At 41.7% G+C, this 144,179-nt stretch overlaps 1 long non-coding RNA gene across 1 annotated transcript; it reads right to left on the reverse strand.

Annotated features, from left to right (window-relative positions):
- Positions 1-46,864: 46,864 nt before the first annotated feature.
- On the reverse strand, positions 46,865-102,917 carry LOC129329732 (uncharacterized). Its single transcript, XR_008597015.1, has 6 exons — positions 102,520-102,917; positions 102,052-102,188; positions 67,647-67,737; positions 51,722-51,844; positions 51,182-51,307; positions 46,865-49,193 (listed from the first exon to the last, which is right to left on the reverse strand). It is a non-coding gene; the product is annotated as an uncharacterized LOC129329732 (long non-coding RNA).
- Positions 102,918-144,179: the final 41,262 nt, after the last annotated feature.

The raw sequence follows: 144,179 nt of genomic DNA on the forward strand, positions 1-144,179 counted from the left end.
GTTCAAGCCTGCAATCCTGTGCTCTGTTATTCTGAGAATAAGCCACATTAAACTCAGTGGGGGCAAATATGTGTTTGATCAGACTGGATGTCATTGAAACACCTTGGCCACTGCTGGGCTTGAATTTTTTTTTAGTAAAGATCAGTAGCAAATTTGATTTTAGTATTAAAACTGAACTTCGTATTCTTACCTACAAGATAGCACAAAAACAGACAAAGTGGATTGCATTTTGTAGTGATGCTGTGCTTACTTGCTTTCTTCTCTCTTTCTGGCTGAGAAGGTGTTAAAACAGAAAGGCACCATGGAAATAGCTGGAGTTGCTTTGGGACAGCATGGGGCTGAAAACAAAAATAAAATCAGCTGCAGGCCTAGAGCCAAGATACTCTTAAAAGCACAGTGCAACAAGTTTCTTACTTTAAAAAGAATTTTTCAGGACTTCCTCACAGCTGGCAGCCTGATGAATGCTTTTGTATATCATTGGATGAGTATTGCACTTATAAATGTACTGTGACAGCAGCAAACAGCAAAAAACAGTGGCAGACATCATAGTGGGGCAGTCCTCCATGGGTTCTGAATTCTGGATAAGAAGGGTATTCAGGATTATCATGGAATGCGGCTCAGGAAGCTACACCAAAAAGGGAAGCATAAGAAGATACCTACTTCACCCTGTTATAATTTCATTCAGTAAATCTATTTTAGCAATAGATTATAATAAAATGTGTCCTGATTTTCTCATCAAACTTTTAACCAGAGTTACTATTATAAAAAGTGATTTGTTACTGTTTCCAGGAATTTTTTGTGAACAACCTCCAAGCATTAGTAACGGATTTTTCACTGAGAATGCAACTCGTTATAGTTATGGAACAGTGGTAACATACCATTGCAATAATGGCTTCTCACTTATTGGAACACCCAATATATCTTGCGACTTTAATGAAAATAACAGTGAATTCTGGAATGGGAATCTACCAAGCTGCAAAGGTTTTTTCTTTCTTTTTATCCCAATCTTTCCTTCACAACAATTTTTTTAAAAAACTGCACAAGCTTTAGTATTGTGTGTTGTTCATCTATTGAGTGGTAATTTCTTTGTACTGATTTAATTCTTTATAGTTTGTATCCATTATTCCTAAACTGTTCAGTTACACTTTTTTCAGGAATAATGAACTATGCATCTAATATATTGGGTTGAATCCTCTATTCTGATGAAGGCGACATGTTCCTCTGGCACAATGACTGCCAGTAGAATAGCTTATTGCATCGGGGAAGGAAGCTTCTACCAGGAAAAATGTTCTGTTAGCCATGAAATGGCGTGGTAGGATCTATCTGTGAGGGGTCTAACTGTGGGCTTGAAGCAGGATTGGAATCAGGCCAAAGATCAGAAGTCCAAGTGAGCATTTCCAATTATATGGGCCAGAGCCAAGAAATAAGATCAAGTTCAAGTCAGGTCAAGTCAAAAGAACCAATAAACAGTCAGAAGGAAGAAGCATAGAAATTACAACACGGGAGGCACTGTTTTAGATAAGCTGTAGCAACTGGCTCTGTGGCACAGGTGGTAGGGCACTGGACCTGGACTGGGAGGGATCCCAATTTAAGTCCACTTGGTGCCTTACATCAACCCATAGCATGCAAGTTGGTGCTGTGGTGTAGACAACAGAGGTTACTATTCTTTTTTAAATAGATATAATTTTGAAATTATATCTATTGGCCTTACAACAGTGTCCCTCGCTTAAATTGCTTTGCTTTGGATCCACTGGTTTGACACTGGTTGTGTGAGCTTGCAGCATTGACCTGAAGTTCTGCTGGGATTCTGTGGTTTGATGTTTGTCCTGTTGGGCTTGTTGGTTATGTTTGCATTGGGAAGTTATTGGCTAGTGGTTGCTTGCTATTGGGTGTTTGGTTGTTGGTTTCTCCACCCTGGAGAAAGCACGGAATTCCCTCCCCATAGGAAACAATGGAGGCACTTAGGATGGCCAGAGCACCTTTTTCAGGGGCCCATAGAATTGAACCCCTTGATCCAATCTACTTAAAAGTTGGAGGGTCTTTAGTATAGGCAGGATTAGGTTCCCCACAATGTTGGTGTTATAGGCTTGAAAAATAGCCACTCCAGCCCCCAGAAATTTTCCTCATGAGGAATAATGGACCTGAAAAATTTCAGAATTCCAAAAAAACCTGGATACTGAAATGGTATTGAGCAACCTGTGTAATCTGGAATCCAAGTCTAGAAAAATCTGAATTATTTTCAGTTGCACATCCCTAAAACCATACCATTAGTTGCTGGGCATACATCCTTCCTTATTTATATAAAGTGTGTTCAGACATGGGAGAACGTGAGAGAGAGAGCAGTGTTAAATTTTATTTATAGTTCCAGAAATGTTATTTATAGTCCCAGAAATGAAGCAGGCCTCTCTAAAGAAGTATGAACCATTGGTAGATGGGGAAGAAAGAACACGTGAAGTATTGAATGGGGACAGGAGAATGAAATAGACAGTAGAGATCCCTGGCAAGGGTCACCATTTTAAGATGAATATAGCTGTGCAATGCAGGAAAAATGAAAGCCACTATAGTGCTGCATATGACTTTCCTAATTGTTCAAGAGTGGTCATTCTGGATGGGAACTAGCCCATTGCCAGAAGTAAGTTCTGATGACCTCTGGTGGAAGTTCTACCAAATTGAGTGCATTAATAAATATGTCGGTCTTCGCATGCACAGGACTGCTTCGTAGAGAGATTTCTAGCTCTAAAAGTCTTGAAGGGGCACTCCATTAGTGGCATGCCTGCACAGCAGTTTCCCACCTGAACACTGCGCTGTCTAATGGAGCTCCCCCGAAGTCCCTCAGTTCTCTTTTCGCCACCAGTGAGAAAGGTGGCGGTGAGAAAGGTGGCTCTGTCTCCTCGCTCTACTTACCTTGATAGTTTTTCATAGTTTTTGGGTAGTTTAATAGTTGTTAGTTTCTTCATAGGTGATAGTTAATAGTTAATACCCTTTTTTCACTGTTACCAACATCTGACTCTGAACGCACATTACACTCCTTGGATGTAAAGCGTGTTTTATTATATTACTTGAATAGAACATGCACATTTAGGATATCAAAATCCCTATTTGTGTGGATATCCCTATTTGAAGGATATCTGCCAGGCTGCCACCTGGTCATCAACAGATACTTTTATTAAGTGTTATTCGATGGATACAGTCTCCAGATTGGATGCAGCAGTGGGAAACACAGTGCTCCAGTCCCTGTTTGCCTCATCATTCCTAACACCTGCCCCCTTGGTGAGTAGCTTGTTATACTCCCAATGTGGGGCTGCACAGAAGAACGAAGATGAAAACAGTGTTGCACTTACTGTAACTGTTATTCGTCTAGTGTCTTCTGTGCAGACACGCATTCCCTCCCTCCTGCCCTGCTGTGAGGAGAAAATAAATATATATTGGGATCTTATTAAAATTCTCTCTCCTCCAGCAACTCAGGAGAACTGAGGGACTTTGGGGGCACTCCATTAGACGGCGCAGCCTTTGGGTGGGAAACTGCCGTGCATATGCATCACTGACAGAGTGTCCCTTCAAGGCTTTTAGAGCTAGAAAGCAGGCCTGTGCATGCGCAGTCCTAATGTATGTCTGCACAGAAGACACTCGATGAACAACAGTTACAGGTAAGTGCAACACTGTTTTATGTGTTCTATTTTTGCACTCTTTAAAAAATATACTGGAGCCAGTTTGGCGTAGTGGTTAAGAGCGCGGGACTCTAATCTGGAGAGCCAGGTTTGATTCCCCACTCCTCCACTTGAAGTCAGTTGGGTGACCTTGGGCTAGTCACGGCTCTCTGGAGCTCTCTCAGCCCCACCCACCTCACAGGGTGTTTTGTTGTGGGGATAATAATGACATACTTTGTAAACCGCTCTGAGTGGGTGTTAAGTTTTCCTGAAGGGCAGTATATAAATCAAATGTTATTATTATTATTATTATATTATTATAATACTTCTAAAAGTAAAAATACTTTGAAAAGAAGAAGATGCTATTTAAAAAGTGGGACAATGAGTTGGGGTAAAATTGAAAGACCTTCCTGATGAATTCCAAATTATGTTCCTTTTACAATATTATAATTCGTTTGATTGGAATTATCCATGCTTCATAATAAGTATTGGCAAGCTTATGCTTTTTACTAAAGAGAAGCTATAAAGGCTCACCGTGTGAAAGATCTGCATGTGAGACATTACATTGATGCTAAAAGTCTTGTGAGAAGCTGCTCTCTCTTTCAAAAGTACATTGAATCACATTCATACCCGTTTTTATCTAGAGATGCTATATTGCTCAGCTGGGTAGGTTTTATGCAAAGTCTAGGCATGCCACCTGAAAATCATTTTGCCTGTTGGTTGTCCTGGATCCCCATCCTTTCATTTTAAAAAAAGACTGTAGGCTTTCTACATCCAGAGACACAAGGCAAAATGTACAGTTTTCTACTTAGTTTCTGCAGTGCAAACAAGCTTATTCCAGTCAATAGAGAAATTCTGTTTGCAAGACTGAGAGCACTGGAAAAGCAAAGTGGTTTTTATATTTGCAAAACTAGAAAATAATTTTAGACGAAGCCAAATTGGATGGCATTACATAGTGGATGGAGGGATGTTATTAAGCCATTTTTTCAGGGGCACTTGTAGAAATTGAAGATAATTTTACTTATCTGAAAATCTAAACAAAAGTGAGTAATTTGTAATTTTCTTTTTACACAGCCCTTGTTTTTAGGGGGTGAGGGTGGGATCAAGATTCAGTAATATTCCAAATGACCCTGCCCTGAGCCTGTCCGCGGGGAGGGCAGGCTAAAAATCAAATCAATCAATAAAAAATAAATCTCAAAGCTGGGAGCCACGATTAGCTTTCTGCACAGCAGACTATTTTCGAGCCGTAGATTAAACACTGATAAATATTATTCCTGTTACGCAGTATCTTTTCATATATAGTAGTGATGTTTAGCATACCCTTTAACTGGATATGCCAATAAAAATATATATTCAGATTCTGTAAACTTGGTCGAGCAGCTCTATAGTATGCTGTTCGAAGGGAATCTGTGACAGCGCTTCTTGGGGTTCAGTTAACTAGCTGAGGTTATATATTGATGCGTTCATCTTGAGTTTTTCCTTCAGTTTCTTAAAAGTTTGCACAGAGAAAATCTTAATGTTAATGTGTGGTGTTGGGAAGTATTTGAGATATTTAAAGCTGCAATAGTGTTCATACTTGTTCGGAAGTGAAACCTAGTTAAATGTATAAAATATGCATCTAAGTTAGGATTAGACTTAAAGACTATGGTCCTCTTCATATTTCAGTGACAGTAAATTTCATGGAGACCAATGAAACCCAACTGAGAGCAGCAGAATGTAAGTATGCACCAAACAGTGGCCCAGATCTTTTTTCAGTGGCTTCTGAGGACTTTCCATTTCACCTAACCAAGCCTAAATGATATATGCATATTCAAGCTTGGAAGAAAAGCAATATCTACATGGCAGCTTTGTCTTGTGCATTAATTGAACTGATGCAGAACCATATACTGCTGGAGCAAAAAACAAACAAACCCAGACCATGCTTTCTCCCAGACAGGCTTCTCAGCCTGAGCAAATCCTAGCTTGAGCAAAGAGTTAGGTAGAAATATGTTTTTATCAATCCGCCTCCAAATCATTTGTGGTATCTCTAAGAGGAGAAGATGCAAAACAACGGGTAGCTATAGTGTTGCTGGTCCCCCAATGGGGGCAGGGGATCCCCCACTCCCACCACCCCATCACCACTCATCTGGCCAGTGGGTGGGAAAGGTGGGGGAATGAGCCTTCTGGGGTGCGCTCCTAGCACGGCACAACAACTTCACTTCCAGGAGTGATGTCATTGCACAGGCTGCAGGAGTGCTCCCATACTTTGCGCTGAGCCAATTTGGGCCCCAAATGGGCCAGTTCTTTAAAGTCAAGCAAAGTCCATCTAAAGATGTGTGCCAGTTTCCCCACCCCTCCCACTGGGAGGGTAAGGGGATCTGGCAACCCAAGGTAGATAACACACTGTGCATAATGTGTATAATTATCAAAAATTGCTTAATATGCAAATTATGGTATCCAAATTTGGGAAACTTTAATATGGCAACGCTATCCATATTCCCAATCTTTGCTTCTACTGGAATTGTACAGAGAGGTGTGCTGTGGCTTAGAGGAATAACGGATCTTTAAAAAAGCTATTAAACTGACAGAAATTGTGGCATAGGGAATGTTTTACATGATGCTATAACTGTCTTAATCCTACGGATTAAAAAGTGGTTAAATGACAGGAAGCAGATAGTAGGAATAAATGGACAGTTCTCTCAATAGTGGAAAGTGAGCAGTGGAGTCCCACAAGGATCAGTACTGGAACCAGTGCTGTGTTCATCAGTTATCTAGGATTGGGGGTGAGCAGTGTACTGGCCAGGTTTATGGATGATACTAAATTATTCAGGCTGGTGAAAACCACAGTGGATTGTGAAGAGCTTCAGGAGGATCTCTCTAAACTGGGTGAGTAAACAACAAATGGAGTTTAGTATAAGGAAATGTAAGGTGATACATGTTGGAACAAAAAAGCCTAACTTTTAATAAATGTTCATATGGTCTGAACTGGCAGAGACTGAGAGGGAAAGAGATCTTTGGGTTGGATAACTTGATGAAAACATTGACTCGGCAAACGGCAACAGTAAAAAAAAAAACAGGCAGCATGTTGGGGATTATTAGGAAAGGAACAGAAAATAAAACTGCCAATATTGTACTGCCCCTGTATAGATGTTTAGTGTAGCTTCTTTTGGAATACTACGTACAGTGTTGGTTGCTGTATGTCTCAAAAAAGGATATTACAGAACTGGGAAAAGTACAGAAGTAGGCAGCCAAAATGATTAAGGGGCTGTAGCATCATTCCTATTAGGAAAGGTTAAAGAGTCTGAGACTTTTCAGTGTAAGAAAAAATGGCTGAGGGAGTGACATGTTAGACGTTTATAAAATGATGTATGTGATGGGAAAAGTTGATGGAGAGATTATTTCTCCCTCTCCCATAATCCTAGAACTCAGGAGCACTCAATGAAGTTGATGGGCAATAGAATCAGGATGTACCAAAGCAGGTACTACTTTACTCAATGAGTAATTGTGGGTCATATGGCTTTAAAGGGGAAGCAGATAGATGAGTGGAGGATAGGTCCATTAATGGCTGCTAGCCATAGTGACTAAAGGGAACCTCCATATTGAGAAGCAGTAGGCTCTGAATTACAAGTACTAGGAGTTTTATTCCATGTTTATTGGCCTTGCAGGGCAGTGATGCTTTGCTGCTCATGAAGAGCCACATTCATAATTACTGTCAACCAAAAGAGCCACATGAATACTGTATATGCCCTGTTCACCACCCTACCAAACACACACATACAGTAATGTAACTATTAATATGGAAAAATACGAAATATACAACTTACTTTTTTAGTAGAATACTTCTCCCATGACTGTTGAACCTGTGGACCATTTGCTTTGTCTTCTTGCTCTCTCCCTGGCATGAGGCCCTCTGTCCAAGTGAGAGCAAGATGGTCTGGGAGACAGTGAGTGAGAAGGCAGTGAGGAAATAAGAGTGTGCTCAGGCTTCCCACTGCAATATGGCTGCCAAATAGGGGAACAGTGCTTGGAAGAGCCACAGGTGAGTTGCATATTGACTTGCACTGTGTAACCTCCCTGGTCCGATCCAGTGTTTTTAATCACATAACAATTGCTCACATACATTGTAGTGGGATAGCCATGCTAGTGAGGTGCAGCAGAAAAAAGAAAGCAGTTCTGTGGTATCTTAAAAGATACAAGGTCTGCATCTGACAGAATGGGCATTAACATACAAAAGTTTATACTATAATATGTTATTCTTTAAGGTTCATATGACTTTTTATCAATTCAAATAGCAATCCTGGCTGAAAAAAATAGCATTTTCATAGGAAAAATTATGAGATAGAAAGCTTTTCTTTCCCTACTAGATGAAAATATATTTGTATCCCCACCAAAACTGATTGGAGAACATTATTTGGATCCTACGTAGTGATCGCATAAATAGAATATACTTGTAGCATTAAAAAAATCCTTGTCTGGAAAGGTCTTAAAGTAATAGACCAGTTCTTCATCATGGGTGTTACATACAGGGTGTCTGCAGACCATAAAAATCTTAGTGAGATAAGGAGTACTGACCCCTTCTCCTCAGCCAAGCATAGAAGGGCTACATGTATGGGATGAAAGGGCAGGGTCAGCAGTTTCCTATTCTGTTCATTTCTAACCATGCAAGAATGGCAGCAGCAACAGCAGAAGTCCTCTCTGTGAGAGCCCTGGAAGTGTTTGGTCCCTGTCTGTTTAGTCAGTGATTTTTTTTTATTCAATTCTTCCTTGTTTAATCTTTTGCTTAATGGAGAGTAATATGTTTTTTAAAATGGCACTAATATCACTGAATGAATGACTCTGTGTCTGCTTAACTGAGTTTTTTGTAAAGATAGAAACTCACAATGTAAATTCAGGAGGAGTTGTATTGTCGAAGGCTTTCACGGCCGGAGAACGATGGTTGTTGTGGGTTTTCCGGGCTGTATTGCTGTGGTCTTGGCATTGTAGTTCCTGACGTTTTGCCAGCAGCTGTGGCTGGCATCTTCAGAGGTGTAGCACCAAAAGACAGGGTGCTACACCTCTGAAGATGCCAGCCACAGCTGCTGGCGAAACGTCAGGAACTACAATGCCAAGACCACAGCAATACAGCCCGGAAAACCCACAACAACCATCTTAGGAGGAGTTGTTGGTCCAATACTTGTAAGCAGTTGTGTAAAAGAAAGTTGTGCAGCTACAACAGGATTTGAGTCCAGTGGCATCTTAGAGACGAGCAAAATTTTCAGTATGTAAGCTTTCAACAGTCAAAGCTCCTTTGTTCGGATGTCAGAGACTTCATCTTCAGGGAGCTTTAACTTTCAAGTTTATACTCTGAAAATCATGGAATTTTCTGCATGAGGTTTTTTTTTCATGAGCTCTGGCTCCATACAACTTCAATTTATCCCCTGATTTCTGCACACATTTTTTGCCTTCAGTTTTCACTGTGGTTTTTTTTTTATTTCCTCAGTTCTTTTGAGACCAGTATTACCACAATCTTTTTTTGAAGCTGATTCTGAGCTTCTTTTGTTTCTTGTGCAGAATGTTTCTTTTGGTTTTGTTTGTCCCTCCACTCCAACCCACCTCTAACCCACTTTTTAATGATTGATTGTTCCTCATAAACCACTCCTCCCTCCTTCCACCTTCCTTCCTCCACTCCTAGTTTTGCTTTCACTTTTTTTAAATCTTTAGTTTCATAATGTTGTAATGATCCAATGTTGTAAAATAGATGCAGGAGGTTCTCTGAATCCCCTGCTTTCATTTTTTAAAAGTAAGGGCCAAGCTACACATGACGAATGACACTTGAACAGCAAGTGTATTTCTCCCTGTTCACTTGCCCTCCACTCAATCCACTTGCCGTTCAAGTGTCATTCGTCATGTGTAGCTTGGCCCTAAGTCTCTAGCCCCTTCTGTTGCAGAGATATAAGGAAAAAGGCATCTCTGCACTGGAAGGGGCAGGAGACTTTTTTTTAAAATGAAACCTGGGGATTCAGAGAACCTACATATATATCTACAATTTTAGGTTGTTATAATGTTATGAAAATGATTTTTTAAAAAGAATTGCAAAAGCTGGGGACCATGATCGAGGGAACCTAAGCATGAGTTAAAATTTAAAAAGGGAGAGGGATGCTGTGATGTACCAATGATGCCACTGATGATGACAACACCCTCACTTGAAAATCCTGATTTAGGGTACATGAGGAAGAAGATAAACTGACTCCACATCTGTTAAAATGTAGAGGGGGAGGGCAAATGTGTGGAAGAACTGTGCCTAAACTGATTCCAGTGTGGATTAACTGCTAAGAAAATCAGGAATAAGTTGAGTGTGCAGAAAAGCCCCTTGTCTCTAAGGTGCCATGGATTCAAATCCTGCTGTTCTACCGCAGGTCAACATGCCTACTTACCTGAAACTATCTTTCACAGCTAAAGATGAGTTTATGATAGGTTCCCATCAGTTTCCATAGGCTGATAATTCCTTGCCTTTTTCTCCTCCTTTGGTTCTACTGTTCATTCTCACAATCATAGCAGATCATTGGCTCAGATTCACTCTTAAAGACTGACTTTGCAATGAAGTCATAGAATCAAAGAGTTGGCCTTACAGACCCTCTAGTCCAATCCCCTGCCCATTGTAGGAACAGCCTAAAGCATCCCCAACAAGTATTTTTCCAGCCATTCCTTGAAGACTGCCAATGAGGGGGAACCCACCACATCCCTAGAGCAGCCAGTTCCACTACTGAATGTTCTACTGCTAAATCCTGAGCCTCAGTGTCCAAGTCCTCCATCTCTGCAGTCTCATTTTCATAGGTCTCTTTGAATAAATTAGCTTAAATTTTAAAATAAGGATTCAATAATTTGATATGAGTTCAGAATATAGTTGTAAAGAATTACTCTATTTTTAATGTTCTATTTTAAGATTTTTTTTAAAAAAATATGTTCCTTTCAGCGGACCACTGTGAAAACCCTGTAGTGAAGTATGGGATTCTATTAAGTGGATTTAAACATACATATACATTTGGAAGCACAGTTACATTTGAATGTGTAATCGGATACTTCATGGTTGGAAGTTACTTGATTCAATGTGATGAGAGCAGTTTGTGGAATCCTGAAGTACCATCTTGCAGAATGAGTAAGAATGAAAAAAGATGTGATTAGCAATTTTGTTTTCTTATTCAACTGTAATAAGCCACAGAAGCTTACCTTTTTTTGGTATGTAATATTTTATAAAAACAGCAAAGTGTTGTGTATTAGAAGGGTCAAAATAAATTTGATCAGTTGGTCAACTGGCCAATCAAATATGGATTAGATTAAGAGTGTACAACATTAAATATTAGAACAATAAAATAAGTATTCATTTACCATTTTTATATTGTGATAACATTTAAACATTTTCCAAGGACTGGAAAACTGGCAATGGGTTCAAGGACCATCTGTGCGTGAGGGACATGTTTTCCATTGCCAACTTACTGTTAATCATCTGCACACAAAATTGACACCAGAGCATGTTAACATGTTAATTTTTGTTAACAAAAATCAGTAGAGAGCTGATGATACTTGAAATATTTGTGTCAACTAGATGAACTGGGAGTCTGTTAATGTTTAAACATTTAAAGGATAAAAATTGGTAGCTGAATTAGTTGTTTTTATCATACAAAATTTATATCACTAAGTCAAAGGTCAAATAAAGGCAGAGTATTTTTATAGCCAATCCTGAGATGATAGCACATTGCCAATGTGGCATTAGCACCTGCAGTGTCATCTTTGCACAAGGGAAATATATGAAAGAAATACTCTCAGCACTGTGCAGAGAGCATAGCAATTATACCAGAGTCCATAGCAACCCTAACCTGTGCCACAAATCATGGAACAGTATAGCAATGATGTGACTGAGGGCCAAGCTACAAGTGACGAATGACACTTGAACAGCAAGTGGATTGAGTGGAGGGCAAGTGAACAGGGAGAAATACACTTGCCGTTCAAGTGTCATTCGTCACTTGTAGCTTCGCCCTGAGGGGAGCACTAGAATGAATATACTCCAGGGAACTCTGCAGATAGGGGCCTGAATTCTCTCTGGTAACCATATGCCCTTTTCCCAGGGAAGGGAAGTGCCACAGCAATTACAGGCTTTGGTAGCTCACTCAGAAGAAACTGTTTACTTATTAAAATATTTATACTTGCATATCCCTTGTGGCTCAAATATGTTTAAAATTCCAAAATTTAAAACATAAAAAGTACAATAAAACCTGTTATACTTCTCACCTCCCAAGAAAATGCCTGCAGCTTAAACCCCATTAAAAACCTAGCAAATAAAACAGCCTTGCAACATCCTCTAAACACTTACAAAAACAGCATTTCCTTTACTTTCTCGGGAAGCTCATTCCATAGAGTAGGATTTCATAGGAAACTGCTATAGGAAAAGCCTGGGCTCCACTTGATGCCAGGCCAGCTACCTTAAGAGGTGGAAAAACCTGCAGATAGCAACCTACATACTATAACTGCCACATGGGGATGCATGAAACTGCCTTATACTGAGTTGCACCACTGATCTATCAATTTCCATACTATCTACTTTGTCTGGCAGTGACTCTCCAGGATCTCCAGTAAAGATCTTTTACATTACATATTTTATCTGATCCTTTTCAGCTGAGACACCATAGATTGAACCAGGGACCTTCTCCATACAAAGCAAATACTCTACCACTGAGCATACACGGCAAAAGAGGGTCCTTTAGCTATATGGGTTCTAGGCCATAAACAGTGTTAAAGTTAATAAGCAGCACCTTGAATTTAACTTGGAAAGAAATTGATAGCTAATGCAGCTGTATTAAAATAGGTGAGATGTGTCCCCATCAGTTTGCCACATTCTGAACTACTTGCAGTTTCCAAGTTGCACTCTGTATTAGGCTGCCCTAGAAAACAAGAGCCAAGTTGGTTAAGTCTAAAAAAAGGAAAGCATTGGAGAAATCAGATGGAGCTGATAGAACACATTACACCAATCTGATTTTCAAACGGCAAAGCTAGATCCATGAGCACCTCCAAGCTGTTAACTTGCTCTGCAAATGCCAACTCCATTCTATCCTATGCAAGCACCAAAGCTCCGGGTGATGTCATTCAGCAGCCTCATATAAATATTGAATGCATGTGTGAAAGAATGGAACTCTGAGGGACTCCATGTACAATAGCAGAAAGGAGGTGAAGGATCAACAACCCTCTGCCCTAGCTTGCCAGTTGTGGAAGAAATGTGTTGAGTATCATATCAGTACAGTGCATCTTTCTGGAAAGATAACATAGGAGGACTCCTTGAACAGAAAGGGATGGACAAATCATGAATGAATTACACATATGAAGTATCTGCACCCTGTCTTCACTTACTGGGATGTACTGGAGATAAAAGTTTGCTTCAGTGGCCAATGCCAAGTGCACTATGTGTTGAAGCAGAGGCAGCACTGGATAGTGCGCTAAAGGGAGATGCCTTTCTATATTGGCTCCTTGGTCTTTTTTATTTCCTGTGATTCCTCTGTTGCCTTGTGTATTAACAAAGATTGTTAATACAAAGATGAGGACTGCATTTTAATCTCTCCCTTTTGCCAGCAACAGCCAACACTTCACATAATGCCCTATCTTGGGACAATAGATCTTATTTTTTCGGAAGGTAAGATCTGTTGTCCCAAGATCATGGCATTGTTCTGTGGCCTGATAAGTCTTCTCTAGAAGATCCCAAATAATATTCTATGTGGGTTCAAATAGTCCTATGTGTGATTGTACAGATGAGTACTGTGCTCACTATCTTGATGCAAGGCGATTAACTCTATCTGGGCATCCCCAATGAAGAATGAAGCCATTAGGCCAAACCACCTTACCAGGAATTTCACTGCATCCCCATAAGGTAAATAGATGGCTGTCAAATTTCTAAAGGAAGGCCTTAAACTTTCCAGCATTGGGGAGCCACTGTGAATTGGTGGCTAGAATATTGGATTAGACAGGGAGAGCTTGTTTCAAATCCCCACTCACAAACAAGCCTAACTACATCACAAAGTAGTTATTAGGAGGATTCATTTGGGGAAAGGAAGAACCTATGTACACTGTCCTGAAGACCTTGGTAAAACAATTTTTATATTAATGAGGAGAATTACAAAGAATAAAATTTGTAAAGTCTAGGTTTGAGGTCAGTTTTACACAGATTTTTATACTATGTCAGCCATTGCTTTAATAACTAAAAATGTTTTTCTTGTTTTATATTAATTGCCTTTTGTTAGTGGTTTGCTATAGTTGTTTCATGCTATCAGTTGTGTGTTTAATGCTGTTTTTCAATGTAATAATATTGCATGTTCATTTTACTTACATTTTATTGAAGCATGATGTATAATCATACTACTTATCCAATTATATTTAATTCTTGTTTAGTGATTCCATTTTTTGCATGGTTACAGATTTGAAGTTTGTTGCTCCCCCAAACCTACATGTAGGGAGCAATCCTAAGCAGGTTTATTTAATTACTACCAGGAAAGCATTCTTAGGATTTCGGCCTTCATTTCATAAATTATTGTTCTAGCTCTTGCAGAAGGTAAAACGTGTCATTTTTGTTTTTTTGGTTTCGATGGATGCTATCTTGAAAATATGAAATTTCCCAAGGGTGATATAATAATATCACGTTAACTTAGAATATTTAGTTTAATTTAGAATATTTGGTCAAATCATATACAAGAACTGCTGAAAAGCACTACGCACCACAGATTGCAAGGTTCTGCTACAATCTTTCCAATGATAATGTTTTGGACAAGAGTATTGCCATCACCACTGTCATCAATATTTATAGCTTGCTACACCAACTTTTAGATAAGGCTGCATGCCTATTTCCGAAATGTGGGATTGCACAAATTTCCTGAATTCTGGTGTGGTAAGAAGGAAAATGGGGAGGAAAGTGTTTGCTCTGTCCATATCTGTCCTACTCAGACAATATGGACTAGATGGAAGAATGAGAACTTTGTGCTTTTGTCAAAGCCCTGGATTTTTCCACATTTAGCCCTAAGCTGGCACATCTTTAAATGCAATCAGCCTTCTTCTAAGTAAATCCACAATATTTATAACTTACAAAAGGTTTTACTAGCCTCCTTGCCCACACAAGCCTCTATTAGACATATGTGGTCTTAATAAAACAGAACTCTGAGAGAGCTGCTGTAGCATAGTGGTTAAGTGGCTGGGCTATGAATCAGCACTCTGCTAGACTAATGCTACTGCCATCAGCTCAGCAGGAGGCCTTGGGTAAACCACTTCTATCAGTCCCAGCTCTAGGGGTGTGCAAGGCCTGTCTGTTTCGTTAAACCTGATTTGGATTTAACTGAGTCAGGAAACCGTTTCAGTATTCAGGGAATACCGAAACAGCAAGCCGATTCGGTATTCGCTTTTTGGCTTGATTCGGCCATTGTTTTCAATGAGAAAACCTTCAGGGCCATTTCGGGTTTTTTCAGTATTGCTGAAACTTTTTCTGAATACCGAAAAATTTCGGTAATACTGAAACAGAGATTACTGAAATGATTCGGCCATTGTTTTCAATGAGAAAACCTTCTCCCGGCTTTCTGGTAGTCTGGGGGGGGGCATTTTCTGTGCAAATCACACCAAACATGGTGGAGACCTTCTGCTAACTCTCCTCTAACTACCCCCCAAGTTTCAGAAAGAATGGACTTTTGGGGGCCATGTTATGCCCCCCCAAACAAGGTGCCCCCATCCTCCTACAACCTCCATGGTTCTCTCTGGGGAAAAAGTCATCTTTCTAGGTGGCTTGGGGTGGTATTTTGCAAGCAAAACACACCCAACATTCAGGGAACCTGCTACCACCTGTTCTCCCACCCTCCACCAAGTTTCAGGCAGATTCCACTTTGGGGGGCCATTTTACGGCCTCCCAAAGGAGGTGCCCCTATGCACCTTCACTCCACTATTCCCTATGGGGGGAATAAGAGAGGCTTGTGTGGCTAGGGGTGGCATTTTGCATGCAAAATGCCCCCAAACTTCACAGGACCTCCTCCTACCTGTCCTCCCTCCCTCCACCAAGGCTCAAGCAGATCTCACTTTGGGGGGCCATTTTATGGCCTCCCAAAGATGCTGCTCTTAGCCTCCCCTTTCTCCATTATTTCCTATGAGGGAAATAAGACAGGCTTGTCTGGCTAGGGGTGGCATTTTGCATGCAAAATGCCCGCAACCTTCAGGGGCCCATCTCCTACCTGTCCTCCCACCCTCCACCAAGGCCCAAGCTGATCCCACTTTGGGGGGCAATTTTATGCCCCCCCCCAAGGTGGTTCTCCTGCCACACCACTTTGTCTTTCTACTGTGAGGAAGATTTCCACACTGCAGAAACACATGGGATTGGGGCTGCCAATGGCCACAGCCACAGTCCACCTGCACCCAAACTGCCAAATACCACACACCCCTCCCCAAAACCTAACCTCCCCTGTCCTGTGGCTAGCCACTTTCTATTGATTCCTGTTATGGGAAAATCACCCACAGCAGGAACCCACGGAATGTGGCATCTGTGGCCACAGGTACAGTCCTCCTTTTAAATCCACCCTCCCACAGCCCCACAGTGACCCAAAGACACCCTCTCCAACATTCCCACACCAGCCACTACCCCAGGAGCAGGCTGGCCAGCCGTCCCCCATTGTTCCCTGTGATGGGAACTTTTAAACTCTCTTTCCCAGGGCAATTATGCACAGCCCAGGGGTGCCACAATGGTGGGCACACTCCTGAGTGCGAGCTTGTCCCTGTGAAAGAGCACCTGAACCACAGACACACTCTCCCAAATTCCCCCACCACCTACAGAGATGGCTGGCCGGCCAGCCCCATTGTTCCCTATGATGGGAACCAACTGCACAACAAAGAATAAAACACACACACTGAATAAAGTTTTTTAAAAAATATTTTCTCACTTTCAGAGTTCAAGTAGGCAAAGCATTGTGACACATTACACCAGCAGTCCTCCACACAGAAATATAACACAACTCACTTAACATCAGAGAATCACAAAAAGACAATTCCTTTATTTATAAAAAGACTTTATTTCTTTAAGAGCTGTAGGTTATACAGCAGGGGGGCACACCAGAGAGCATGCCAGTAGTATCTTACACAAAAATAACACATCTCACTTCACATTAAAGAATCACAAAAACACAATTCCTGTCAAAAACACTTTATTTCTTGAACAGCTTTAAGGTTGCACAGCAGGGGGCACACCAAAGGGCATAGCAGCAGTATCTTACAATAATAATAATAATAACACAACTCACTTCACATTAAAGAATCACCCAAAACACAATTGCTTTCAAAAACACTATTTCTTTAACTGCTTTAGGTTACACCGTAGGAGGGCACACCAAAAGGCATGAAAGCAGTCTACTACACAAAATAACACAACTCACATCATCGTTTTTGACAGCAATTGTGTTTGGGTGATTCTCTGATGTGGAGTGAGTTGTGTTATTTTTGTGTGGTAGACTACTTTTATGCCCTGTTGTGCCCTCCTACTGTGTAATATAAAACAGTTAAAGAAATAAAGTGTTTTTGACAGCAATTGTGTTTTGGGTGATTCTTTAATGTGAAGTGAGTTGTGTTATTTTTGTGTAAGATACTGTTGGCATGCCCTTTGGTGTGCCCCCCTGCTGTGTTACCTTAAAGCTGTTCAAGAAATAAAGTGTTTTTGACAGGAATTGTTTTTGTGATTCTTTAATGTGAAGTGAGATGTGTTATTTTTGTGTAGGGGAATGCTGGAATGCCCTTCGGTATGCCCCCCCTGCTGTGTAACCTACAGCTGTTCAAGAAATAAAGTGTTTTTGACAGGAATTGTCTTTTTGTGATTCTCTGATGTTAAGTGAGTTGTGTTATTTTTCTGTGTGGGGGACTGCTGGTGTAATGTGTCACAATGCTTTGCCTACTTGAACTTTGAAAGTGAGAAAATATTTTTTAAAAAACTTTATTCAGTGTGTGTGTTTTATTCTTCGTCGTGCAGTTGGTTCCCATCATAGGGAACAATGGGGCTGGCCGGCCAGCCATTTCTGTAGGTGGTGGGGGAATTTGGGAGAGTGTGTCTGTGGTTCAGGTGCTCTTTCACAGGGACAAGCTCGCACTCAGGAGTGTGCCCACCATTGTGGCACCCCTGGGCTGTGCATAATTGCCCTGGGAAAGAGAGTTTAAAAGTTCCCATCACAGGGAACAATGGGGGACGGCTGGCCAGCCTGCTCCTGGGGTAGTGGCTGGTGTGGGAATGTTGGAGAGGGTATCTTTGGGTCACTGTGGGGCTGTGGGAGGGTGGATTTAAAAGGGGGACTGTGCCTGTGGCCACAGATGCCACATTCCGTGGGTTCCTGCTGTGGGAGATTTCCCCATAACAGGAATCAATAGTAAGTGGCTAGCCACAGGACAGGGGAGGTTAGGTTTTGGGGAGGGGTGTGTGGTATTTGGCAGTTTGGGTGCAGGTGGACTGTGGCTGTGGCCATTGGCAGCCCCAATCCCATGTGTTTCTGCGGTGTGGAAGTCTTCCTCACAGTAGAAAGACAAAGTGGTGTGGCAGGAGAACCACCTTGGGGGGCATAAAATTGCCCCCCAAAGTGGGATCAGCTTGGGCCTTGGTGGAGGGTGGGAGGACAGGTAGGAGATGGGCCCCTGAAAGTTGCGGGCATTTTGCATCAAAATGCCACCCCTAGCCAGACAAGCCTGTCTTATTTCCCTCATAGGAAATAATGGAGAAATGGGAGGCTAAGAGCAGCATCTTTGGGAGGCCATAAAATGGCCCCCCAAAGTGGGATCAGCTTGGGCTTTGGTAGAGGGTGGGAGGACAGGTGGGAGATGGGCCCCTGAAGTTTGGAGGTATTTTGCATGCAAAATGCCACCCCTAGCCGCACAAGCCTGTCTTATTTCCCCGATAAGAAATAATGGAGAAAGGGGGGCTAAGAGCAGCATCTTTGGGAGGCCATAAAATGGCCCCCCAAAGTGAGATCTGCTTGGGCCTTGGTGGAGGGAGGGAGGACAGGTAGGAGGAGGTCTTCTGAAGTTTGGGGGGCAATTTTATGCCCCTCAAAGGTGGTTCTTTTGCCACACCACTTTGTCTTTCTAATGTGAGGAAGACTTCCACACCACAGAAACACATGGGATTGGGACTGCCAATGGCCACATCCACAGTCCACCTGCACTCAAACTGCCAAATACCACACACCCCTCCCCAAAACCTAACCTCCCCTGTCCTGTGGATAGCCACTTTCTATTGATTCCAAAGTGGAATCCGCCTGAAACTTGGTGGAGGGTGGGAGAATAGGTGGTAGCAGGTTCCCTGAAAGTTGGGTGTGTTTTGCTTGCAAAATACCACCCCAAGCCACCTAGAAAGATGACTTTTTCCCCATAGAGAACCATGGAGGTTGTAGGAGGATGGGGGCACCTTGTTTTGGGGGGCATAACATGGCCCCCCAAAGTCCATTCTTTCTGAAACTTGGGGGGTAATTAGAGGAGAGTTAGCAGAAGGTCTCCACCATGTTTGGTGTGATTTGCACAGAAAATGCCCCCCCAGACTACCAGAAAGCCGGGAGAAGGTTTTCTCATTGAAAGCAATGGCCGAATCGTTTCGGTAATCTTTTTCAATATTACCGAAATTTTTCGGTATTCAGAAAAAGTTTCGGTAATACTGAAAAAACCCGAAATGGCCCTGATTCGGTATTTTTAACCTAATCAGAATACCGAATTGCACACCCCTACCCAGCTCCCCAGCTATATTGTGGGGATAACACTTTGTTCACTGATCCAAGTGTGACACTAATCTGTCCAGAAGGGTGGTATATAAGCACACTGTTGTTGACAGGACTCCTTTAATTTGTTGCCAGTTGCCTTTTCTTACTTGCCACAGATGACCAGTCAAGTGGTTTTTCACAATGTAGTACAAATGTGTGCTAAAGACCTTTTCAGATGTTACAATTGCAACTACTGTGACACTATCAATCATGTGATGATCTTCCCAGTACACATTGTTGTCATGTTGTATGAATTGGCAACATGAATTTACCATGATGTAGAACTCCAGTATGAATGAAGTGACCACAGGGTTCACATTCACACATTCACTATGTGCATGGTGAATATATGTATTGCCTCTCTTCACACAGTATGGTAACTGTTATCAGGAAGATTTTGAGTAGCAGGTACTCGATACACACAACTGGCTCCCAGTATGGACAATTGGAAAGGATTTAGGAGATATTTAGGAGATGTTTAAAACTCAAAAATTACAGAGAGCACAGCTTTCTTCCAGTTGTCATGTATAAGAGTTTACTTGATTTGGCAACAACTTTTAAACGGATTAGTAGATAAAATTTTTTGCCTTCAAAAATCAAGATACAGGAATCTATGGCAATGTAATTGTCCGTATAATATTAACCCTGTTTTCATTTGTACAATTTGAGTGTGTGTGTGTTTTATTACAGTTACTCCAGATTTATGTGGTGCTCCATTAATTCCAAATGGTATTGTGCAGCCATTGCAACATCAATATACAGTTAGAACAGAAGTAGTTGTACGGTGCAATCCACAGCAGTGTTTTCCTGATGAAACAATAGAAATTAGTACAGTGTGCCAAGGCTACAATTTGTGGGAGCCTCCTGTCCTGACTTGCTTCTGTAAGTATAAATATGCTATGAAGTATTCACACCCATTGCAAATGATATTTTCTGTTTAAATGTTTATGTCATTCATACTGTGAAGAATTGCATGTAGTCACTTATTTTTCCTCCACTATCTTCCTTAATTTAGTATATTGTTTTCTTAAATGAATTAATGCATTCTCACTCATTGAGCTCTGGTTGAAGGCAGGAAGAAAAACAACAGATTTCCATCCTTTCAGAGAAGAACCCTCCAATCTTCAATTTAATCTCTTTAATGTTCTTGAGTTTCTTTCTGGGACTCTGTTTTTCCCCATTTTTCTCTCCTATTAGCTTTTAGTCAGCAAGGGAAGATGAGGAAAAAGTCCAGCAGCAGTGATGTGTGCTGTGAGTAAGGGAGCCTACATTCCTAGGCAGACGGCAATATTCCTCTTCAGCACTCAGTTTGGAGATTGCCAACTACCAGACCATAAGGGAGGTCTATCAACTCTATGGAAAAAGTTGTCTACATGTGTGGACACATTTCCTGAAGACAAAATCATATCACTGCTGCAGACAGAGGCCATTAAACTTGTGAAACGGCAGGCGAACACTGGCAGGCATGCTGTTGATACTTCAACACATAGCATGGAAGGCGCTGTCCAGCACTCTTGGCTTCGATCGATTGCTCTAGCTCCTGAAACCAAGACAAATGTGGAGGACCTTCCTTTTGAAGGCACTTTTCTGTTCTGCTCTAAAATGGATAAAGTATGTTCACAGAAAAAGAAGAACAAGCAAACAGCAAAATCGTTGGGTGTCATGCCATACTTATAAGCTTCATTACTTCCCACGCCATCATCAACACTATCAAAGGCCTGGTCAGAGGTACTAACAACCACACACCCAGGCTATTCACCAGCTATCATAAAGTGCTCATCTACTTTCTCAAGCCAGGAAGAGACTTTCTCAAAGATCCAAGTCTTCTTATCAGCCTCTGCAGCATAAGGACCTTCAAGGCTCTTCCAAGCAGTTCTGACTGGACTTGTCAGTCTGACCTGCTACCTTTATAGATAGGCTTTTTAACTTTGCCCACAATTGGTAATCTATAACATCTGACACATGGATCTTAGCAATAGTTAAATATTGTTACAAGTTGGAGTTTAAGGAACAGCCAGGTTGTCAATTGACCTATAAAGCTGTTACTAATACTCTTTCTGAGTTGTTACAGGAGATACAATCTGTACTTACTAAAGGGGCTATTCAGAGCATACATAATGATGACTCTCAGTATGAATTCCATTCTAGTTTTTTTCCTAGATCCTAACAAGGATGGCGGTCTTAGACCTATTTTGGATTTTAGACATTTTAACATTTTTCTTAAAGTGTCCAAGATATACAGTTGTTCTACCTTTATTAGAGGTTAAAAGTTGGTTTGCCGTCCATGACCTACAGGATGCATATTTTCACGTGGCTATCCATGAAGATTATAGGAAATACATTCATTTTGGTGCTCTGATCTTCCGCATTGCTCATTATGCACTCTTATAACCTCTTCCTGTAGGAAAAGATGACCTCTTAACATAGAATCCTTGCCTGAGGAATGGCAGACAGAATGTTGCAGATGGAAGCAGTTAAGCTACCAAAGCAGCTGATGATAGCTGCTAAGCATCCATGGACAACTCTGCTAAGACGATCACATCTGGTATCTTGTTACATCAACATACCTAGCTGAGGTTTACGACTTTGCCCCAGGATACCAAAAATAAGATCGAGGATTTAGTTTTTGAGGGTACCCAACTATTCTTTGCAAAGACTGATGATTCTCTTACTCAAATTAAGAAGATTCACTGAATGGCCAAGTCTGTGGGCATCATTGCCCCCTCTCACCAACAGCAATAACAGCAATAGTGTAGGCAACGTACCTCAGCTCATTTCTTCCAGCGAAAGTATTCTCAGTACTGCTCTTCTGTATACTTTCAACAGCCTTACTAGCAGCAGAGGCGTTGCTCTACCTCCCAGCCTCTATCCAGGAGGAGCTCCTCTAAGCAGAAATCTAAACAGTCTCAGCGTCACTCACCTCGTGCCTCACAGGCCAAGACTAAACCCTTATTTTTGGCTCATCAGTTAACATCAGAATTCAGCTTTGCCATTCCAGGACAGACTGGTTCCATTTACCCCTAATTGGAGAGCCATTACCTGTGACTCCTGGGTTCTTTCCATTGCTGAGTGGGGCTACCACCTTCACTTTGTTGAGCTTCTACAGTTGATCTGTCCACTTTCAGCTTGTCTCCTGCTCTCTTGAAGTTCAGGATGCTCTCAACAACCTCTTAGCCAAGGGGGCTAGTGAGGCCATTCTTGCCTCCAAGAGTTTATGAGGTTTTCGTTCCAAGTATTTTTGGTTCAAAAAAAAGATAGGCATCAGGACTATCCTAGACCTCCGTGCTCTTAACTCTTTTCTCCTGATTGAAAAGTTTTGTATGTTGACTATGACTAATATTATTCAGTTACTGGAATTAAATTCTTGTTTTATAGTGTTGGACTTAAAAGATGCCTATTTTCACATTTCCATCGACCCTGCCCACTGCAGGTACCTGTGATTTAAGTGTTGCTCAATTTGTTATTAATACATTGCCCTCCCATTTGGCTTGGCTTTGGTTCCAAGGGTCTTTACCAAATGTATGGCAGTGGTAGTTGACTCCCTTAGAGCTCAAGGCTGCACTGTCTCACCCTTACCTTGATTATTGGCTTCTGGTTTCAGACTCAAGGAACTATCTTGAATCTGGCTTTGAATTGACCTTTCAGACCATTTCCAATCTAGGTTTTACAGTCAATTGGAAGAAGTCTAACCTTGTCTCTGTGAATTGTATCCAGTTCATAGGCACTGTCTTCAGTTCTACAGTAGCAAGAGTGTTTTTACCTGAGGAACGATTCCCTCTTTGGTCACCTTTTTTTCTCAAAGAGGTTTCAGTCAGCTCTGTTGATCGAGAAATTACTGAGCCTCATGGCCTCCACCACTTCAGAGGTGCTAGACTCTGCATGCAGATTATCCAGAATTGGTTTATTTAGAGATTTAACCTAGCCATTTACTTGCAGAACACTCATCTTCCCATTGCTAGATCTGGTCTCACATCACTATTATGGTGGAAATCCTCTCCAGATTTAATGTTGGGAGTTCTAAGACCCATAGGCAGCTATTACCGCTGATGCCTCTTTGCAGGGATTGGGACAGATTTTGTGAGAAATGTTCTGTGCAGGGGTTTCGGTCACCTTCTGAGATCTGATTGTACATTAACGAGCTATCTGTTACATCCGTACTTCTTTTTCTGGTCTCTTATGAGGCAAGACCATTCAGGTGTGCACCGGCAACACCATGGCAATGTATTACTCTAACAAATAGGGTGGAACTGTTTCTCTGCAGTTCTGTATGGTGATAGTGATATGGGAATGAGCCACTTCGAATGGGGTATCATTACATGCCATTCATGTAGCCAGAGATGACAATGCCAGAGCAAACATCCTCAGTAGGATGGTCGACCCATCTCAAACGGCCCATAACAAATACATCCACCCAATACTCCAACCCCAGGGACCACCAACTGTGGATCTCTTCGCCACGTCCCCAAACACCAGAGCTCCAGCTTTTTGTTCCCTAGCAGGCAGCGACCCCCTTTCATTGGGGGATGCATTCCAAATCACTTGGACTGGCACTTCTTTTTATGCCTTCCCACTGACCCCTCTCATAATACTTTTTTGGGGGAAGATCAAAGCACAGGGTACCCACTGCATTCCAGTCAAGATAAAATGGTACTTTAACCTGAGAAAGTTCAGCTATATATATAAGTGCCATTTTATCTTTACTGCAGATTGATGTAACACACTCCTATACATTGGAAACCAAGCCTCAGGTTGGTTTGTGATTGGGTTTGGAGAACCTGGGGGGTCAATGAAGAGCATGTTAGGGTATAATTTTCTAATTTGGTACATTTTTTCTTTAGAGTGCAACAATAAACAAAGAGCACTGTGTGAATGCAGTCCTGGATCTACTGCAATATTTGTAGTTTATCACACAATACTAGAGGTAAATTCTGATCCAGTATTTTACCTAGATTAATTCTAGCACTGAATAATGGACTATATTTTTTAAAAAAAATTCCTCCCCGCTTCTTTTGTTACAGCTCTAGATAAAACACCGGGAGCATTGCATGATTGGTTTCTATATTTGTGGGTTTGATCATAAATTGTTTACAATTGACCACTGAGGAAGGCCTTAGGGCCTAAATGCATCTGTTTGCTTTTTACTGTACCTTCGTCTATTTGTGTTGGTCATTGCACTGTACCATCATCTGTATTTTGAGATGTTTTAGCAAGTTTTAGTATATATATGTAGCCTGCCATCCAGGCCTTATGTTTTAAACTTGTTTTTAATCTAACCCCTCGATTTTGTTCCCCTGCTTGTTTGGGTTGAGTTTGTGGGGATTTCCCTCCTCCTCCCTTTTTTCGTCCTAAACTTTGTTATCAACACACTGCAGTCCGGTGTCCTTTTGCCCTGAAGGCCCACTCCATATGGGCCGAAGCATCTTCGACAGCCATCTTCAGAGGTGTCTCTCTCTCTGATGTTTGCACAGTTGCTACCTGGTCCTCTGCTGACACCTTTGTCTGACATCACTCTATGGCTGTGAATGCAAGACAAGAGTCGTCAATGGGACAAGCTATACTTCATTCTGTATTCACCTAGAGACTCATCACCTCTTGGGTGAGTAGCATGCTATTCTCCCAACGTGGAACTGCACAGAAGACAGATGCACTTACCTGTAACTGTTGTTCATTGAGATCTTCTGTGCAGGCACACGTTCCCTCCCTCCTGCCCCATACTGAGCTCTTTATTGGTATTACATTATACTTACGGTGCCTCAGGAGAACTAAGGGAAAGGGGTGCCTCTCCCTCATAGTCCATGACCATTTTGGCAGGAAACCAAACAACCCCTGCCGAGGGAAAGGGCACCCCAGGAGCCTTTTGAACCTAGAAAGTTCTCTCTGGGGCCAACCTATGACCAGACAGTCCCAATGTGTGCCTGCACAGAAGCCCTCAGTGAACGACAGTTACAGGTAAGTGCAATCCTGCTATTTCCCCTTGCAAAAGAAACAAAGGTGAATGGCTGATGGCACCTTGTTCATTGGGGGGCCCATAGAATTGGACCCCTTCGCCCAATTTTCTTGAAATTTAGGGATCGTCAAAAGACAGCCAGCCCTCACTCTGCTACAGTTTTGGTGTAGTTTGCTCAAAAAACACCCCTCCCAGCCCTCCAGAAAGATTCCCAAAAGGGAATAATTGGGCCAAATATATTCAGATTCCTGGGGAGGGAGGTACCCGAATCTGAATAGTAAACCAGTATTAAACTGGCATACTGATATTTATGGCCTTCCTGATAACCAAATCTGAAAAAATACTCTCTTTTTTGTCTACATTCCAACCCCCACCATCTCCATCTTGTTCAGACAGGGCTTTACAATGCAATCCTAAGCACAGTACTCCGGTCTAAGCCCATTGAAATCAATGGGCATAGAGCGTAGTAACTCTGCTTAGGATTGCACTACCAGTTTGTTAGTGAGCTTGTACGCTGCAACATGTTCAGCTTATCAGCTGTACCATCTGACACTGAGAGAAAAGAAAAATAGATATTTAATGTTTTGATAAAGAATGCTATTCCTGTTGCAACTTTAATTTGAGGGAAATAATTGTATTTCTATGTGGGTTTCAGAATGACTTTATTTATTAGTTTTGTGTATGTGTTTGCAGCTAGAACTTCACCAGACACTTATAAACTGCACATCCCTAATGGAAGAATAATTGGGAAGAAAAAAATGTATTTTCCTGGTGATAATGCAACCATTCAGTGTAATGCTGGCTATGTATTGCAAGGGTCAACTACGATTCGATACATTGGTGGGAAGAAATGGCTACCTGACATTCCATCTTGTTCTCTAAGTATGTGAAAAGGTTGAGAATATGTATTAGCACTTTAACATACACACTATTTAGCTGCGTAAGAAGTATTTTCTAAAATAAGAGACTTTTATTATATGTGTGGCTTTCAAGAGGACAGGCAACAGTGCATCAACAGTAGGAGGATTTATGGTATTCATTTCTGATTCCCTTATGTAGAAAGAAAACAATGGCTGCTTCCACACACGTTGGATAATCCACTTTCAATACTCTTTAGTGAACATTTGAAACTGATTTTCCATGTGTGGAACAAAAAATCCACTTCAAAAGGATTGCGAAGGTGCATTGAAAGTGCATTATTCAACATGTGTGGAAATGGCCAATATGATTATATGAACTAGGATGCTCTAGGAGTCAACAAGAGCCAGTTTAAGACTAAAGGGTGATCTGAAAGCAAAGTAATTGTCATTGCTGGCAGCTGTTAGGCACATATGTGGAAGTCATCACTAGGGTGATTGTAGAAAAGGTACAGATTTTAAAGCTTTCAAACATTAAAACATAAACTGGATATTGTATATAAGATTCAACAATTTTTTAAAATGCAAAACATCTTTGGGAAGCCATGGTCAAAAGGGAAGGGGCTGTTCTATTTGTAAAATAAAGGATATTATGCTAAATGATCAGATTTACCACAAATTGCCCCTATATCCCCTTCTTCCAACCTTGTTCCAAGTCTTCAAGCTGGCTTTGCCCCCCATTCCCAATGAACAGCAGTAGCTCCAAGGTGGATTGGCACTGCTACCTGGTACCTTTTACCCCATCCTCCCAGAATACTCCTTAATTTGTTTCCCTGGCTAGGGAAAACTAGATCAGTTGGAATTTGATCTCGCTCTTGCCCAGCAAATATTACCTTCAGGGTCTATAATTTACTGAATTACATTAACCCAGCCAGTTAGTTGAAGAATGTAAACATAAAAGAGGAAGTACGTGGTAATGGGATTCCTTTCCACGCCCTAGGTAGAGAAAGAAGAGGTGTGCCCTAGGTAGAATAAAAAGAAGTATCAAGTATGTTTGATGGACAGTCTGGAATTGGGATCTCACCAACATCATTGATGTCTGGTGCTAGAGCCATTGGCTGGTTGAGGAAGGGTGACTGCAAGAAGGGAGTTCCTAAGAATTCATCTCAGTACAGAGCAACTTCTAATAGCAACAGGATGGGGGAAGGGCATTGTTCACCATGGACTCCACATTGAGGCCCTGATGAACTTCAGGCCTTAGGGCCAGGCCACATGAGACCATGAGGATCTACTTGTATTTACTGACATAGCTACTGCCAAGCCATAAAAGCTTACAGCTGCCCAGTTCTACACATTATGCCTCTGTTAAAGGGACAGGACATTTCTGGACACATGGAAACTCATAGGAATCTCTCTGCCAAGTCTAATTTGGCTCTGAATCTGCTGGACTGTAATTTTCTTTACATAAAACGGCTAAATATCAAGCCAAATCCACTCTTCACAGCCTCTGCTTGTATGCTTGTAGGTTTGAAGGAGATTATAATGGGCTCTTCTCAAAGGCACACAATCCCCAAATTCAGCAGACGAAAGTGAGGCCTCTCTTTGGTGATCTTTGAGGAAAATGGTTTATGTAACCCTTGGATTTGTGAAAGTAGATTTACAGCTTTAATATTTTAAAAGTTTGTATCCCAACAAATATGGTTACGGTTTGGGAAAACTGAGTTATCATATAAAAATTCTATTCAACTTACGTGATTTTAAAGTGAACATGAAAGGAATGTTCAAATGGCTTACTTGCACTGAGGGAATATATTTCAGATTTGAATACTGTAGAGTAAATAAAATGTGTCCATGGCTGTGTTATAGAAACTAATTTGAGTTGTAGTACTTTAGCTAATAGTTTGTTTCTGGTGAGGCTGCCAATCTGAATGAGCAGTAGTAGTTCACTTTATATACAAAGTTTGCTTTGTCATAAATGTGCTTATGAGAATTATTTCTCTATTCTTTTAGGCTTTTTCCTCGTACTTCTTATCATTGGTATGTAATATCGTGAAACTGGAGAAACATGAAGATGCATTGATAAACTTCAATATACAGTATCAGTATTTAATTTCACCTGGTTTTCTGGATAAATATTATCAGAAATGATAGTAGGGAACAGTTATAATAACTTTAATACTACTCTATTTTTTCTGCTTCTGCTAAGCACCAACAGTATGCATAATGTGTGCCTTTAAGTTTGGTTTGCAAACCTTTTCTCAGAATTTTTATTTTTGGGCTTAAATCCTGCAATTCATCAAAGAGTCCTTTTTCTTTCTTTCTTTCTTTCTTTCTTTCTTTCTTTCTTTCTTTCTTTCTTTCTTTCTTTCTTTCTTTCTTTCTTTCTTTCTTTCTTTCTTTCTTTCTTTCTTTCTTTCTTTCTTTCTTTCTTTCTTTCTTTCTTTGAGATGTAATAATATTTGTCATTGAACACTTTGAAGTTCACTTCCAAGCAGAGATACCATCCTAGAATATGTTTGTAAGATGTTTTGTAGAAGTAATGTAATTAAATTTTCTTGAAGATTACCCTGAAGATGAACAAATTTAGAGTGATTCTCATAACTGTTTTGTCTATTAAATGATACATTTAGAAATGTTATCATGGAATCTGTGTCAAATGCCTCCTCACACAAAGAGTAAGAGGTGAAATTGCCAGCTCAGTGATAACTAAGCAAGTATGTTCTTAGTGTTCTTAGTAATGTTATGATCAAGTAGCAGTTCATAGTGTTTTATTGTAACTTTAAATAGTGGGAAGATCATTTTTATGCTTTCAGTAACATATTCAAGAACATTTATAGAACCATTATATCTATAATCATGTATCAATTTTCTTAATCTCACAGAAACTTTTTAGTAGAATAATTTTTTCTTACTTTTCTTTAAGCAATGATATTCATTGTATTGCTGCTGCCAGTCAAAATGCTTTGCGACAAGTATATGTCGGAGTAAGGGTAAGAATCCTTTTACTACCAAATTCTTGTTCGCCTTTCTGTTTGTATTTCTAAGGAATGTTTTACATATTGCCTATACATAGATTATCTTTGTGTATAGAAACAAGTGTACTGTGAATTGTTTTTAAAATAGTACAAAGCTGTGGTTGGTTGGTTGGTATTTTTGCTACTAATGCATTGTTGGGGAGCTGATATGAGCTGTGGATACTTAATTAATTGAGGTCAAACATGCTTCAAATAAAGTAGATGACACATGCAAGAAAAATAACTCCATCAAAGTCTCATGGAGCCTTTCTCCAACATACTAGCAACTTCAGTGGCCATTCAGAAGGCTCCTTAGGCTTGAGGAAGGCTTCAGATGTTACTGAGTAGAGTACATTTTATTTATTTAAAATGATTGTGTGCCACTTTTCTTCCCAATTAGAGCACTCAAGGCAGTGAACAATTAAAAAAACATGAAAATAAACCTTCAAAAACACTAATAAAACCAGCAATTAAAAACAAAAAGAAAGAGATTAATGATTGAGAGGATGGACAAATCTCCCTTGGAAGAAATTCCATTATTTTGGTGGCACTACAAAAAAGGCCCTTTCTTGGGTTATTATCCATCTAGTCTCAGATGGATGATTGGCTTCTGAATATGATCTTAATGACTGGGTAGGTTTGTATGGAAGTCAAGAGTTCTTAAGGTATACAGGTCCGAGGCTGTATACCCATGTGTCACGCCCCTCCAGCCTCAGGGCCACCTGCCAGCCCTCCTGCTGTCCTGCTAGTGCACCCTTCTGGGGTCTCCTTCTTGGCCTCAGTTGCAGGAGAGGGTCCTGCTTGCGCCAACTGCCTCCTTCTACCCACTTTGGGAGAATTACTCTTCAATAGCCCTTCCAGCTTTTCTTCCTTGGCCTGGGTTTGGGAGCCTTTTTTATCTACCTCTGTATTCCTAGCTTCACCTCCAAGACCCTGCTCCCAGTGCCTGCCCCAATATGTGGGCCAATGCCAGCCACAGCTCACCCTGTCTGGGCCACCCTCCTCCCCTGTGCATCAATCCCGGGCTTCTCTGGTTCAGCCTGTGTGGGGCCCATCTCCTGCCACATTATCAGAGCTGGGCCTTACCTGCACCTTTGCCTCATCTTGTGGCAGCAGCCTCTCTTGCCACTTGCCTGTTTGAGTTCCGGGTGGGGCAAGTTCTTTCTGGCCTCAGCTGACTTCAGGCCAAATGCTCTGGGGCAGGGCGGGGTGGGGCAGGGGAGCTGAAGTCTGCCTTACTTGCCATCCCTCACTGTAGTGTTGTTCTTTGCCCATCTGCGGCAAGCTGGGTGTGACCCTGGCGCCCCTAGTTAGGCCACTGTCCTCTGCTGCTGCCTGAAACTCCTGGGCACCTGCCCACACCTCCGCTGGCTGGCTAAGAGTAGCCCTGGCAAGGATTTACTGCCTGGCTTTCTGACTGCTTCAGTGGGTGTGGGTAGACAGTGGAGAGCCCTCCTGCACTGAGTCTGGGTTGGGGGTTGACTCTGGATGCAAAAACCATGTCAATGAAAGTGGCGTTGCGCTTCCGTGTAACTGTTGTTCATTGAGCAGTCTTCTGTGCAGGCACAGTCCTCTGCTCCCATCCCACTGTTAGCTCTTTGGGACCTCTTTTCTCTGGGAATCTAGTGGCATCATGGAGAGAACTGAGGGAATGCCCACTTCCCTTCCCAGTCACGTTAAAATGGATGGGGAGTACTGCTAGTGTTTTAAAAAGCTGTGACTTTTACAGCCACTTTGCACAGTCCATGATGTGTGCCTGCACAGAAAGCCACTTGATGAACTACCAGTTACAGGTTAAGTGCCAGCCTGGTTTGCTTTTAGGAAATGATGAAGCAATCTTGAATCTACCCTTAACAGATTAGAGACTAATTACTTGATTCATTTCACTACATCTACGGGAAAAAAAGATTTTGAGCTTGAACTAACTTTCTTAATCTGGAATCAGTAGTCCACTGGTGAGGAATCTGGGTACTTGTCCATGACTCACAAGTAGCTATTTTCTTAGTAAGGTAGACCTGAATACAGTTGAATTGGCTGCTTAAGAACATTTTTTTTAAAAAAAATTATTCACCTCTGGTCCCTTAGAATCTCTCCCATTGTACTTAATATTGTTTTTTGGAGAGCCCTCCTCTTCTTGAAAAGGATCCTGGGAGTAAGATCAGCCTAAGTGAGACTGTTATGCACCAGAGTATCAAGGCCTGCAGAAGTGCTTTTCTCAGAGGCAGCAGCTTTAGCGGGTAGACTTGAGGTTGCTATTTCCATCAATGTGGGAACAGGTTTCAGAATGCCTTTTCAGAGGCCTCAGTAAAACTATCCCTTTGTATTCTTTGTGCTTGATAGGATGTTTGACATTATCTATAAAAACAGCGTTCATATTTGACATGGCAGTTCTCCTAATTGAGGACTTCTGTTGCAGCAGTCTGATTTTAATAAACTTGCAGTCTTTCTTTTCAAAATTATCTTTCTGGAGATTTTCATTAACATTCTAAGTGTAAATATCAACATTTGGGCTTCAAGTAGACAAATATCATTTGCTTGTGTGAAGCTGTTTTAACTCATGCTACATGTAGATTTTAATTACTTGTATTATTTTATGGTATATCATTGTAAATGCCTTTGAATCCTTTTCAGGAGAAAGTTGGGCTAACAGTTCCTAAATAAATAAATTTTGGGACATGGGTCATGAGAAATATTTACCATGTGAGATGAACAAGGTAACATCATTGGGTCACAACTTTAGGGTTTAACATTGTTTGTTGTGCAATAAATCTGAGTTATCAAGAAAGAAATCCAAAGGTGGGAAGAGTGCATTATCCTAGCATTCAAACTACAGTATTTGTTGCTGGAAAAAATCTGATTTTACCTCTAGAGCTGCTTTTATATGCTGTATTAACATGTGACATTAGAACCTATTAACTAGTCAGACATTTCATCCTAATATATTTTCCCGTAAGGGTAGGGCTTCCAACAGGCCTGGAGTAAAATGTTCTGTCCCTCTAATTGATGCTTAATGTGCAGCTAAAGCTTTTCATGGTATGGAGGTAAATAATATTGAGATGATTAAAGAGTTAGAACATTTTCCTCCAGGCCCACTGGCAACCCTATCTAAGGTTGAAAGTGTTCTGTGGCTAGATTGTTTTCACAGTTGATATGCTTTAGATGGAAAAAAATTGAGACTCTTTTTCCAATTGATGTTTTTTACAGGCTCCAAAACACTTGGGCCAGCTGGTGGATATTCCTTTCACTAATCAGACTGCTATATGGATTGTAGTTAAGGGCTATACATCTTACATTCATTCTGTCCTTCTTGATGGACTCTGTTCCAAGATTACTGATGTAATTTCAAAGATGCTTGCAACACATATGAACCTTGTACCTCCTGAAGAAGACCTGTATGTGACAAATATGTAGCTGCTGCTTTTTCAGTCAAATATTCCAGTAGTTCTACAATTGCAAATGAGAGTGCATTAGTACTACCCATGATGCTTTTGCACTGCTATACTTTTAAATTTCAGAACGCAACAAATGTAACTGGGATAAATCTTACCCTAGAGATTGATTTTTCTTTTTAGGCACTTGGCTTATTTTAACCACCAGTGTAAACTTACAACAAACACTGTCAAAAGATAAATTTGTATTCATATGAATCAAAGACTTTAAGATTAAATTAGTAATATATAGTGTTGTTGGTGTTAAATACCCTGAATATTCATCAATATTAAGACTTTGTATCTTTTTAAATAGGGAGTAAATGTTGTTCTGACTTAGATTTTTAGCCTTTGGATGCTTTTTGAAGCTTACAGGCATGTTCTGAAGGTGATGGCTTGTCCCTGGTGTCTGTTATACAGAGATAATGCCTCTAAACGTAAAGCTTCAATTTCATTACTTATGGAAGATATTTTTATCCTGCCTTTCTATCAGAAGTCAGTAAGCAGAGGAAAACAGAGGGAAAAAAAGGACACCCAGAGAGAAAAACTTGCCTATCAACAAAGCTTTCAGAAAATCATCCTACTTCAAATGCCTTATACAACTCTCAGGTTTTTGTGTGTCTGGGGATGGCACTTCCCAGGCCCCTGGACTTGGCCATTGTGACCCCTGGGGCCTGAGATCCCCCAGTGGGGAGTATGGCAGCCTCTTCCCCCACTCACTGAGCAGCGAAGCCCGCAGCTCCCTGCTGCCACTGAGGCACAACTCTGAAGACCTGGTGTGCCACTCTCTGCAGCCAAGCTGCAACTCACCCAGCCTGGCAGAGAACAGGATGCTCCTGATGAATACAGAAGGCCTCCATCAAACCTGAGCATATGGTCACCATGCAACTGGGGTATGAGACCACCCTATAGCTGGGGCAAAAGATTCCTTTGCTGAGGTGAGGGGATCAGAGGTCCAGGCACCAGTGGTAGCAACGCTCTTTGTGGCCTCACTGCCACTGGCCAGCGGACAGGATCTGAGCCAGGTACAGGTTCCTTAAGGCCCTGAATGATGAGCATCAGGGCAAATGGGCCCACAGGGAAGGGCTCGCAGGGAGGATGTTACAGCCCTTGGCTTCAGGGTTGGCCCAAATCCAGGGGGTGGGCTAGGGAGATGGGGTCGAGGGTAGGGCAGGGGATAACAACAACAGTGCTTATATACCACTCTTCTACACAGATTAGTGCCTCACCCAGAGCGGTGAACAAATTAGTGTTATTATTATCCCCATAATACAGCTGGGGAGCTGGGGCTGTGGAGTGGCTTACCCAAAGCCACCTACTGAGCTCATGGCAATAGTGGGATTCAAACCAGTAGAGTGCTGATTAGCAGCCGGACCAAAGGAGGGATCCACACCAAGGCTGGGGAGGATGAGGGAGGCTGCTGCTGCTGAGAGAGAAGGAACCCCTGTGCAACCAGGGCCCAGGTGAAAGAACCTCCTGGTGCTTTCATTTCGGAGGCTTGTGGGAACCAAGTGAAGGAAGGCCTGGACAGTAGATGAACAGCGGGAAGATTATGACCAGCCTGAGGCTCAGCATTGTAGCAGTATGAAGTGCAAGAAGGAGTGGGGTCATATTGGCCTCCCTTGGAAAGGTATTCCCACGTTTAGATGCCACAGCAGAAAAAGAAAATGCAGCACTCACTATATTTCAGATGGGGAGGCTGATGATCTCAGATTTTGACCTAAGAATTGGGATAGCTTCTTATAGATTAGTCAGATGGGTAGCCTAGGCGCTCAAAAGCTTACACTCTGGAGCAAAAAAGCTTACACTCTGAAAATCTTGTTGGTCTCTAAGGTGCCACTGGACTAAAATCCTGCTGTTCTTCATAGAGAAGACATTCCTTCAGTTATATTTGCTCAGACTACTTAGTGCTTTAAAAGTGAAAAGTTGGATCTTGAACTAGGTTCAGAAAACACTAGTATGGGAAGATGGAATAATATCAAAGTTACATACTCTAAGCAATGAACTCCATTTTATAATTCTGTCTTAAATATCACTAGTAGTTTCTTAGAAATCTTCAAATGTTGCCCTACACAGAACACGTTCTAATAATCTAATGTGGATATTTCTAAGGCATGTGTAACTATGGTCAAGTCAGCGTTCTTCAGGAAAGATCATAGCTAGCATACCAACTTCAACTAGTGGGAGGAGCATCCCTAGGGGTTGCAATAAGGTGCAATACAACCCCATCCCAAGCATCCTCTAACACTGATCAGTTAATCCCCCAGCAAGCAATATTAAAGTCTTATCTGGATTTTACTTCCCCTTCTTCTTCAGAGTCACTCTGCTGTCCTACATGGGGTTCTACTTTGCACAGAAATATCTTCAGAACATTCTAGAGATCTACTCACCCAGCAACACCCAAGGCAGCCCCACGAACCATCATACTTGGAAAACTCTTAACTGCATGTTACATGACCCTAAAGATCTGAAGTAGTGGTTGGAAGACAAGTCTCTCTGCTTGGTGGTAACTGCAATTTACTAATGGACTGGCATGCATGGAGCAGGAATAAGTTTTTGATGTGGCATTGAGGCCTGCTGTTAAAAGTGGATGGATGGTGGGTAGAGAAAACCCACAGGGCATGCCCAAAGCCTTAGGTGTGCCTAAAAAGATCTGGGATATTATATAAACTTGAACTGAAACGGAAAACGCTCGCTCAGATTGTATCTTTGCTGGTCCAGCATCGGAGGGTGAGGAGGTGAGGGTGGACAGCACAAAGATGCAGAGATAACTTGTTGGAATTAAAAAGGCCAGTTTTATTAGTTTACTAGCAACAAAGCCCCTTGTGGGGAAAAAACCAGGCTCTAGAAAGGGGAGGGTGGGCAGGCAGGCATTCCCTCCTCCATCACTGATCCCGGCTGGATGAAGGCAGGGGGCGGGCATGGCCACCTCCTCTGTACCTGATCCTGGCTGAGTGAAGGGGGGGTAGGCATTGCCACCTGCTCTGCGCCTAATCCCAGCTGGGTGAATGGGGGGAGCGGGCACTGCTTCCTGCTCTGCTGCTGATCCTGGCTGGGTGAAGCGGGGATGGGCATTGCCACCTGCTCCGCTCGTGATCCTGGCTGGGTGAAGGGATGGGCATTGCCTCCTACTCAGGCGGGCACTGTCTCATGCTCTGTTCCTGATCCCAGCCGGGTGAATGGGGTGGGCACTGTCACCTTCCCGTCACCTGATCCTGACCAGGTGAAGTGGGGCAGTAATTGCCACCTGCTCCACTCCCAATCCTGATGGGTGAAGTTGGGGGCAGGCATTACCTCCTGCTCTGCATCTGATCCAGGCCGGGTGAAGGGGGATGGGCATTGCCTTGTGCTCCACTCTGATCCCTGCCGGATGAAGGGGGTGGGCATTGTCACCTGCTCCTTGCCTGATGCCAGCCGGGTGAAGGCAGGGGACAGGCATTGCCACCTGCTTCACTCTTGATCCCAGCGGGGTGAAGGCGGGGGTCAGGCATTGCCACCTGCTTCACTCCTGATTCCAGCTGGGTGAAGGCGGAGAATGCACATTGCCGCCTGTTCTGCACCTGATCCCAGCTGGGTGAATGCGATGGGCAGGCATTGCCACCTGTTCCACTCTTGATCCCAGCTGGGTGAAGGTGGGGGGGGCAGGCATTGCCGCCTGCTCCATGTCTGATCCTGGCCTGGGCTTCCTATCGTGGTGCGCTCTGGAGGTCTGGCTGCTTCATCTGGGCTTCTCTCCACTGCAGCGCCCTCTGGTGGTGCACCAGGGTAGAGTTGTCTTGAATACACTTAGCCTTTTATATAGTAGGATGGAGCCTTGTTGCAGCATAAGGCACAGATCTCAGCATCAGCTGACCCATTTGCTGACCGATGATCACCCTCACCCCTTTAGCCCACCTGCTGAAAGATGAAACTCCCTTCTGTAAGATCCCCGCCACGTGGGAAAGAACATGCCCCAACAACTCCCCAACTGCTATTGTCCCTGCAATGCCTCACCCCCCAAGATCCCTCAAGGGAATCCCCAAGTAAAAGGCTTTGGGAAAAGGCTTGCAGGCCCTGTTTCCCCCCAGAGGATCCTTGCCCAAAGCCAAAACTGCCCCTATTCAAAGTTGTGACTCTGACAGACAAGCAAGACGGGGTAACTGGGATTCTCCACCTATGTTTATAGGGATTATTCCCTTAGAGAGCTCTCAAATAAATCAAGCAGAGGTTCAACTGGAAAGGTTTATTAGAGAAATAAAAAGGGTAAACAAACAAAAACCCACACTGCATGCATACAAGGCTAACAGAAAATTAGGGAGGAAAGAGGGGAGGAAGCAGATTTAGGGAAGGTGATAGTTACCAGTCTCGAAGAGAGAGATCCATGAAGACAGCAGCAATACGACCAGTGTTTCACAACAAAAAAAATAGGCCCAAACAGATTTGGGGGGTGTATGTATGAGTCCCCCCCCCTACACACAGACTAGTGGCTAGGGAGTCCAGTTACAGGGTCAAATCCTCCCTGGGCAAGGTGACATCTTTGCCCCCCAAACAATGACTTGACAGCTGTCTCTGCAGGTGAACAACGGAGTTGGGAGAGGCTTAATTGCTGAATGGTGCTTGATGACCCCTTGAGTACTGGATGGGGAAAGCGACTAGGTTTTCTGAATAGGGTTGTTTAGGGTAGACGAATGAGGAGAATTAAGGTTGGGCATTGACACAGTGAGTCAGAAGCTTCCTGCGAGCCTCATTGTCTTAAGTCATGCATCTTTCCAGGGCAAGGAGGGGGCTGTTGGTCAGTTCTCCCCCGCCCCCGCACATTTAATCTCTATACTAATGATCTTCTAGGGGCCTTACAAGTGGTGAATTCCCATGACCCTGTTCTGGCTACTGTTTAGATCCTGCTGTTACTCTATGCAGATGACACTATCCTTTTATCTAGGTCTGTAGTGGATCGGCATAGATTGGCTAAAGGTATTTCAGAATGATTTCACTTGAAAGAGTTTAGTAACAAATTCCAAAAAATATAAAGTTACTTTTTTTTTTCCGATCTTCTTGGACCAATCACCTCTCCTGGAAGTTGAATAAACAGCTAGTTGAGCATGTGTCCCAATTTAGTATTTTTTTTCAAGCTTGTTTCATATGGGTATCCATGTTGATCTGCAGTAGATGAGCAAGGTTCAAGTCCAACATCACCTTAAAGACCAACAAGAGTTTATACCCTGGAAACTCTTATTGGTCTGTAAGGTGCTGCTGGACTAGAACTTTGCTCAACTTTATTTAGCTTCTTTCTAATGATTAAGTCTAAAGAGTGTGCTCTACTTTCAGTGGCCATTTCTTTGGTAGCTACTTGTCCATTTTGTCTCTGCTGGGGTGGGGGCAATCAGATTATTCCTGCAGCAATTCAAGTATTTAGGACTAAAGTGTTGTTTCAGTTTTCATATGGGTAGGATTACTGGAGTTGATACTCCGGGATTATGGATACTTCTATTGACCAACCTTTTGAGCTTTGATGTTGGAAAACCAATTGAGTTCCTCACTGTGTTGCCTCTGTGGTTCTTCAACTGGAACGAGGACTGGGATCAGTGCAGTGACAAGCTTAGAAGCTGATTTTTCATTTTTATTTGAAGGCCTTGTTTTCTGAGGATGCTAGTAGTTCTTCTTTCATGTTCAGATCTTAATGTTTCACATTGGCAATCCAATCTTAAATCTAAACTTTTTTTTTAAAAAAAGGCTATCCCCTTCCATTTCTCTTGCTGCCAGACTATCTTTGGATAAAGCACTCAGAGGCATTAGACCATCAGTCGGCTCTTGGCAGGACTTATAGAGTATGCTGTACGTTGTTTTTTTATTGTGCCCTCTCTTACCCTTCTATCTAATTTTCATCGATTGACTTCTCCCAAATATTAGAGGGTTTTTCTCTTGGCTAGGCTAAATGCTTTCCCTTCTGCTGTTTTAGTGAGTAGGTTCTGAGAAATACTGTACTTGGAAAGATTATGTGCAAGTGAGTCCAGAGTAATTGAAACTTTATCTCATATTTTCTTTGATTGTGTGTTGGTTACCCATTTGAGAGCTCTTTGGATACAGCCAGTGATAGCTTTCAGTGCATCTCTTGCTTCTGGGTCTTTCCTGCTACCTGCTACTGATTTTGGTATTGCTTTGGCTGTGGCAGACTTTTTGCCAGCAGTGGTTTCTATGTGAGGATGGGATAGAAGGTGGTATTTTTGAGACTGGTTCTGTGCAAGACTGCTGAGTTGTAGGACTGTTAAACAAACAGTATGCCTCTACTAAAGAAACAACAAAAGGACATTTTCTTTTCCAGGTTGTTTTATCTTCCACCGTAGCTGCCCAGTAATAAATGGGAAACAGCTAGGCTTTTAGAGATACTGTGGTGGCTGAGGATTTTGTTTTTGCTTAGTTTTGATCCTCCAATATGTCACTAAGTGGACAGCATGAAACATCTACACTGGTATCAGAGAGGGAAACATCTGCCAGACCCAAGTCTAGGTGCCAGTCTTCCAGCCCCTCTGACTTGGTGCAACATAAAACTATACCAGAAAAATTGATGACCTTAACCCTCCAAGTCTAATTCTAAGGTTCAATATTATTTTGTTATAAGGACCATAAGTATCTTAAGTCTGTTTATTCAATTTATGCAGCTTTGATATAATGTTGATTTGACTTAATGACAGAAGAGTCTTGCTGTATACGGATGTCTTGGTTTTGCTTTCCTTATCTGCAGGACATTTTATGATTTTTTTTTTGCCTTCAGTCAGCACTAGATTTCATTTTCCTCCACTACTTACACAAGAAACTGGACATTTATTTATGTATTTATTTAGATATTTATAGCCTGCTTTTCTTCCTGAAAGGGGCCCAAAATGGCTTAGTTCTCCCCTCTATTTTATCCTCACAAAAACCTGTGAGGTAAGCAAGGTTGAGAGAAGATGACTAGTTCAAGGAGCTTCCATTACAGACTGAGGATTTAGACCGGGGCTTCCCAGATCTCACCCCAACACTGTCACCAATATATCATACTTTTGTTTTCGTAAATCATAGTGAGGCTGACTGTTCTTGAACTAATTTACTGACCTCCACTTTAAGAAGTGCTTAATTCATGGAGATTTCAGGAGCTCTTATCCTTTATATCAGTTTTAAGGACAAACTATGCATTACATTTTCTTCCGTTACCTTTTATAACGCTACATCTTTTGCAAACACTTTTTAAGGAGGATTATAGCAAAAGTGGGGGAGGAGCCTTTTTAACTCTTCCCTGCCATTTTTGCACTGGAAAAAGAAACTCTCAAGCAGTTTGTATGCTGGGGGAAGACTTTTCCCTAACAGGAGTAAAAGCAGTTTACAGCTGATGTTTTTCAACAGGTAAATGATATGGGAAGTGGTTAAAATGCTGCTTTTTTCTTGTGCTGTCCTCACTGGACAAGGGAAAAAAACTTACAAAATGAACAAGGAAGATTATCTAACCTGTAGTATGACCCTGTTTAATTTTCAGCAGATTGTAGTATTTGCCGCCAACTAGTGGCTTTGCTTGGTTGTCCCCACATATTAAAATCTGCAAACAATTCCTTTTTTGAATTTTTGTATATTTTGTAAATTTTCTTTTATTACAGATATTGTAGATATAATTCAAAGGGCCTTAAAGGGGTGAGTTAAATTGCTTTATAAACTGACACATGCACCAAAAAGATATGTAAGTTAAGGCAATTGCTTTATCTTCTTTGCCATGTGTGCACTAAACATATTCTAATTGTGCTCATTTATGTCTTCTTCGCTGTGAACCTACACTTTCCTGTGGTCTTTAAGCTCTGATCTAAACTGTGGCCTGGGATGCTGCCAAGTCTTCTGAATGTGTACCTGACAGCAAAAATTAAATGTGTTTGAAATGGATAGCGCCCTTCCCCTGCTGCAGAGGATACATTTCTTTATATACCATCCTTTTACAGAAAGGTAGCATATCCAGGGGAGATAATGTCTCCCCTCCAGATTACTATAAATGGAAGGAAGGCCTGACTTTCATCATGCAGTCTGCAATGTATACAGAAACCTCTATGGACAAATAGGCACTAGTGCCCAGAGGTCTCTAGAAAGGAACAGTATGACCTATAGACACCAGCAAACTAGCCCATTCCAATAAGATTCCAATAAGTGCTCAGACTTTCAATGCGAAAAAACTATTTGCTTTTCTGAGTAGTTCTTATAGTCCTGTACAGGAAGCAAGGGAGCAAACAATCTCTGAATAAATAAAACAGTAAAAAATGTAAGCCTTTCAGCTTAACCCAGGGCTCAACAAATCCCAGGTACCAGGTTGCTTTGGCACTTAGAAATTTCATTGTGCTATCTAGTATTTTCATCAATTATTTTCTTGAAGGGTCTCTCAGCAATTCTCAGTGGAAGTATAAAGCTTATTTATCATTTTGCATCAGAATGTTTTGTTGTATGACATAAAAATGAGTCTGAAGTCCTTGTCATTGTTTGTTTATATATAAATTGAATTATATACCAGTGACAGTGGATGAATTAATTTCTGGACCAGCTGCTTTCTATACTGTATTCTGTAGCTGTGTTCAGTTAAGAGCACTTCCAAGTGCTATTTCGGAAGAAGTTGTTGGTTGGGGGGCGGGGGGGGGGGGGAGTTTGCTCTTTATAAAATAAAATGAGCCCTGGAGCAGACTGTGTTGCCATGCATTAAAAGCAAGCCAACTCCTCCAGTTTTGCCTCACTAGAAACAGCACTGCCATCTAGTGTTCCAATTATATAACATCATTTCAGACACTCTAATTCCCTTTTGCATTTTTACATATATACATGTTGAAGAATTACACACAACAATGATGCTTCATACCAAAGGTCCTTCTAGTCAAGCACTTTGAGCTGAATCCAAAGGTTGGTTTCTACTGGCACATGAAACTTCCAGCTGTATACACGTAAGAGCGGGTGTGTAGGTTTGTTTTGCTGCTGGTTCTCTCCTGCTATAGCCCAATAAGCTTCCCCAAATGCTGCTTCTAGAGGGCAGGAAATTGTTAGGAACAATGGGGTGGGAATTATAGCTGAAAGAGGATTTTGAGAACTGACCTTTGGCTCTGAGCCCTTGTCTGCAACATATATCTGATCTGGTACTGTATAAAAAGATTTGCAAATCACTATTTTACACAAGAGAATATTCATCAATTTAAAATAACACTATATTAAAATAAACACAAGCACAAAAAAATTAAAAGGTTGTAAAATTTCAGTTTTGGGACACATAGAACCAGTGTAGAGGCGCCATTTTTAAAAAAGTGGTAACTCATTATGGCCACAGTGATTAACAAGCAATTTCTCTTGTATCAATTCCACTTTTATTTATTCATCATAGCTTATCCAATGTATTTCAATAAGGATAGTCATCAAATTTGCAATACTCTAGATCCTATGAAGCGTAAGTGCTTGCAGATGCTGATCTTTCCTAGCCTTCCCTCCCCCCCTGCTGTTCCCCAAGATCTCTGAAAAGCAGATGATGAAGGTCATGGTACCGTCACCCCTATGCCCCCAAAGCCACACTGTCCAGTAAAAGAGGAACTGGACAAAATTACTACTGGTATGTTGCACTTCTACCAGCAGTGTTTTCACGTTGTAGGAGAGTCCATGTTAGATCTCTTAGAATGGAACTCATCAACAGCTGTTGCAACAGAATTCATAAATGAGATTTATGCACACTAGAGAAAAAACATCTTCATATGCGATGATTTTTAGCTGAGAGTACCTCGTGTCATTTCCAGTTCAGTTGCTTTTCCCCCTACATCATAACCGATTTCAAATGGTGCTAGACAAAAACTAAGACTCTGAACACCAAGAGAAATCGGTCAGCCTGTGTAAGAGATGTTGTCCTAGTTCCACACTGTCTTCTTCCGTTTAAGGGAATCTGCAGGTAGTTCAGACCATTACTATGCAGCAGTTCAGATCAAAGGTATGCATCGTCTGATCTAAAAAGGTCTGAAAGAAGAGCATCTGAAACAAGCACTGGCACATACATCTGAAAAGGGGTTTTTAAACAAAAGATAGGAAATTTGGAAGACCATCTCTTCATAAAGGCATCAAGTTAAATGCTCAAATCCTGGCATTATGTCTTATATTTAATTTAGGTTTTATATTTGGATGTTTAAATGGTGGTGGTTATCAATTTACTGAGGGCCAAACTAATCATTTAGAAATGCCACAATGACCCACAGTGCAGAGAGCTGAGGTACTCTTGTCCCCTCACCCACATGCCTTATCCAAGTGCTGAAATGGCCACCCCCAACTCCAGCTATTTTGGCTCCTGAAAAGGTGTGTGTGGGTGGGGAGAGAAACAAGGATGCCATGCTGCAGGCCCAATGAGGCTCTCACCACATTTTTTAAATGGTGGTGATGGTCTTATGGCAGCCATGAGGACATGGTCACATCTAGTTTGGCCTGGAGTGTAAAATTAAAACAAGAGCCAGAATATTCAGTGACTGAGAGCAATACAATCATAATTCTGTGAGCTCCAGTGGATTAATTCCCATAATAATGATAATTATTTGTTTACGTATTTATTTAAACCAATTAACCCCACATCTCCCAGATAAGTGGGAGCCAAGGTGGGTAACATCAATAAAAACCATATGAAACATCTTAAAAACAACACTTGTGCTGCAAGGTTTGAAAGGCAATTCAAATGACAGCTTTAACTTCAAATTAAATCAAGTGACTGGGCAACCCTTAAAAGAACAGAATCCAAAACAACCGCCATAAAAACGTATTAGTTACTGTAATCTGAGGAGCCCAACACATGTGGAAAAAATTTTTGGCACATACGTTCCCACCTGGAAAAGGGACTGCACAAGCAGATGTGTGCTACACAGTCTTCCCTGATCTATTTTTGGAGGCACTGCACTTGAAGACCTCTTCAAAACGCAGGACACACCTGTTTGGTGGTGGGAATATTGGAGGCTAGATTTTGTCTCCCTTGCTGAACAGCTACTCAGCAGCTCGAACAGTGTTCTAAAACATTTTCTTATATTCTTGGCCTAATTTAAATTGTAAATCCAAGTATTATATGTTACTAGCACACCCGGACCAGTTATGTCTTACCAAAACAAGTTTACAACCTGGTGGCATGATCTGTGCTGCAGCTTACAGTTCTTCTCCAAATCCAGTGCTGTAATTCTTGCTCCTAGAACACTGATTTCAAATGGTGCTAGATACAAAGATGGAAAAATCTAAGCCACCATGTGAAACCAGCTTCCAGAGGAAGATACATGCTTGTGCTGTGTACCATCTTCTGAGTCCAAGGATAATCAAGGAAGATTTCCTTCAAGATTCCTAAAAGAAAATACTTTTTTGGGTATAGAATGCGTGTGAACTATTCATGATATCAAACAGAGCATTACAGATCCTCTGAAATGATGTTAACATAATATTTGACTTAACACCTGAAAAATTCAAAACATTATACAAGATAAGCTGATTGATTTAAGAGGGAAAAAAATCACCTCAGAATAAAATGTTAAGATTTGCCTCAGATAAAGTAGATCTGCTGCATTTCTGTCTTTGCATATATGGTAACCAGATAAAATTTGTATTTCATTTTACATTCTCTATGTTATCCAATATCAGTGCTTTTTTACTCATACCACGAAGGAATTGCAGGTGCAATTCTTCGTTAGTTTCAGTTATAAGATTAATACCAGTGGGCTCAATGTAGCCGAAGTTAATTGTGATTGTAATCCCATTTAAACCAGAGGAACAAAGTCATCACTTAGTTGTCTCTTGGCTTTGAATTCCTATTTTCAGTCCATAATGGAGATGCCCAAGCATTCTCCGGTACAGTTTGCTGGGTCACAAGCAGAGAACCCATTTTTTTTTGGTCAGGTAGTTCAGCTGTTTGTGTGCAACCTGAACCTGTTCCTCAGGATGGACTATTAAGAATATGGTTCCAATGCAGAAACAGATTAAGTCTGCCAACTTTGCCTTTGACATCACCAATAGATGCCTATTATGATGCTGCTACAAGAAATAAAATAGATCATGTAAACTATGAAAATATGATGGATAAGCAAGAAAATATAAAAACATGGCAAGAAATTCACACTCAAGAAAAAATATTCTATGGTTGATGTCTTATCAAATGGTGTCCAAACTCAAAGAACAAATACAAAGAAGATGGCCAAGAGAGAAAACAGTGTTTGAACAACTAAGTGGAGATTCAAAGCATCTATTAGGAAAAGTATATAAAATTCTACTGCAATATGCCACAGAATCAGAACAAGTTAAAAACTGTATGATAAAATGGATGCAAAATTTTGGAGAAAGTGTCTCTATGAGCCAATGGGAAAACCCATGGACAAAAGAAATTACATTTACAGATTGTTGAATTTACAGACTGTACAGAATTGGTACAAGATATATTTTAGATGGTCTATCACCCCAAGGACACCACAAGAACCAATAAGGACTACAGTGATTGGTGTTGCAAATGTTGGATGCAACAATCTATCACGTGGTGGACATGTAAGAAGGTGAGAAGATATTGGATAATAACCAATAAAGAGAGGCAACAGATATTAAAGTTTTGCTTTGAGCTGAATCCTAAAAATATATTATTAAATATCTTACCTGGTAATATTATAAAAGTAAACAGCAACGTTTTTAAGTATATGGTGATGGTGGCGAGGGTAGTATATGCAACAAAATGGAAGGCAGAATCTTGTCCAGTTATGACTGAAGGGATGAACAAGCTGTATGAATATGAGTCCATGGCTGAATTAACTTCCTATATGCATAATGGACCAATCTTCAGGAAAAATGGAAAGACCTTTTTGACTATGTAGCTAGAAATTAAGAAAAAGGAAAAAATAGTTATTATGGAAGCAAACCAATTAGAAAAATGATATTTTTAAATGCTGAATTTAAAATGTTGCGTATAATGTTGAATATAAAATGTTGAGTATAAAATCTTGACTAGAAGTAAGTAAGGAGATGGAGAGGAGTAATATTCTGTATCTTAAATGTGCTGTTATATATTCTGTTAATGTTTCTTTATGAATTGTTTATTGTCTTTTCCTTTTCAAATAACATTTTTTAAAACCCTGTTTCTCAGGCTCCTTTGCACGTATTCAGCCAGTACAGTGCAATCAGCAGCACTGCACGCATACACATTCTCACATAGCCCAATGAGAGCCCTAGGTCTCTCCCTCCTCCAGACCTACAGCTGCTGTGCGCTGCTCTGCAGCCAGTTTTTTAAGTAAAGAGTGAACAAACCAGTCAGTTATTGAGCAACAAACACTAAAGTCTTAACACTGTAGTTTTCTAAATTCATGCTATTGTAATTCTAAATGTGTGCTATTATCATTCTGCGCTCATTATCCTTACTTTATGCCTTATGGAAGTAATCATCCTGTGTCCTCCCTAGCCGACCCAAGCATCACTTAATAACTTGACACAACGATCCATGACCCCGGAGAAGAAGAGATTTCATCCACTGTGCAGAGGCAAAACGCCTACAAAGCAGACATTTATAAAACTCTGCTACCATAGCTACTGCACACCTGTTCAATGGTGGCAAGCAGATCTCCTGCCTCACTCCTTGCTCAAGATGCCTTATTAGAAACAGGGCTCTAAGTACTGGTTCTCTCAAGCTACTTAAGTAACTGCTTGGAGCAGTACAATGAGGAGGGTGGCAATATGTTGCTGGGCTGGCTTCGTCATGAGCTGCATGGGAAGTGACTGAAATCCCTTCTTTGCCTCATGACACCACTGGCCAGATCCAAGCCAAGCTCTGATAGCAATGCCACAAGAGCCCCACTTGGACCCGATGACCCAGGAGAGGATGGTTGTACTTTGCAAAGGTTGAAAAGATACCTTGAACTGGTCCTGTTGCTGCAGGAATACTTCCAAGCGCCAAGCAAACTTCAGAGGGAACCCAGCTCTTTTAAGGGACCCACAGACTTTAAGGCAGAAGACCAGAAACTGTACTCAGCTGTTTAGGGGCAATCAGGCATCTGCTCAGTTTACAGCTGGTATCCCACTCATCCATTCCTTTTCTTCACTTCTATGAGGCTGATAAACATTCTAATCATTATATTTTTTGCCTACCTTTCCATTTGGGAAGAGATCCAGTCTGTCCTAATAATCAGGAGGTGAAAACTCACTTACTACGTTTAGCAGCTGCTTATCTGTCCGACTTGGTACATAGAGGCTACATACTGAGAACATGGGCTCTGCTTAGACAACTATAACTTATGTGGCCACTGTGACTATTTCAGTATTTTTGGTGCTCTTATCTAAGATTTTTTTTTGTTATCTGTGCTGTTTCTTTCTTTTTGTTTTCCAAGATATTTGTTGTATTTTTACTTTTGGTTCCTGGGTGATAACATCTCCCCTAACTTCAGTTTTTTATTTACGCTCACTGCTTCATTTCATTTCCATTCTGCAGCATCCTTTGGCATATTGAACTGCAATTCAACAGTTAATAAAGTTCTCTCTATCCAATCACTTACCGGTATTGCCCTTATGAAGGCATGAGCCTCTCCCTCTCAAAATAATTCTTGCCACTCTTTCTTGTATATTCTTCCACTAGCCACTTGACATAGATTGTGCTGACAGTATGCCTTCTTCTTCACATTCATGTTTCTATTTCTTCATGAGTTTTGAAATTCATGTATCTTTTTCTCCTTTTAATCTTTGCTTTTAAGTCATCATTTGCCTGGTTCCTTCTCTGATTCATTCAACTGCTCTCAATATTCTTGGTAACTTTAATCTTCACACTGATTCTCCTGACCATTTTTATTTTTTCTTTTAATTTTTTTTATTTCAATCAATAAACTCAAACACAGAAAACATAAGCTATAACCAAACATCTAAGTCATACCTCTACAATCATCCACTACTACTATCATCAATGATCATCTAGATCATGCATTAAAACCTAAACACATCGTCTAGATCATATAGAAAAAAAAGTAATAAACTACTATCATTTAAAGCATATTATCATCAATTAAATCATATATCTATATAGAACTTGCTTATATATATTCTTAATTTTTTCACTTTTATTTAAATATCTTTCCATCTGTCTTCATATCTAATAACAATTGTTCTTAATTATTAATTTTCAAGTATACAATAAAAAAACTTTCCATTTATCTTGAAATTCTGAAATTGACCTATTGTGTATATAGATGTTAATTTTGTCATTGATGCATATTCATATAGCTTAGTCTTCCATTCCATCATATCTGGACATTTTCCTGCCTTCCATTTTGCTGCAAATACTACTCTTGCCACCATCATCATGTACTTAAATAGTTCACTATACGTTTTTATATTGTCAGGCTCCATGCCCAGATGGGCGGAGCCTGAGGGGGTGCACTCTCCAGGCTGTCTCCTACTGGCTGGTGGTAGGCCTAGGGTGAGCCTCAGAATGGGGGAGGAGGGGGGCTTACAGCACCCTCTCACCCCCGCTGTGGTGTCAGCTGTCTCTGAGCTCTCACTCATTCCCTCTCTCTCTCTGCCAACAATAGCCTCCACTGCTTCCTCCTTTTCTTGCGCTTTCCTCCCCTCCCCTCCCCCTCTTTCATTCATTAGTCTTTGTAAAGGTATTGCTAATATAGGACCATTTTTATTTTTAACACATGCTCAAACTCTTCACCTGATTCCCTTACGTTGGATGTACACCCTAGATATTCTAATTTGGTTTCATGATTTCTTTGTAATCTTAATATTTTTTCCAGGTAACTTCAATTTAAAATTATTGTAGCATGTGAGCTTCCTTGGAATCTATAAGCTGAAAGTATGCTGTATTTCATTTTTAAAATGTGCTTTTCTTGTCCTTGTAAACCCAGGATTGTCAGGCTTTAATTTTAGCAATTTTCTGTAGCTCTTCTGTCTGTTTTTATTTATCTAACACTGTTCCTTTTTTTTAAAAAAATGGGGATCCTCCATTCTATCTATTGTCTTGTTTCTCATTTATTTCTGTCTAAGCTCCTAAAGTTTTAATAGCGGATTTTAATACCTTTTAACTTTTTGTTTTTAATTTTTTTTGTAAGCTGCCCTGGTCGAGTTTCTGGAAAGGCAGTATAAAATTTTCTAAATAAATAAAATCTTTTTTCCCCCTGCTGCTCAGTAATGTACCTTTCTCCCACCTAACTCTCTTTCTGATCCTTTTTGGTCTGCTTAATTCAACTTATTTTTATTCTTGAACCCCTCTTCTGTGTGGAGCACTAGATCATGCTATGCTTTTGTTGTTTCTTCATTCACTATGTTTATTTGTTCTCTCTTTTCATCATTTCAACTGCATAATACTAACATTTCTGTTACGGTTCTGTTAATGGCTCATATTTGTCTTCCTTTTCTTCTGTTGCTGGTGTTCCTAAAGGTTCTGTTCTTGATGGTGCTCCTTTTTTCTTTATTACATAGTGTTTCTTCATTTCATTTACAGTACCATTTTTATGCAGTCAGTATTCAATTATATCTATTTGCTCCATCTGTCTCTCCTTCTGTTCTTCAAAATATGACTGCTTGATGGCTATTTCCACATGAATACTTCACAATGCACTGGCAGTCAAAAGGCAGAACAATACATTAATTGGTTTTTCTCCTAAAATATATATTCTTTTTTTTCATTCTTCTATTTCACTATATGTGGATGATTCTATAGATCATCCAGTGTGATTTTTTTTCAAAAAAAGAAAAATGGCCTTTCAAATCTTGTCAATTTCTCTAAGACTCCCTCAGTCAACCTTCTTCCCATGCAGCTCACTTGAAGTGTTGATATCCCGTTCTTTCTCTTCCATGTGTTCCCCTGACCCTATTTCCCTCCTGTTCTTCGTTGCGACCTCCCTCTACTATCTTCTCTCACCACCACATAAATTGTTTTTTACCAACGGCATTCAAACACACCATTATTTTCTTCTACTTCTACAACAACAAAACACTTCTTGCTCCATTAAAGTCCACTGTCCAGTTCTGTTCTATCCTTTGCCTCTAAATTCTTGCTGCTTATTTCCCTTCATTTGACTTTTTGCTTCTTCCATTCTACTTCCCACCCCATACGTCTATGCCCAACACTGCCCTCATTTAAATCACTGGTAATCCTTTCACCATCAATACTGAAGACCAATTTTCAGCGCTCCTCTTCCTCCTTGACCTCTCTTCTGCCTCCAGTACAATTAACTAATCATCCTTCTTCATGCCCTAGGCTTCCGTGACATGGCTGTTTCTTTTTCTTCTGCTTTCTCTTGCTTGGTTAGGGTTAGTCAGGTATCTATTTTAAGCTTTCTGATATTCTCTCTCTCTCTATTTCCTTGGGAAATAAACCACATGTGTTTTGATATTTCCTATACACCAATGGCGGCCATCTCTACAGATGGACCTAAAAATGACACTTTTTAGTAACTTGCAGAGGAGTTAGCAGTGTTAGTCTGTAGTAGCAAAATCAAAAAGAGTCCAGTAGCACCTTTAAGACTAACCAACTTTATTGTAGCATAAGCTTTTGAGAATCACAGTTCTCTTCGTCTGATGCATGATGCATCTGACGAAGAGAACTGTCATTCTCGAAAGCTTATGCTACAATAAAGTTGGTTAGTCTAAAAGGTGCTACTGGACTCTTTTTGATTTAGTAACTTGTTCACCAATCTTTGAAAAGTTCTTGGATAATTTCTTAAGGCAATGGAATAATTTAAACAGCTACATTTGGGTGCTAAAAGCATACTTTTGCTGTGCATCAGCATCCCAGTGTTCCTGCCAGCATCCCTTTAATAGATTAACGATAGTGATATTGTGTATCTCCTCAACACGATCATTAGCCTTTGGCATGGAGTAAACATCAGCTTGGGTGACTTAGGTGGGCAGCTGTGTTGGTCTGCAGTAGAACAGAAGGTTTTGAGTCCAGGGGCACCTTAGAGATCAACAAAATTTTCTGGGTGTAAGATTTCTGAAGTATGGAGCTCTGACTCTTGACAGCTTCCTCCTTGAAAATCTTGTAGGTGTCTAAGGTGCCCCTGGACTTAAATCCTGTAGTATAGATGACTGAATTTATCTTAGTGTAGACATGATCAAGACACGTAGAACTTGAGAAGGGACTATTACAATCATGTTTTCCTATTGCTTAGTAATGGGGAGCAGAAACCACTGGTATCCCTATTGAGAATTCAGTTCGTAGGTAGGCCAGGATGATGGTGCAGCAGGAAGAGGAGCAGCAGGAGAAGAAAGAGTAGTTGTAGTAGTAGTAGGGGCATGTTTTCAAAATCACAGAATCTGAACTCCCTTGGCGTGCCATATTGGGTGCCATTGCTGTTGCATGTAGCCCCTTCCTTTGTGCTTTCTGCATGCAAATGAAGCAATAACTCTTCTCCATATTTTCTGTGCAGAAAACTAGGCTTTTCTCCGACAGGAGCATTATAATGTGTTCCTATGATATATTTTATGTTTCAGATCAACAATGAACAAAATGAACGAAGTAAGTCGATCACTGGATAGCTATAAAGGGACTCTGGCAAGCAGGTAAGCCATCTGTTTGTTGTAAGGAGCTTTAGGACCAATACCTTATCTTTTCCCAGATATGCTGATCATACCACAATTTTGGTGCTTCTTTGTATTTAAGATGCTCTCTTTAGTTTAGGCCCGTAAGTTCCTTGAAGGTATCTTGTACGTTCACTTTTGCATGGCACCTAATACAGTGATAAGCGTAATAAACAGTGACTACTATTACAATGAATTCAATAATTTCATAATCAAGTTCTGTTTCACAACTAAAGCCTTTCCTTCTGACCCAATGAACAGAGAAAAGGCATGCTCCATTCACCACACATTCTAACAAAATATTCCTTTTCTCTAGTCTGTAATTTTATAGTCCAATCCTAAACTGAGTTACACCCTTCTAAGCCCATTGACTTCAATGGACTTAGAACGGTGTAACTCTGTCTAGTATAGCAACTACTAGTGTCCTAAATAATAAATATTTGGGCTGATATATTCACTGATTTCATCACAGATATACTAAGTTCAGCTTGTGGATAGCACTGTCACTGTATTGCGGAACTTTGAACTCCAGTTTCATACTTACGAATGCATAACAGACATACCAGGGAAAAGAGTTGTAATTTAGCCTCGTGGAACTAGAAGAACAAAACTGCCAGGAATTCTCTTTAGTGATGGTTCTTGGTAGCTTTCTGCTTCAGAATTCTCCTTATGCTAGGTGAGCCAGCCTATGGAGCAAGAAAAAATAATATTTATTTTAAAAATTCTCATGGTCCTTTTCCACCCAACTTATGGTCCTCAATGCAGCAAACAAACAAAACATTTTAAAAGCATTTAAAATACAAATAAATAAAACATATGGAGAAACACACACACAAATAGGGAGAAAGGCAAACGAGAGTTAAAGAGAGAATGTTACACAAAACAAAACAAGTCTTCACCTGCTGAGGCAGGCAAATCTCCCTGGGAAGGGAGTACCAGAGTTCCACAGAGAGACCTTTTTTTGAGTTGCCATCCACTCAGCCTCAGATGGTGGGCACCCAAAGCATGGCCTCTGAAGATAAGAAGTTGGGTAGGTTTATATGGGAGTAGGTGGTCCTTAAGGTATACTGGCCCCAAGTCATATAGAGTATTAAAGGTCAATACCAGCACCTTGAATTGGGCCCAGAAGCAAATTGAGAACCAGTGTAGGTTGAACTAGACTAGAGTGATATAGATTATTTATTTACATTATTTATAGTCCACCTTTCGCACTGAGACTCTAGGCAGATTATACAGTGTGAGTCGGTAGTCAATTTAATAACAACAACAACAACAGCGCTTATATACCGCTCTTCTAGACAGATTAGCACCCCATCCAGAGCTGTGAACAAGTTAGTGTTATTCTTATCTCCACAATACAGTTGGGGAGCTGGAGTTGAGAGGTGACTTACCCAAGGCCACCTACTGAGCTCATAGCAGTAGCAGAATTCGAACCAGTAGAGTGCTGATTCACAGCTGAACCACTTAACTGCTGTGCTACAGCAGACACTTTAAAACCAATGTAAACATAAATGCAAATTTGCAAAGCTTTAAAACAAGAGAAATCCAACATAGAGTTGAAGAAATGTTGAAACACAGCATAAGAAATTCTGGGACTGACATATTAATCAAGACAGTAATTACCCAGTAGTATCATACTTAGAGCAACAGACAGTACATAATAGTAACGTCTATAGTCCTTATCCCTTTACTAACACATCTCATTTGAGACCACTTCTTTACTGTATAGCTCTCCTATCTGAGTAAAAAGCCCACTTGAATAATTCAGTTTTGCATAGTTTAAGGGAAACCAGGCACATGGAAGCTTTCCTGACCACTTCAGGTAGGCCCACGACAGAAAATGCATGTCCCTATGACCTTCTCCATTCAATATTTTGGCTGCAGCATTCTGTACCAACTGTAGCTTCTGGACACTCTTCAAGTGCAGCCCCACGTATAACAGTGCAGCAGTCTAATCTGGATTTACCAGGGAATGTACCACAGTGGCAATATTACTTTATTTTATAGTAGTATTATTTTGTGTTATATAGCACTATCAGCGTACATAGTTTTAGGATCATTTACGGAGTATTGTAACAAAATATAGAATATCTCTACCTGAAGGAGCAAACTATTTAAATTTAGACTGGACTGAATGGGAAGAGACAATAAAAGGAAGAGGCAGATGCAGTCAGGTAGATAAACATGAACAAATGTAATTACACATTCTTATTTAGAATGTAAATTGTTTTAAAAAGCAATCAAACTATTAACATTAATGTATTGTCGAAGGCTTTCACGGCCGGAGAACGATGGTTGTTGTGGGTTTTCCAGGCTGTATTACTGTGGTCTTGGCATTGTAGTTCCTGACGTTTCGCCAGCAGCTGTGGCTGGCATCTTCAGAGGTGTAGCACCAAAAGACAGAGATCTCTCAGTGTCACTGTGATACAGCCCGGAAAACCCACAACAACCATTATTAACATTAATATATCAACATATATTAAAGACTAGCACCACTCCAGTTACCTGCCTTAGCTTTCCCTTGGTCCCCATTCCTCTGTTCTCCAATTCTGCCCTAACTTCAGCATACTTAATAGGTCTCATAGCTGGTATCAAGCAACTGTTGTCTGGACTGCATTTTCTGAATGTTGCATTTTGATTCAAGTTTTGTTCAGGATTCTAACAGTGCCATCCTAAGATCACTTTCCTGGGAGTAAGTCCTATTGAATAAACTTGAATAGGAGTTTGAATAGACATAATTAGGATGGCATTGTAAATATTTTTTTTGTACCAGAGCACAAGCTTCATCTAATACGACACATAAAAGTGAGGGAATTTTTTGGCAGTACAAGTTTTAGAAGTTGTCCTTTTTGTTTCCTCCTAAAATTAAATGCATACTATCCTATACTTGTGTAAATGTTCAATTATCTGAACAGCTGGTTCTGAGGGATCTTGTAGAACTTGAAAAATCAACCTCTAGAGGGTGGTGACCAGCTATCATTGAAGAATCTGAGTAATGTGATAATTAGAGAAACAGGTAAGAGTGGAGTAGTGACCGTTAATCAGAGAGTACTATGGGTTGGATCAAACCAAGTTTGTCCATCAATCTTACCCAATTCCCCACCATACTATAGCTTCCATCCCACAAGCAGTTCCCATGATGCTTAGCATTGTATTATGGGTGGTCAAGGCAGATGGCTCCTCCTTTTCTCACCAGCAGAAAGGCTGGTTGGATCCAACTCTAGGTCAGGAAGTTTTTAGACAACTGGAAGATGGAAAGATGGCAAACAGTTAGGATCCTACAAGTCACATATTTTCTTATTTGGCTCACAGTAACTGAAGCTGTCATTCTGAGTCATATAGATCAGACATTCAGATTTCTCCAAAATTCTCAAGCTATCGGTTTCTCATATTGTCAGGCTGTGGCACGCCCCCTGGCGGCGGGTCTGGGCGGGGAGGTCCCGGCGGGTCCGTGCTGGTAGCCTGGAGCGGCTGGGCGGGTCCCCCAAGGAAGCGTGGAGGCTCTTTCACAGGCGGCCTCAGACTAGGGCGGCCCTTGTCTGACCGGCGGGCCGGTCAGCACGTGGCTCCACCCGGCTGGCTGCGCCTTAACCTTCAGGGCAGCCGGCTGACAAATGGCAGGGTGCTTGCCTTAGGATGCCGGGCACCTGCTATGTCTCTTCCAGTACCTTCCTCCTCGGCCTGCCTCCAGAGCCTCCTTAAATACTTTCCCCACTCCAGCTCCACCCTCACCCCCGAGTGCTTCCACCCACCATCAATCCCAACACCTGTGCCACCTGCATCCCAGCCCATTGGGCCCACCTCCCTCTACCCCGTTGGTGGGCTGCTAGCCGGGCTGCCACGCTCTCCCCCAATGCCTCTTGCCCTCCTCCCTCCTGCCCTGTGATGGACGGCGGGCTAGGCCCCTGACGGGGCGATCTGGCCCTTCCCCGGGCCGCCCTCCAATCACAGGCTGGCTTGCTCCTCCCTCCCCCCTGCTGGCCCCGGCCGCCCTCCTGCTTGGCCGAGGGCGCCTGCGCTGGCGTTTGGCAGCCCGGCGCGGCCTCGCCCCGCTCGCTGCGGCCTTCCCCGCGGCCCGGACGGGGCCGTCGCCGCCAGAGCGCTGACCGCGCCGGCCGCCGCTTCCGAGTGCGCCCGCTGTCGTGGCCGCTCGGGCTCCTCTCCTCCGGTGCGGCGGCGGGCGGCGGCGCAGCGGCGGCGCAGCCGCTGGGGCCTTCTTCCACCGGTGGGGCCTCGTCCTTGGCCTCTCCCGCCCGGTAGGTGGGCTCTGCGTCGTCGGGGGGGTGGGGGTGGGGGGAGTCCGAGGCCGGCATGTCGGGCCTCGGACACATATATTTCCAAGTTTTCCTATATTCATTGCTGGAACCCTTATCTCAATAATGTTGATTTCTTTTTGAGGTCCTTTGATCCTAGAAATCAAGCCCTTGTTATAGAGGCGAAAGACTTTGTAAGTCAGGTTGAGGGGATCACTTATAATGCATTTTTGACCATATGGACGTTACCAATATATCTCATAATGTGTGCGGGAATGCAGGCGGGGAGTCTGCCACGAGCCTCTCTGAACGCCCGGAGTTCAACCAAGCCGACGGGGGAGCAGGCAGGAAGCGTAGTCCAAGGAGCCGAATGCAAGGGTCAGAGCCAAAGAGCAGTCAGAGCAGAAATGAGTTGCAGTAGAACCGGGCGGGTCTGTGCACAGGTGCTTCTGCAACGAGGGAAAGGGCATCCTGGCTTAAGAGCTCTCACCTGCAGGGCAGTGCTGCACCCTGTTACAACTCAAGGTCGTTACGTCGTTGTTTGAGTGCCTGAAGCCTTGCACTTCGCCTCCTTTCCTGTGCAGCAAGACACTGTCTCCCTCTGCGCTGCCTATCAGGTTCAGGGGAGCTGGGTGGAGATTCTGCCCTGGTCTCAGGAGCTGGTGCAGGTAAGGGAACAGCCTCTGTCCCTGAGTCTGCCCTGGATTCCTCAACCTGCTCTGGCAAGGGTCCCTGCTGCTCCATTCCCTGCTGGTCTTCCAAGCAGCTGCCTCTGGAGGGGCTTGGAATAGTCCCACTCCTGTCGTCCTCCCCGAGGTCTTCATCCTCTGAAGACTCAGAGGCCACAACATAATGAAGTTATATATCTTGTTTAAATTCATGTTCAGATTTGATGTTTCCTACATATTTCTTGTAACAAGTGGTCCATAAGATGATCTATTAAGTAATTCTATATCCAATCCAGTTTTGAATGAGATCTTACCTTACAAAAATATATGACATTTTTCCCGGGGCAACGGAGCCAGAGGAATGAGCTGTGTTTGCCCTCCTTCTGTCGCCCTCGAAACACGAATGGAAGCCCAGCTTTCCTTGAATAGCAGGCTTCCTTCCAACCACGGAGCAGCAACCCAGGGGAGGGAGGGGGAAGGGGGTGTTCTGAAGCCATGGGCACAAAGGAAAGGCAAAAGGCAGCACAGGAGGCTGGGAGGCCGCCCGCGCCGTTCATCTTTCCCCAGGACAAGGGGCGCGTGGGCAAGCCGGCCACCCCTTGTCCTGGGGAAAGGCAAAAGGCAGCACGGGAGGCTGGGAGGCCGCCCGCGCCGTTTGTCTTTCCCCAGGACAAGGGGCGCGTGGGCAAGCCGGTCACCCCTTGTCCTGGGGAAAGGCAAAAGGCAGCGCGGGAGGCTGGGAGGCCGCCTGCACTGTTCGCCTTTCCCCAGGACGAGGGGCACGTGGGCAAGCTGGCCGCCCCTGGTCTTGCGGGGCAGGTGAATGGCGCGGGCAGCCGCCGAGCCACTCGTGCTGCCGCCAGCTCCGCAGCGCACTGCATGGGCGGGGTCACCCAGGAGTGCACGCGTGCCTGACTATGGTTGCCCTGGGCGCTGGCAACTGTAGACCTGGCCCTGGGAATGTTCCCTCCCTGAGGGGAGGCGGCTTGTTGCTGGGTTAAAAACTCCCCCCCTCTACTCTAAGTGTGTGTGTGTGTGTGTGTGTAAATGTCCCCTCCCTTCCTGAAGGGAGGCAGCTCATCACCGTCTCCCCCTGCCCGCTGGGCCTGACAGCCGCTGCCACCAACCACCATTCCTATATTGCTGGAAACAGCGAGGCACCCTCCCGCTTTGGCCTTCCCAATTCCGGATCGGAAATGGGACTTGATTGGTTAGAATCGGTGGCCTGGGTTCGGCAGCAGCCCGGATCCACGAATGGCTTAATCGGTATTTTTTTTTTGGATCGTGCCCATCTCTAGTTGTGACTATTTATAAAACTCACTAATAGGAATTTATCTTTATACTTTCTTCATTTCAAAAAGCTCAACTGCATAATAGTTCACCATATGAACTATTTTTAAAACTTAATTCACAACAGAAATATGATATTAAAAAAGAGGATCAGACAATAACAGAGAGACAGAGGCTGAAAACTGTTAAGTGAGCTGGACTGGATAGAATTAATACTGTGATGTCACAGCCTCCATTTTGTTTTGCTATCTTATGTCTGCATGCAGGGACAGTATGTACATTGAGTGTTTTTGGAGCTGGAACCTCTAGAGGACAAGGTACTATACCTTTATGTGAAAAGGAATCAGGGGAGACAGACTATGTTTGCTGAGATTCCCCCCACAACACACACACACACACCACAAGACTGCAAAGATTCATGGAGGAAACCAGCACAAAGTGCCATTACTGAGAGAAGTAGGGAAGACGCTCCAGCCAACACCCACTATGCAAGTGCAGCAACGCTGAAGAATCCATAGCAATGCCACAATGCACTGAATCTCTTCCCCCCACACAGATACACTCGGTCATTCAAATATTCCTCACATCACTGCATGAAGATTAATCTAGCAAACTTTGACAGTTAAATGGTTTTATTAATGAATTAAAATGGGCTTTGCGCAAGCTCTGTTATGAACAGGGAACTCTATTTGATTTAAAGGTTCCAAGTTCATTATGGTTGATCGCTCATTTTGATTTACAAAGGGTAATTTGCTCTTTCTGAATGATATAAACAAGGTAGGCTTCCGACATTCTGTAACATGTTTCTTTTACACTTCAAAACACGTTTTCAAGCTCACGGTTAAAATTTCAAAAAAACACAGATGCATGTACATAATGCAAATGCATTCTTTCAGGTTTCTCAGGAAAAACTGGATCTCTCTCTCAAACTTAAAAGACTCCCAATGCTATTGTTTAAGGTGTCAGAGTGAAACATATCAAACACCCTGTGTATGTATTGAAGCATTTTGTTGTCACTTTACTGGGGTGGTAGTAAATCAAAAGTCACTCCTCTTTCTAGCTTCCCCATTACATACTGGTTCAGGCCAATCATGACCCTAATAAAGTAAAGAGATCCAGCTGTCATTGAGCCATGTGCATTGTGTCCACATTAATCAGACACATTTATGTGAGGCATCATCTGAAAAGGTATATAGGTAACTCCTTTGAACTATTGGCCAAAGATTTTTTCCTGCTGGAAGTTCTTCCATTGGAAGTTTATTCAGCTGGAAGCTTTCCCATTATAAATTTTCTGTTGAGGGCAGTTTTGTTCTCCTCTTTCTTTCCTTTTGGCTTTCCTCCTTAACTTCTGTGGTTTCCCCGAGAATCATTGTCTTTTGAGTGCTTCTTTGCACCCTTATCCAAGTTCCACTGGCTAGCTTTCCACTTTCCCCTTTTTCAAGCTGTTTGCTCCCTGCCCCACCCGTCTCCTTCAGCATCCTGTAAGTATCTAGCTTGAATTTCCCTTTCCTAGAAAACGACTTTTCCTCCTTTTCTTTCAGCCTCTGAGTTCTGTTTATACATCTCTACTGTTAGCTTCTATGTTACTCTTAATTACCTTTTAAACATTCTGTAAGCCTGAATCTCTGTGTGCATGTGTTTTCATTTCTTTCAAAGTATCTGGTGCTACTTTCCTATCCAGCACCTGTGATGCTAAACTTTCCTAGCTTTTGTATCACCCTTGCTGGGATTTTCCCACTAAGGAATATGGAATGCACACATCTCCACCATCTTTTCAAGACAGGTTATATGGTCTTATTTTTGCACCCACATTTATACGTTTAGACACAAATCCACACCATATTAATAGCTACCTAGGTTTAATCAGTTAGTGTATGGTAGAAACTGTCCTGTTGGATTTCATGGAATTTGTTCAGATTAATGTTCCAATCTTCACTTATATTTTCTTTATTATATTTTTCCTAATCTTTGCTTCAGTAACCATGCCTTTGATATTGTACATATTCCTGATCAAGCCTCAGAGGTGATTACATCTGCCTAGTAAATGGGAAGCTGAAATTTTGATTTTGTCACTGATGTTCTGTGCTAGTAATAGTTTGGGTTGTGATTATTGCTTTCATTCGCATTCCTGTGTATGTCTATTTTATGTCTATTTTGAGCTAGTAAACATTTTCGTGCTTATCCCCCAAGAATTGTGTGGTTTCTCAAATGTTGGTCAGGTGATGTTAATTTCCCATTGTATTGAGTGTAACTGAGGAGGGTCAAGAGTTCAGTCTCTCTAATGTAAGTGGGGTCCCCCCCCCGCAATAATCACGTACAGTCTCTACCAATAGACCTTGGTATACACAGAACCAAAGATCCTGGTGGTGGTATTTTGTGTTTGCACTTGGGATGTGCTCAGAGGGATGCCTCTAAAGGTCAGGGGACAAACTAGGTTAGCCATTCATGTAACAAACCAAGATAATATTCATAGGTTAATACAACTAAACAATCAGAGGATTGTCTTTGAAAATACAAATCTTTTTTTACTATTGCAATATTCAAGGTACACGTAGAAGTAATGCATTCACTATTTTATTTTTTTTCTGTACTAAACATTGTTACAAATTTTGTGTTAGCTGTGCTCTACACATCATTTTTGTTCTGCTTTTCTTGGAACTGCCGCATTCAAACAGGACAACTTTGACGAAGGAATCTTACAGACATTATACAGAACCAAATGGATTTATTTGCACAGACATACACATGAACTAATAGAGAAAGCAGCTCTGAAACTGGTAAATGACAAGCCCCATAAATAGCAACCACACTGACCTGGATGAGCCAAGCTAGCCTGATCTTATCAGCTCTTGGATGCTAAGCAGAGTCGATCTTGGTTAGTAACTGGATAGGAACCTACCAAGATGACCAGAGTCCTTACTCAGTGAGGCAATGGCAAACTACCTTGCTTTGACAAGCCTACATGGTTGCCATAAGTTGCCTGCGACTTGATGGCACTTTTCACCATCATGAACAGCAATGGACTGGATTTTTATTTACATTCTGCTGACAGCCGAAAGGTGATCTTGCTCTCCTTTCTGGAACCTGCTGACCTAGAGGGCTTCCTCTATGTGACAGTGACCCTCAGCCAGGGCTTTTTTTCTGGGAAAAGAGGTGGTGGAACTCAGGACTGCACAATGACGTCACTTTGGGTCAGCTGGAACAAGGGGGGGGGTTAAAGTTTAAATTGCCCTCTGTGAAAATGGTCACATGGCCGGTGGCTCCACCCCATGATCTCCAGACAGAGGGGAGATTAGATTGCCCTCCGCGCCACTGGTGCGGAGGGCAATCTAAACTCCTCTCTGTCTGGAGATCAAGGGCAGGGCCATCGGCCATGTGACCATTTTCAAGAGGTGCTGGAACTCCGTTCCACCATGTTCCAGCTGAAAAAAAAGCCCTGCCCTCAGCAATGCTTTTTTAGGGAAGGTGTCATGTATACACCTGGTATCACGTAAGAAGATGAGTCTCTGGAGGAGGAGGACCACCTGTGTGGTCCTCCTGCGACTTGATGGCACATGGTGGTGGAAAGCACCTGGGCGGAGGCAAGAGCATATGGTGGAGAGCTGCTGCTAGAAGGTAAGGGGTTGTTGTCTTTCTGCCTTTTGCCTTTCCTAGCTACTGTGTGAGAAGCTGAGGGTGAGTGGGTTCTGTGTAGCTTGCTAGAGAGTGGTTCTGGTTAAGTTCTGTGTGGGGCTGTTGGGGTCTGTGTGAATTGCTGTTGTTTGCTGTTGGTTGCTGTTGCTCTTGGTTACAAGCCCCGCCCCCTAGTGTCTTGGGGCCCTGCTGGGCTAGGCAGGAAGTGACCTTTTGAAACAAAAGACTCCTCCTCGCCAGAGGAGAGCTAAAGGGCTCTTGGCCTGGGGATCTGCCTGGGGGACCCAAAATTCTGCTGGTAAACTCGTACTGCTGGTACTCTAGGTATATATTTGGAAGGCAATCATGTCTACTGAAGCCCCCTTCGCAGTCACCTACATGGAGTGTGCCATGTTAGTTTTCCTCTCAGAAGAGAAGACGGAGTTCACTTGCCAGAAGTGTAAGCTGGTCAGACTTTTGGAAGAAAAGGTTCAGAGCCTGGAGGAGAGGATCACCACCCTTCAGGAGATCAAGGAAGGAGAGGATTTTATTGACAACAGCCTGGGGGCTCTGCACAGCCAAGAAGAGAAAAGTCAAGGAGGAGAAGAAAGAGTCGATCTCCCTTCTGAGCCTACTCTCAGATCTATGGTACAAACCCGAAGATGCCAACGAAGAAGATGCTCTGGTCCACTTGAGCTCAAGAATCGTTTTGAAGTGCTAGAGATGGTGACGGAGATGAGAGTGGAAGGAGAACCGCAAAGATATGGAAGAGGGTGTGCAGAGAACCGCAAAGATCTGGAAGAGGGTGTGCAGAGGACATGGGGCCACACGGAAGTGGAAAAAAACGGAAGGTGGTAGTCGTTGGGGACTCTTTGCTCAGGGGTATGGAACGCCATGTCTCTAGGCTAGATCCCCTATTCCGTGAGAAGATTTGCTTCCCGGGGGCCAGAATTCAAGATATTACTGACTGGCTGCCGAAACTCATCAAGCCTGCTGATAAGTATCCATTTGTGCTGATTCATGTGGGAACGAATGACACGGCTGCGAATACTGTCGCAAGAATTAAAGAGGATTATGAAGCTCTTGGAAGGCAGTTGAAGACATTGGGGGCTCAGGTGGTATTCTCTTCTATCCGTCCAGTCATAGGAAGAGGAACACGCAGGGAGCAGACCATACTTGAGGTGAATTGTTGGCTGAGATGGTGGTGCTGGCAGGAGTGCTTTGGGTTCTGGGACCATGGGATAGGTTTTCTTAGAGAAGGCCTTCTAGCACATGATGGGCTTCACCTCTCAAGGGCAGGGAAGAAAACGTTTGGAACGAACCTGGAGAACTTCATCAGGAGAGCTTTAAACTGATGCTGCAAGGGGAAGGGGACGATTGACATGGCGATTTCAATGACGAAGTGAAAACAGTGGGGACCCACCTGGGTAGGACAGGTCAAACAAAGGTACAAGGCTACAAGTGTCTATATAGCAATCCCCAAAGTATGGGTAATAACAAAGAAGAGCTTGAGCTTCTATTGAAACAGAGGGCTACGATATAGTAGGAATTACTGAGACTTGGTGGGATGATTCCCATGACTGGAATGTGCTAGTGGATGGGTATGAGTTGTTCAAGAAAAACCGGAAGGGTAGAAGAGGAGGTGGAGTGGCGTTGTATGTGAGGAGAGGGCTTATGGAGAATGGGGAAGACAGCCTGGTGGAAAGCATATGGGAAGAAATAAGGGGAGGAAGAACAAAGGGTATTATTGTTGGAGTCTGCTACAGACCACCTGACCAGCGAGAAGAAACGGATGCTGCCCTCTTTGAACAGATTGGTAGAGTATCCAGACATCAGAACCTTGTAATTATGGGTGACTTCAACTTCCCCGATGTGTGCTGGGAGACAGGCTCAGCAAAGCGTCATGAATCACGCAATTTCCTGACCTGCCTGGCCGATAACTTCCTTTTTCAAAAGGTGGAGGAAGCTACAAGGGGCTCGGCCATACTAGACTTGATATTAACCAACAGGGAAGAATTGGTAGATGAGAAGAAGGTGGTGGGGACCTTACAGGGAAGTGACCATGTCCTCCTTGAATTCCAGTTGCTGTGGGGGGCCAAGGAAGTTCGTAGCCAGACTCGTAGGTTAGATTTTCATAGGGTCAATGAACTCAGAGGCTTGATGAGAGTCATTCCGTGGGGGAGTGTGCTGGAAGGAAAAGGAGTGAGTGAAGGGTGGGCCCTTCTCAAACATGAGCTTTTGCAAGCTCAAGTCCTCACTATCCCAGCAAGACGGAAACATGGTAAGGGCTCCAAGAAACCAATGTGGATGCACAGAGAGCTCCAGAATAAGCTAAGGGAGAAAAAGGAAATGTTCAGGAAATGGAAGATGGACAGACCTCTAAAGAGGAGTATATGAGGGTTACTAGGTACTGCAGATCAGCCATCAGAGAGGCCAAAGCTCACTACAAGCTGGGTCTGGCCAGGTGGGCTTGCTACAATAAGAAAAACTTCTACAGATATGTGAGAAGCAAACACAAGGTAAAAGAGGCAATTGGACCGCTGTTGGGAGTAGATGGAGAAACTCTGATGCAGGACAGAGAAAAAGCAGACAGGCTTAATGACTTTTTTGCCTCTGTTTTCTCCCTGAAGAACTCAGGAACATCTAGAGATAGTAGAAAATGTGGCAGGACACTTGAGTGGCTAGTTGACATTGACAGAGAGGTTGTGGAGAGGCATCTGGCTGCACTGGATGAATACTAATCCCCTGGGCTGGATGGGGTGCACCCAAGAGTGCTGAAAGAACTTTCTAGAGAACTTGCAGAAGTCCTGTCCATCATCTTCAAGGCCTCCTGGAGGACTGGGGATGTGCCACAAGATTGGAGAACAGCGAATGTTATCCCAATCTTTAAGAAAGGGAAGAAGGATGACCTGGGAAACTACAGGCCGGTCAGTCTGACTTCTGTTGCTGGGAAGATATTAAAACAGATTTTAAAGGGCTCGGTCTATAAGCATCTGAAGGACCGCTCAGTGATCAGGGGAAGTCAGCATGGTTTTGTTCCTAACAGATCTTGCCAGACCAACCTGGTTTCCTTCTTTGATCGAGTGACCAGCTTACTGGATCAGGGGAACTCTGTTGACGTGATTTATCTGGATTTCAGTAAAGCTTTTGATAAGGTCCCCCATGACATTCTGATGGGCAAAGTGGAAGACTGTGGACTGGACTATAGGACAGTTCGGTGGATAGGGAACTGGTTAGAGGACCGCACCCAAAGAGTCGTGGTCAATGGCGTTTCATCAGATCGGAGGGAGGTGTCCAGTGGGGTGCTGCAGGGCTCGGTTTTGGGCCCAGTACTTTTCAATATTTTTATCAATGATCTGGATGAAGGAGTGGAAGGGCTGCTCATTAAATTTGCTGATGATACCAAATTGGGAGGAGTAGCAAACACCCAAGAAAATAGAATTAAAATTCAACAAGACCTGAATACTCTGGAGAAGTGGGCAGCTGTGAATAGGATGCAATTCAACAAAGACAAGTGCACAGTATTACATCTGGGACACAAAAATGGGAAGCACAAATACTGGATGGGGGATACACTTCTGGCCAGTAGTATATGTGAAAGGGATCTTGGGGTAAGAGTGGACTGTAAACTAAATATGAGCAGTCAGTGTGATGCGGTGGCAAAAAAGGCTAATTCCATCTTGGGTTGTATCAAAGGGGCCATAGCGTCAAAATCGCAGGAGGTCATAGCCCCTCTCTATACTGCCTTGGTCAGGTGGCACCTGGAGTATTGGGTGCAGTTCTGGAGGCCTCACTTCAAAAAGGATGTGGCCAAAATCGAGAGCATGCAGAGGAGAACGACGAGGATGATCAGGGGTCTGGAGACTGAGCCCTACAAGGAAAGGCTGAGGGCCGTGGGAATGTTGAGTTTGGAGAAGAGGAGGTTGAGGAGGGACATGATTGCTCTCTTTAAATATTTGAAAGGCTGTCATTTGGAGGAGGGCAAGGAGCTGTTCCAGTTGGCAGCAGAGGGTAGGACCCGAAGCAATGGTCTTAAATTACATGCACAAAGGTATCAGCTGGATATTAGGAAAAAAATTTTCACGGTCAGAGTAGTTCAAAAGTGGAATCAGCTGCCTAGGGAGGTGCTGAGCTCCCCCTCACTGGCAGTTTTCAAGAAGAGACTGGATGAATACTTGTCAGAGATGCTTTAGGCTGATCCTGCACTGGGCAGGGGGTTGGACTAGATGGTCTGTATGGCCCCTTCCAACTCTATGATCTTCTATGATCTGGGCCCCACTACTCCTCATGAGTAGAGGAGCTGACACAGCTTGTGGAAAGGAGCCTAGCATGGGATGCAACATCATCTGTAGGGGAAATGCCCTATAGGGCTATAAGCGAGGCTAGAGCCACTGTAGGATGAACTTCTCTACAGTCTTACTGATGCTCCCACCAGTTGCCTGACTTGTGTGTTGCTTGATTCTTGAAACCTTGTTGCCTTACCATTGGATTTCGCCTTTGCAATATGTTATTTGACCCTGGACTGAGACCTTGGATTGCCTTTTGAACTTTGCCTCGGGATTCCATTACTTATCACTGGACTTTGATTTTGAATTCTCACAACTATTGCTTTTGGAAATGCTGTTGTTGCTGGGGCTCACATCCTACTTCGGAAAGTAGGGGGAAATTCATTTCCCCTAATAAAACTTAGTATCTAGTACACTATCCGTTCAGATTATCTTGTTTGAATAGATTTCAAAGGTGTTGTAACAAAAGTATTTTGTCTTTATGCCCGAGAAATGTGGCCACTCTATCAATTCTGTCTAGCACCCAAACAGTCAGCATTCTCATAAGAAATGGAATTTTATCCTTCTCAGGTCAAGCATAACCCAACTATGCAGTACAAATGAATCCCATTACTACACAGGGAATCTTTAAATGGCTATTTTTAAATCCTGGCCCAATCCGGTTACTTAGATACATGTACTTGAATATACAGTACTCATACTTGGTATTTTAGCTATTTGAAAAATACAGGATAAGCCTCACAGAACATTTCTACGGAACTTCATAGAGAAATAGTATGCAATACAGAGAATTTAAAGCTAATGAAAAATAACATACAAATGTCATATTGGTTTATAAGTTTAGAGATAAAACAAGAACTAACTTTTTAAAAATCTTTCAAAAATTTTTTAAAGCCAGTAGTTAGAAATTTTGGTCTGGAACTAGAATTTTTTGTTTGACGCAGATGACAAGAAGCTAGAATACTTTAGGAGGGAGCTTTATAAAACAAAAAAAATGGAGGAGGAAGGCAAAAAGAAATGCTTGTGTATTGGAGGTATTTCAAGCCTAGTGCCCTCTTGAAGCATATTAAGGAAAGTGGGTTATGGCTTTAAACTTTTTGGCATGAACAATCTCCATTTGGCATAACAGAGAGTTTTTATCCAGCTCTTTATTTGTACAGGAGTTGGTATAAAAGGTACTTGCAAGCTATATTTAAAACATTCATCAGACAGACAGTATTTTAAGAGAACTAAACAATTTCAGTGAAACATGTTCAGTTTTATGTTGCAAATCAGTTATTACCAAATGCTTTATTTCTTAGTTTTCAACAAAAGTAGCAAGCTGTCTATTCTATTTCTCTCTGCCTTCTTCCCTCCCCCACAAGTCCTTAAAAGGGCATGTAAAATGTCAACATGAACTGGGCAATGCTGCCTTCCTGGACTCCTACCACATATGCAAATCATCATGCTGCCACGTAAGATGTTTTGCAACAGCTAATTTGTAGTACCTCATTTTCCCCCTCTTTAATTGAAATAAAACCAGCTGGAGAGGTTATGCAATATAAGGGCCATGCGCTTTGTTTGCATGTTTGTGGCTGAAATGCCATAAGCCATTGAGAAATGTGAAGTGAAAGCTTAACTTAGCATTCCCACTTGCCTCCTAAGGACTTTCAATGCATAGTTCCTGGAGGAAACAACCTGCCAGCAAGCATGAAAAAACATGAAAGGGTTTATAGGTAATTTAATGTTGGTGAGAAGCAGCATCCAATCCAACAGGCATCTCTCTTTTGATAAAGGCATCCAACTGTGGATTCAGTGTCTAAGCTGTCCGGCCTTCTGTCATTGGTTTTATAACATACCACCTATTATTACCCCTTCCCACCAATGCCTCTTTGAGACAGTTCTTAAATTATTAAAAAAGAAATATTTTCAATCGAAAAGAGTTTTTGATTTTGCTACTACAGACTAACACGGCTAACTCCTTTGGATCTATGCAACTTCAATGTGGCTGCTTCCCCGACTACTCTGGTAATGCACATCATGTACCACTCCTGTATGGTCTGCTTGATGAAGTCACACTTATTAAAATATATAAATATTTCTAAAAATGGTTCAAGTTAAATAAAAACAAATTCATGTTGGTTTTAGATCATTACATTTTATTATGCCGTTAACCATGCCACTCAGGTAATGTAAGAAACTGCCTTAAACACTTGGAGAATGAGTAGACCAACTGGAAAATAGCCAGGCAAAAGGAGATATAACATAGAAACATACAGCTTGAACTCAGTTTGTCTTCAGAAATGAATAATGCCAGCAAATAATTCTGTGCCACAAAAGATTTTCAGTTTGGGAACAGTTTTTCATTAAGATGTAGTATAAAAACAGTGCTGCACTTACCTGTAACTGTTGTTCATCGAGGTATTCTGTGATTCCCTGTACCGCCCATCTCACTACTGTCTGAGCACTAGCTTTCTTTCCTCTGTTAGGCCTGGAAAAACAAATAAAGAGTTGAAAATCTACTCTGAAGGATTTAGTGCAATCCATATAGAACAGAATCACTCTCCTGACTTCAAGCATATGTAACGCCTTTTCTGCCTCATTCAATTGGTTACAGAAAAAAACAGGCAACACGATTTTCTGCGACACGTGAAACTTTGTCGCTACTTTTGGTAAGAAGTCCAATTTCATTCTTAATACCACCTTCTCTGGGTGAATTTTCAGAAAAGGTGAGTTCACACAACGAAGCAAACCCACTCACTCTCCTTGCTGACATGACTGCCACTAGCAGCGCAACTTTCATTGACGAAAATTTCAAATGACATTTCGCTAATGGCTCAAACAGTTTTGCTAATAGAGAAATGTGAATTTATAAGCAGTTAGATTAATTGATTGAGATATATATAGATATGTATAGGTTAATTGATAGAATATTGATAGAGAATAATTAATGATAAGGTTTAAACATGACGATTGAGTAATTAACAATATTTTCTTTCTTTGATAAGATTTATATGCACCAAACTGAATGCACAGAAGAGTTAAATTGATTGATTATGTGATGAGTTATATAGAATTACCATAAAAAGATGAAATGAGTAATATATAGAGAACAAATCAAATTGTTTGATTTAAATGTGGGAAATTTTTATGGTTTATGATATATAGGTTTAGGATATACAGAAATATTCAAAATTGGAAAATGGGATAAATTGTTTATCTAAAGACGTACAGTTTGGGTGTATAATAAGTAAAGGAGTTAAAGATGTACTGCTTAATATAATGGAGAATGTATATTTGTTTTAGACAGAGGAATTTAATAGAAGTAAGGGAAAAGGGACAGAGGGTGGGAAAGCTGTTGGAAGTCAACAAAAGGGGGGGAAAGGGAGGGGGTTAGAAATGAAAAATTACGGGAAAATTGATTGTAATGTAAAAATAATAAGGTTCTAACCCAATAAAAAAATTTTCTAAAAAAAAAAAAAACAGTTTTGCTAATAATTTTGTCAAAACCAACTGCAGTGACATTGTGGAAGCAGTCTTTTGGCCGGTGGAAACATATGTTGTTCAGGCTCTTCAGAAACAATTTTGAAGTGTGATGTGAGAACACTGTTCTACCATCAACTGGGGCATGGAATGCTGAAATTGCAGCCAGATAAACTTTAACTGATGAGTTAGACAGGCCTCTTTGTTTAAGGTCCAGTTAATATTCCAGTACCGTAGCTAGTGTACAATCGGTAGCACTTAGGCCTTTGTTCTCTACCCACACTCTGAATTTTTCCTGCTTTAGGTTATATGACTGTCTAGTTGACAACCTTCTAGTATTTAAAATGATCTGTGCTTCAGCTTCATCAGTACGACTAACCATGCTGTCAGTTTTGAGTCTCAGTATGTCGTGATGAAGGATTCCCTCCCACAACAGGAGGTCCAGTTCCTTGGTAAGTGGTATAGTTGAGTCTGCAACCTCATTAACCTGTGGAACTAGGGTTGCCTTGGCCAGTATGATGCTATTACAATCCCCCTTGTGCCATCTGTCTGCAGTTTGCTTACTACCCTGGCTAGTAACATGGTTGGTGGGAATGCATAATAGAAATGGCCTGACCAGTAAAGTTGGAATGCGTCTCTTAGAGCAGAACCACAAGTGACAAAAGGCACAGATTGGACACTTGTCAGCTTCCCTCAAGTTTTGATGGGAAATGTAGGCAGCTTGGCGGAATGTTGGACAAGTGACAGTTGAAAAGTCCATTGGACAGCAGTCGGAGAGCCAAGCTGCAAGACTAGGATGCCTACATTTCCCATCAAAACTTGAGGGAAGCTGACAAGTGTCCAATCTGTGCCTTTTGTCACTTGTGGTTCTGCTCATAGAGAGCCCTAACCTTGGCCTCCCCTTGAGCAGAATAAGCTGGCTTTTCGGTTGTCCTCTGATGTGAACAGATCTATATCTGGAAACCCCCATTTTGAAAAGATATGGTCTAAGTAGCAATCCTTTATAGACTATTCATGGGACTCACCTCCCAATCTGCTGAGATGGTCCGCTATTATATTGCCTACCTCTGATATATGCACTGCTTGCAACCACACTGCGTGATCTACTGCCCAAGTCCAAATTGCTATGGTTTCTCTGCACAGGCTTGTGGAGGCAGTGCCCCCTTGTTTGTTGACATAAAACATCACGGTTGAGTTCTCTGTGAGGATTAGGACAGACTTCCCTCTTACCACATTTGCAAATGAAATTAAGGCATAATGGATCACTTTTAATTCAAAAAGATTAATATGAGGCTCCCTCTCAGTTTGACCCCACATCCCATGGGTTGACAATTCTCCACAATATGCCTCCCATCCATAGTGATTGACACCTCAGCTAGTGTGTGTCCAAACTGCAACCCCTTTAATAGATGTTCATCGAACAGTCACCACTGCAATGATCTTACAAGCTCCCTAGGGATGTTAAATTTCTTATCTTGTTAGTCTCTTTCACTGTGGAATACTGAGATAAACTACAATTGTAGTTCTCTCATTCTCAATTGAGCAAATGGGACCACAGCCGTGGTTGATGCCATGAATCCTAAAAGGGTCTGAATTTTTCTTGCCTCTTGAAAGCGACACCTCTGAAAAAATTCCCAACTAACCCTTTTATTTTCTCTGCAGGTAAGAAGGCTTTATTTGATATGCCATCAAAGATCGCCCCTATAAATTGGACCTCTCTTGTTGATATCAACTTGGAGTTTTTCTGGTTCACAAATAAACCTAACCACAGACATGTGTACAAAGTTATCTGAATTTGTCTGCTTACATCTTCTGCAGACTGGCCAGTAATCAGCCAGTCATCGAGGTAAAGGTAAATACAACAATGCTGTGTCCTTAAGTAAGCAATGACTACCGCCATGCATTTAGTGAAAGCAAGGGGTGCTGTAGAAAGACTAAATGGTAGGACATGATATTGGTACACTGCCTTGTCATAAGTAAACCTCAGGAACCTCCTATCTCATGTATGGATTATGTGGAAATACACTAATTACACCAAATTGCAAACCAGCAGTTTGGTGTAATCAGTGTCATGACTGTATGCAGGGTGGTCATGTGGAATTTACGAGTAACAAGAAACTTATGAAGTCCACATACATCCAGTATTGGCCTGTGTTCCTCATCTTTTTTATCCATCATGAAAAATCTGGAGTAGGAACCTAATTCTGACTCCCCCACAGGTACTTTCCATACCACATTTTTATCTATCAATGTCTTAAGTTCTGTTCCCAACTTGAGGGACGTTTGAGACTCAGAGAAATTAGGAAGACCCAGACAAAGGGAACTTTCAAACTCATACCTACAGGAAATAAGCAGGGTAGACTTACAGGAAAATTAGGTTTCGGATAAGGAAAACAAGATATAAAGAAGAAGGAACTGTAGAGATGGAAAATGAGTATAATACATAGTTTGTTGTTATCATCGCTGTTGATTTCTTACAAAGTTGTGCTTGATATCCCCTGATGTGATGTCTATGTGTATATGTATGTATTCTTTTTGAAATCAATAAAATAATAATAATAATAATAAAAATTTTTAAAAAGGGAACTTTCAAACTCAATTTTATAACCATCATGAACTATTTTGAGAACCCAAACATCTGTAGTAATATCTCACCAAACAGAGTAATAACTATGTAGCCTTTCCCCCAAAATGGGTTCCAGCCCTTGTTCTAATCTTTTGAATGATGAGGCTGTGGCCCCTGCCTCGATCTGTGGGTTTACTTCCTTCTGGAGAAATTCCCCTGGGTACTTTGGTACTGTCGCTGCATAGGATACGTGTATTGCTGGTAGGGTTGAAATCTGTATGATCTTCCCCTGTATTGCGACTGTTTGTAATGACTTCTTCCTTGTCCCTGCTGAGTCAGTGGTAGGCCTCCATAGGAATGGGCAGTTAACCTATCCTTCTGTTTTTGTGAAAGATATTCATCCTTTTTTTGGAAAATAAAGTCTTCCCTTCGAAGGGTAAATCTTCCAGTTTGTTCCTTGTTTCTGTAGGAAGTGCGGTGTCCCTCAGCCAGGCGTGTCTTCTCAAGACAATGGCTGATGTTATGGCTCTCGTTGAAGTGTCTGCTACATTCCGACTGACGTTTATCTGATGACGTGCCAATCTCACCGCTTTTTCTTGGATGACCTTTATTAATGGTCTTTCGTCTTCTGACAGTTTCGTGTGGAAGGACAAAGCCTTGCTCCACAGGAAGAGCTGGTAAGCTCCCATCATCGCCACACAGTTCGCTATCTTTATGTTTAGTGCAGCAGGTGAATAAATCTTTCTACCTAGCGCGTCTAATTTTCTTCCTTATTGGATGACGTCGAGTGTGTGCCCTGCCTTTGCCTTGCCTTCATTTCCTCCGTAACTAAGGGGGGGGGGGTGAACCGACAAGTGTGGGCAGACATCATCATTTGTTCTGTAGTGGCAAGTGCTGACACAGGTTTCAGGTTCAGCGTATTCATCATCTCCACAAATCTTTCTATTACTGGGAAGGCAACGTTAGAGGTTGAACCAGAATACAGATGCTGCAAGATTTTATCTTTTGGCTTGGGCTCCACCAAGGAAATATCTATCTCTAGAGCTCTGGCTATTCTCATCAACTGTTCAGTGTAAGAATGAAAATCATCTGTAGGTGACACCTCTTCTGTGGCACCCACAGTGTCATCTGGAGACGGTTCTGATGGTGTGGTAGGACTATGCTGTTCCTGGTAAGGATCTGCCTCTATGTCTAGCTCCAACAGGTGATAAGCCATCTTTGAGCTTGAGAAGGAATGCTGTCTCCTTGGTGGTACCAGTGATGGTTCTCTAGCCATCACATCCATGAAGAAAGCCTTCTTTGTATTGTCGAAGGCTTTCACAGCCGGAGAATGATGGTTGTTGTGGGTTTTCCGGGCTGTATTGCCGTGGTCTTGTGACACTGTGACACTGAGAGATCTCTGTCTTTTGGTGCTACACCTCTGAAGATGCCAGCCACAGCTGCTGGCGAAACGTCAGGAACTACAATGCCAAGACCACGGCAATACAGCCCGGAAAACCCACAACAACCAAAGCCTTCCTTGTGTCGATGCCATAATGGGTTGTCTCCCTGTGGTACCATGCTTCATCACCACGTGGGTAATAGCGCTCTTCCTTCGAAGAATGATGGGAGCTTTACTTCCGATGATGAATTTTGCTTTCTTCCTCTGAGGAATGGGCAGACCACAATCTAGAATGGGTCAAAAACGACTTTGAGTGAGCTGAATAATAAGTAATAATAATAACATTTGATTTATATACCGCCCTTCAGGACAACTTAATGCCCACTCAGTGCGGTTTACAAAGTATGTCATTATTATCCCCACAACAAAACACCCTGTGAGGTGGGCGGGGCTGAGAGAGCTCCAGAGAGCCATGACTAGCCCATGGTCACCCAACTGGCTTCAAGTGGAGAAGTGGGGAATCAAACCTGGCTCTCCAGATTAGAGTCCTGTGCTCTTAAGCACTACACCAAATTGGCTCTCAGGTGTAGGCAGAGGGTTGATCACTTGGACCTCCTGCTCTACCCATCATTCTCTCAGAGATGCCTTGGGTGACTCTTGTAGAGACAGATGTTTTGTTTTCTTTTTTCTCTTCCTGGTTGGCTCTCCTTCCCTGGCGCTTGGATCCAGTTGCATCACTGTTGGTGCTGGAATTGTCTTTGGGTCCTTTGACTTTGACTGTCGGCTTCCAGCCATCGGTTACGATCAAGTAGGTGATCTCAGTTCCGAGCCTGAGTAGTGTATTCGGGTCAGATCCAGAAGGAAGGCAACCTTGAAGGAAATGGATGGTTTGCAACTCCGAGGCATCTTCAAACCCAATGGGTTTGGATCCGATGGGCTGGGTGCCTTGAGTGAGATCGAGGATGCTCAGCTCCGTGGTCTCTTTGAGCCCATTGTACCTGGTCTTGGAGTTGAGGGGGGTCTTGGAGTCGATGGGGTCTTCAGATCCAATGTGCTGGCACCACCGGTCTGGGCCGCTTTTTTCGCCTTTGCTGGTTGTTTTGCAGCCTCAAGAGCGCTCTGCCATAGAGATGCTTTTAAACAGCTGGCTCTTTCTGCCTGGGCTTTTGTGGTAAAGCTCCGGCAATACTTGAACAACTAGGTATCGTGCAACTCCCCCAAGCACATCAAACAAAGAGAATGCCCATTGGTTTTTGTCATCTTCGCAATGCACTTAATGCAGTGCTTGAACAGGGCCTTCTCTGACATTTCCAACTCCAAAAATGTTTGCTTCCCAAGGTAAGGAGAAAAGAGTACTTATCCTCTCCTCAATCAGCTAGAACCTCTTCCAACGGCAGAAAAATAGGAATTGAGGATAGCAAGGGGCGCCCCCGCATCCCTAGGGGCTGTTTTCAGCGAGAAGCAGCCGTGCATGTGCAATGGGAGGCAAGGACACCCCCTAGTGATTTTCAAATTAAAAACCCCTCTGAATAGGCAGGCCTGCATGTCTGCAGTCCCATGTGGGACTGCACAGGGAGACCAACGATTAATAGCTCTTTACAAAGGTGTGTATATGTGTGTGTGTGGGGGGGGTGCTGCAGAAAATCCTTCAGATAAATACTTCCACTATGTATTGTTGTGTTAGAAATTCTGACCCATTATTCCAGGTACAGTCAGAATGTAGCCTGTGAACCATTAGGCAATTTTTAGTGGGTGACCTCATACTTGCTGGTTGCTGTGATTCTAGAATCCAAACTACCTCAGCCGATCCAAGAAAGAGTGAACAGTCGGGTTCACTTAGCACACGTTATTATGCTATTACTGACACACGATCCTGACAATACAACTCGTGCTTCATCACATTACTTTAACACAAATCAAAGCATTCTAGAGATTCTAGTTTTTTTAAAAAAACCAGCATGCCCAAAATCAAAATATCCTCATGCTTACAGTATTTTGCTGGGGAAGGGGAGTATCCAATAGCTAACAAATACATAGGCAGGGTGTTTTTGTCTCTTAGTTCCCTCAGCAGATGGACCAAGAGAGTCAAGAAGAGCTCTGACCAGTGTGAAATCATGCTCAGGTCACAGATAAAGTCTTTTTCAACCTGCTTGCTGGGCCTAAGGGAAAAAATATTTTAATTCCAGTACACACCTCACAGCGGTAATGTAATAAACATGTTATGGGTTGCTATTCACAAGCCCCTGCCTGTAGATCACCTGGCATCCTTTCCTGTTCATATCCTGATAATTAGCAGAGGGTCATTTACCTTTGCCTAGAGCAGGGGTGGGCAAATTGCGGCCCGCGGGCCGCATGCGGCCCGCTACAGAGTTTTTTGTGGCCCGCCAAGACAGTAGAAAAGTGTGATAGGGTACATTTGTCTCATTAAACTGATTCTAAAATTAAATGTGCTTACAGCTATAGATGATATGAAATTAGCACAATAAATAAATTGAATAAAACTACCACTATTTTATTTAATTTATATTTATTGATTTTTATGATACAATTTATACCTTTTTTGAAATGCAAAGTTAACTAATGAATGCAATCATTTTAAAAGGTGCGGCACTCCGCTAACCTCCGCTCCCACAAAGTGGCCCCCGAGCCAAAACAATTGCCCACCCCTGGCCTAGAGTTTAAAAGTTTGCATTTCACAAAGACATAGTTTAGATGTAAGTTGAAAACAGAAAAAAAACTTTTGTTCTTAATAAAATATTTCAAATAAAAAGTTCTGGAACTCTTAGTTCAGTGTTATAACCTTGAATGGTGGGGCAGGAATAGATTCTAGAAGCCTATCAACAGGCTACAATTAATAGGCATGGGGAGAAATCCAGCTCAAAGGACAAGAGAATGTATGACTTGCAAACTAGGGTGGGCCTGACAGAAGCTTTCCAACCAAAACAAGACTTCATTGGTGTATATTTTTCATTAGCAAAATATTTGGGAACCACTGCAATAGCTGTTATGTGCACTTTTATACTTTCTGCTATTGATAAATTCTGATATTGATCACACACACACACACAGAGCAGAACTGGACTGAAAGCTTTAAGAAAGCAGCAGAATTTTATACCTCATAGCATACTTACATGCATGCTTTCTGCAGCATCTAACTGGAAGCTATTTAAGAAGTTACCCTAGTCAAGAGAAAGTGAACAAAGACAACAGAAATTGCCACTGAAATTGTTATCTCACTGTAGAGAGCAATTCAAGAACAGGAAAATCATCAGCAGCTTAAGAAACAGAACAAAACATTTGTAAAGTATTATATGAGTAATTCTTTCTCCTTTCCTTTTTTTCTGACTTTGGTTCTCCAATAGTGGTCATAATTGGGGCAACATATAAAATAGCACTGACTGACACTAAACGTCAGTGGAAATTTAATTGTGTTGGGAACAGAAAGGGCAGATTTGGTCTTCCTTGCACACTCAAAAGCTGAATTAACACTACATTTATATTTATTCTGAGAGACCTAGTATGGTAGCTAATAGTACTGATGTCATTGTATTTGAAAAGTCTTGAGAATCTAGATTGTTCATCCTGTAACTGGGGCCTGATCTACATTCCGCAGAATGAGGTGAAAGAATTTTGAAGTGGTAGACTGGAACGGATTGCTTCAGACTGCAGGCAAAGCATTCTGGTTTTGAATGCTTTTCCGTGTGAAAAATGTTCTGCATGTAAAAAGAGCAGCACAGAAAGGAGGTTCGAGCCTGATCTGTTCTTTACAGGGAGGCTTTTGTTTTTTAAGCATAGGAAAGAAATATGGCCCTACACCACCAATATACTGTATTATAGTCCATCTACCACTACAAAAAATACTCCTTCATGTGAACTCATTCTTCAGCCTTTGCATACTAGGCCTGCATCTTCTGCACTAGCTGTGTTGAATGGGCTATGCCTAGGGTTACTAGGCTCCCTCAATCTCGCTGCAGGGGATTGGGGCCTGGCACTTACCTGTGGGCTCCCGCAAGTGCGATAACGCAACTTCTTGGAAGTGACATCATCACATGGCCCCTGGGAGCACGGCCATGCTCTGCAGGGGCCTGTATTGGGGACGCTGTGGAGCGTGGAAGCGCTCCTGCCCTCAGCGGCCCCAAATGCACCTGTTTCGGCCCAGACCAGGCTTGTTTCGGGCCCATTTTGGCACAGATTGGGCCTGTTTTGAGCCGCTGCAGAGCACGGGAGTGCTCCTGTGCTCCGCAGTGGCCCGATACGGTCCCGATCCAGGCAAAAATGGGCCCATTTTGGGCTGCTGCAGAGCGCAGGAGCGCTCCCGTGCTCCGTAGGGTCTCAAAACAGGTCCAATCTGCACCAAAATGGGCCTGAAATGAGCCCAAAATGGGCATGTTTTGGGCTGGTGTGGAGGGCAGGAGCACTCCTGTGCTCCGCAGCGGCCCCAATCCAGGCCTGATCCAGGCCAAAATGGGTCCAATCCAGGCGGCTGCAGCGCACAGGAGCATGCAGCACCACAGGGGAGTGGCTAGGTAAGTGGGGGCGGGGAATCCTCTGCCCCTGGTGGGTGTCTGGCATCCCTAGCTATGCCTCAAACCTTTCGCTAACACCTGATGCAATCTGTACTTTATTTTAGATCCAGTCTCTGACTGGACTCTACCTCCCAATGGACGTCCATCTTTTCCTACCATAAAGTTCTTACCTCACCATCTTTCTTACAGTTACTTGTAATGTTCATAAAAGGCAAATTTCAATGTATTCACAAACTGGTTCAAGCAGCTGCACCTACTAGAAATTGTATTTAGTCACGCAAAGGCACACCCTTTTTATTTTTCATATTCATTATTGTTCCTGTGCAGTTGCTATTCTGTGCCAGTTCAGAAAATGCTCAAAGAACAGTGAAGAAACAATGAAGGACATATGACTATATAAAAACTGCCTTAAGCAAGAGTCAAGTCACACACGAAGTGACCCTTACTGCATGCCCAGAAGATGGCAAATCATTGTCAAGATCCCTAGCCGAATTGGCCTGGGGAGAATTGCTATCTGACCCCAAGGTTGCAATTGGCCTTAATTTGGGCATATAAGAAGGGGCCGCCAGAACTAAGCACTTCCTGCCCTCCCTCTCATGATCTAGCTAGGTTCACAGAATTAGCATTGCTGTCAGATGACCATCTAGCCTCATCTTAAAAATCTCCAAAGAAGGAGAGCCCAACACTTCCTGAGGAAGCCTGTTCCACTGAGGGACTGCTCTAACTGTCAGGAAGTTCTTCCTAATGTTTAGCCGAAAACTCTTGATTTAATTTCAACCCATTGGTTCTGGTCCAACCTCCAGGGGCAGTGGAAAATAACTCCATGCCATCCTCTATGTGACAGTCCTTCAAGTATTTGAAGATGGTTATCATATCACCTCTCAGTCGTCTCCTCTCCAAGCTAAACACGCCGAGCTCCTTCAACCTTTCCTCATAGGACTTGGTCTCCAGACTCCTCACCATCTTTGTTGCCCTCCTCTGGACATTTTCCAGCTTGTCTATATCCTTCTGAAATTGTGGTGCCCCAAACTGAACAAAATTCTCTAGGTGAGGTCTAACCAGAGCAGAATGGAGTGTTATCATTGCTTTGCATGATCTGGACACTATGCTTCTGTTGATCCTAGGCTGTAACTCCCTTCCCCCATCATGTGTTTTGTTATTGTCGAGGACCATTTCCTTTGCAGGAGAAGACTAAGGAAAAGTAGGAATTGAACAGCTCTGCCCTCTCTTCACTGTCTGTTGAAATTTCACTTTCCTGTCCCTGCAATGGGTCTACCATGTCCTTACTCTTTTTTGTACTTGGAACATAAGCAAAGAACCTTTTTTTGTAGTTTTTAGCATATCTTGTCAGCCCAAGCTCATACTGAGCTTTCGCTTTTCTAATGCTCTCCCTACAAGCATTGGTTATATTTATCCTTGGTTATAAAGCCCTCCTTCCATTTCTTAAATGAATCTTTTTTATTTCTCAGTTCATTGGAAAGCTGTTTATGGAGCCACCTTGACTTCTTTAGGCTCCTCCCGTTTTTCCTTCTCATAGGAATTGTTTGTGAGTGTGCCTTCAATATTTCACCTTGAAGAAACTCCCACCCCTCTTGAACTCCTTTCTCCTCATATATTTCTGACCATGGGATTCTATCCAGCATAACTTTTAGTTTTGTTAAAATTTGCTTTCCTGAAGTCCAACCTATATATCTGACTACGTACAGCTTTTCCCTTCCCCAAGAGTACTTCTCACCTTTTTTAACCAGATGGGAGGGGGGAGTGAGACAGAGGCAGAAGGGAAGGGGAAAGGGATAGGGGGGAGTGAGTGGCCAATCCTTGCAGCGGCTCTTCTTCTCTGGCCAATGGGATTCTCAAGAATGAGAGTACCTTTTTTAAACTTCTGCAAGGAGTTAAATTTGGAAGCTTGCCTCAGTCAGCCTCCATTTTGCTCTCGCCTGGAGACACAGAGAGACACTGCTGCTGCCTCTCTGTCTCTGTAGCCTGGGCTATGTCTCTGGCTGGCCTGCTTTCGACTGTGACTGCCAAGACTTGTACTTGGTTAGAGGACTTCCGAGTCTGCTGCTGCACCTTAGGACTGCACCGCACCCAGAGGACTGGTTTGAGAGTCATTAGACTCACTGATGCAGAGGAGTTAGCCATGTTAGTCTGTAGTAGCAAAATCAAAAAGAGTCCAGTAGCACCTTTAAGACTAACCAACTTTATTGTAGCATAAGCTTTCGAGAATCACAGTTCTCTTCGTCAGGTTTTTTTTGTCAGTTTTTTTTTTAGTTTGCATTTTAAAACCTGCATTTTAAAACCTGCTTTTTTGTTATGTATGGGGGCTTTTGTTTGTGGGGGGCTTTGATTAGACTCACTGGTTTTTTTTCTCTTTTTGAGGGGAGGGGGTTGGCCTGGAGTCTGGGAGAGGAAGGACTGGGGGGAGGGAGAAGGGAAAAGGTTTTTTTTAGTTTGCATTTTAAAACCTACTTTTTTGTTATGTATGGGGGGTTTTGTTTGTGGCGGGGCTTTGATTTCTGGCTTTATATTTACTACTTCATATTTGCTGCTCATTCTTCTGTGGGGTGTTTTGTCATATGTGGGTAATTTGTTATTTGTAGTTTTAATAACATCATAACATTCTATTTATCTACCGCTCTTCAGGACAACTTAATGCTCACTCAGAGTGGTTTACAAAGTCATTATTATCCATACAACAATCACTCTGTGAGGTGACTGGGGCTGAGAGAGCTCCAAGAAGCTGTGACTGACCCAAGGTCCCCTAACTGGCTTCAAGTGGAGAATTGTGTGTAATCAAACCCAGTTCTCCAGATTAGAGTCCTGCCAAGTTGGTTATAGTTCCTGTTCATTTTATTAAATTCACGTCTTCTTCCGGGGTGGGGCGGGTGTTTTCCCTTGCTATGGGTGCTTTCTTTGTTGCTGTAAATTTTTGCTGGTTATTCTTTGTGGGGAGGGGGATTTGTTTTCCCCTGTTGTTGGGCTTTCTTCACAGACGTTTGGTTGGTATTTTTTTTTTGCTGAGTTCTGCCTTCTGCTGGCATAGAAGTTTGGTTTGATCATGTGTTCAATTGTTATTAGTTGTTCTTCGGGGGGTGTTTATTGGGGTGCTTGTTTATTAACTTAAACTACCTAGTGGTATTTGGGTGTACTTTTTGAATATCCTGAAAGGGTTGTGAAGTGAAACTTGGGGGGGGGGTGTCCTTTATAAGACTGTCAGGAGTAAGTCCCCTGCAAATTTGGTGGATTTTGCTTGCAAAATGCCACTCCCAGCCGCCCAGATAGCCCCCCTAGAGAATAATGGAGACTGGCTGGAGCTCCTTTCTGGGGAGAATCATAAGATGGCCCCCCCAGAGTCCAATCTTTATGAAACTTAGGGGTAGTTAGAGGACAGTTAGGAGTAAGTCCCCTGCAAATTTGGTTTAGTTTGGTCCAAAAATGATTCCCCCTCCCCAGGCTATCAGAAATTTCCAAATTGTGATACCCATAGGAAACAATGGCCAAATTTTACCAAATTTGCTCTGTATTACCAAACTGAACTGGAGGATAAATTTGGTATTTGAGGATTACTAAATGTTAAAGATAAAAAAGTGGGAGGTTTTTACTTAGAACAAAATGCTTTTGAAAAACTGTTTTGTGATTCTGATGAAAAACTGATTTAAAAAATGTATGTATTCTTAATGCAAATGAAGACAGAAAATGAGGGGATGGAGGAATATAAGGCTAAATGGACACAAAATTTAGGATATAGTATTGATTCAACACAATGGAATAAGATATGGAAAGTGAATGTTAAAATAACTAAGTCAGTTGCTTTTAGAGAGAATTTATATAAGATGTTTTATAGATAGTATTTAACTCTGGATAGACTTGCCAAGATGTATAAAAATATGTCAAATAACTGCTGGAAATGTGGGAAACATACAGGAACATTCTATCGTATGTGGTAGACTTGTAAAGAGATACATAAATTTTGGATAATGGTACATACATTACTACAAACAATTTTACAGATTTCAATTCCCTTTAAACCATATATATTTTTGTCAATCTGCATACCAGAAGAGCTGAATAAAGACCAGAAATATTTCATAATACATGTAGTAACAGCGGCAAGAATTTTATTAGCATACTATTGGAAATGACCAACAACACCTCAGCAAGAGGAACTAATAGCAAAGATAATGGAAAATGTGGAAATGGACAAAATAACTTCACTAATGAAAGGACAAGTGGAAGATGATTTTGCTGACCCATGGATTCCCTTTTATAACTGGATTAAAAACAAATATAAAGACCAGAATGTAGTAAACATATGAAGGCAGTATTGTAACTGTTACTAGTAATCACAGTTGAAGGATTTGTAGTGTGAAATGATATGATATGTAGATAAGTAGAATGCTAATGCAAGCGCTATATGATTTTCTATTACCTTTCCTCTTCCCATTCCCCTTTCCCTATTCCTATTTTTATGAGAAAACTAATAAAATATTTATTAAAAATTTTTTTTACAGTTTGTATTACTGAACCTGAATCAACTGAATTTTTTTCCTGCGTACACCCCTACTTTCTGTAAACATTGTTTTATATACAGATAGAACATAGGAGACAGCACAGAAGCATCCTACAGGATAGCAGATCTGCTACCCACAACAAATCCCCAGAGAGAGAAAGACACTACACCCCAAAAATGCTTCAGCCAACACCAAGCAGAGTCTGTTCACATCACCATCAGAACTACAATTCCCTTTCACTACACATTAACATACCCTGTCTAATCCCTTCAGCCAAGGGGACAGGAATCACCTTCCTAAAGCTCTAACAGAATGTTTGATTGGAGCCATTTAAGGGGACTTTAACACTAATTAAGAAACGTTACCATTTCTTTTGTCAAGTAGGACAAACAGAGCCAAAGGGATCAGAACTCAAGTTTGTTGCATTATTGTGTCCCAGTATTGTACCTGTTCTGTGCTGTGTTCCACTGTTTAATGATTCACATGAATCAGCTTCCCAAATTTATCCGAAGTCATAAAACTGACAGACTACAGTTCAAAATTACTAGGATTTTTAAAAAGAGGTTTCCTACTCACATCTGAGAAAGGTACAGCATTTATTACGAAGGAAGAGTGATTCATGTGTTGCAGGTCAGAAGAGGTATTATTCAAAGAAATCTGCATCAACAGGAATCCATCTTGTTTCCTGCAGGAAACCCTGCCAAGTTCTATTTAGCTAGAGGTGGGAAGAGGTATCTATTGTTTCATTGGCTGTGCCTTCCAAACCCTGCAAGACATGTTAGAACATTCTGAGGGTGAGGTACTTAGTCCACATAAACCAATGGGTCACAAATAACAGTTTCTCCAAACAATGGGAATCAAGATTCAGATTTCATACCGAGAGAGAGATGAAGAAAATGCCTACATAACTATAGTGGATATGCAGACATTTGGACAAAGAAGCATGGTTATAAATATGTTGTAAACCATGATCGGCAGTCTCCCAAGTTGTTTATACCCTGCTTTTCTCCACAATGGGACTCCAAAGTAGCTTACATTGTTCTCCTCTCCTTCATTTTATCCTCACAATGACTATGGGAGACAGGCTAGGCTGAAAATGTGTCACTAGCCCAAGGTAACCCAGTAAGCTTCCATGGCAGAATGGGAATTCAAATCTACGTCTCCCAGATTCTGGTCCAATAGCATAACTGCTATACCACACTGGCTGTCATAGGTAGGATTGCCAGGCGTCTGGTTCCACTCCCATCCAATAGTCCAGGGGTGGGCAAATTGCGGCCCGCGGGCCACATGCGGCCCGCTACAGAGTTTTTTGTGGCCCGCCAAGACAGTAGAAAAGTGTGATAGGGTACATTTGTCTCATTAAACTGACTCTAAAATTAAATGTGCTTGCAGCTATAGATGATATGAAATTAGCACAATAAATAAATTGAATAAAACTACCACTATTTTATTTAATTTATATTTATTGATTTTTATGATACAATTTATACCTTTTCTGAAATGCAAAGTTAACTAATGAATGCAATCATTTTAAAAGGTGCGGCCCTCCGCTAACCTCCGCTCCCACAAAGTGGCCCCCGAGCCAAAACAATTGCCCACCCCTGCAATAGTCCATTTTTTAAATTGGACTGTCTGGGGGAAGACAGTTAAAATAGCAGTCATATAAAAGCCCAGTATTTTTGTGCATAGGGGAGGAGTGGCTGGCCACTGGCTTGCAGGAGCTGGCAGCAGAACCAGCAGACCTTCCTGTATTGCCTCCGCCTCCTCCCCCTCTCCCCTGCTTGAAGCATTCCCAGGGGAGTGGCCAGCGAGCCACCTAGCCTCCCGTGCTTCCTCCGCCTCCTCCCCCTGCTTCCAGCCCATCTGCCCAGTCTCCTGTGTGCCAGGGAAGAGGATGGCCGGCCCACTTGCCTGGCCACTTGTGCACCAGGGAAGTGGCTGACCAGTCTGCTAGCCCAGATCCTGCATGCCAGGGAAGCAGCTGGCCAGCCTGCTCACCCAACTGCCTGGGTGCCAGGGAAATGGCCGGCCAGAATACCCAGCTGCCTGCACTGGTGATGATGTCACTTGCAGAAATGATGTCAATGCATGAGAGTCGGGAGGAAAATTGGATGACTGCCAGGGCCCCATCTGTTTTTTGGGGAGAGGCCATCTGGCAACCCTACTCATAGGTAAAGTTTATAGATACGTGTGCAGGATCAATTTATGCCACAATTCACCAGTTTGATATTACAATTTGTGCAGCTGACAGGCTTTAGCAGGATATTGTGCTGGCGCAGCCACATGTGTGAATGTGACTGAAGCACCAACAACATCCTCTGTCAAACACAATGCAGCAGCTGTATGCAAAATCTCAAACAGGGTAAGATAGTCACCCTGAGCCTCCCATTATCTTTGCCCGTCATTCCTCTCCAACCTGAATCATTTTTTGTGTGTCTATGATTTCAGCTTCATTTGGTAATTGATGATAACTTGGTCAAGCTGGGAGAACTGGGAGTAATCACAATGAGAAGAATTTTCTTTTTTCCTTCCATTCTCCTACCTCCCCGCAATAAAATTTTCAACCACCTTTTCTTATGTTGCCATCACTGGCAGTTGGAAGAGAACCACTAAGTTCTGTAGAGATCCTCCTCAGTTTCTTTTTACTAGTGTGGTTCCTTAAGTTCTCCCTCTTTGTCTCCTACCTCAATTTACTCTGAGCAATCAGCAGACTCCTGGGTGTCAAGCACATCTTGGCAGACCTAAGCTGAGAAATGCATCCCTTATTTTTCCATTAATTCCACCGATAGCAAGTATTTTTTGTGCATCTCAGTAACTGCCTCAAACTGAATAAAGTAATTACTAATTACAAAAGAAAAAAAAACCCTGATCAAATACATTTCTGGTTACATCAACTGAGTAAAGGAAGAAGGAAAACCAGAGATACTTCCTCTAAGTCTTGAATGTACTTCCGAAAGATAGAAATGAAATAGCCACCTAAGCTTGACGTTCCAGAACGATATCCATTTTATATTACCACAGGGCGGAAGCATTTTCTCCCTACTTATACACTCAGAACGGTAGCTGGTGTAGCACAGTGGCAAATGTAATGAACTGTGAACTGGGAAGCAAATCTCATCATTGCCACAAACTCACTGGTTTTAGACAAACTCTTATTTCTTTCAGTTTCAGTTCTGCAACTGCAATGTGGGCATGATAATATTGGCTGACCTTAAAGAGCTGTTGTAAGGACTGCTGAGAAATGTGATTCTGAACAATGAAATCACTACGTAAAAGCTACATATGATTATTAATTTCTTCATTCAACAGCCTCTAATAGGGTTCCTTGCCAAAATGTTCCATCTCACCTTCACTAAAGGGATCCATCAACATTTTATCCCTAATAAATTCCTCTACTGCTGAATTTTTTTCAAGGGATTTTGTTTTTGTGGCCAGAAATTTGTTGCCAGATTCATCATGGATGTGACATTCAACTGCCTTTGAGGGAGAATCTTTTAAATAACAAAGCCTAAGTAATTTCCATATCCACAGTGGTCATCCTGGGGAAGCTGAGATCCTAGTTAAAATCCAACCTGAAAAACCTAGTTTCACAGCAGCCACTCCCACTTCAAGAGATAGTTTCAAGATAATCTCTAAATAGAAAAAGAGTACAAATGAGAAATGCATCCAGTACACTGAGAACATTGAAAAGATCACCTGTGGGGTTAAGAGACATTTTACTATGTGATTAACTCTAGAGATTTCTAGAGGCAGACACATAAGACTCAGTGGTACCTACTAGTCAATAGCCTGCACTTAATCTCACCATGCAGAAAATCAAGCAAAAATCTGTTCTGCTTGATCAGAAAGAAGGCCACACTGTAAACCTCCGTTCTAAGCTCCTCCTATTCAGTATCATGCCCTTAAAACAGAAGATGGCTCTTAATCTATCTGGTAACGTACAATGCCGACAGAACAGAACCTGGATTCAACAGAACATACAACCTCAATTGCTTCTACAGATGTATTTTACCCTGTGAAGGCAGCAGGAAGCTCCCACTGTATTTGAGAGCATTCACACAATGTGGTGTACAATCTGGACATGACCTGAGGGGCTCTCATATTAAACTGCAGTTAATTAAAGAAAAAGCTATTCCACAGAAGACTCAAATTAAGCACCTGCACTGAGTCTTCTAATGTTCAACTGGGTTTATCCAACTTGCGCTCTATTCAATTAAGCCCTGCTGTAATGATTCCAAGTAAATGTGTGCATGTGTCTTTAAATGCTTGGTTTGAGCTAGGTGAAGAGTGGGGGTGAAAGAGAGGAATGAGTGAGCGATATGATTGGTTGACTGAGATTGTGGGCGGAGTTAATGCAGTTTAGACTGAGAGTGCAGGGAGAAAGGGGGGAGTCAGAAGGAAGCAGGCTAGCTGTGTGCTGCCTGAATATGTTGAAGTGTTTGTGACAGAAATATAACATGTGTGGAACCTGAACTGAGCATGTTTGTGAAAGGACACTCAGTCAGGGAAAGAGAGGCCAGCTGTGGGCTGCCTGAGCAGGTTTAATATTCCTGTGAATGAGAGTCAGAGAAAGAGAGGCTAGCTGTGTGCTGCCTATATTTGAAGTACTTGTGAGAGAACTATTGAATCTAGTGAAGGAGGCTAACTGTGTGTGAAGCCTTAGAAGAGATCTGTGTGAATGAGTTTATAGGAAGTAACTTTAAGAACTAAGAACTACTTTTATGAAACCAATACGCTTCTTGAAAAATAAACATTTTGTTTTGTTATATCCCAGTGTAGCTGTCATTGCTATATCCCATTCATATCCTCAGGGCCACATAGAACCACGAAGGAGCCTGACGCTTAAACCCGTTACCAAAAGGGAAATCTGAAGAAAATATTTTGGAATAATATATTCCTGGTGGCAGCAAACTACCCAGAGGGTGCAAGGGAAAGATTAAAGCAAAATCCACCCTAAAGAAAGTGAAGATCATAACACCTGCTTTAGTCCATCTTGCCTTTTCTACCTCCTCCCCATTTGCCCTTTGCTCTTCCACTTTTTCCTTTACACAGTTCTCATGGCTCCTTCCCTACCTTCTTGTCTTAAAGCTAGCAGGCACCAAAGGAACTGGTACGTGCACTCACCTCAGTACTGTATCATAAAAACATCATACAATACTGTCATGGCAGTTTTTCCAGCACCTGTCACTGACAGTCTTTTGTCTGTCTCCCTTCCAGTCATACCTCCATCTTGGAGATGACACATCAGTTTTGTAGCACTATTAGCAATTGCTTGGAATCGCTGTGACTTGGCAGCCTAGCTCTAGAAACCAAAATAGTTCCAATATCTGAAGCAGGGCTGTAAATGATGTTTAATGAAACAACCATTTTAAACTGTTATTTTTTTTAGCATTTAAACATTAACATGCTCACAATCCATCTAGCCCACATACATGTTCTTATACATTACCAGTATCGCTACTGATTTTTATATCAAAAATGAACATGTTAACATGCTCTGATGTCAGTCTTGTGAGCAGATGATTAAAGGTAAGGCCAGCACTGGGAAAAACGTGTCCTGTATGGTCCTGGAAAACATAGGTAACCCTTCACCAGTTTTCCAAATCTTGGAAAATGTTTACAGCTTTCTATAAATGGTAAACAAATCCATATCGTTTAATGTTTTACATCCCTAAACTGAAGAACACAAGCAAGTCTAGCAGTTTCTGGCTACTTTACCTTTTCTGTGTGGCCTTAGTCATACTACAGCAGGGCTCCCACACTGTAGTACCCATGAGTGCCATGGCACCTACTAATAGGGTTGGAGGTGGGGGACCTGGCACCTACCTATTCTGTTGTGCTTTGCATACATGCTCCACCGGGGGGGGGGGATTGGGCCCGAATTGGGCTGATTTGCCCCAAATCGGGATGCTGCAGAGTGCGGGAACGCTTCTGTGCTCCGCAGTGGCCTGATCTGGGCCCAATCCAGGCTGGATCAGGCCACTGCAGAGCATGGGAGCACTCCCCCACTTTGCAGCAGCCCAATCCCAGGAGGCCCGTGCCTCCCTCACTGGTCAGGTAAGCGGGGGCAGAGGGTGGGAGCGGGGGATCCCCCACCCCCAGCAAGTGACTGGCAACCCTACCTACTACTATTTCCTCTGGTGCCCACCAAGCTTTTCAGGAAAGGGAGAGGGCATTCTAATGTGGGCTTGTTATTGGTTGCTCTCATTCAAATGAAAGGGCTTTCCACTGCAAAAGTAGCCACAGCTATAGGATCAGGAGGACTGATAAGCACCTGCACACTTTCCTTAGTCACTGTGTGGTTCAATTTCCTCTTCATGTTTTCCTTCTTTTTATCCCCCCTTTTCATTCTCCCTCCCTCCCCTCAGGCTTTCCTCCACTTCATTTTATTCCCTTCTGAAAAGCAAAGAGAGAGGCATTGTATTTGGTTCCACCTCCCGCAGCAGTCATTTTGGGGTAGTGTTCACCACCTCCTCAACATCCCAAAGGTGCCTGCAAGCTCAAACAGATTGAGGACCCCTGTAGCAGAGGACTGTTTCGTTTAAAAATGATCTGCTTTCAGTGTATGAGGAAAATACAGTGTTTGCACAAGCACCTTCAACAGTCCCCTTAAGGGTTCAACAACAGATGCATCATATGCCATAGAAAGCACTTAAGTAAGACCTACCCTTCTGAGAGCCTCATGGGCCAAAAGTCATGATCTATTTAGAGAAACAGAGAGAGGCTTCAACTGTACCAAGATCTGATCTTCAAAAAGAACTTTGCTCTGTTTGCCCTCAAACTACTAGGTTGTATTACTCATTCTGACTTCCATCCTCTCATGGACTAGAGCAATAACTTAGGCTAATATCCAATCCTGCTAACACATAGAAGGACTATGATATTATCATTTTGCCTCTTGCCTTACAAGGGACCTGTTTCTTCCACTAGTGCTGGAGATACATTTGATTAACTACTGGCATGAGAGGTAGATACCATTTGCTCTCTCCTTTTTCACAGCAGTTTTTGGTGAAAGTTGTTTTTCACTCATCTAATCCAATTAAGTCTGTATTACCTTTTTGATAGACTACAAACTAAAGATGTCCATCAATTTCCAAAATGCCCTGAATAATTTCTCTTTCTTCCTCCTCCCCTGTCTCCCCCCGCCCAGTTGAACATCAGGTTAGACATTTTGAAGAACCCAAGGGCTGCTTATTTTGAGATATATTGCTTGGTCTTAACTAAAATGAATGTTGGGAGCATTCTGTATCGCAATTACAGAAGTATACATTTAAGTATCCTGCTAATAACAATACTTGATAGGAAGTGATTCAAGGCAATATTTCAAGCCGCTCAAGGTCAAACTAAATGTGCAAGTTTTTAAATAGTTGGGTCCAGGTTCCCCAGACTCAACTTGGGTACCTGCAGCTGTGGCAAATGGCTATTAAAAAATAAAGGAGAGTCCAAACAACCTCAGAATGCCATCACCGTGGAAGGAAGAGCTCCTAACTCCCCCCCCCCCGGAAGCCATTTTCCAAAATAGAGTGCAGGGGAGAGAGGCTCTGGTTTTGCTGCTCCATGTGGAGTACCTGTGCATATGGAGCAGTAAAAACAGGGAAATATCCAGTAGCGTTCTGAGGCCATTTGGGCTCTCCTTTTTTTTTTTAGCAGTCATTCCACAAAGCTGCTGTGTGGTTGCCGGGAACATGAGTTGGGTCTGGGGAACCCAGATCCAACTCTTTAAAAACCTTCATGTCTAGTTTGACCCTCAGAAATTCTGGAGTGTTCCCTGACCATTAAAGCTTAGTTGGAACCTTTGGGGAAATGTTGAACAACTCGTCTAGGAAAATTACAGTAAGTCATACCATATCTATCTCTGTTTAAAAATCTAGGTTACATTTCTCTCTTGTGCATTTCAATTCATTCGCCTTAAAGGGGATAATATAGAAACATGACCAGTGTAGGGGATGTCAAAAACAATGAATTTAAGTATGAGGAGACAGACAGTGTCCAAAACAAAATACAAAACAGGCCTGCATCTAACACAAGGCCACTAAGGAGCAGGGGGAACAGTAACGTTCCAAAAGCCCTGGTCATCTTGCAGGCCCATGTAATGTTGTCATTTGCTTTAACGTAATGTTTTTATTTATTAGAATATTTATATTCTGCCTTGGTAGGATTCCCAGTTGTTTGCCAGTGGCAGGCAATCTCCCAGGGGTTTGCTTCACTGCAAACCCCACCAGCGATCACCTGCCACCAGCAAGCAACCCGGGAAAGCGTGCACTGGGTGCACTCCTGGCAGGGTGTGACAATGTCACTTCCCAAACTGACATCATCAAGCCGGATGCAGGTGTGCTCCTGTGCTTCATTGGGGCCAGCGTGATGACATTACTTCCCAGAAGTGCTGTCATTGTGGCTGTGCCAGGAGCATACACACGAGGGGAAGATTCTCAAAAAGTCCAAGGTAAGTGCCAGGTCCCCCCACCCTCCCTCTGGCAGAGTATAGGGACCTGGTGACCCTATGCCTTGCATATAGTAAGTACCTGAGTCAACTTTCAATATTAAATATTGAATATTAAAACTGACACTGAACAGTTAAAATGGATAGCAACATGCACAGGAAATATATTTAATTGTTTGGGCTGGACCAGGGTGGTGAAAAGTGGAACCCAGAGAGGCTTTCTACATACATGGTGCCTGTTGGCAGCCCTGCATCCATGTAAATTATTTTTACCACCTTGACAGGTGACTAAGATCTAAATGAAATGTTATGGTCTCCCTATGGGGGCATTTCTCCCCAAGTATTATGAATGGTTAGCCAAACAATGCTTAGCATCTTAGCACCTCAGAAATACGTACTGGAGGCAAGATGTCTCAGTGCCAGATTTCTCACCAGCTCTTGCTGCTCTGAGAAAATTGGAAGGGTTGGAGGATGTATGTGGTTGCACTAGGTATGATGAAGAATGAAGGATTATTATTGGAAATGTTACAGGTCTGATTACGTAGGCCAAGATTTACCAGCTCTAGATTAAAATCGTAGCTCAGCCACAAGCTTCCTGTGACATCTTGAAAAGGGACCACATATCCAGATATGTAACTATTCTGGTTAATACCTAGGGTGATGATATCCTCTAGAGTCTAAGCCTAAATTTTCCTCTTCTCCTTTTTACTGTAACTTCTGCAGTGGGCATATGTAAGAGACAACCATTTCTCAACTCTTGTGGGCAGAGAAATGAGAATTAACTGCCTTCCACTTCCCTGTTGCCTCCCATCCTGAATGTATCCAGTTCACTCATGACAGATCCGAGTCTTAAGGTTTTTTGGGGCTCTTACGCATCCTGATTATCAAAATCTGGCTTTCTAATGTGCTGTGAATTTTTCAAAAATCTTTCCATTTGCTTTCTTTTTTATTGCTTAAAAATACAAAATTTTAGTTCATATGGTTGTGGAAAAAATTATGAAGAGTGATGCTGGGATGAGCTTCCATTTTTCAAGGACTGGGACAGCCCTCTCCTTCCCCGTTTTATACACCTTTTACTGTCAAATATGATAAGTACTACCCCTCCTAATCTCCATTCTCTAACAATTTTCCTCCCAAACCTTTGCCCAAACTCCCGCTAGTTCACAAATTAGTTCATGCAAATAAGTATTTATTCATAGATCAAACTTTTTATAGCTACTGCCTAGGCTTCTCAGGAGAACCACTTTAAATACTCTAGATTTAAACTGAATTGAAAACTTCAAAGTAATCACAAAGCAGCCTGTATTTAATACTTTGTATCAATCAAAACAGAAGCCCCCCCTCCCCCATGAATAGAAGCAAACGGAAATCAATGGAACAATATTCACAGTGAATGGCAATGGAAGCCTGCAACAGTGTTCATTCAAGTCAGGCTTTCATTTCTGCTATTTGCACTGTTTAAAAGCAGTCACAGCTATTTTTTCACTGGTAAGTTATTTGTAACCAAAACCAGTGCCTCTCATGATGAACTGTTCATAACTGACAGCTCTTTACAAACTTCATACACTTCTGTTTTTGCAAACATTTCATACTCAAGCGACTGCTAATAAGGTTCGAATGGGCTATTACTAGAGAGAAAGCAGCACACACCAAAAAAAACCCCTTCTCTATCGAGGTACCTCTGCAATTCCAGTGAAGTACCTTTTCTTTCCTAGCTTTTCCTTCTCTTGCTGTGCCTTTTCAGAGTAGTGTTGTCTAAGGTCAGACTTGTGGGAGACAGAGAGGACTAGGTTCTTCCTGCCTTCCCCACTGCTGGGGACGTTTTATTCTTTTTCTGAGGCCAAAGGAGAGAAGACAATTAGCTTTCCCACAACTGCACAGGATCATGTAATTTATTCTACCACTGACTCAACAGCTTTCCCAGCCTGGCGGGAACAGTGGAGGCTAATGAATGGTGGCAGGAGAGAAGGAAAGATGAGAAGAATTTTCAGGAGGCCTGAAACACAGGATGAAAGAGGAAGCAATGCACTAAGCGTAGAACAACAGAAACACTGAAAACTTGCCATATCCTCCATGGCATATCCTTACACACACTTCATTTGGAAAATTTAAATTTTAAAAAGCTGCAACACTGCTTTTAGCAGCCTAATTCTGTGCATATTTATAGGAGTGGATTGGCTCTTTAATTTACTGGGAAAGTTCCTGACAGGCTACTGGTGCCCAAGAGCAAGCTAAGCCAAGCTCCAGTGACACAGGGCCACTCAGCTTAGGCTGGTTAGAAGCAGTGTAGACATATGGAATTAGTGAGCCTACATGTTATTGCCCACTTGATGGGTTCTTTCTCCCAAAGTCATTTTAATATTCCATTCTGCCTCTACATATTTACCCAGAAGTTCCACATAGTTCAACAGGATTTATGCTTCAAATAAGCATGCAAAGGATGACAGGACTAAAAGTATTGCACTTTGTCCTGCCCGTCCCCTTGCATACCTTTGTCAATTAAATGTATTTTTCCTCATAGCAAATAAAAATAAATATTAATAAAGAAGCAGGAAGATCTCAAATTTACTGCTAGGAGTTTTGTTCATGCCTGCTTTGTACATCACCAACGACCCATTGATTCTCTATATTAATGGTTCTCTATATTTTCCAAGTCTCAGCTCCTCCAATCAATCTGAGCCAGATTTTCCAATCACTTATCTCTGGGTAGCTACCACTGGCACTCTTTGGCCAATTTCCTAGAACTTGGCACGCTGGCTAAAAATGAGAACTACATTCATTTACGGGGGGAAGGGCTATTCACACTGACAAATGTGCAACTGAGACAGCAAACTCTGAATATCATCTGAATATCAGAAAATTTTCTCTTTTTCCATTGCCCTCCTAAAAATGGTAACAACTTTCAAACTGAATCTTACAAAATGGAGATGCTAATAGTGGAGTGAAGGTAGGGTTGTCACTCTCCAGGAAGTGGCTGGATATCTCCCGAAATTACAACTGGTCTCCAGGCCACAGAGATCAATTCACCTGGAGAAAATGGCCACTTTGGGGGGTGGACTCTATGGAATTATGCCATGTCAAGGTCTTTTCCTTCCCCAACCCCACTTTCTCCAGGTTTCTCCAGGTTTCACCCTCTATATCTCCAGGAACTTCCAAACTTGGAGCTGGCAACCCTAAGTGAAGCTCTGACCCAGGAACTGGAGTATCTACTGTTCTTGATGGAGTTGCACTCTCCATAAAGGAGTCGGTTTATAGCTTGCGGGAGCACCTGGATCTAGGCCTCCTGTTGAATAAACAGGTGGCAGCAATGATCAGGGCTACCTTTCACCAGCTTTTGCCGATGAGCCGTGGCCATTTTTTGATGGGGGGGGGGAGATCTTGTGCATACTCTGGTATCATCAAGATGAGATTATTTCACTGCGCTCTACACTGGACTGCCTTTGAAGACTGTGTGAAATCTACGGTTGTTACAGAATGCTGCAGCCTGAACGCTGACTGGAGTGGGTAAAGACCATATCACTTCAGTCTTGTTCCATCTATACGTGCCCAAAATTTGTTTCTGGGCCCAGCATACCATAAGAACCGCCCTCTCCCATATGAACCTACTCATCTACTTCTATTATTTTTGAAGGCTCTCCTTTGGCTGCTCTTGCCACCTGAGGCTAGATGGGTGGCAACCCAAGGAAGTGCTTTCTCAGTCGTGGTGCCAAAACTTTGGAACTCTTTCCCCAGAGAGATTTGTCTGTCTCCCTCTATTTTGTCTTCCATGAAGACTTTTTTTTTCCGTTTGACATACCCCAAGAATGTTTTTTTGTGTTATGTCTGTATGCTTTTATTGAATTGTTTCATACATATTTTAAAACATTTCAATATTAAAAACATTTAAAATAATGTATGATATTCGCTGCCTTGGGGACCCCATTTCGGTGGAAAGGCAGCACTGAAATGGATGTGTGGGTGGGTGGAAAGTTGCTGATATTAACCTAACATATGTAATAAAATAGTTTATTATTTCTTTATCTAGGCTGGCACATTTCAGAACTGAAACTTTACAGTTGTATACCACATTATACTTCTCTGCGATTAGAATTAAGTTTGTTTCTATTACGCTATAAAGGATTCTGTTCACTACCCAATTAGTTTCAGGAGTGCTACAGCAATCTCTCTTCTCTTGTTAATTTGGACCTTTCTTTACAAAACAAATATGGGACTAATAGATGATACATCCAAGGAATACATGTTCTAAAGTGAACTGAGGTTTCATATAAAGTGCCTTGGTTATGTTTGAATTAAATATAACTTTTCTTGCCAAAATTAGTAGAAAATCTTCAGAAGCCTGCCCAAGTTAGCTTCAACTAAATACATGGAAAATAGAGATGGGCACGAACCTAAATACGAACCAAAATTCGTCACGAACCAATCAGTTCATGGTTTCGTGAACCGGTGGTTCGCCAGAGCCAATTTCTGACAAACCATCATGAACTTTAGACCGGTTCATTTGGTTCATTTTTCAGTTCGTCACTGCAGACAGCCTGGCACCAATCAATCAGTTTCCTAGGCAATGGGGGATGGGCTTTCTGCAGACGTTCTGCTGACCCAGAAGTGACATTTTCACAACCAAACAAACCAGTTCACAAACCAGGCCAGGTTCGTGAAAGTTTGTGGTTTGTTTGGTTCATGAGATGTGACGAACCACGAATCACATGGTTCATTTTTTTCCAGTTTGTGCCCATCTCTAATGGAAAACGAAAGTTGATTTATATTATAGGCACGTAACTTTCTTAGTATATACACATGAAACTGCCTTACACTGAGTCAGATTATTGGTCTATCAAGGTCTCTAGAGTCTCAGTTACTTTTAACTGGATATGCCAGGGATTGAATTTGGGACCTTGTAAGTACAAAGCAGATACTCTACCAATGAACTACAATCCTACTCCAAGGCGTGCCAGAAAATGCTATAACTAGTGTTGACTCTGAATTTAGAAATTAACTCCAATATGTAGCAAACCAAAGTAAAGAAACCAATGAGAATTCTGAAAGGACCTGAACCTTTTACCAGTTTTATAATGGTAGAAAACTGTATGTCACATTCAGCCCAAGACATGACAACAAAGAAGTGGACTCAGGAGTATCATGTCTTAATTAAGTATTTAATCATGCAACATCCTTGGGAAATGGTGTTTTGGGTGGAAATGTTTTAAACAAAGACATACACAAAGCACCTCAATTCATCCTTTTGGTCACATCTTTCCTCACAGCCTAAATAGAGGGAAGACATCTCACATGACACTGTGACATTAAAAAAATTAAATAAAATTAATTGTCCAAAGCTTCATTCTGAATTTTTTACCCCCATTATATTAAGACACTGGTTTGCACTTATCACAGCTCCCGATTTCAGAATCTCAACGCAACTTTGAGATAATATATTTTTTCAGGAATCTTTCTTAACGCTTGCTGTAATTCAAGACCTTCCATTGAGAAGAATTTAAGATGCTGGAGACTCTCCAAAACCAACTGATAACTCCTTCAAACATTAGGGCAGTGGTTTACTTATAGACACAAAGTCAATCTTACTGAATCTATCATTCTTCAGCAATCATTCCCACTGGAGAGAACAAGGAAACAGACATGAAATTACTTACTTTGTACTGCTAGGGGATTTTATTCCAGCACAAAGCTGATGATACTGGAAAAATACATTTCTAATATTTTTGGCTGGCACTGGTGGCCACAGTAATGAAGATGATTCCGCCAAAGCTTTAGCATAAAAACAACATTTCTGCACTTTGGCTTTGAGATGTCTGGAATACTTTGCCTATCCAGAGCAAAAGGGATGTGCAGTGACTACTGATGAAGTGGATTACTTGTCACAACATGCCTGATTTACTAGGAGAAGCTGGAGTCTAAAGTTCAACAGAAAGAACATACAGGTCTGCTAGGCAAAAACAGAACGCTAATTAGGGTTGCCAGGTTGTGCCTGGTAATTGGTGGGAGGTTCAGAGGTAGGGACGTGGTGGAGGCTGCAACATCCTGTGTACCATTACATAAACCACAGAGTTTCTGGCAATTCCTGAACTATCCAAGGTCACTGTCAGGTTTTCCCTGGAAGTGATGTGGTGGCACACAGGGCACCAATGTTTTAGTTTTTTTCCTCCAGCTGCCACTTAGAGTGGCAGTAGGCAAGTAGAGCTGCCAGAAGGAGGTTTCCCACATAGCAAGAGGCCTGAAAGCCTGAACTTTAACATTTATGCCAGACTTATCCAATTCAGTAGTCTCACACTAACTGTCTATCATAAGCTCTGATACTGCTTACCCTTACTCTCTTCTGCAGTTAAAGATGACTCTTAGGGCCAAGGCCACCATGGCAGCTGACCAGGCTACAGCGAACATAACTGCAGTGCAACTAGTTTGTCACAAACTGTAAACACCATCAAAAGACATTACATTACATTTATTTCGACTCTTACAGTGCCATCCTAAGTAGAGTTACATCCTAAATATATGGAATCCAACAGTCTGAGAAATCTCTTTAGGACTGCACTAAGAACCTCGGTTCAAGTCCCAAAATCTGCAGCAAAGACAGCAACTAGAGCTGAGTAGGATTGGTTCTTAGGACCAGAATGGTATACTGAAATAGTTAAATTAACTACTAACATAACTCTATAGATGTAAAACAGCTAAAAATTTTGAAATTATAGGAAGGAAAGTTTTTTGCCCATTTTTTTCCTGAGAAAAATTGAAATATATGTAAATTTTACTTTTCTATCAAACAAAATTTACTGATTTTTATATGTTAGTATATGAAATTGTATTATTTGGCATATTTATGGAATTTAAAACCATAAAAGTTTTCACTTTCTATAAGATAAATTTGCAAATATACCCAGTACTTGAGAAGGAGTTGCAAACTGCTACATCCTATGCTACCATAGTACATATATATTTTTATATCAGCAGCAGCAGCAGCAGCTATCAAAGAGGTAGGAGAAAATAAAAGTTGAAGATAAAAAACAAATTCAGTAGTAAACAAAAGCGAGAAACTCTCTCACAGAGTCACAACATTTAGGGCTACAAGCATGTTTGGATATTAAACTTTATAACATTGAAAACACTAAACTTTATAATAATGTATTACCCTGAAATACATTATAGCATATTTATTTATTTATTTATTTATTTATTTTCGATTTGTATTCCGCCCTCCCCACACCAGCAGGCTCAGGGTGGATTATAACCATATGCAGTTTAAAATACATTAGATAGTTAATAACAATTAAAATAATAAAAACATCCAAATTTACACAATTTAAAATACATACATACATACATACATACATACATACATACATACATACATATATATATATATATATATATATATATATATATATATATATATATATATATATATATATATATATACATATACATATACATAGTGGCACAAAATCCAACCAACAAACCTTTCCCTATCTCCAGAGCATTGTAGCAGGAACTGTTTACTAAATGGGGGTGTTGCTAGTGGGGAGGGCATTTAAGCAAAAAGTTCTTGAAAATGTTGTATATGTCTACAGTGTAAGAGGTTATTTTTCCCAGCACTCCCCAAAATTTCCCAGTCTGTAAGATGAGGTTTTTCTCACTGAGAAAGAGAAAATATTTCATAGGAGGTTTTTTCAGCGTTTCCCAAAATTTCCCAATTTTTATTTTTTTTTGAAAAATCGAAAAAGTCCTGAGACGTTCATGGTATACAAATTGAGTGTGGAAAACCTTGTCTTAAGCATTTTATTCATTCTAAAAGAAAAAATATTTTACAGAAGCCCCCCTCGGCATTGTTCCCCTAATTTTCCCAATTTTTCCACTGGAAAAAACTGATAAAGTTGTTCGGAATAAAATGAGGAAAATTCCCCTTGATTATTCTGGATCTTCATAACACCACACTATTGTTGATAACTACTCTATTGCTATAGCTTCCTCATCCTCTGCCATAGAGATATTAGTGTTTGATTATAGTCATAGCTACCAATAGTAACACCTAGCAACCATTCCCTCTACATCAACTAGTTATCTGTTTCAGGCAGCACATCACTCTCAAAGCCAGCACTTCACTCTCAAAGCCAATTTCAGCTGCTAATTAACTTTATCATACATATTTTTGTGTGCACGTATTTGCCCTTGAACTTTTTCAAAGACCTATTTAGGGCAAAAATCATGATGCACCAAAGTTATATGGTACAAGCCATTCTTATGTAACACACTGGCATTCTATAATAGGAAGAAAGTAATAAACCCAGTGAATTATTCATAAAACAATATAATTAAGCTGGGGGGGGGGCGGTTGGAAGGGAACCACAATAACTACTTGTAAGTTACCTCCTATCTTTGCTGATTGTTATCTTACTATTTTTGCCATCAGAGCTAATGGTTCAAGTTAGTGCTTTTCCATAACAATTCAAGACACAAGTACAACCAAAGCCTTCACCATCCCACTTAGAACTACACAAAATGTTCTCAGTGCTCTAGAGAACATGGCACAGAGAAGTCTGGAAACATTCCAGTCTGGAAGAAAAGCTACCATATTGTATTGATTGTAGGGATGTGCAATGGAGGTTCGGTACATGTTGAAAATCACCGAATTTTACCTGATTCGGTAAAATTTGATATTACCTAACTTAAATCTATATTATCAAATTAATTCAGGAATACCGAATTTAAGTTTATCAAATTTATTTGACAAAATTTGGTAAAATTCAGGAAGTGCAGAGTGCTGTTCCTTGCTGTTTCTTTGCTAAGGAACAGCAAAGAAACACTGCGTCTTGCCTTTTTTTGCCAGATGGGCGGGGGGAAAGGGAGGGGGAGTGAATCAGAGGCAGGAAGGGGAAGAGTAAAGGAGGGGGAGTGTGAGTGGCCAATCCTTGAAGCAGCTCTCCTTCTCTGGCCAATGTGATACTCAAGAAAGAGACTGCCTTTAAAAAATTGCTTCAAGGAGTTAAATTGCCTCAGTCAGTCTCCATTTTGCTCTGGCCTGGAGATTGAGAAACAGTGTCTGCTTGCTTCTGCTGGCTGTTGGCTTTCTCTCCTGGCCTGGTTTGAACTGTGACTAGATCCTGCTTCCCAGTGAGTGAAATGGATTCCTAGCTGCTGCCTGGTTTGAGAGTGGTAGACCCACAGGGTTTTTTCTTTCTTTGGAGGGAGGGGATTTACCAGGTGTCTGAGAGGGACAGGAGTGGGGGGGAGGGTTTTTTTTTTTGCATTTTAAAACCTGCTTTTTTGTTATGTATGGGGGATGCTTTGGTTGGTCTTTATCCTGTGGGAGGCTTTGATTTCTGGCTCTATATTTACTACTTCATGTTTGCTGCTTGTTCTTCTGTGGGGTATTTTATCATGTCATGTGGGTAATTTGTTATTTGTAGTTTTAATAACATATATTTGATTTATCTACCACTCTTCAGGACAACTTAATGCTCACTCAGAGTGGTTTACAAGGTTATTATTATCCACACAACAATCATCCTGTGAGGTGGGTGGGGCTGAGAGAGCTCCGAGAGCTGTGACTGACCCAAGGTCCTCCAGCTGGCTTCAAGTGGAGGAGTGGGGAATCAAACCCAGTTCTCCAGATTAGAGTCCCGCCGCTCTTAACTACTACACCAAACTGGTTATAATTCCTGTTCATTTTATTAAATTCATGTCTTCTTCCAGGGTGGATGTTTTCCCCTGATATGGGTGCTTTCTTTGTTGCTGTAAATTTTTGCTGGTTGTTCTTTGCAAGGGGGGAGCTGTTTTCCCCTGTTGTTGGGCACTCTTTACAGAAGTTTGATTGGTGTTTCTGCTGGGTTCTGTTTTCTGTTGGCATAAAAGTTTGGTTTGGTTAGGTGTTCAATTGTTGTTGGTTGTTCTTCTTCTTGAGGGATGTTTGTTGGGGTGCTTGGTTCTGTTTGTTAACTTAACCTATTGGTTTTTGGGTGTACTTTTTGAGTATCCTGAGAGAGTTATGAAGTGTGAACTTTGAAAAAATGTTTTTAAGATAGGCTAGTTCTAGGTTTTCCCTATAGGGAATAATGGAGATTGGAGGTGGCTAGGGGCATCTTTTGGGGGGTCATAAAATGGGCTCCGTGGTCCAATCTTCATGAAACTTGAGGAGTCGTTGGAGGACAGTTAGGAGTAGGTCCTCTGTAAATTTGGTGAAATTTGATACAAAAATGACCCCACCTCAGCCACCGGAAATTTCTGAATTGAGTTTCCCTTAGGAAACAAATGCGAATTTTACCAAATTTGTTCTGTATTGCCAAACCGAGCTGGAGAATAAATTTGGCATTCTCTGAATTCTGGGGGTTTTTTTCAGTTCGGTATTACCAAACCGAATCAGCCAATTTTTTTTTCCTGTGCACATTCCTAATTGACTGATACGCATACACCCACCTTTTCGCTACCAAAGTCTTATAAAAAGAGAGAGAGAAAGAAAGAGAAAGGTATGAGAGATGGCAAGCACACAGACAGAAGAAATGATTATATCCATAAAGGGGAAAAAAAGATAGCTGTAAACCCCAACTGTGTGCTAGTTTAACCCAAAGTTTCATTTAAAGGCTTTTTATCTGTGAGGAACTGTTTTCTCTCTCTCCCCTCTCATAATAAACAAACACATTAAACAAACGCTATTGAGATAGTCATGTTAGTCAGTTATGGTAAGGACCAAAAGATATATTGTAGCACTTTACAGACTTAATACTCTTATTAAAGCATAAAGTTTCGCGAGGTAGATCTCACTTCAGAATCATGAAATTAACCTACAGAAATAAATATATAGTGAACAAAAGGTTAAAGGCCAAGAAGTATAGTTTGTCACATTTCTATTATAAACACAGTGACTGTTTTCAACTGCTGTGATTGGCAATATGTCAACCTAGTTATGATAAGCACTTATATAGGATATGGAAACAAAATCTATATAGTATTAACAACTTTGTGGAATGTGCCAATGAAACAGAAAGCAAAGGTTTGAGGGTCAGGACGGGCTGGCCAAGGGTCTTCATTCCACCAGTGCTAGATGCTGGCTAGTGGGGGCAAAGGAAGAAAAAGAAAAGGAAAGTTTCCTATCTCTGCCCCCTGCCAATTTGCTTCATATTCTTTGTGCCTTATGGCAAAAGACTGTTAACATATTAAGCCACCCATTAGAAACATATTACTATAAATAAGATGAACATTCAAAAAGTTTACTAAGGGAAAAGCTACAAGTGACGAATGACACTTGAACAGCAAGTGTATTTCTCCCTGTTCACTTGCCCTCCACTCAATCCACTTGCCGTTCAAGTGTCATTCATCATGTGTAGCTTGGCCCTAAGACAGAAGCTCACAAGCTTGCATCTACCCAGAAAGTAAGACAGGAAGGACTCATAGTTATTTATGGTATGTTTGTACTTGAGGTTCCTTGAGTCCAAAATCCCTGCTGTGTGAATGGTTATGGTTGCTGATGGCCTAACCACTGACATTTGGCACTCATGCTTTCTAACTCTGAATAAGTCGCTTATAGTTCCTCCTCAAGGTACTTCAATTCCCCATTCACTTTTAGAGCCTGTGACAACAGAACATTTTGAAGGGCAAATTTGCTGTTTTACATCTCCAAAAACAAGGAAAAATAATTTACAGACCAAAAGAAACTGGCAATAGGGCAACCTAGAAAGACCAACCTAGAACAAAATCTAAACACAGCTACTTTCGCTGGATAGTGAATATATCAAGAAGGTTCCCAGATATGTAGGTGAAAGAAATATGGAGCATCAACAGACAATCCAGGGTCAGTAAGTATTTGTAGCTTACTCCCGAAAACCAGAATCCAACTGAATACAGAGACATTGGTCCCCAGAATGGAAGAAGCTTACATAAACTCCTGGACCTTACCACATTGTTTTTTAACAGCAACAAGGATTCATCAGCTTCTATCAGAACTGGAGTTTCTGAGACCAAGTGTTATTTTCTCCAAGCTTTGTGGCCAGCTTGCGCATCTCATACAAGATCTTCCATGAAGTAAGGCAATGCTGGAGGGAAAAATCAAAAGCAAGTTAATATTTGCTCAAAAAACAATACGGCAAAAATAAATCCATGCCATCTGCAACTCTAAATAATCTGCTGCCTGAAGTCTTATCTCTTGCTCCCCTCACCTCCCTCCCTCACACACACATGAAGAAGTCAATAGGAGTACTGTTGTCCAGCAGGTTCTGGCAAGAATAGGGGTGGGTTTCAACCTAAGTCCCACCAGGTTGCCCAGCACACCATAGCTGGAGGAGGATAGCTTGCATGAGCATTTTGCCCATTTTCATTCTATCTATACTATAATGCACCTTAACGGCAGGAGCCAAGAATACCTACTGCACTGAGGACTGACTGCTTAACCTGCATGGTTCCAGCATGGCATCTGCAGTAATCCAGCACCTCATTTTCTAGAACAAGAAGGGAAGCAGGAGAAGTGTCACAGCATACTGGTACATAATGCTGCAGTCCACTGAAAAATGAAGTTGATTTCCTAATCTTTCGCCTTATGTTTGCCATTTCCCCTTGCTCTACCTCCAGTAGGGTTTTTTTGTCTGTTTTTTAAAAAAATGGTAGTTCATATATTGCTATACTTGTTTAACATTATAGCAATATATCCACTACAGCTATTTTTTTAAAAGTCTATTTAAAAAGATCTCCAGTGGTGAGCAGGAGAATGGAGGGCAGGAGGGGAAATGGCACTGGATTGAGGTGGGGGGCAGGGGAGATGTGGCACCTTCTACTCTACACTTTCCTCCCAAAACCCACTTAGTGTACAAACTTTTAGGAAAGTCTATACTAAAGCAGGTTTAGGAAACTGCAGAACAGAGCTGTAGAAAACTAAGAAGGGGGAATAACCGGTCAATACTGTCATTTGGAAGCCTCCAGAAGAACCAGTGCAATTTGGGAGGCAAGCTAGAGCATAAGCTCTGTGTGGAAACCATAAAGTCATCTTCCATAAGAATATCATTTTCCCTTACCAAAGTGAAAGAAATGCACTTGCTGATTAAAAAGAGCCACATCTAATTAATTTACCTTTGGAAGGTATTATGCAACTGAAACCTCCATTCTTTGCTGGTGTTAAACATTGTTTAGGATTAAATCTATGCCAGTGCTAACCACAATTTATGCTAACCAACTTCCCTCTTATCCAGCTCTCAAATGTTTTAAACATTAAGATTTTATTTATTTATTAAAATAATTACAGCCCATAATTTCCTTGTGAGTCTATTTCCTTGTGGGTCAAGGCAGCTCAAGATAAATAAAAATAAACTTTGATTGACATTAAGTGCAATTGATATTGGTGCAAATGCAACATTTTTAATTTTAAAAAACCCTATTCCATTAAATTCAAGATTTTGCAACAGGGGCAAAGGGAGAATTTCTGAAAATCTGAAGGGTTTTTATGGGAATGGTGGCAACTAGAGATGGGCATGAACTAGAAAAAAAATGAACCATGCAGTTCGTCGCATTTCGCAAACCACGAACTTTCACGAACCTGCCCCGGTTCGCAAACTGGCTCGTTTGGTTCGTGAAAACGTCACTTCCATGCCAGCAGAAGGCCACGTCCGGGTCAGCAGAAGGTCTGCAGAAAGCCCATCCCCCGTTGCCTAGGAAAATGATTGATTGGCACCAGGCTGTCTGCAGTGATGAACCAAAAAATGAACCAAACAAACCAGCCTAAAGTTCATGGCGGTTTGTCAGAAATGGACTCTGATGAACCACCAGTTCACGAACCATGAACCAGCCTGGTTCGTGCCGAACCTTGTATTATGGTTTGTGCCCATCTCTAGCGCCATCCTGGGAGTTCTGACCGTAGAAAATCTACATGCCACTGCAATCAGTTGTCTTTCTAATTCCTTACTGCAGTTTGATTACTGCTAGATAACTCCCTCACTGCATCAAATGGTACTTCACTAAAGAGCATGGTCTTCTTTGCACCAGATCACATGGCACAGACAAGAAGGGAGGGACATGACCCAGAATAATACAGTCTTGGCAGCATGAGGCAAAGAAGAGTTGCCCCTATTAAGTAAGCACTGCAGTGATGCCATGTGCTTTCTGGTCCTCTTGTACCCCATCTTCCTGCAGCACAGCTGTATACTTCCATGAAACATCCAAAATAGCAGCTGTGTATCTGTTTTAAGGTAAAAAGTCAACTGTAGCTGATTTCTTTTTCATAGTTGGAATAATTGAAGTCCTCTAAATTGTCTCATACTGATAGTGCAAAAGAAAAAAAAATAAAGCTCCAGTCCAGCTAATCTGCAACAGCTATAGTGCTCATAAATCCAATCCAAGCAGGTATCTTTCAAGACAAGATACAGGGATGCCTGTTTTGAGTTCAAACACACGCAAAACAGGGAAGAAGGGAGTTGCCCCACAAGCACAGCTGTGGCTACAAAGTCCTTTGCTGTGGATGTTTTGGGACAGTTAGCCAGGGCCAGAACTGCACCCATAATGGATTCACCTTGGCTTGACTGAGGTGACAAACAAAACAACACCCTTAGGGTTTACATAAAGCACACACATTCTTTGAACACTTCTTGAGAGTAGACTGGACTTAAATTCCACTTGGAATATTTATGCACAGGTGTTGTAATAAGACTAATCCTACTTCCTGAAAATGTTTTAAGGTGGCATCAAGAGTACAGATAACATTATAACAGTTATATGCACATTCCAAGCTACAGATAAACAAGAAGTAGTGGCAGGTTGAGGAGCATTTCCAAAACCACTGACATTCTGGAAAGGATGTGATTAGTTTAAATTAGAGATTGTGAGCTATCCCCGCTCTGCAGGACTGTGTTTTTTTTAATCCAAACTGCTGTGCCATGCCAACAGCAATCATGCTAATCTCTCAGCAGAGGCAAAAGATTTACAAAGCCTTTGGTCAGTAACAGCAACAGAAAACTTGCCAGGCTTAAAACTTAGCTTATTTTTTCTGCAGATAGTAAGGGTTGGAGGAAGGACAGGTCCCACAGGTGAGGGTAAGTTACAGGAAGCTTCTACAAGGGCACAAAGTAATGACAAACCAAGTATAAAAAGAAACCACAGAGAAAAGGTCAGCTGGTCACCGGAATAATTGCTGTATCTCTGCAAGAAAACAGGTAAAATATCAACAGGTTCATACTTGATTATTTTTGTGAAACTGTGAGTGAGGTACTCGGTAGGTAATTGTTCTGTTCTTTGGAGACCTGGCACTGGAATCTCACAACAGTGTTTTCTACGTGTTTTTCTGAGCAGACTGACCAATTGAGTTTTGCCAGTGTTTGCATCCAAGTATCAGCCCAGAAATTCTTTAATTTTATATTACTGTCTGTACTAGATTACTGCCACTGAACACTCAAGGAGCTTACTGAATTTACAAAAGGTTCCTATTAACCCTTCATGGATCTTATACCACTACCTGGAAATCACTGTTCTGCAGTCAAGATCACACGGTATGTTCGAATGTGATTCAAGACAACTTGGGAGAGATACCGAAGATCCAGAATGGCATCTGTGATCTTTGTTAATCTAATATCCATCTCTCTGGTAAACAAATATACAGTACTGCCGAAATAAGTAAAAGAGACTGCTGGATGGAAATATGATGGAACTGAATCTAATACCCCCAATTCCTTTTAGCTCAAACCATTAGATATTTTTTTAAAATGAAAACAGATCAGATCCTAACCACCATTTAGGTTCAAGTGTTTCTGAATTAATATCTGGGGTCAAGAAACTACTGGTAATGAAATTAAGATGCAATTCCTGTGTCTGTGCCTCCAAAGCACAAGTAAATATAATGTGGGGTTTTGGAATACGCTAGTGATACATGGCGATGCAGCAAAATGGCCACCAAAGCAACTGCGTGGCATTGTCCCAATTCTGGCATGCAGTTTAATGAGGGGAACTATCATTTTAAATTGTATTTATTTTCTAAATTAACACATTTAACCTTTTTTTAAAAGAACATGTCAATATACCCAAACTGTAAGAAAACATAATTCTTTTCTTTTTCTTTCTTACAAGTACAGATTATATATGGCCCTTAAAATAAAGATCTCATGTTTATTCTCTCCCATCAATACAACCGTAACAGATTCTGTAACAATTCAGAATTGTTACAACCGTAACAATTCATTTTATTCCCTCTTGGGCAGGGGGGACATCAATGGCAGACAGAAGCCACACCCAAATCACCGTAAAAGATTATCACAAAATATTGTATTAAAAAGTGCAAAGTAGGGTGGTGCTGTCCATATTTTGGTTAGGGGGGAAATCCTGATGAGAAATTTGTGGGAGATGGGGTTGTTTTAAAACCATATCCCACAAAAATGAGAGGAAAGTAAACCCTCACAGCCTACCCCAATCCTCAAAAAAACTTTATTCTCCTCCCAGCCTAAGCAGAGATCTCAACATAAAGCCCAACAGTGTTTTTATAGAACAGGGAAATTAACAGCAGTAATGCTGCATATTCTGAATCTACTTTGCTATTAACAAAACGTCCAGGAGTACCACTGCCTCCATCTGTATTTTTCTGCTTCTAGCTGGGGAAAATGCAACACATGCAGACACCACAGCCATTTTGTTTAGGAAAACACATTTGGGTCAGAGGTTTTTTTTAAAGTATGCTTCTTCTGGTTCCTGCCTCCATCTTGTTCATATCTTCCTTAAATCCAAAGAAACAACAGAGCCAAACTCTGTTGCATCACATTTGCTCACTAGGAGAAAAATGCATTTAGGAATCACACTAAGGCAACTAAGGCAACACTGACAATAGAACAAATGGATATTGTTACAGACACATGTACCTTCCATTGCGTGGCCTCAGTCTACTTCACCAATAGTAAAGTCTTAGTACAGTGGAGCAATTCCACGGTTATGAGGGAGAAGTTCAGCCTCAGTAAAAACTCAGTCTCGCTCCTTATTTAAGGAATACAGTTCTCAACATTCCTGGAAGGTTGATATTATCACACCCACTTTGTGGAAGAGAAAACAGATGCAAACAGAAAGGAATAAATTAGCATAAGTTCACAAAACTGAGCCAAGAACCAAACCATATTTTCTGACTGCCGGGCAAACTCTTTAAGCTTCAAAACCACTTTCAGCTGTGCTCACCTATCTGTGATACCCTTGTATCAATAACTCCACTGCAATAGTCAATTCATCTTGCTAAGAAAGAGATTATGAATCACTCTTCACAGCCTTAGTTACATACATTTTTATATCTCTGCCCAGTGAAAAAAATCACAAACACAAATGACCCTCAAGCATGGAAAGGAAACTTGCTTTTCCATAAACATTCAGAAAGGACTCTGTTTTGTAGAAATGAAAAAGGACTATACAAGAACCTGTGTTCTGTATTTATGAGTCCAACCCATACTCCTAAAATACTAAAGTACGCCATTACAGAGCACCAGGTGTCAGGAAACTGATACACAGCCCCTAGTGGCCACATCTAGAAAATGCGTCTGTTTAGATGGCGTCGTCAAAATGAATTTAACCTAGCACCCTCTCAACATACCCAACTGCATTAAATTCTCCCTGCTTCTGCCAGGAACAAATGCAATCTCAGCAGTGAGTCCAACCCCTCACCAGAGCAGCCATCACAGTTGTGTCTCCCGTTGCCTCCTCTGCGGAACTAGCACTGCAGGATGCAAGACTGCCTCTGGAGGAGTCAGCTCTGCAGAGCAAGGATTCACACTAGGGGAGGAGGGAAACAGAGAAAGTGATGCATCTACAGATAAAGAATTTCAGATTAAGCATAACCCTTGGAAAAGGAGAGGTAAAGGGGAAAATGAAAGTGCGTATGAACGGATAAAATGGGAGCGGCGAATTTTCTACGTCTCCCTGCCCTCCCTCCCTTCAGGCATCATGTCTGACTCTTTCCAGAAATGGCTCCCTCGTTATTAGTCCTTCCCCTTGAACCACCCAACCCAAACAGCAGCAGATACCTATTCACCTATCTTCAGAGCTTTTAAAACCTGCTGGCAGGTATGTGTCTCGTAAGAACACTTGAGAAGAAAGAGTATTTGAAAGAAATCAAGATGGAGAATGAAAATGCATCTGATCTGATTCTAAAGCTAGCAAACGGCTGCTGAATGTCTGGCTGTACTTGACGGTCTTGATGCCAGTGACTCACCCACACGAATCCTTTTACCATCGTAAACCTCTCAGTTCAATGGAGCATTTTATGAGAAAACGGCACACAAAACATACCCTCCCATGTTCTGTGATAATGCCAGGTACCGTGAATTCCAATATGGGTTCCAAAGGGAAGAGACATAGACCCCAGACTTCAGAGTAGAATTATTCATTGATGGGAACTGGTTTGCAGCTGTCCAGAATGGAAACACAGATCACTAAGCAGTTAAAGCCAATTCCAGAACAATTCCAGATCTTACATTCTCATCTTATATAGATTACCACCCCACCCCATCTTGTTTATTCTTCTTAATGGTCCAACGATGCTTCTTCAGCCATCTTACAAGTCTCCACTCCCTCATTAAAAGAAACAAAAAAGCAAACTTTATATGCCTTACCATCATATTCTGTTGTAGTCTAATCAGTCCAGTAACTTTGAATTTATAGCAATGTAACCTAGAGCATACTTCTAGCCCGATTCAGATTCTTAAAAATATGCCAGTGACAGGCACTCTCCCTGCCCCACCGGGTTTACAATACAAGTAAATTGCTTGGTCTAGTTAAAGTTTCTTCCACTCACAGAGGTAGACACCCACCAAAGACTCTTTTTGTTGTCTCCTCTGAAGTCTATAATAATGTCACGTCATCGTGGCTTGTCTCAGAGCAGCCGGAAACACGCCTGTCACTGATGCAACTCAAGCCACCAGAATATTTGTTTTTCCTTCTGCGTCACTTGCACCAGTAATAAACTAAACTGATACCCAATTGTCAAGTTCCTGCTTTTTTTTTTTTAGCTTTTCTCTTTAGATGACCAGCTGCCAAGATACAGATACATTCCACAATGCCTGTTTTAAGGGGGGAGAGGAGGGGGGATGCAAACAGCCAATATTTTAAGTCACAAACTGTTCAGAGCCCCTTTTAAAGAAGGGGAATGGAACATTTAGATTTGATATCCTGCCTCCAGCCAATCTGAAGCAGCTTTTCACCTGCCACGGCATCTCCCTCCAATGGAAATCTGTGTTTAGAATAAGAACCCTCCCCAGCCAATCATGTGAAAGCTCAGACACTCAGTTAATGATGCAGCAGTACAGGGAAGACTATCACATGTGAGCTGGAAGACTGCCAACATGGAGACACGGAGAGAGCAAGGTAAACAACTTTCCAACGCCAAAATGATGACATTTAATTCCTAAACGCTATCTTCCCTGCTTAACTCAGACCCTTGCAGCTAGTCTGGAGACCCACAGTGTACCTGTCTCTTCTAATGCCTTTTAAACCTAACAACATGCTCAGTAAGGATCACTGCGTCATCATTTCCTACTTTCTGAACTATGCAATATAATAACCCAGATTTAAAGATCCAGAGAGTGTCTTGTCAGCCCCCTGTGTCAACTGTTAAAAGTGTGTGTGGGGGGGATGCTGGATAACAATCTCTGCTAAACTACCACTCTCTCTTTTCTCCCTTCCCAAATCTGCATTACAGCTACGCAGTGACATTTTACAACCTGTGCTTTCATTCCAATGGTCTGACGCAGGACAAAGTAACAATATCTAGCCACAGGAAAAAAACAGGGGGGTTAGGAGTTTGAGAGCTGGGGTGGCGAAGAAAGAACACCCCCTGCATATATACATACACATGCCCCACAACAACAACGAGACCATCACTTCGATACCCCCCTTCCTCGATCAAAGAATACGTACGTAAAGAAAAAGAGGAACCGTGCGATCAGTTTGTCTACACCTGTGCAGTCCTCAGCCCTCTGCTCACTTCGCCGCAGGATAGAACATTCCAGAATTTTCCTCCCATTAACCCTTCCTACGCCTGCCCCCCCATTGCGGGATTAACTGCGTTGCATCTTTCCCGTATCATCGATGGATAAATCCGCTGGTACGAAGTGAGTCCCCAAATAATATTTCTTTTTTTAAAAGATGCTGGATGGCTGAAAGAACCATGCTGCACAATGTTGTTATTACTTCTCTCTCATGATCTGTCTGTCTCTCTCTCTCGCTGCAGCAGGGCTGTTGCTAGTAGACCTATCGACAGAGCTTGCTCTCTCTCTCTCTCCCTCTGAGCTGTGTGACGCAGCTCAAAATTCTCCAGGCTGCTCCTTGTGTTTTAACAGAAGAACTGCAGCTTTCCCCAGAGATCCGATGCCAGCAGTACCAGGGCCGGACAAACGAAGAGAGTCACTCCCAGGCTAAGCACCCAAGTTATTTATATCTCTGTGTTCCCTCCTCACCTTGGTTTCTTTGCTTCAGTTCCAAGCTTCCCTTTTCTCATGTTCTCATCGTCAGCTTCTTGTGGCTCCCCCACAGATACATTTACTAGCTTAACTCTTTTGGCTGTCAACGGTTCAGTCTTTGAAACAGCACAGCTGAAAACAGAACAAACTTTGTGTCATTTTCCCTCCCTGTCATTTATAAAACAAAAAAGCAGATCCTTCTCAACCCTTAGAAAAGACAGGTCACTTAGCAAGCTACGCGTTACTCTTAACTCTTTCAAGGGACAGAAAGCACATTTCAGTTTTAAACAAAGAGCTGCAGCACATGCTCTGACCGTCTATATTTTTTGAGAGCTAATGAACATTGGGGGAAAAATGAACCCCCCCCAACTCCACTCAAACTCAATTTGGAAGCATGGTAACAAGGGAGAATGATTTCTTTCCAAATGAGAGGAAAGACCAGGAAAATGTGAAAATTCTGCAGCTTGCAAGTCTACCAGCCTAGATCACTAGCACTGCTAGCCTCTGGAGGGGAATATTTAAAACAGCTAATCACTTCAGCATGGCAAGACTTGAAAGCGGCAAGTGGTTTTCCCTCCAAAACTGTTCTTGAGGGTTTGTATGGAGTACCCCTGACAGTAGCAAGCTACATGTTAACCCTTTTGTGCCGCTGACAAATTTACTACTGAGTTAAAAGCCCCTAGCTGATCCAAGTGTGAAAGAAAACCATTAAGAGCATTAAGTAGAGTGATCTGTATATGACAAAGGTGGCAGTTTGGGGAGAGATTAAGGAAAAACAAAATATGAAAGCCTGTTAGTTTTGTTTTGTTCAAAGAGAAAAGGCAACTTGAAAAGAAAACTGCAGAGACCCCTCCTCACCTAAACAAAAACATGCCAGTCTTTTAAGTTTTTGCATAGGAAGACTGGCCATACAATTTAGATTTTGTAATAGAGCTGAAATATCCAGTGATTTCCCCCTCCTTCTTCTTTACAGATCTATTTTAGAGTCATTCACTGCCTGAAAGTGACATCTGTTGGGCACAGATGCATGAAAGAACAAATGCAAACTTCCAAATGCTAAAACATTGTGCACAGAGATGTAGAGCCCAAAACGCAAGGAAAGGGAAAGCACAGGAGGAGTGCTGGACAGGGATACAGTTCACGGAACTTTCAAGGAACCAACAATGGTTGAAATTCTATGGTGCTTTTAATTAAGCAACATTACTTCCTGCCTTTCCTCTTTAAAATGTTTTGATTTTGTTGTTTTGTTACATATATTCAGGGCTTTTTATCAGCTGGAACACGGTGGAATGGCATTCCGGCACCTCTAGAAAATGGTCACGTGGCCAGTGACCAATAAACTTTAAAATCCCTCCCTTGCTCCAGCTGACTGGCATCATTCAGATGAAGCAAGAGGAGGGGGATTTTAAAGTTTAAATCTCCCTCCGCACCACTCAGAAGTGGTATCATTGCATAGTCCCGGGATATCATCGCATGTGGTACCACGGGCACCACCTCCTGCCAGGAGTTGCCCCATGTGCTGCCAACTCACTGAGTTCCACCACCTCTTTTCACAGAAAAAAAGCCCTGCATATGTTTCTTCAATTCAGTCATTGTGCTGTGAAATAAAGGATGCATACATGATGCCAGGAAGGGAAGAGAAGGCTTCTGTCAGGATGTCTGGGAGGTTGTATTTGGCTAGGAAAAGCTGTAAAATAATATGATAAACTTAATTTTTTTAAAAAGTTGCCAAAACAAAACAGCTGTAAGAAGATAAACGGGAACTTTGTTTTTGTCAAGGAAAAAACCCAATTAAATAGACAGGGAGTTTGAACCCAAACCTTTACCAAGAAGCAGAGAACGTGACAACAATCAACTTGACAGAAAGAACAGCTTTCCTCAAGAGTAAGAGCTGCAAGAGTTTCCTTTTGAGGTAGACTAGAGCATGTTTAGCCATCAGAAGATGCTTCACATACACACACACAATGCCTGCCATGCCTTCACATGTCTTACGAGCACAAACTGTTCCCAAAATTGAACCTTGCCCACATATTTCCTTATTTATAACAAGAATGTAACCTTTAATGTACAAATTATAGGGTGAAAGGCAGTAGAGTGTTCCCTTAAGCTGTATCATGGTAAAATGTTAGCGACCAGTATTGGCAAATAGTATTTACAAGGGAAGTTTAAGCAGTATTCATCATACTCCAGATTCCAAGGGTCCAAATGAACATAAACTCACTCCAGCAGAATAACTCTGTTTCCTGTTAAATCTACTACTGGACAAATTCCAGTCACCATAAGGTTTGTGCTTGACCAGCAGTAGTCTGGTATTAAATCACCTCTGAAAGATCCAGAAATCGTTTCTTGCTGGTTTCCCCAGAGTAGCTGACTAGAGATAGTGTAGACAATTGTGGAGCGCAACTTCTTTCATTCTCCTAGGCAGAAACAGTCGGATAGAATGCCATTTTAAAAGGCAATGTCACCCATATGTTCTTAGAGTAAGATAATAAGATTGACTTTTCGAACTGATATGAGAAACAAAGCCAAGAGTAACAGCAATAGTCCAGTGCCAGCTAAAGTGTTGGTGAAAACATTAAAAAATGTGAAGTACTTAACTACTTAAGTTAACAACTTCAACTACTGGTATTAAATAAAAAGGCAAGGACATACTGCAGAAAAAGCAATATGGAGCAACTTGAGATATTGAAGATATGAGCTAAAGTGGTACCCTCCCTGAAAACGAAGAACAGTTTGTGATCACCATTACCTGAAAAGTACTAAAATTAACACAGTGTGACACATCCAACCACAATGATCAGTAATTGTGGAATGGGTAGAAGGCACACAATGACCCAAATGTTAATAGCTATTAATAACTAAATATAAGAACAATAATACCTTTATGTTTTCGCTCTGTTTAATAGTAAACCCAGTACTAACAGCTACACAGGACAATGATCAAATCATGACATAGGAATCCACAGGTCAGCCCTGTGATTTTATCTTACATAACCTGCTGAGGAGCATTCCATACCTAGCTTCTTCCGAATTTTCTACAGAGAAGAATGGTTCATATGCAGTTATCTCGCAAAGTGGCAAATGAGATCAGGAGGGCAGTTATATGACTGTGATTCAAGAGTCTGATACACAGGACTAATGCATACACATGCAGCAATTCTCCCATTAGTAGTACCCACACCTGCTAGTATGCCTGCCAAAGACAGCCCTAACAGTACAATGTAATACTGCTCAGGACTTTCCACTCCAGAAATGTGTCAGCTCAGGATACATTTTACACATCCTCCACTGCAAGTTCCTTGTAGGTTCAGGAAATGAGAATTGTTAAGATGAGGCCAAGACTCATGTTTAACTTAGATTCCAAGATCAAACATTACCAAGGGTGTGCACAGCACCAAACAAGTTCCTTCCTGGGAATAACTGAGAGGTGCGGCTGTTGATTTACACATAACTTCTTGACCCCAAGTCTCCATGTATGACGCTGCCGCAGGCAGGAATTTGTCCTGAGAAATGGCTGGTTATAGATGGAAGGCGTCAGGAGACTGAGAGTGGAAGAACTGTTTTAGGTAGGAAACAAACATATTGTGAACAGTTACACACCTTTACAGTATGTTTGGTAAAACATCCTTTAAGATATATCCCAGTTAACAGTTATAATAGCAACTGTTGTAGAAAAAAGTCCAGTAGCACCTATAAGACTAACAAAATTTGTGGTACGATCAAACTCCATTGACCATAAATATCTGGGAGCTCTGGACTTTTCTTTGTCAACACTTTGGAACATCTGGAGACCTCAAGACCAGTGGGGCCAGGGGTTAAGGACTCTTTCACTATCTTGGTACTACAAGGAACTCTGCATATGCTCTGAAGTACCTTCTACAACTTAAGTAAAGTGTGCTTAGCTGAGTTAGCTCAACATTGTTTTATTTGATAGACTCTATGCTGTTTGACAGTGTGCTCTTCCCTGTGCTTTGTATTTGGACCTCCTCCCTACCCCTTTTGAATCCACCCACCATTTCCTCTTTCTCCTATAATAAACTTCCTTCCTATTAAGGCATTTTTGGCTTCCTTGGTACAATCCATTTCTCTGGGATATTTATCTGATTTCTCTTCCCTACGTAGCAGACCACTTGGGAACTAGCCACAGTTGCTGTAAGATAACTTTTCAGGGTTTCCACCCTGTTACTTGGTTGTTTTTCTAGGGCGGAGCTGGAAGAGTTGCTTCCCAGCAGATCAGTCTAGCTGTTCTCAGGAAGTATCTGAGTGGTGGCAGCTGACTACCCGAGTGTTTTCCAGGGAACCCTTGGTCTGAGATTGTTCCCATCAAGGAAAGTCCTCCTTTCCTAACTGTAACAATTTGGCTGCAGTAGAATCCCAGAATTCACAGGAGGGGAGCTCAGCAATCTCTAAAAAAGCTTCAGATATTCAGGAACTCAAGATTGGTTTACATAACTTTCCAATGAGACTTGTACCATTAATGCACCAGCCCTACCGAATATCTTCCTGTTTAAATAGTTAGAACTTCTACTTTGGTTATTTCAAGTGGGTGGTGGGTTGGTATGCAGAAGAGCGACATTTGAATCCAAGAGTAGACATGGGCACGAACTGCATTACGAACTTCAAAAACCCACGAAATTTGCGATTGCACGATCACGATCTGGCAGTTCGTGATTGTCCATGGCAAATGAACCAGCGTTTGGAAGAAGCCTGTTTCGGTGCGTTTGGCCACAGTTTGGGAAGCCAGACAGTCAGGCGCCATCAATCAATTCCCCTAGAAACGGAGCCAGGGGAATGCCTGAACTCTGTCTGCGCTCCTTCTGTCGCCCTGGAAACTCGAATTGAAGCCCAGCTTAACTTGATCGGCAGGTCTTCCTTCCAACCAAGGAGCTGCAAAATGGTTACAAGTTGGGAGAAGACACCCAGGGGAGGGAGGGGGAGGGGTGTTCTGTAGCCACAGGCACTCCAATCTCATCCCTGCAAACCCTGATAGGCAGCTCTGACGGCTAAACACAGACCTCCTGCGTTGCTCTATGGGACTTCAGCTTATAAAAAGCACTGCGCTCCTAGGCTGGCTTTCACTTTCAGCGAGCAATGGAGTATGAAAGCTGTTGCTTGCTACTTGCTAGCCTTTGGGGAGAGACAGAGAGAGTATAATTGAGCTTGGATTTTTGTGGAAGTTTCCTGGGAGCCTCGGATTGGAGAGGGTATAACTCCAAGATCCCTATTGCTATCTTGACCAAACTTGGGTGCTGGCTGGAGGAGAGCCTGCTACACACTCCCTGTGAATATGGGCTCTCTAAGTGCAACGGGGGGGGTGTTCTGAGCACCACGAACTGTGAACCGGTTCGGCAACGGGAAATGTCCGTTGTGGTTCGCGACTTCGGGATCATCATCTGCACCGAACCACAAACCACGGATTCGTTAAATTTTTTTGGTCCGTGCCCATGTCTATCCAGGAGTACTTTAAAGACCAACAAGATTTCCAGGGTATAAGCTTTCAAGAGTCAAAGCTCTCTTCATAAAGTTTGCCGCTCGTGTTATTTTTATTTTGAAGTAATATTTTAAATGTATCAACCACGGATCTGGAAGCCCTTGCAGGGCAAGTCAGCAAGTCATTATTTTTTTTTAAAAAAATTAACAAATAAATAAAAATAATATACTTGGTTGTGTGACTGACTGAGATGTAAGATGGACAAGATAGACCAAAGCCACTGTTAAGTCTGACTGTTCTACAGGGTATGCTATAGCCTTCTGAACCTCATTGTTTCTGATTTATGAGTAATCAAGTACCTCAAGGACCGTCTTATTGCTGCATCAGAGGCCTCAAGGCAGGGGACTATAGTTCCCCAACAAGCACCCTTTCTGACTTGGCAGAGGGGCTCTCAGACATGTTTCTGGAGACACCTAGACTGACTGTTTTGGGGGACTTCAACATTCATGCTGAATGCTCTTTGCCAAGGCTGGCCCAAGATTGTATAGCTTCTTTAGCAGTCCTGTCTCAAATTATCATGGGCCCTACACATGAAAGAGACTATATCTTGGACTTAATCTTTTGCACTGAGCCTTTGAGGGGAAATCTTCTTTTGGGATTGGCAATTTGGCCTGAAACATGGTCTGACCATTATCTACTAAAGGTATGTCCCTGTCATCCTGCAAAAATGGATGATCTATTAAAATGGTCCATGCACAGAGAATCATGGAAACTTCTGGATTTCAAAATGCTCTAGGGGATTTTAGAATTTCAAACACATATTCTGTTGAGACTGCAGTTAAGGCCTGGAACGTGATGATCCTCAAAGCTATTGACAAGATTGCTCCTTATCGACCTTTCCCACCCTTGGGGCTGAAGCTAGCCCATGGTTTACCAGGGAGCTGACTGACCTAAAGTGGGCTGGAAGACGTCTAGAAAGATGCTGGCAGAAAACTCGAATTGAATCTGATAGGGCATGCTTTAGAGCCGACTGGAAGATGTATAAAGAAGCAGTGATAATGGCAAAGAAAAGTTATTTCTCTGCAACCACTACATAAGGTGCCCTGACATCTTTTGACTCCTAATCTGAATCTTTACTGTCTCAGGAACAATAACCCTTGCAAAGTTTTTTGCTGATAAAATAGCATGAATATGTACTGATCTGGATACCATCTGCAATATAGGCAACACAAAAGAAATGATTAATACACTGTCTGGCTCCATATGTACCATTCTGTTCCAGTTACAGTGAAGGATTTGGACAGGATCCTGGGAACTGCAAAGTTCACTACTTGTACACTGGTCCTTGCCCTCTTGGCTGCTAAAATTATTTATTTATATCCTGCTTTTCTGTTCAAAAGAACACTCAATGCAACTAATAAATATTAAATTCTATAATAATACACATGCAAAACTGTATAATAATACAAATACAAAATCCTATAATAATACATAAAATCATTAAGCATTAACTGGCAAAAGGCAGCACCTCCAGGCTGCAATTTCTTTTTGAAGCATCTGCAGTAATGGAGTGGGGCTGAGCAGGTAGAAAAGCTCCACCTAGATGGCAAAGTCCCCCCCAGGCGAAAGGCAGCACCATGTAGGGACCATATAAATGAACCCTTGTTTTCTATCATAAATCAGTCACTAACTGAAGGCATCTTACCTTGGCTGCTCAAAGAGGTGGTTATCTGCCCACTACTTAAAAAACATCCCTAGACAAAAATGATGTTGCCAATTATTGCCCAGTCTCTAATCTGCCTTTTCTAGGCAAAGTGATTGAGATACCAGTAGTAGACCAACATCAAGTAGTCTTAGATAACTCTTCGGCTGTGGACCCTATTTAGTTTGATTTCAAGCTGGGCTATGGGATGGAGATGGCTCTGGTGGCTTTAGTTGATGAGGGCAGAGCAGAGTCACCTGGGCTCAGGAGCACATGGTCTGCAGCTGCTAGAGGAGGTAAGGGCTTTTTGCCTTTCTTGGCTGTGGTGGGTTAAGCTGAGAAGCTAAGGGTGGTCCTCTCTAGCTTTGGGGCTTTTTGTGTGTAGTTTTGTGTTGATTTGAGTGTGGTTTTGAGGCTGAGTGTGTTTGGGCTTGATTGTGTTTGAGGGTGAGTGTGTTTGTAAGGCTGCTGGGGGTTGCTGGAGTACAAGCCACACACCCCCTTTGTGCTCACCTCCTGTGCTTAGCAGGAAGTGACCTTTTGCATTGAAAAGGCAACTGCTGGGCAGGGGCAGGGCAGGGCAGAGCAGAGTCACCTGGGCTCAGGAGCACATGGTCTGTAGCTGCTAGAGGAGGTAAGGGCTTTTTGCCTTTCTTGGCTGTGGTGGGTTAAGCTGAGAAGCTAAGGGTGGTCCTCTCTAGCTTTGGGGCTTTTTGTGTGTAGTTTTGTGTTGATTTGAGTGTGGTTTTGAGGCTGAGTGTGTTTGGGCTTGATTGTGTTTGAGGGTGAGTGTGTTTGTAAGGCTGCTGGGGGTTGCTGGAGTACAAGCCACACACCCCCTTTGTGCTCACCTCCTGTGCTTAGCAGGAAGTGACCTTTTGCATTGAAAAGGCAACTGCTGGGCAAGGGCGAGAGCTAAAGGGCTCTTGGCCTGTGGCTCTTAGCCGGGGGATCATAGCCGTTTTCTTTCCTCTTAGTGTGTTATTCCTAAAACAGAATAATGAAGTCAGAATGCCAGCAGGGGGTTGGGGGCTTTCCAGTGTATTGCACTGAGTGTCACATGTATGACTATCTGCCTTCTGGTCAGAAGTCCTGGATGTGTGCTCGCTGCAAGGAGCTCCTGGTTCTCAGGGAACGAGTACGTACCCTTGAGGCCAAGGTGGCTGACCTGGAGAAGCGGAGACAGTTAGATAGGCACGAGGACAAGATTCTCAGGGACAGGATAGATGTGTCCCACTCTAAAAATGGCAGCGTTCTTGTTGTCAAGGAGAATGAGGATCTTGTGGAATCAGGGCACCGTACTGAGGATAAGGGGAACATGCCCTTAGAAGGGACCTCTTCTTCAGTTGGTGAGCAGGTTTCCTTTCGCATCAAGGAACCATCCCTGGGTGGGGCGGGAGGGAGGCTCTTGGTAGTTGGTGATTCGATCCTTAGACAAGTAGATAGCTGGGTGGCACAACCACGTTCTGACCGTATGGTGACTTGCCTGCCTGGTGCGAAGGTAGCGGACATTACGCGTGTTATAGATAGGCTGGTAGATAGTGCTGGGGAAGAGTCAGCGGTTGTGGTCCATGTTGGAACCAACGATGTTGGGAAATGCAGTCGTGAGGTCTTGGAACAAAAATTCAGGCTGTTAGGCAGGAGACTCAAGGCCAGGACCTCCAAGGTAGCCTTCTCAGAAGTGCTACCTGTTCCACGCGCAGGGCCAGAGAGACAAACGCAGATCAGGAGTCTCAATGCGTGGATGAGACGATGGTGTAGGGAGGAAGGGTTCAAGTTTGTTAGGCACTGGGATTCTTTTTGGGACAAGCGGGAGCTGTACAAGAGAGACGGTCTCCACTTGTCCCGAGAAGGAACCCGGCTGCTGGCACTTAAAATCAAAAAGGTGGCAGAGCAGTTTTTAAACTAAATGCTAGGGGAAAGCCGACAAGAGATAAAGTGTCTCTGGTTCAGGATGGTTCATCTCAGAGAGATGAAGGGCTAGGTATAACACTTCTACAGGGAGATAGATTAGAGTTGTCAACTGAGATGGAGACAAACAGTGCAGATGACCTAACTACGTCTCGAGGCAAAGTGTGCCGGGGAAGTTACAGGTGTTTATATACAAATGCTAGAAGTGTCCGAGGTAAAATTGGGGAGCTGGAATGTTTAGTGTTGGGCGAATCCATAGACATTGTGGGCATATCAGAAACTTGGTGGGATGAGGAAAATCAGTGGGACACGGTGATTCCTGGATATAAATTATATCGGAAGGATAGGGAGGGAAGGGTTGGTGGTGGGGTGGCTCTATATGTCAGAGAAGGTATACATTCCAGTAAGATTGAGAAGGTAACTGAATTAGATTCGCTTCTGGAAATGCTATGGGTTGAAATTACGGGCCCAAATGGAAACTTAACTGTGGGAGTTTGTTATCGCCCTCCAGATCAGAAAATAGAGGAGGATTATAAAATGATGACAGGATTAAAGATGGCTGCTAAACAAAAAAACTGTGTTGTAATGGGTGATTTTAACTACCCACACATTGACTGGGCCAATGGGTGTTCGAAACGGGGGAGAGAAAGTGAGTTTCTAGACTGTCTCAATGACTGTGCTATGGAACAGATGGTTACAGAACCTACTAGGGGAGAGGTGATCCTGGATTTGGTCCTCAGTAATGCTGAAGACCTGGTGAGAGATGTAAATGTGATTGCACCACTTGGGAACAGTGACCATAATGTTATTGAGTACAACATATGTATAAATAGGAAATTGCCAAATAAGACCAACACAGCCATGTTTAACTTCAAAAGGGGTAACTTTTCTGAGATGAGGGGGTACGTGAAGAAGAAACTGAAAGGGAAAGTAAAAAAGGTCAAAACACTTGGGGAATCTTGGAGACTATTTAAAACTACAATCCTGGAAGCTCAAATTAAATATATACCGCTGGTTAGGAAAGGCACAAATAGGTTTAGGAAAAGGCCAGCATGGTTAACAAGCAATGTAATAGAAGCTGTAAAAGGTAAAAAGGATTCTTTTAGGCAGTGGAAAACTAGTCGGAGTGAGGTTGATAAAAAGGAGCATAAGCTGTGGCAAAAAAAGTGCAAGTCTGTGATCAGACAGGCAAAAAGGGAATATGAGGAGCATATTGCAAAGAACATAAAGAAAAACAATAAGCAATTCTTTAAATATATTAGAAGTAGGAAACCAGCTAGGGAGGCAGTGGGGCCCTTGGATGACCAAGGCGTAAAAGGATTACTAAAGGGTGATAGGGAAATGGCCGAGAAGCTGAATGCGTTCTTTGCTTCTGTCTTCACTGTGGAAGATAAGAAGTGCATGCCCACTCTGGAAGCACTGACTTTGGGAGGGGTTTTGAAAGACCTGAGTCACATTGAGGTGACGAGAGAGGAGGTTATGCGACTGCTAGATAATTTAAAAACTGATAAATCACCAGGCCCAGATGGCATACATCCAAGAGTTCTGAAAGAACTCAAGTGTGAACTTGTAGATCTCCTCACAAAAATATGTAATCTGTCATTAAACTCTGCATCTGTTCCTGAGGACTGGAAGGTAGCTAATGTTGTCCCCATCTTTAAAAAAGGTTCCAGGGGAGATCCGGGAAATTACAGGCCAGTCAGCCTGACGTCAATACCGGGTAAGTTGGTGGAAACTATTATCAAAAATAAAATTAGTGGGCACATTGATGACCAAAAGCTGATGAGGAAAACTCAGCATGGGTTCTGTAAGGGAAGATCTTGTCTCACCAATCTGTTAGAGTTCTTTGAGGGAGTGAACAAACAAGTGGACAAGGGAGACCCGATAGATATTGTTTATCTTGACTTCCAGAAAGCTTTTGACAAAGTTCCTCATCAAAGGCTCCTAAGTAAGCTCAGTAGCTATGGGATAAAGGGCCAAGTCCTCTTGTGGATCGAAAACTGGCTAATTAATAGGAAACAGAGAGTGAGTATAAACGGGCACTTCTCACAGTGGAGGGTGGTGAGCAGTGGGGTGCCACAGGGGTCGGTATTGGGTCCAATGCTTTTTAACTTGTTTATTAATGATTTGGAATTGGGATTAAGCAGTGAAGTGGCTAAATTTGCAGATGACACGAAATTGTTCAGGGTGGTGAAAGCCAGAGAGGATTGTGAGGCACTCCAAAGGGATCTGTCGAGGCTAGAAGAGTGGGCATCCATGTGGCAAATGAGGTTCAATGTAGCCAAGTGCAAAGTAATGCACATTGGAACCAAAAATCCAAAATATAAATACAAGTTGATGGGGTCTGAACTGGCGGAGACTGACCAAGAGAGAGATCTTGGAGTCATGATAGATAACTCACTAAAAACGTCAGCACAGTGTGCGACTGCCATAAAAAAAGCTAATGCCATGCTAGGGGTTATTAGGAAAGGGATTGAAAACAAATCAGCCGGTATCATAATGCCTCTGTATAAATCGATGGTGAGGCCTCATTTGGAGTACTGTGTACAGTTCTGGTCGCCACACCTTAAAAAAGATATCATAGCACTGGAAAAAGTACAGAGAAGAGCAACTAAAATGATTAAAGGGTTGGAACACTTTCCCTATGAGGAAAGATTGAGGCGCTTGGGGCTCTTTAGCCTGGAGAAAAGACGACTGAGGGGAGACATGATAGAGGTTTACAAGATAATGCACGGGTTAGAGAAGGTAGAGAAAGATGTGTTTTTCTCCCTTTCTCACAATACAAGAACTCGTGGGCACTCTATGAAATTATTGAGCAGTCGGGTTAGAACAGATAGAAGAAAATACTACTTTACACAAAGGGTGATAAACACATGGAATTCGTTGCCACAGGAGGTGGTGGCAGCTACAAGCATTGCCAGCTTCAAGAGGGGACTGGACAAATATATGGAGCAGAGGTCCATCAGTGGCTATTAGCCACAGGAGATAGATGGTATTCTCTTTGTGGGGAGGTGGTGCTCTGTTGTCTTGGTGCTGGAAGGAAGGCAGTGGGAGGGCTTCTGGTGTCCTGGCCTCACTGACAGTCCTTTAGATGGCACTGGATTTCTAGCCACTGTGTGTGACAGAATGTTGGACTGGATGGGCCACTGGCCTGATCCAACATGGCTTTGCTTATGTTCTTATGTTCTTATGTTCTTATCTTCATCTAAACGTAGACATAGATCCAGGTACAACAACAGAGGCATGGTCAATCTGCAGCCTTTGATAAAACAGATCGCGCCATCCTGTTGTGGCATTTGGAGGCATACATAGGTATCAGGGGATGTGCAACTTTAAGTTGTTCCTTATGGAACAGACTTAGGGATGCTCTTAGAGACCAGGTATCTTCAGTGTGGGAATTATCTTGCTGGGTTCCACAGGGCACAATCTTATTATTCAACCCCTACGCAAAGCCTCTAGGAGAAATCATTTGTTGCTATGGAACTGCACGTCATCAATATAAGGATAATATCTAGCTCTATATCTTCCTCCTCAAATCCCCTGGTGATGCAGTAGAGAGCTTGAGTCACTGCCTGACTGCTGTGGTCCAATTGCTAAAAGCAAACAAATTGAAACCAAACCCAGATGAGATGGAAGTAATGCTGGTTGGGAAGGCTGAGATCTTGAAAGCCATTGTGCCCCCCCCTTCTCTGGGGTTCTGTTAAGAGCCTTGGAGTTATACTGGACTTAGCATTGCTACAAGAGAAACAAGTTAATGCAGCTGCAAAATTGCCTTCTGCCAACTCAGTCGAGCCCAGAAGATGGTCCCCTACGTCGACATGGTCAATCTGACCACCTAGATCCACGCCATAATATTGAGACCAGACAACTGTAATGTGCTCTACATAGGTCTCCCTTAGAATTCAACTTGGAGACTCCAGTTGGCAGCACGGTTATTATCAGGAGTTAGGTGGAACATGCACCTTATTCCCATTCTGCAGTCATTTCATTGGCTGCACATCAGTTACTGGGCTCAACTGAAGGTTTTGATTATCACATATCAAGTCATTAATGGTCCTGGTGCCTCTTACCTGCAAGATCACCTCTCTCCCTATGCTCCACCTTGGCAGTTTTGCTAATTTGAACAGGGCCTTCTGCAGGTGCCACCCTACAAACAGGCAAAATCAACAACTGCCTGTAGACTTGTGTTCTCTGTTATAGCCCCTGCTTTATGGAATGGCCTGCCTGATGAGGATGAGAGGACTTCTCACTCTCCACCCTTTCCACAAACTATGTAAAACTCAATTATTCAGGAGGTCTTTTATTTTAACACAGGTAGAAGGGCTGCACTGTAAGGAAATGGTTCTGAAAGATACTGTGGTAAAGGGACACGGACTGTAGACTATACTACTGCATACTGGTTGTTGCTGTAAGTATGATCCTACTAGGTAATTTCCACATCGTTTAACATGTCATATTTCATTGTTTATGCTTTGTTTCAGTTCTGTATCAAATTTTTGCTTGTTTTCAAATTTCTGCAATCTACTGCATTGTTTATTGAATGTCCCAGCTGTTGATCTTATTGACTCAAACTGTGTAATCTGCCTTGAGTCTCAGTGAGAAAGGCAAGCTATAAATACAGTAAATAAATGTCAATGCAGCTTTAACTTTAAGCCCACTGAAAAAAATTAGTTCTGTCACTCATACAGAGTTGCTGCATCTACTAGAACCAAAGCGGCCACTGCTACATTATTCATCTCAGTTTAAATGTATTCAAATGCAAAATTCATTGAGTGGTAGTGATACTTTGCTGAAAAACTCATGCTGGATAATATATTTTTAAATGCTGGTAAATAAAATATATACCCCAAAGAGAAATGACTTAATTTATCAGAAGAATAGGGACTTAATAGGATTTAAAGACGAAACCTCTTAGCTAGTTGCTTAGGAAGCTATCTTTCACTAGTAAATAAGAGTTTAGCAAAATCTGGTCTCTACTGTTCAAAATGAACACGTTCTTGAGCTTACCTAGAAGTATCAAGTACATTTTTAGTACACAGAAAATAAGCATTTTAAAGCATGCATAACAGAGCTGCAAAAAATGCTTGCACACTTATTTTAGCAGTACAAGTAATTGCACACACAGGAACAAACAGCAATAAAACTGAAGCCTGTAACTAAACAGCAGGCATTAATATACGGAACATGCAGTCCTAGCAATGCTGAGACAATGCAGCACCCGAAGCCTCCATTTTAAGGACAGAATTATGTAATCACACGCAAAGAATTAACTGTTGGCTTCGGCAGTGTCCTGTGGCATCATAGGATGCCACTTCATTTCATTTTAGTAATAAATATATCATATACATATTCTGTAAGCACTATTATGATGTATGCTACTCTGACAGCATCGGTAATGGGAGCTGTGATGAAACACTGGCCTGGGCAGTGATACGATGCCAAGTCCCTCTGCCTACTCTGGAGGTGACTAAATGGCAGGAAGCCGATAGCCTGTGTAAGTAGGAGGGCAGATAAACTTCTGACTCTGAGAAGCCAGTAGGGCTAAAGAGAATCATTTCCATGATTCTCTGCTAAGAACACAGAGCACAGGGGTGCCTCAGACCATGGAGGTACACAGAAAGCGTAACTGGAGGCAGCAGGGATTGTATTGGCGGTGCAGAAATAGCCATTCTCTGTGCTTGGCATTCTGTACTTCATGAGTCATGGAAGAAACACAAGAGAAAAAAAAGTCATATCCATTCCTGATTTGGTTGCTTAGCACATATCCAGAAGTGCAAAAAGAAACACAGGGGGGAAAAGGCTACTATGTGCAATGGGATTGTGTAGATCCACGTCATTCAATACTTTTGTGGACAGCCTGCCAAGTGAACTGATGGACACACAGCGCAAGGGTTTGTGGGTAGTTAAGGGGGTTGGTAGTACAATTTTTAACCATATATACACATATTTTTACTTTTTTTCTGAAACTCACAAGAGAAATTCTGTTTAGAAATACATTTTTCCAGGTCATTAGAATTTTGACCACTCCTGCTTGTGTTGCCCACCATTCATTCCATCACTACATTTATCATCAGTTGAAGATTTGAGTACAAGCCCCAGCTATTCTTCCACAAGTATTTTCTTGCAGTTTCACTGGAAGGCATACAAGAGCACAAGATGTTCATTGGCACAAATGTTACTCAGAAGGGCAGGCCTGCCCTTCTGAGATGTTTTGCAGCTTTTTTGCCTCTAGGGAGTGCCTCTCCTCCCCCTAAGTACCTGTGTGGTCATTTCCTGCCAAAAAAAGCCCACACTCTGGGAAAGGCTGTGCCCTGACCATCAGTTCTCTCCTGAACTGTTGGACTCTCCAGGTAAGTAGTGAAGAGCACACAACAAGGCAGGAGGGAGGGTATGTATGCCTGTAAAGAAGACTTCAATGAACAACAGTTACAGGTACCTGTTTTCATTGTCGGTCTTCCGTGCAGTCATACATGGGAGAATAGTAAGCCAGTTACCCAAGGGGGAAGTTTAGGCTTTTCACTGGAACAGTGACTGTAGGACTGCTTGACCCACTGCCGCCTCTCTCCTTTTGAGAACATCCAGAGCATAAGGTATCAGCCAAAGTCTGTGTTGCTGCTCTGCATATATCCTGCAGAGGTACTCTTCTCAGAAGCACTGCTGAGGATGCCTGCGACCTGGTAGAATGAGAATGGACTTCTGAAGGTCAAGGTAAGTTGACCTGTGTGTAGCATGTCTTGATGGCCTGGACCTAACAATCGCCTGGGAAGCAGCATGCACTGATCTTGTGGTCTTCAGTGGATCTGATGATGGATCCAAAGGCACTGGAACTGATCTCAGAACCATCATAATCAAGGAAGAAAGCAGTCCGGGGTCTGGACAGGTGCCAAACTCAGACAGTTGTCAGAGATGAAGCCAAAGAGGGCTTTCTTCCATAATGCTGCCTCTAAGCCAGGAAGCCCAGTTGTATCCCACCTTTGGTGTGAATTGTTTGCACACAGAGTATTTAGAAATGTTATGCTTTTCACCAAGACAGAGAAGGCATAGAGTGTGCTTGTCAGAGCGGGAGATTTTTGCTCCAAAGGACATACATTTATTTAATAGAGCTTTTAGGGCAATGCAGGGGTGATTTAGTCTTTTTTCGTGGAAAAAAAGATTAAATCTTCAAAGAATAGCAGAGAAACAAATAAACTGTGCTTTGGTCTCCTCAGGTGGAGTAAAAAACAAGGCTGAATTCTTTCCTCGATGAAAATAACTTCACTGTAGACAACCCTTCTCAGCGGCAGCAGAGAGCGAACTGACTGAGGGGTGCCCCTTCTTCCCCCTTTTCGTGCCAAAAATGTGGGAATCCAGCAACATTCCTGGAGCTTCAAAACACCTCTCTGTGGTTGGCCTGCGTGTGCACAGAACCCATGTAGGACTGCACGGGTACCACAACAATGAAAAAAACAATACTCCACACACCTCAGCTGCAAGATCAGTTGATTTTCCTAAGGTTCTTTCATGCTCAGGTGCTCGTTTACCGAACAGTAACTCTAAGTAGAATTAACTCTAAGTGGAAAGAATTTTACTCCAGAAAATGTGTAAAGGGTATGGAAATGAGGTGTCAGTGTTCCAAAGGTTATTATTATATAGTTGTTCAAAAATATATTTATTTATTTAGTAGGATAAATACCTATCCAAAATTTTCCTGTGCACATAAAGACTAATATGAATTATATTCCTTTTGTTTAAAAAGCATACATTAATGTTCTTCTCAGGAAGCAAAGTTCAAAAGAAAGAGGAAGTTGGTGCTGCAGCAGATAGAGTTAAGTCACAGTTATGTAACACCTCTGCTGGGACATGGACAGGGCAGCAGACAGCTTGCTGATGGTCTAAAAATAGAATAATCCCAATTACAGCCACACTTGTACTTTTTCAAGGTTTCCTGTTTCATGAGCTTTCTCTCAGTTCATGAATTGACAAGGGGGAGGGGAAAAAACTCCCAGATGTCCCAACAGCCCATTTTATTTTCTTTTTAGATGAAGAAAAACGAGCTTTCTGTAGAGTTAAACAATAGGTGTACATATCCCTCTCTGCCCTCAACCATCTTTTGGGCCACAAGGTTTTGGATCTCAGCAAATAAAACACAGATTCGAATCCAGCCCCTTTTAACAGCAAAATAATAGTACAAAATGCATCATATTAGAAAACAGGATTCATATTAAACTTTCCGTTGGCTGGTCAGAAAATAAAGATAAGCTATAGCTACACACATGCATACACACACATAAACACACACACGTAATGGAAATGAAGATGGTTTCAAGGAGTTGTGTGGTCTCCCATAATTCTCCTCTGTGCCTAACTCACTTTTCCAACCCAAATGCCATGAGAAGCTATCTGTTATTTTTCGCTTCCTTAAAATGTGGTACTGTATACCTTTAATAAGGAGCCCCATGGCACAGAGTAGTAAGCTGCAGTACTGCAGCCCAAGCTCTGCTCACAACCTGAGTTCGATCCTGGCAGAAGCCGGGTTCAAATAGCCAGCTCAAGGTTGACTCAGCCTTCCATCCTTCTGAGGATGGTAAAATGAGTACGCAATTTCCTGGGGGTAAAGTGTAGATAACTGTGGAAAACAATGGCAAACCACCCCATAACAAAATTCTGCCAAGAAAACGTTATGATGCGACCTCCCCCATGGGTCAGTAATGACTTGGTGCTTGCACCTTTACCTTTATGCCTTTAATAGGCACAGGAGCAGAAGCAATCACAAAAGCTAAACAGTCATCACTGGGAGGGCCTGTGATGTGTTATCCCTCCCGATGTTAGCAATGGCTGATTAGGAGTACAGATGTCGTGTTGCACAGAAATCTCAGACAGCCGCAGCATAAAGGGGAAAATGCGACCCAGAGCCTGAGCAGGGATCAGAGAGAACTCTGCCTGTTGACTTAGTTCCAGGGAGGGGCTGCTTGCCATCACCCAATATCTGAAAGGTTGTAAGCATTGCCCTCCTGGTGTGTGTTAAATAAACCGTTTTCACTCCAACAAATTCCATGTATCCTAAAAGAACCATGGTCTCTCTCTGTGTATTTCTATGTATGTTTTTAATATTTAATGAAGAAGTTGTGCTGGCATGCAGCCAGCCTATAAAAGAAATCTTCACCACTATTATGTTTTACAGATAAGACTAGAACCTGTCTACAGAGAAGTCTACAAATTTGATTTAATATGCTGAAATCTTGTTCACAGGCATGCATTCCCAATGCAGCCATGCTAGATCAGACCAGTGTTTAGTCCAGTTTCTCCCTATGGTCAGATATTCCTACAAGGCATGCACAGAGGTCAAATCCTCCTGTTCTTATTGTTCCCCAGATTTATTTGCGCTGAATACAAAGGCTCAATTTAGTCATTATGCAAATAGCCACTGATGGACCCAGCCTCCACGAAAATGCCCAATCCCCTTTGAAAGCCCACTAAACTAGTGGCCAACACTTTACCCTCTGGCAAGTTAATTACTCTTTGAGTGAAGGACTTCCTTTTGTATATCCTGAATCTGTTGCCCAGCAACTTTGATGAATCTGTATTATGGGAGACAGAGAGAGAGAGAGAGTTTGGAGAATCGGCTCCTTGCAGAGCAGACGCAATGACATCACTTACAGAAGTGATGTTGCCATGCAGCTGGCATGGTGATGTCACTTCCGGAAGCGATGCCATCAAGTCGATGCCAGGGTAGGCGAGTGCCTGTGCGAGGGTTTGAACAGAGCTGGCAGAAGGAAAGCCCCAGGTCCTAACCCTCCAAGCAGGAGGACAGTGGGACCTGGCAACCCTAGCCCTGCTGCCCTTTACACCTTTCCCAGTGCTACAATATCTTTTTTGAGATACAGCAACTAGAATTCTATAAAGTATTCCAAATACAGCACACTATAGATCTATATAAAGGCATTACAATTCTAGCCACTGTGTTTTCAATTCCTTTACTAATAATTTCTAGCACAGGCTTCACTGTTTTCACCATGGCCACATACAGAAATGATTTTCATCAAGCAATCACTCACAATGCCAGGATTTCTTTCCTGGTCAGTTGCCGCCATCAGTATATATTTAAGGATATGAGGGGTTTTTTTTTTGCCACAGTGTGTTTCACTTCAGACTTATACTGAACCTGATCTATCATGTTTTCAACCACTCATCAGAATGGAGAGATCCTTTCAGAGGTATACACAATTTACCCTGGTTGTCACCAATTAATCTGGTGTCATATGCAAACTTGGCCACCTTGCTATTCACCCCAGATTTCAGATAATTTATAAACAAACTAGCTTGATGTCCGTGCTTTGCTACAGTATTTAACTACTCTAAGTCCAATTATAATACTTATGGGTATGTAACATTTTTGGTTGGCGGGGGGGGGGGCGTTGAGTTGGTTTTGTAGTTTAATAGCATAGTACCCGAGCTTCACAAAAGTATTTGAATAAAGCGAAGTGTGTTGATGCCGTAAACTGATGAAGTGAAATTCGAAATGTAACAGTTATTTAAGAGATTTTTAAAAGGAAAAGATTGTAGTGCAATAAATAAAGTGGAAAATATGTACAACCGGTTTTTTTCTACTGAAGGACGTCTTTGCCACATCAGTGGTTTTCCCCTCAGATGCTAGCATCGCCAGGCTGCTGGGTGAGCTCACTCTGCAGCAGGCCACATAGAACTGCTCATGTGAGAAGCAGTCCTCCCTCAAGTCAATTCCTCTCACCTTCAGTGTCTGACCCTGGGACTTTATGATCGTCATAGCAAAGCCTACCTTGAGGGGGAATTGCGGTCTCTTGAACTCAAAGAGGTTCTCTGATGGTATGAGTGGAATGCGTGGTATGAACACCAACTCCCCCTGAGCACTACCGGTGAACAATGTGGCCTCGGTGACATTCCTGTGAAGGGCTTTCACTCACAGGCTGGAGCCATTGCAGAGTTTGGATTGACTGAAGTTCTGGAGCAGCATCACTGGAAACCCCACTTTGAGGAGAAGTTTGTGGTCTGGGAGGCCAGGAGGGTTGAGTGTGTTGAGGAACTCCATGGGGTAGTGGACCATATCATCCATTTGCCCCACTGAGTCCACAGATCTGGACTCCATTTCTGCCCCTTTGAAGGAGTTGTGTTTCATTAATGATGGCAGCCTTGTCATTCCTGGAGGTCAGAATGGCATGCCTGCACAGCCAGTCCATGGACTTCTCCGTTACAGTGACGATATCAGTGTATATTGTGGCTCTTAAGTCTGCTAGAGTTGTCACTGCTGTGCCCAGGCTTGCAGGGATGGTCACCTTTCCCTTGGACTCAGGACTTGCTGGTACTTGGCCACTGCTGCTCAGTGCACTGCAGGAGTACGATGTGCATATTTTTTTAACGCATCTCTAAGTTGCTTCTTCCTTTTAGCATCGGTATATCTTGCACAACATCTGCCAGGAGGCTTCTTGGGGGCAGTAAGAGATGATGGCTGCAAGAGGTGTGGGGTGGAGTTGGACTGAGGGAGGGGTGGTGTGGTGGGCAGGTGAAAAGTTCACATTGAAATGACCCCTAGAAAGGTCATGCACCATCTTCCCATGTACATTTAAAAACTCAGTTGCCATACTGACTTTTACATAAAATCCCTTTTCAGGAGTCTTGTACTGTCTTTCTTCAACTGTCTGCAGTTTCCTTTTATCTAATTTTTACCTCAGAACACAGAGTTCCACAGCTGACCCATCAGCCTCCCAGCCATACCGGAAAGCCAGGCCCCTCAGGGAGATTGGCAACCCTAGACTGGGAGGTGTATTTTTACCTCAGGACACATCCAGTGACTCCCAATAGCAAGTACATACTCTTTAGAATGTTGGAGAGATGACCAATCAAGGCCACATATGCAAATGACCTCAGGGAAGAGTGGAAGTTGGAGGGGGGAGGACCCCGCCAGCCACACAGAGAAGCTGTATCCCTATGGGAAAACACTTTTTACCCCCTTAGGGGGCGAATTTCTTAAAATCCCTTCTTAGTGAGCCCCTACACCACAAAAGGAACGTCCTTTCCAAATCTCACGTTTCTAGGTCCAGGGGTTTGGGCTGGGTGTTGATGAGTCAGCCAGGACATTTGTCTTTATATATATAGATTAAATAGCACCTATCTCTTCGGAACCTCACTCCACTAAGACGATTGCCTGTTTACTCCTGCTCTGCTTCCTGCTGTTTAACCCGTTTCAGATCCGTGAGAGGACCCATGCTGCTATCACATAACTGCTAAGTTCAGTCAGGATCCTTTGGGGAGGCATTTTGGAAGCTTTAATACAGTTACTGTTGTGTACTCCCTCTTTAAGAGGCTATCCCAGTAGGCCTCAGTGCAAGCAGGAGTGTAGCAGGGACACAGTTTCACCTTCTCTGCTTATGTTATTATCATCAGGACTGAACTTTTAAAATATATTTTAAATTTTTATTATTTTATTAGTGCAAAATAGAAAAAAGAAAGAAAAAGAAAACAGGGCTGGCTTCAAAAATACTATTACATAGGTATCTATAAAAGATTTCAAATATCTAAAGCAATTGCCTTCTATATGCGATACATTCAAATGTTGCGAAGTTTATAAGGTGTGTTCAGTCCAGTGATTTACAGCAAGTGGGCTTTTATCTTTCCAATGTTGAAGTATTTTAGCAACTGTTAAGGGCACGAAGAGTCTATTTCCGTTGTCTATCAGATTCCAAGAGACAGGCAAGTAGTTTAAACAGTACATTAACATCCTCAAAAATTAGTTTTCTAACACAAAATTAATATGACTAATAACTTCCTCCCAAAAGGGTTGAATGACTAAATAAATCCAAAGCATATGCTTAAGAGATGCATCTTTTGAGTTACACTGCCAACAGTTAGACACAGTGCTTAAACCTTTAGTAAAAAGATATTATGAAGTCCAATACACACTTAATTTTTTTTTTTTGCTGAGTAAGTCACAACTTAAGATCCATAGTAGCAACAGCAATATGGCTTAAAGCCTTATCCCGTATGGCTTAAAGTCTTATCCCATTGCTTTAGCAAAATTGGATGCTCTAGATGTTATTCCATTCATCTCCAAGGCTCTGTATATCATATTTATTAACCAACCTCAAACATTTATATGCAAATATTGTAGGTTTTGCTTTCTGTATCAATTCAATAAGAATCTCCAAAAGTGGGGAAGATTCTGAAGCACTCAAAGCTGCTGGACATTATCAGGATCCAACTTAATGTCTAGTAGATTGTCCTTGTACACATTTTTTTTAAAAATAACTCAATGAACTCCAAAAGACCGATTTTTCAGGACTTCCCTTTACAGAAGCCATGTAGATTCTACCTCAGGGTTTGTTTCTTTATGTGCTTAATAATTCTATGTTTAATAACAGTTTCCACCAAATTTACCAGGAACAGACATTAGGCTAAATGGCCTGTAATTTTCTGAATCTCCTGTGCATGCTTTTTTTTAGTGTTACAGTTGTGCCTTCCAATATTTAGTAATACTGCATATTTTCATTAAGTGATCAATATATTTAAGTTCCGTAAGTTCCTGAACCTGGTGACTTGCTGGTTTTCATTTTGTCCATGAGCCCTAGAACTTTTATTTTCTATGACAGAATACTTACATATTTTACTTACTTACATGTTCCAGCTACACTGGCTCCCAATTCGTTTCCAGGACCAAATCAAAGTTCTAGTAATGACCTGCAAAGCCCTATAGGGCTTGGGTCTAGCATACCGTAAGGCAGGTCCTACACACAGAGGGAGAAGAAGGGTACACTTTCCTGGGGTCCAGAGGTCCAAAAGGGCCTGACCCAGGCTGCAATTCCCATTACTATGAGAAAAAATTGAGAATGACTGTAGATCAAGTCATATTTATAAAAATATGGGATATTTATAAAAAACTTATTTCTTTGTAACTGTGTATTGTTCAGATCTTATGAGATCTGCTGGAGTCAATCAGAAGCAGTGTTAGCAACATGCTGAACTGCTGGGCCTCCTGGGTCTATCAAATCAAGAACTACCAGTCCCAGAGTTCCTTTTGCATAGGAGAGAGAGGCCGATTCCACACTACCTTAGCTCCCGCTTTTCTTGTGCAATGATTGCTACATCTGTTATTGCGCGTTCTTCGCTCGTTTGTCCACATCACCCTTTGAATAGCGCTTCTTCTGCGCAATCCGTTGATCACATCCCCTTTCAAAAAAACGGGTAAAGGGGCGGGAAAAACCCGAACGGCCCCGCGGTTTTTTTTTTTTAAAAGGACAAATTGACGTTATATCGACATGTAATCATCTTGAATCAACGACGGTAGAAGGTACCGATGAATGCGAGGAACTTCACAGCCTGCTTGCCGGGTGAAATCAGCATGGGATGGGTGATCGGTCACGATGACCTGCAGCAGCATCCCAGGGCAGAGCTTCATTTTGTCTTTGGAAACTTGACAGCTATGCCTAGCTCGGCGGCACAGTCTGTGTCGTCTGTCTCAAGAGCCATGATTGCAGTGTCACGAGGATTACTAAACATTACTGAATTTAATAAAAATATTAAACTGTTCCTCTGATATTTGAGGTCTGTCCGCTAGATTGAAATGAAAGTAATATGATGAGATGTCGACATATCGACACGGTACTTTTTTATTTTTTAAAAAAGGGGTGGGAACAAAGGCAGGGCAGGGAATTGCTCCTTAATTTGGAGGTGGGTCAAGAGAGGCTAGGAAATCAACGGAGGGCGGTTATTCGTCACAAGATAACCCACAACGAAAGTGCAATGGGCTGTGGCGATGCCATGCCAATTTAATGACGGCTTCGAAGACAATGCGTGTGAACAGATTAAGGAATGGCGCTGCGGAAGCGAAAAACTGCCGCGAGAATGAAGGTAGTGTGGATTCGGCCAGGGACAACTCGTGGGAACAGCAACGTAAAGCACCGTAAGACAAGTGCTGCTGCTTCTTCTGGTAGGATTTACAGGCCCAAAACGTATGTGTCTGATTCACTCACAATCGCAAACACATACACACCATGCTGTCTTGTTTGGTGGTGGCTATAAATACAAATCAGACAGCCAAAGGGAAACCAATATATGCTCCTATTTCTTAGATCAGACAGGGCCTTTTTGCAAGCAGGGAACTATACCATAAACTAGGTAAGCAGATGAACAAAATCAAGATGAAAATTATTTCAATATGGAGACTGAGTCTGTGACAACTAATTTTCAGTGAAGTGTGCATAGCTCTATGGATTCTTTGCAAACTACCAGCAGTGACTGTGGAGGAAGCTGAAAGTTTCAGCAAGCTAGCACTCATTAAAAATTGCAGTAATCTAATGGGGGAAAGAACAGTTAGTCATCTAGCCATCTTGTCTACTGAGTGTGAACTTGCAAGAGAAATTGATAATTTTGCTCATGATTTTGCAATGAAAAAGACCAGGAAAATACAGCTTTAATTGGACTAATCTTTGCAGCCACATTGGTCCATTCAATTTAAAAAAAAAAACATTGAAAAAGATAATTTCTTTTTATTACAAAATAGTTAGCAAACTTATTGGATCTGAATGTAATTATTAAACAAAAGTTACAAAAGAGGGCATTTTTCAAAAATGTAGAATATGTAACAGTAGTTTCATAACTAAAACAAACCTATTTTATGGTTCATGAGATTGTTTGTATGGGTAGAGTAATTGTGGAGTTGATGTGTGTGGGGGAGGGGTTTAAAAGTTTGAACAGATTAGACAACAGGACTCAGATCTGGAGAAACAGGTCTGATTCCTCACTCCTCCACTTGAAGCCAGCTGGGTGACTTTGGGTCAGTCACAGCTTCTAGGAGCTCTCTCAGCCCTACCCACCTCACAGGGTGTTTTGTTGTGGGGATAACAACATTCTTTGTAAACCGCTCTGAGTGGGCGTTAAGTCATTCTGAAGGGCGGTATATAGATCAAATGTTGTTGTTGTTATTAAATAAAGCTTAAGCCCTGCCTTAAGAACTGCTTTATCCCATATGAACCTACTTGGCCGCACTGGCCATTTTTGGAGGCCTTGTTCTGGGTGCCCCTGCCATCTGAGACTAGATGGTTGGTAACCTGGAAAAGGGCCTTCTTGGTCATGGCACTGCAATTTTGCATTCCCTCCTTAGGGAGATTGGTCCGTCTCCCTCTGTCATTGTCTTTTACCATCGGTGAAGACTTTTGTTTGATGTATCCCCAATAAATTCTTACTGGCCCGCCTCTTTGTGTGTGGTTGTTGGTTTGTTTACATGTCTGAATGTTTTCATTGTATTTATACTACATTTTAAATGTTAGTTTAAATTTTTTAAAGTCTAGTGTTCACTCGCCATTTGGATGGAAAGGTAGCATATATATGTTTTAAATAAATAAAATAAAGGATGTTTACAAAGAACTCTAGGTATCCTTCACTCTATACTTAAGACTACTGGTTCTTAAGCAAGGACAGAAAATAGGAGTTATGCACAGTATTTTCACAGCACTATGTTTTAAGAAATGTATAAGATTTTGATGAAAGTTTGATATTGATATTGGCTGCAAGTGCAACTACGCAATAATATCACTACAGTTTTACAAAAACTTCTGCTGTAAACCACATTCTGCTTTCACCATACCTTCCTAAACTGTGACTGTTGAAGGGAACGTTTGGATTGCCTGACTATGGTTTCCAGGAGAATCAACTAAGATTATTTTTTTAAGTTTGCAGGAACTGTTCGTAAAGTATTTTCACTAAAAAAAAAATGCTGGAAAACTCCCAAACAGACAATTACCTCGGTTGTGGGGATCCAGATTTTCATGAACACTCCTGCTTTTATGAGCTTGACTTGGCACACTACAAAAAGTCACATAAGGAGATTCAGTTCTGTAGTGAGGTGAAGGAAACTGGAGGAGTCCAAGAGATTTCAATGCCCTGGATACATTATTTTGCCACATGTGCTAGAAAAGACAAGCCACATCTCCCACTTTCCTTTAGTTCAAGCCTTAGCTTCCTAAAAACCTCTAGAAGCAGTGCTCTGCTCACCTTCACAAGTTGCCTGTTCCAAACAGTGGGAGCTATGGTAGAAAAGGCAGGGCTCTAGTTGATGCCAGGCAGTCTACCCTAACTGAGGGGACAACTAGCAAGCAACAAACTGAGTGATGAAACTAGAACATGGGAACAAATGGGAAGAGACAATCCTTAAGATGTATAACTGAGATCTATCCTCCCCTCTGTAGACTGGATGGAATAGCAGTGAACCTGCTCTTTCAACAGACTTGTAATTCTGTCCAGAAAAGGATTTATTTTTATTTTACTTCGTTTATATCCTGCTTTTCCAGAAAAAAGGGACCAAAGTGGCTTACTTTGTTCTCCTCTCCTCCTTTTTTCCTCTCAACATCCCTGTGAGATAAGTTAGTCTGAAAGCATGTGACCGGTATAAGGTCATCCAGCAAGCTTCTATGACAGAGCAAGGAATCAAATCTGGGTCTCCCAGATCCTAGTTCATCACTCTAGCCACCACACCACACTGACTCTCCAATGAGTCTAACTATTCTTGATCAACAGCACATTTACTGTATCTGGACAGAACTTCAGTTTACTGGCACTCATCTAGCACACTGCTACCTCCTGAAAGCTGTCTAAACTAAGGGTGTGTGCACTGAAAAACAAATCTGGGAAATCCAGATCTGGGTTTCAGGCCTTTACCTGAGGTCTCTGATTTTTAGTTCAGCAGCAAGCAAACTTATGTTGCAAACGGGCAACAGCACCAAAAAGGCAGATATGCACCCTAATAATTGATTCTGTTTCCTCCTTCTTATTGGCTAGTATGCGCATGACAGAAGCCACAGCTGACAACACTTAGTCCACATCCTCGCTATGGCTGCACACAATACCACCCCCCCCCCCCAAACACTCATAAGGAGATGGGAAGTAGCAGGCAACTAGGGGAAGCAGTAACTCTGCTGCTAGATGGGTCATTATTATATACCTGGCAGTGGGACCATTACAGTGATGGATTCTAGACAACTGCCTCTTTTTCTCATTGGATAAAGCAATCCTTTCAAAGTATTCTAAATTTGTCAAATCTATCTGGCAACATCTTAATTCAGTGAGAAATACCATATCATTTGAATTCAATATAATAATAATGATGGGGGACTTTAGTGCTCGTGAAAGGAAAGATATTAAGCTTTATTGATGAGTTTAAAAGAATGTGGCATATTATCTGCTTTCCACCATAACTCCAAGGATGAAAAAAACAATTGTCCCATATTTCAGTTGCTGAAAACTTGTTATAAAACAAACTTAAAAGTTTAGGTCTAACCCATGTAGCTGAAACATAATCTTAGAACAAATAGGTCTCTAATACTTTCTGTAACATTACCAGTCCAATATGAATATCTAGTGCCTGTTTAGCTCGCAAATTATAAAATAAAATGTCAAGGGTCACCAATAAAGAGAAAAAGGAATCTTGAAGCACCTGAAATACTAACAGGTTTATTGTTGCACAAATGTTTGTGCACTAGATGTGTAAAGAATTTCCAAGTACACAGGCATACAGAAAGAAACAATAGTACATGGGGGCATCAAAAGTTAATGAAATGCAAGAGGTACAGTCAGTAACATTTCTATACAAAGCTCAAATGTATAAAATAATCATGATCACTCACACCTTACTAGACTTGCTAATTTAACACCTATAATAATGGCATCTTTATTTTTATTTCACTCCATGGACAGAGCATTCTATCTACGTTCCACTGCACTCATTTGCTGAGTGTTGGTACTGTAACACATTACCTTATGGGCGTAGTGATCATTAGACAATAAAGGCTGACTTCCAAGTAACAAGGGGGAAAAAAGAAAGCTATCATTTGTCTTCAGAAAACTTGGACAGCATCTATTGAACATGGTAATACAGGCTTTTCCACATGCTCACTTACACCGGGTTTTTTTTTGGGGGGGGGGATACTCAATCCGCAAGGATTAGATCCAGCATGGGCTTCTGTAATTCAGAGCTTTGGAGGGAGTTGAATTGAAGCGGTGTCTGGGTTTCCCCCCGCCCCCGCCCTTAGAAAAAAATATGCCCTGTTCTTGATTTGGGCTTTTTGAGGAACATCAACAACATCTGCGTTTTCATCAATGCAGGCATTTGCTTTTTTTCCACACAGGCGTTGTAATGCTTGGACACTAGAGGGGGTTATGCTGTTCCAGTTGAGAGATTTCAAATATTTACTACCCAGAAATTCAGTTTTGTGGCTGGACAATCCCAATCACTTGTTCCTATTGAGCTTATCAGGAAAAACTGTGAGAGGACACATGCCTCATAAACATCATGTTTAGAATCATATGAGAAACAAAAGGAACAGCCAAAGCCCATGTGCAGTACAAAACACTGATCTTCCTTGAAGTTAATTTTGATACTTATTTTTTGAAGAAATGGACATAAAAATGGGAAGAAATTGATTGCAATGTAACACTGTTTTAACATTATTGTTATAGAATTTTTTTAAAAGGACATTGGAAGAAAATTGGACAACAACCCCCCCCCCCAAAGATTAATGTACAAAATGTCATCTTTTACATCTTGTGTTGGAAAGCAGACTTTCGTGAATTACTTCATACTGTCGAAGTTAGCATGCACACATAACGCATAATGATATTATTTTTTTCAAATAAGAAAAGCTGAAGGGGAAGAATGGGGGAGAAAGAGGGATGGAGGTAGCGGGTGGACACTGGCATTCAGCCAATCAGTGCAAAGGAAATAAAGGAGGGGGCGCGCTAAAAACCAGGCTGGCGGGCACTTGCACCAAAGAAAAAATGCTGCAGGAAAAAAAAAAGATTTAAGTCCAGCTTTTTAAAAAACTCTTGGGTATGTGCACAGGGGGGGAAATGCAAAAAAAACAAAAAAACAGGGAAAAACCGATTCTGCTGCAGATACAGCCTTTCTCCATGTGGAACTTAGAAGAGTAAGGGAAGGCAATTGGAACACTGAAGTGATGTAATCTGAACATGCAGAATACTCCTGTTTCTTATACTGAGCCAGAGCACTGGTGTATTAAAACCTGCACTGTTTACTCTGACTTGTAGTAACAGGCGAAAGTCTTTCTGATCATCTACTACTTGATCTTTTTAGAGATGGATATGCCATGGATTGAACCCGGGATCTTCTGGATGCAAAGTATCAAGGTTAGTATTGTCTACTGTGGTGTGTGTGTGTGCAGGGGGGAGGGGGTAGTTCAGGTATAGTTCTTTCTTATCACCTACTACCCAATTTTTTAAGGTGGAAATGCCAGGGATAGATCCTGGGATCTTCGGTATGCAAAGCAGATCTTTTATCACTGATCCAGGGGATATCTTCTTCTATGGACAAACTTCATATTGGACTGGTAATGTTACAGAAAGTATTAGGGGCCCATTCTTTTCTCTTTTTTTAAATTTTATTAAAACCAACCATAAACATTGAACATTAAACAAATACAAAAAGTAACAATATGGTTAAACAAGAAAGTTGTTTACATATACATCATTAGCAGTAAGATGCTAATATCTAGTACAATTAAAATAAGATATAATGTGTGAGATGCTTTGAAGCATTGTTTAACTTATAAAACTAGCTATCTAAAATATTTTGGGACAGATGATTCGGAGGATGTGCTTCTGTCCTGTCAATAAAATCCAAAAAAGGCCACCATTTCTCGTAAAAGTGAGATGAGGATGAGGTGCTGGTTAAGTTTTCTGTTATTTTGTCTATGATGAGTTGATCCCACACTCTAGAGAACCAATGAGTCATTGATGGTAATGTTTGTTTCTTCCAAAAATAGGCTATTGAAGATTTTGCTATAGTTAATAAATTATTGATTAAATCTTTTCGTGAAGGTGGAACATTTTGATTTTGCCATGAATTTAAGAAGATTACTTGGGGGTCTAAAGGTATATCATAACTTGTTATTAGTTTTATTTGATTTAGTATTTCTTCCCAAAATGCTTTAATTTTGAGGCACTGCCACCAAAGATGAGCAAACGTGCCAATGTTTCCACAGTTTTTCCAGCATATAGGTGAGTATTTAGATGTAATAACTGATAATTTCTTAGGGGTTAAGTACCAACATGTTAGGATTTTGAATGATTGAAGTTTTATATTGATTGCTTTAGAATTTAATGTAGAGGAAGACCATATTTCGTGCCATTGGTCCTGTGAAATCTGAGCGTTACAGTCTATTTGCCATTTATTCTGATAGGCATATTGTTTTGGTTTGTGTATATTCATAATAATTTTATAGATTTTCGAAATCAGTCCTCTTCTATATTGAGTATTGGATTCCAAAAGCTCTTCAAATTGTGTTTTAGGTTTCGATGTAATGTCTTTTAAATGTATTTTATTTGCCATATTTGTCAATTGTAAATATGTAAACCATGGAATGGCAATATTTAGTTTCTTTTCCAATTCCTTTTTTGTCAGTAATCCCAGTTGTGATGTTATATCCAAAAGTTTTATGTTGAATAAAATTCTCCACTGTTTGCGATTAAGTACGTTACAGCCTGGTGGAAACCAGTCTTGTAAGAGTATTGTTGAATATCGAGTTAATGATGGAACTAATTTGGGTTTGTAACGGTCCCATAGCTTGAGTAGGTAGGACCAAAATGTGTTGCTTTCAATTTGGGTTGGTCTCAGATGGGGCTTACACCATAGGATTTCATGTATTGGTAATGATGAATGTAATGGCTCAAAGATTTGTGACCACAATGTGTCTTCTGTGGATTTGAACTATTATTGAAAGGTGTGCGTAGAGTTCAACATCAGGGTAGTTGAAGCCCCCGTTGTGTGGACTTTGATGTAAAATATGAAATGCTATTCTGGGCCTTTTATAGCTCCACAGAAACTTGTTAAAGATATTTTGCCATTGTCTCATCATTTTATGCAGAATCGAAATAGGGATGGTACGAAACAAGAATATTAATTTAGGGGGTAAAAGGTCTTGATCAAATGGAATCTGGAATACCAACCATGATTCTGTTTTTTCCATGATAGGATGTCCTTCTTTATTTCTTGAATTGTTAATAAGTGGTTATATTTTATTAGATGGGTCAAATTAGCTGGGATGTTAATGCCTAGGTAAGGGAGATATTTATTAGTCCATTGAAATTTATACTTAGAGGAGATATTGTTTTTTCCAGATTGCGAGAGATTAATTGGCATTAACGTGGATTTTTGTATGTTAACTTTCAAACCAGATATCTGAGAAAATATGTCAAAAACTTTTTGTAGTTTTTGTAGTGAGGTGTCTGGATTTGTGATATAAATAAGCATGTCATCTGCGAACATACTTAACTTATAGACTTTGGAGGCAATTTTTATTCCATGTATTTGTGTATTGTTGCGGATTTCATTGGCTAGGGGTTCTAGTGCTAGTGCAAATAAAAGTGGTGACAGTGGGCACCCTTGTCTGGTGCCTCTTGTGAGATTTATTTCTGTTGCTGTTATATTGTTTATCTGGATTTTTGCTTTGGCTTGTGAGTAGATAACTTGTAGGGCTTGACAAATTTGGGGTCCAAAATTCATATATTGCAATAAAGAGTGTAGATACGAAGTTTCTAGAGTATCAAAGGCTTTTTCAATATCTAATGATGCTAACAATAATTCTGAGTTCTGATATTTACAAGTAGAAATAATATGTAAGGTTTTATGAATGTTGTCCGTTATGTCCCTTCCAGGGATAAAACCGGACTGATCCTGACGTATGTAGTGTTTAATTATGGAGATCAATCTTTGAGTTATGATAGAGGTAAATATTTTATAGTCCTGATTAAGGAGTGAAATGGGATGGTATGAAGTTGGATTAAGATGGTTTTTACCAGGTTTCGGTATAACTATTATGTTAGCTTCTTTCTATGTTGGGAGTTGTTTTCCTGTGTTTAATAGGTGGTTACATGCATCTGTCAATGGCTGGGTTATGATTGCATTACATTTTTTATAAAATTCTGGTGGGAAACCGTCAGGTCCTGCTGATTTGTTACTTTTCAAATTTTTTATCACTGATTGAGTTTCTGTATTTGTAATTGGGTTGTTTAAAATTTGTCTGTGTTCTTCTTTTAATTGTTTAATTTGTTTTGAAGAGGATAGAAAATCATGTATTTTCTCTGTAGGTGGTTTGGTTGAAGTATATAATGTGTTATAGAATTCTTTAAAGCTATGGACTATTTCTGTTGATTTATATAGTATTTTTTCCTTTTTTATCCTGAATTGCATTTATAATCCTGTTCGCTCTTTTTTCTTTTATTTTCCATGCTAGTAATTTTAGTTGTTTAGGTGAGTGAAACCAATATTTCTGTTTTAAGTACAATAAGTTTGTTTGAATACAATTGGTTTCCAAAGATTCCAACAACTTGCGTTCGTTTAAGAGTTTACAATAAATTTTGTTGCTTCCAGTTTTCTTATGTTGTTTTTCTAGTAGGGAGATATTTTCCAATATTGATTGTTTGTGTAGTTGTTTAGTTTTGTTTACCTGGGCTGAGATAGAAATTAGTTGTCCTCTCAGGACAGCTTTTAGGGCATCCCATCTAAAGTGGGGAGATATTTCTGCAGAATTATTTTCCTTAAGGTAATTTAGTATAGCCTCTTTAATAAATTTAGAAGTATTTTCTTTTTGAAGAAATGACTTGTTAAAGCTCCAGTGTCTTTCAGTTCTGTCTGTTGATTGTAACGTAAGTGAACAGGATACCCAAGCATGATCTGAATTTGTAATATTACCTATTTGTGAGTCAATTACTTTACTTCTGATGTTGTTAGTAGTCAAAATATAGTCTATTCTAGTGTATGTTTTGTGTCTGGTCGAATAGTAAGTAAAGTCTTTTTCATCTGGATGCATTATACGCCACATGTCAATTAGTTGAAATTTTTTCAGCAGAGTTGGTAGCTCTGTGTCTTGTTTTTTTCCATGTTTTTGAAGGTTGTGAGATGTTTTATCTAACTTATAATTACTTACATAGTTAAGGTCCGCTCCAATAATAGTTTCTCCCTCCTGAAAATTGTTCAATTTATTTAGACATTCTTCAAGAAATTCTAGTTGGTTGGAGTTTGGAGCATAAATTGATCCAAGGGTTATTAGTTGATTATCAATGGTGCCTTTTATAAATATGAATCTCCCCATAGGATCAATCAGTGTGGATTTGTGTTGATAACTGATTTGGCTATTAGTATCGACACCCCTCTAGATTTTGATGAACCTTTTGTATTATATTGCTGCTGGATCCATTTTGCTTTTAGAACTGTTTTTATAGAAGAGTGAAGGTGTGTTTCTTGAAAGAGTGCGATGTCAGTTTTCTGTTGAGCCAAAACACTCAGGATTTTTTTTCTCTTAATTACGTTGTTGAGGCCTCTCACATTATAAGATATTATATTTATTTTTGTCTGCATATTTGTGTTAAGAATAACTCAAAATGGTAAATAGTATTATTAAATCTAGTTATAAAGTAGGAACTAGATCAATAAGTCAAATATCTCTAACTGTTGCTTTCAATCTAACAGAACTTGCTTACCAGTCAAAAAGCTTAGAAATATCAATTATATTCTAGATAGCCTAACAATAATTTCTAAGTACAAGAAAAACCTCTTTATATTTTGTTG

The sequence above is a fragment of the Eublepharis macularius genome, chromosome 5 (assembly GCF_028583425.1).
Source record: "Eublepharis macularius isolate TG4126 chromosome 5, MPM_Emac_v1.0, whole genome shotgun sequence".
Classification (NCBI taxonomy): Eukaryota; Metazoa; Chordata; class Lepidosauria; order Squamata; family Eublepharidae; genus Eublepharis; species Eublepharis macularius.